At 44.5% G+C, this 144,179-nt stretch overlaps 1 protein-coding gene, 1 long non-coding RNA gene and 1 other non-coding gene across 4 annotated transcripts; 2 read left to right on the top strand and 1 right to left on the bottom strand.

Annotated features, from left to right (window-relative positions):
• Positions 1 to 9,449: 9,449 nt before the first annotated feature.
• Positions 9,450 to 20,407, bottom strand: LOC135917852 (uncharacterized). Of its 2 annotated transcripts, none has more exons than XR_010569438.1 (3): positions 20,307 to 20,407; positions 13,655 to 13,934; positions 9,450 to 9,515 (listed from the first exon to the last, which is right to left on the bottom strand). It is a non-coding gene; the product is annotated as an uncharacterized lncRNA (long non-coding RNA). The 2 variants fall into 2 exon arrangements; XR_010569437.1 differs by lacking the exon at positions 20,307 to 20,407 and adding an exon at positions 15,548 to 15,649.
• A 12,794-nt stretch (positions 20,408 to 33,201) lies between these two features.
• On the top strand, positions 33,202 to 92,316 carry LOC135917834 (shematrin-like protein 1). Its single transcript, XM_065451435.1, has 7 exons — positions 33,202 to 33,222; positions 34,773 to 34,874; positions 59,490 to 59,691; positions 68,011 to 68,190; positions 68,628 to 68,665; positions 83,582 to 83,725; positions 92,035 to 92,316. The coding sequence occupies exons 1-7, from the start codon at positions 33,202 to 33,204 to the stop codon at positions 92,314 to 92,316; spliced, it is 969 nt and encodes a 322-aa protein (XP_065307507.1).
• A 5,012-nt stretch (positions 92,317 to 97,328) lies between these two features.
• TRNAA-AGC (transfer RNA alanine (anticodon AGC)) lies at positions 97,329 to 97,401 on the top strand. The gene has a single exon. It is a non-coding gene; the product is annotated as a tRNA-Ala (tRNA).
• The last annotated feature ends 46,778 nt before the right edge of the window (positions 97,402 to 144,179 follow it).

The raw sequence follows: 144,179 nt of genomic DNA on the forward strand, positions 1-144,179 counted from the left end.
GCGTTCCGTGTCCGCTCTTCATATGGCAGTAAATCGCGGGTCTTCGGTAGACGCGTTGACTGATGCGGACTATGCTCGCCGACAACTTGGTGTGGCAATGGAGGGAAAACTATGCGTGCGTGGCTGCTGCACATGTGTTATGGCGCCAAGTACTATAGTCCGCCCGCGTTTGACAGCTTATTTAGTTGCTCGCAAGAGACACTGAATGACTCAGCTTCAAGTGCGATGGTTTAGTGTTTGCCCAGACGGGGAAGGGAAAAGCCGCTACAATAATTGAACTTTTACATTCAGTGGTGTGTTTTATCTTATTTAACTGTTGCTAATAAGGTGTTTATGTTTTCTCTTCCCCAATCTAAACTGACGTAAATGAAAACACGGGACTTTTCTGTAACCGCTCTCATTTGTGCGCGCTTCGCTTCCGTAGCTTTCTATTCATTGCCACATAAAGTTAAGCAAAAGGAGAGAAAGTTTGGCGAGTTGGTACGGTAACATAATCTTGGATTGTAGCACTCGTCCTGTCAGATTAGCACTCGTCCTGTCTGCTTCTAGTCTCTGTCCGTGTCACTTCGCGCCACTATCCAAAATCATGCCGCAGAAAGTTGTGCGCAAATATATCAGGCCGCATTTTCCCGTATGTTCGTCTTCGTTGCAGGACTATTTCAAGAGTTTGGTTTGCTGCTGTCTGACAGTTTTAAATGTTATTGGGATAGCGAGAGCATATGTAGAGAATCATCATGTCTGCATTTTTTATTATAAGTCTTTCTAAGCTAGGTAAAATATTATAGACATTTCTCCACATCATGAAGAATGTGGGAGCACAATGAAATATTACTGCGTTCTTTTCATTGCGAGACGTGCACAGCATAGTGTTTTAGTGCTATCCGTTTTTCTTTCGTACACGCGGGAAGAAATTTACCGATGCATCCAGGGATACTAAAATAATTTCATCCATTCCATTGACTAACAAATTACAGCTTGGCCCAATGCTTAGCGCGATAGCATATCATGATTTCGTGGATTACAATGTGAGACGAGTAGGCACAATTTCAATAGAGAGTCAATACAAGATGCCGCCTCCCGCCTCGAAAAAAAAAATTCTGCTTGCATTTTTCTTCTTCTTCTTATTTTCTTCTTCTTATTCAATTCTTCTTACCAGCGATCGGCGGACTCTTCAGGACTCCCCCGACACCAAGTTTCGCCAGGTGGGCCCATCTTCTGGCCGATAAGCAACGCCTTTTGTCCCGCCACGCAGGCGGGGCGAGCTAAGCCTATCTCCACGTAGGCTACTATTGCCCGGCCGCCGCGGCGGCGGGGCGTGCCAAGCCTACCGTGCCGCCGGACCTCATTGGAGCTCCCAGACTCCGACGGCAAGGTGCCAGGCCTTTCCTGACGTTCAATGGAAGTTGTACAGGTCGAAGGAACAGATATTAGGCCGGAAGATTTCGGCAAGGGAGCGGGGTGGTGCGATGTCAAGAGGAAGAAACAGGCCGACGGTGCGACCGAGTCGGCGCATAACCAGCATGTGCACATGCAGCCACGGACGGTAGCCACATCGACTACGGGAGTCACCACAGCGCAGTACAAAAGGAAGTACGCCCGTCAAGTGCAGCAGGTTGCCATGGCAAGCCGAATGCCAGAGTTACCGCCGGACGATTACAAAATCGTCGTACGCCCTCGAGGCGGCTTCAACGTGCGCGATTACGGCACGGATCGCATTTACTGCTGCCTACGTAACGCGGCGGGTGCAGGCAGAGAAGCGGCCGGCGAAGATAGCATCTGCCTCAACGTTAAACAGAACGTGGTGGTGCTCAGCACGCCGTCTGAAGACAGAGCCAAACGCTACGGAGCCATTAGCAAGCTGTGCATCGGAGACCGAGAGTTCGAGGCGAATAGCTATCAAGCCGCCCCGGAGAACACTTCCAAGGGCCTCATTAGGAACATTTCCAAGAGCGAGAGCCCGGCAGACATCATCGCTAATCTAGTAACGCAGCGCAACCCCGGAGTGCTGCACGCGAAACGCATGAGCAACACCGACAACATAATCGTTTTGTTCGACGGATTCCACGTACCGAGATACGTATATTACGGACCTATGCTCGTCAGATGCTCCCTCTACAGGAAGCAGATTGACGTGTGCTACGAGTGCGGCAGGCTGGGACACCGCGCCGACGTGTGCCCCAATCCCAACGACAAGATTTGCCGTGGATGCGGACGCAACAATCCGTCGCCTGACCATCAATGCGAGCCGCGGTGTCGACTGTGCGGCAAGGGACACTTCACGGGAGACCGCAGGTGCAAGGCGAGGTACAAGACCCCATACGTAGTCAAGCGTCGCCAACTAGAGCGAAAAAGACAAGAAGAGGAAGAAGCAGCCACAGCGTGCGGCAGCGGTTACAACAGCAGCAGCGACTGTAATGGCAACGACAGCTACTACCTCAATTTTCCAAAGATAGACCGCCATTCAGTCACCGACAACCGAAGAGGACGCTCGACTAGCCGCGGCGGGAAGGGCCGTGCGGGAACATCCCGATCTCGATCCCGCTCTCGCAACCGAGCACAGAGGCCGGGAAGTACGTCGATGACGCGCGGTGGCGGCGGTCTGGGCACCGCAGCTGTGGGCCACATCAACCAACAAAGTCAGCAGCAGCAGCCATGGCAGCAGCAAGTTCACAAGAGCACTGGGCAACAGGTGAGCTGGGCGGCTGTCGCCGCTTCTCCCGGCGGCGGAGGCGCTTCGGCGGGCCGCTCTGGCGGGCCCGCTGTTGGCGGCGGCGGTGGGAACGAGCTCGAGCGAGCGATAGAGCGAGTCCTAAAACAACGTCTAGAGCCATTAGAATTGATAATTGCAGAGCTTAAACGCGAAAATGCGCTCCTTAGAGAGGAGAATATCAAATTGAAAGGCGAGGCTCCACAACCGCAGCAACCATCGCAACGTCAAACGCTGATGCCGCCGACCTCAGCGCCTCGATCACCGACTCCATCACGGCCTGAGCCGGCCGGGATGGACACGGACAACGAGGGCAGCTCGAGGGAGACGGCGGATGAACGCGATGATCGACCAGTTACCGCGAAAAGGATCGCACTAGATCCCGCAAGACCCGACAGCAAACAGGGAGGGATGCGGCCGTTATGAGAAACTACAGAAACGTGTGGACAATATTGAGAAGAGCCTCGAGGAACGTTTTACAACACAGACGGCTCTTATGAACGAAATGTTCAATACCGCGCTAGCTAAGCTCTCTGACCAAATAACACAAATGTTCGCCGCGCACTTGGTGCGCATAGACGACATAGAAACGAGGCTGTCGCCAGCTGCAGGCAGACCAATCAGAACAATGAGCAAGCCATACGCTAGACAGCAACAACACAATCAGCAGCAGCAAAACACGCTCACAGACGTAGAGACGCAACCGCAGCTGCAACCGCAGCAGCAACCAAGTCGCCTCGATAGTGACGGGTTAAATTAAATACAGGCATCACCATGGCTACACACGCAACGAAGCACACTAACACTGGGAAACAACAATACACAATCTGGCAGTGGAACTGCCGGGGCTACAGGAGGAAGCGGGGGAATCTCCAGCAATTCATACGCAGCCGCGAGACAAAACCAGACGTGATCCTTTTACAGGAGACAAACCATCCGGTTAAACTAGCTGGCTACAAAGCCATAGACGCGACCGCGACGGAGAGCAGGCAAAGAAGGAAACGGGCTACACCCCGCGTGGCGGGCGGCGCTGGGCCGGGGGCGATGGTGCCGCGCCGGCCGTCTCCCCCGCCACGCCCGTTGCCGGTCGCCGCCGTGCTCGTTCGGCGTAATGTCACTGTGGCGCAGCGAGAACTTGCCTGCGTAAATATCCCTCACGTGTTCGTAGAATTAATCCCTAAGAGCGGCCGAGGACTATTCGTCCTTAACGTGTATAGTAAACCCACACTGCAGCACAGATTCGGGGACCTACTGCGGGCCGCGCGCGCGGCTTCCGGCGGCGAGCCTCTACTTGTTGCGGGCGACTTTAACGCGCCCCACGGAGCCTGGGGCTACACCCGAGAAACACCCAAGGGCAAACACCTTTGGGAAGACTCGCAAGACCAAAGGCTTGCACTGATCGCGAATCCCGCCGATCCTACACGCAGAGGGAACAGCGTGAGTGCCGATACGTTACCAGACCTTGCGTTTGTTTCAAATGTAACAACAGCGCACTGGCAAAACACGCAGGAAGATTTGGGAAGCGACCATGCGCTGATCGAGATAACGATAGGCACGGGCCCGAGCGGTCGTGGTACTTACCCTGAGGGCAAAGGTCGTAAGCTCAAGCTCGTGAAGTGGGACACGTTCCGCAAGAAACGAAAAGAAGCGGGGCGAGGCGATAAGCCGATTACGGACATAGACGAGTGGACCGAGACGCTCAGAAGGGACGTAGGTGCAGCAACGAGCGAGGTTCCGCCCGAGGCGAACCTCGAAATAATTGACAGCAGGCTCCTACACATGTGGGAAGCAAAGCGAGCCCTCCTAAAGAGATGGAAATGCCAAAGACATAATAAGGCGTTGCGCAAACGCATAGCGCAGTTAGACAGAGACATCGAAGAACACGCACTTCAGGTATGCAGGGCACAATGGGAAGACACGTGCAACGGCCTCGAGAGGCAGATGACCGGGGCGAGCGCTTGGCGCCTTTTTAGACACCTATTAGATCCGGAGGAGACTCGGGCCGCTCAAGGCCACAAGACTCGTAGACTCCTAAGAGATTATAAAGGCGATAACTTCCTTGACGCCATACGTGACCGTTACTTTAAGAAAGCCGAAAGCATCCAGTACGCTGAGTACGACGGCGTCACAAACAAGAAACTGGACGCGGAATTTAGCGAATCGGAAATTCGGTTAGTCCTGGTCGAACTCAACACTCGATCGGCGCCCGGCCCAGACCGGGTTACCAACAAGACTCTCCGAAACCTAGACGACGAGTCAATCTCCCGACTCGCGGCCTACGTCAATGAGTGCTGGCGAGAGGGTTCCCTTCCCGAAGCGTGGAAACGGGCCCGCGTTATCATGATTCCTAAACCTGGCAAGCAAGTTACGCTCGATAATCTAAGACCGATTTCGCTTACGTCTTGCGTCGGCAAAGTCATGGAACACGCAGTTCTCACCCGCGTGACCGACTTTCTCGAAGATCATGACGCGTTCCCGCACACCATGCTAGGATTCCGCCGCAACCTCTCCGCACAGGACGTATTGCTTCAACTTAAACACCAGATCGTAGACGACACTACCAGCTCCACAAAGGCAATTCTAGGCTTAGATATTAAAAAGGCCTTTGACAGTGTTACGCACGAAGCGATCTTAAAAACAATTAGAACATTAGGACTAGGCCAAAGAATGTATAATTACGTTAGAGACTTCCTCACGGGCAGGCGCGCATGCGTCGTCGTCGGTGACGAGGAATCACCGGAATTTCAGACGGGTCCGTGCGGCACGCCGCAAGGATCCGTCATATCACCATTACTCTTTAATTTAGTTCTACTTGGTCTACCCGAGAAATTAACAGAAATAGAAGGATTACATCACAGTCTCTACGCGGATGACATCACCCTCTGGGTTCCCGGAGGGGGATGTGACGGTCACGTCGAGCGAACGCTACAGGCAGGAGTAGATGCGGTTCAGAATTACTTGCGTGGAACGGGCCTCGAGTGCTCGGCTACCAAGTCCGAACTCTTACTCTACAAACCCACAAGGAGAGGTCGTAAAACCCTGCGCGAACAGGAACGGGAATATTCCAAAATACGCATTACATTGGCAGATGGTACTCCCGTACCGCACGTAGAGAAAATTAGAATCCTAGGGTTACACCTGCAGGCAAACGGCCATAACGGAGAGACGGTGCGAATACTTCGTCGTTCGGTAGATGACACCATCCGACTCTTGCGTCGCATCACGAACAGACGCAATGGTATGCGTGAAGAGTGCGCGATCCGTCTCGTGCAGGCGTACGCGATAAGCCGCATAACGTATGTTGCCCCCTACCTGAGGTGGATCGGGTCCGAAAAAAACAAAGTCGAATGCATGATCCGAAAGGCTTTCAAGAGGGCGGTCGGCGTTCCACTCAACGCGAGCACCGACAAGTTTCTAGAGCTCGGAGTTCACAACTCTCTCAACGAGTTAATCGAGGCGCACGACATTGCGCAATACGAACGATTATCCAGGTCAAAGGCAGGTCGATGCATCCTCGAGTCGCTCAGCATCGCGTACCACACTCAGCATGGAGAAAAGATGGCGGTTCCCGCCTCTGTTCGCGACCGCCTGATCATCCCGCCGCTTCCCAAGAACATGCACCCGACGCACCACGCCGGGAGACGCAACAAACGAGCAAGCGACCTTGAGAAGAAGTTTGGTAACAGCAACGAGGCGGTGTACGTAGACGCGGCGCGATATGGAGGAGGGAGAAGCGCGCACGCGATAGCGGTTGTAGACCGCTCGGGTAGGTGCCTCGCGAGCGCCACGGTGACCACGGGACACACGGAAGCGGCCGAAGAAGCCGCGATAGCCCTAGCGCTCGTCGCGGTGCCGAACGCTGCGATCGTGATCAGCGACTCGCAGGCGGCAATCCGCGGCTTCGCGCGCGGTCGTGTCTCGCGGGAAGCGGCCCGCATACTCCGAATTTCTGACGACGGGGACTCGTCTTCGCCCTCGCAACCCCAAAATTCTACGGTCTTCCTCCTCTGGACCCCGGCACACACCGATGTTCCGCTAGCGGGAAACGAGGCGGCCCACGCCACGGCTCGAGGTCTCACACGCCGAGCCGCCGCTGATTATGTGGCCGCCTCCGCCCCCGAGAGCGGGGCATCGGATCTGCCGGATCGGGACACTACAACAGAAACACAGCAACAAGAAACACACTGGGCGTGGGGCGATCGCCTAACCACGTTCAGAGACCTCACCCAACACTACAGACTCGAAAGACGCAAATTCCCGCCACCACACGATAAACTGAACAGGAACGAGGCCGTGACGTTACGCTTGCTCCAGACACACACCTACCCTAGCCCCGCTATCTTACACCACTGCTATCCGCGTTTGTACCCAACAGACGCGTGTAAAACATGCGGACGCAGAGCAACGCTGCGACACATGCTCTGGGAGTGTACCGGCAACAACGGTAATCAAAGCAGCTCCGTTGGCGACGCGTCCATAATCGCGGCTGTTGCCAGAGTAGAAGGCTCGAGCTCCGTTCTTCCCGACGCCGCCCCGGATGCGGGAGCCGCCGGGGACCTTCTCCGTAGGCGTCGCCGCCGCTGGGAGGCGGCTATCAGAAGTTCAGAGCTGGCAGACCAGCTCTGGGCCGTCCGGCAAGCCGAAGATGCCGCTCGAGTCCAAGAACTTCGAGCCGTCACCTGAGGCCACCACATCAAGAACTGCCGGACTATTCTTTACTAAAGTTTCTTCTTCTTCTTCTTCTTGCATTTTTTGTGTACGCCCTTCGTCCAATAAAATTTGTCTGACGATACTGAGGACCACAACTATACTCAGTTTAGCCGCCAGAAAGCGCTTTAAGGAACGCCGGGAAGTTTGCAGTTTTTTAACAGTTGTGTGCATCGATGACATTGGCCTGAGCTTTCCTAACAGCGTCGCGTTAACTCCAAAAATCAGCGTGAGGTCGTTTGTCGAATATTTGAAAGCACTTTAGAGTTTCGTGAAATGTGCTTGATAACGTTATAACCGGCTGTCAGAACTTGCGATTCCATTGAGAGCACGCATTAACCATCCCGGTGCATCAAGGAAACCGCGTAAGCGCCCGTTTTCTTGTGGTGGACACATTTCTCAAATACCGTTTGACAGTGGACTTTTCTGCTTCAAAGAAAACCTCGACAGGGTAGTTGCTTTGCTGTTTGGCAGTTCGAAAACGTCCTTAATTTGGTGGGACCATGTAACTGCGCTTGCTTGCAGGCATCGCTAAGCGTACTCGCGTAGGCAATAGCAGTGTGCAGAGGAAGAAAGTAATTTCAAAGCGAATGTTCAAAGGAGTGCATCCCATCTGTTGAGTAAATAGGCGGCGAATAAAGCGCAGGTGCGCAGCCATCGTCATGCCATCGTTGTCACGCTGTTGTCATTTCGTTGTCATCATGTCGCCGATGTCCTATCGTCGTCATCATGCTGTATGGTACCGCTGTCGTCAAGTCATGGCAGCTCCATCGTCACCGTGGTCAGGTCGTCTTTAATGTATGGCACCATTATGAAATACCGTTATCAATGTTACCTGCACTTTTTCTCAAGAATTGCTGATGCGTAAATTTAATTCTGGAGTACGCATAAGCTGTTCACTTACTTTCACCATAATGTTGAATAGTATTTTGCCTATAATTCGTTGCCCCTTGTCGATCCACCCTCACTGACCTTTTTTCTCTTTACTGCCTTAGAGCAATTCAGGGAGAATTCACTAAGCGTATGCTGTATAATGTCTATCAGGCCACACGTAGCATGCGCCGATTGCCTATAGCGTCAATCGCCTAGAACAGTCGAGAAAAAGCGTTTTAACGAGTTTTCTTTTTTTTGCATTTATGAACGTCCTTGAGCGTTTGAGTCAACTGAAGAAGTGTGCTCCCACCAGCAATCTAAAGGCCAAAGGAATGAAATTAATCATGCTCTCAGTGCCCGCTACTTCATCCAGCGCTATAAAGAAGCCGTCTCAAGAAAGCCACTAAGGCAATTCCCGTATTATGCTGTCGCTTTGATATGAAAGGCAGCGAAAGCCTGCAACACCGTTCACTTTCTGGGAAGGGGGCAAACTGGTCAGAAATAAGGCCTGATGTGGGCAGCCATATCGGTCCTTGCCGCAGTTCCCGTTGTACTCCGATACTGGAAGTCTGCAGGACACCTTGTCATAGAACGGTTCTGTGGTGAAAAGGCACGCACAATCGTATAGGTTAGCAGGGGGCATACGGTAACAACGTGGCTCTGAATTCGCAGTCAACTGCGGGTATTTGAGATATACTGAAGATGAAATTTGTTCGTAATAGTTTCTTTGTAACAATTGTAATTTCTTTAATTTTGTTTGTATGTTCGCAAGCTGCTGGTTACAATAGCGGACGCCTGCATAAAGTATCGAGTTCCAGGGCGAGCTTTCAGGCAGTATAACGAAACCGCTAGCGCAGCTTAATTTCGACAGAGTGGTTCTGTAAGAGATCTCAAGAGGGGCAAAATTAATTTTGCGCACAAAGTGTGAACTCGGAAAGAAAGGAGGAGCGTGAGGGAGGCGGTAGTGTGAAGAAAAGCTGGGAGGTTAGTCAAGCGAAAACTTGGTCTGCTCTCCTACACCTCCAGTTTCGTCAAATGAGACCTTTCAATATCTCATTTAAAAGTTACGCCGTCTAACAATGCACTAAGTACCTGTTTTCATTAAAATATTATTACTCTAAAATATATCTGATAGTAACGAAGAAGATACAAACACCTAATATTATCTAGTTTCCACCAGGAATTTATTCACGTATCATTTCTTGAACGTGGCGCAGGTATTCCGGTTCTGAAAAAAAAAAAGAAGAGAAACGCCGAAAACTTTTAATAGTAATGATGGCTCCAACATGTACGTTACATAATACTGAGCATCGCAGAGGCAACCGTGTTCAGCCTGCCACCATATTGTAGGCATGTTCTGCTTGTGTTAAAAAAAATTACGAAAGCAAAACTGGGAATGCACTTTGATTAGATGAAAGTAGAATTTCAATATTTCTAAGCAAGAAGAAACACCCGAAAAAGAAGCATCTTTAAAAGTTTTGAAGTATTTGCTTCCTAAGGATGAGAAATGGAGGCCTGATTTTCCAAAGATGCACGATATCTTGGTAGTACTAATTTGCTTTTAATATTTACCTCCGGTGATCAGGATATCAGTATAATTAAACTCTTCGAATGAAAAGGGAGCATTACCCTGGTTGGTAAAATATAGTTAGATTGCTTAGGCGGCCTCAGAATGCCGTTTTGTTCAGAGTTACGGTTGAATATGAGCTTTGCTACCTGCTTTTGAACGCTAATAGTGCACTAATATATGATCAGACTGTTTTTGTGCGCGTTCTGTGGTATAGGGAACGTTTTCTGACATATACTGTAAGAGGTACGATGAAGGAACAGTGACACTATAGTTAAGCGCCTTTATTACAATATAAGCGGTATGCCAAATATATTCTTATACACACTATTTCTATAAAAGTGCCACGTCGGATATTACACTAACTGAAACAAATCAAAGTTTATTTTAACGCAGCTAAGATTTCTGGATTTTACAATCAGTGAGTACTCCTGCACGCACTTATCCACAAAGTAGGTGATTACACCACTGATATGACACGCCCATAAAGTATTTAAAACTGCTCAATGTAGTTCTTTTTCTTTTCAGTCAACTTTGGTACTGTTTTTTTCGTAACCCCTGTACAGGCTAGCCTACCAGAAATACGCTCTGGCCAGTCTTTCTCTATTTAATTTGCTTCTTTATCTCTGGCTGATTTGATTCTGTTCAAAAAAACGCTGGAAGAAAACATCAAGCTAAGCGAGATGGGTAAAATATTGGCTGGACCTATACCACCCTTTTTCGTGTGTCCTTATATGCGTTTATTCGTGGGCTATTGCCCCGAAACCATAAATCGTGGGCACGTGAACCCGTTGCTGCTCCTCCATTCGAATTACCCGCGACTTAACGGTCGAGTTAACGTAGTCGTCACGTGACCGCCCCTGGGCCGCTTTCTGTGAGGGGGCGTTGTGCTTACGTCACGTGAGAGGTATAAAAATTTAAAATAAATGGTGCATTCACGTGTTACGTTTTCGTCATGTACTCGCTAAAAAAGGCCTTGTTCTCGCACCGAATGACATATTCGTTAATTTCTGGACGCAATTTTCCCATCTACCTCGACCTAATATTTTTCCTGGGTATTCGTTTAGGGAGGGTGACAGCGTGATCATTTTAAAGGCCCTGCAGGGATACGAGAAGCGGCTGATGGGGGACGAATGCCACGAACACCTGCCGAGTTGGCATCACTCTATTCTCTACAGCCAAATTGTCACCAATGCCTTCAGGTTAGCCGTGTAGACATGAACGCTGCCAAAATGAGTTGCAATCAAGAGTTCGTGTAGCTTATAGGTGCAACCTGGCTCTAAATCGCAAGAAAAGAGTCTGAAGTCTCGTAGGTTATTTGTTTAAACAGGCTAATTCATTGTAAAATTATCATTATGTTGCACTCACAATAAAGGCGTAAAGTAACCAAGCCCGCCAAGCTTCGTAGACCTCTCTCTTGTACAGATCATTTTGTTCGTTGTACACGCCGTTGAGTGTACGTCACACCCGCCGTGGTTGCTTAGTGTCTATGGTGTTGGCCTGCTAGGCACGAGGTTGCGTGTACGAATCCCAGCCGTGGCAGCCGCATTTTGGTGGTGGCGAAAACATCTGTGTATTTAGATTTAAGTACACGGTAAGGAATCCCAAGTGGTCCAAATTTCTGGACTCACCCACTACGACATGCCTCATAATCGGTTCGTGGTTTATGGCTCGTAAAACTCCACAATTTATTTCGCTTTTGTGCAGGTCACAATTATTTGTTGTGCACAAAAATGCGTTTTAGATAGGCACCGCATCCTACTAGTCACTGTTTCCTCTTGCAAAGGAGCAGCAATTCCAACTTACGATGTAGCCTTCTTCTTCTGCGCTCCGTGAAAACCTCGCTGGGATTGCCGTCATGTGTTGTTATGCATTGTTAGTTTTGTTTTGTTTTCAAAGGTGATTGACCATTTTAGCGATGATTTCATGGGGGGAAAGGTAATTTGTTGAGCGCCGCGTCCTAATACTATGGAAATTATGAAGAAATATGAAAATCTTTTGTCACTTTCGCTATCACAGCACGCTCGTCCGATGTTCTAGTGAAAATTAAGTCGCTCTCCATCGCTGCAATGCTTCTCATCATCCCTCTAATGACAAGTAGAGAATTATTGAATGAGCTATCTCTAGCTTGAAACATACTTTAAAATTACTGTTATACGTTTAGCAATTTTTTTCTTTATTTACTTTTAAAGTAAACATGTGCCTTCAAATCTGGCGCTGATTTTCTTTTTTTGGGCTCCCAAAGAATATACTCATGCACGAATTTCTGTGGCTATGAAGTAGAGCTACGGGGGCGAAGCTTCTGCACATGTGTTACACCACAAGTTGTCCGCCAGAGTTTGACAGTGCTTTCGGTTGGTCGGAACAGACGCTAAATTGACGCAGCTTCCACGTGCGATGGTTTCGCGTTTGCCCGGATGCGGAACGGAAAAGGCGCAAAATAAGTGAACGTTTACATTCATTGGTGTGTTTTATCTTATTTAAGTGTTGCTCATAAGATGTTTATGTTTTCGCATCCCTAGGTTAAGCGAACGTGGATGAAAACACAGGACCCTTTTCAGAAGCCCTCTCAGTTGTGCGTGCTTTGCCTCCCTAGCTTTCCTTTCAGTGCCACAGAATGTTGTCCGCGAGTATACTAGGCGGCGCCACATAGAGCTTTAAAGCGAATAGCTTTGTTTGTCCTTAATGGTGTTTAGCGCAGAAATTTGAAAATCGACAGCAGAGGTGACAGTACGCAGGGATCGTGTACATCTCCTGTGTTGTGCGTCGTTTTTCAAGTTTCACCGCTAAATATTAGAAACGATGCCGTACCAAGATGTCCGAAAGCTAGAGGATTGCAAAGCTTTTCTTTTTTTCCTAGCTCTTTCGACCGTTTTAGTGGTTTTTCGATGGTGACTCGGTGATCGGTAGCACGTTCATTTGGTCGCTCTTGCTTTCATTCACGCTGGATCTGTCGCTCCCTCTTTCCCTATTTCTTTCACTGGTACGCTCACTCGCACGTTCGTTCGTTCATGCTACTCACTTACATTGTCATTGTCGATGGTTTTTTATTACTCTTGAAACTTCTGTTTCCTTAGATTTTCGGCAGAAGGAGGAGGGGGATGTTGTTGGCTGAAGACGGATCTAGCCTTGCAACACACGCTGTCAATCGCTCCACCCGAGCCCCTCATTTCAGAAACGTTTGTTGCCGTTTTTAAGCCCAGCGCGAGGTGGGTCAACACGACTCGCGCAGCACGGTGGAACACGACAAAAGCCCGGAACATAAAATGCCATGGGGATCGCATATCTTGCGACCCAATACCCCGAAGTGAATCTTGCAGGCGTTACCAATCATTGGCTAAGGGCACATCACTCGAAACTTCAGAAGGAGGCTGGACACCTCCTTCATAAATGTTGTGTGTCCACGTGGAAACGCCACTTCATTCACGCTAGCGATTTAAGAGCCTATACGCTGAAGTGCGCCAAACAAACAAACAAACAAAAAATGCGCTGTGTAACGAGTCTAGTACACTCCATCGAAAGGGTTCCATTTCAATTATTATCTTCCTGTTCTCACATAAAGGCAACGTGTTGAGCCCGATCTCTAATAGACACACCGAAGCACGTGCAGACCCCGTGCGGGCACGACGCAGTAGGGAAGCATCTGGGCTGCTCAACTCCTTTGACACACGGGGCTGGTGAGCTTAGTCGGTCTGAGTTCATGACGTTTGCTTCCGATTTCGCTAACAAAATATAACGATAAATTTTGAATTTCGCGTCTTTTCCCCGTAATAACCCAACGTTTCACTTGTGCCACTTACACTTCTTGAGGAGGGTAGCGTAGCCGAGACCTCCAAATGCGTCCAAGCTTAGGGTGTAGGTGTCGAAGCCGTAGCCGTACGCAGGAAAACCATTGCCAAAGCCGAAAGCCGGGGCATTAGCTACTGCTGGGATGACTGGGGCAGGGTAGACGGTAGAAACGGCTGCTACAGGCGCTGGGTAAGTGGCTACTACAGGCGCGCCGTAGGAGTAGGCGGCTGGGTAGCCAACGTAGCCAGCCACAGTGCAGGTGGCCAAGGCAAGAACTATGCAGGCACGAATCTGGACAATATAATGTTAATGCAAGCGTGACCTATACAACAAAGAAGATACAACAAATTATCAACTAAATACAGCTAGAAGCAATGTCGAGCGGTGGATATGAATAAATGTATCTTCAGCACCACATCTTGATGCAATGCACCGCAGCTAGCGAATTGTGTGTCTCGCACCATAGCGATTTCCTTGCACTAGTAAAATTAAAAACGTCCTATGATGTACCTAGAAGTATCGCATGCTTCGACTTAGTAACCTTGGATGGAAATAATGTATACCTTGATTCCGAGTTGCGTTGCCACTGATATTCAAGTTGTTTACTACCGCAATTCACCGTCTGAATCCAGCTCATAAATACAATACGACTGTCGAACGAAATGTGTATTAGTGAATGTTATGCGTGAAAAGACTACTGAGGTACACCAGTGCCGCAATAAAGCAAACTTGGTTGCAGCGTTACACACCATTTCTCAAGTGCTCGTACTGTAGCAATGTGTATAGGTTGTTTCGTCACAAAGATGAAAATAAATGAGTGAAGTGATGTGGACACAACGCACCATGGGCTCGAAAGCAATCGATTTCCTTTAGCTTCGTAGAATGAATTTGGTTTATGAGAAACTCTGCACGTTTGCGGCCGGCTCCATAAATCTACACTGAACGATAGCATGACTTCAATGGTCGATAATTTTCTCATTTTATTGGAGGCCGCAATGGTGTGGAATGCTGCTCACAAAGCACATTTTACGCATAAGGACTCGCTCGCTGGCTGTGAGGCGCAGCGTGTCAGAAATTGTGGCTTGATTTACTCATTGTGGACCCCAATGAGAACGAACTTACAATTATGTTCAGGAAGACATCTGGAGATGAATGTGCTCTGGTACTACTGTTTCTTAAGCGTTTATGGGCTCATTTTAACAGGCGTTTCGGGTGGCGACGGTGTTCGCCGGCGCCGCTACCTGTGTGTGTGTTCGGTGTCCCTAGCAGCTATCGCTGGGAAAGAGAAAAAGAAAAACCTAGTTCCCGCCGTTATCCAACCCGGGTCCGCTGCCTGGCAGTCAGCTACTGTACCACTGAGTCACGCCAGCACATTTCTGTATTTGTTGTCTGTTTGTACTATTATATAAAACAACAATTGGCATTTAGATGAACAAGATAAATTAGTAAGTTTTCAGCACTAAGTGTCAGCCTTAGTGGACTGACTATTTTAGAATTCTTTGAGCGCGGTAAAGGGTTTTACACTCGACAGCCACGCAGGTACACATTCTTGTGCTTTCTGAATTTCTACAAATCTGGACATGCATTGTTGAATATACGTTCGTGCAGGCCGAGCATCCGGATCGCAGTGAAACCCCGCCATATGGGCGCACCATAGACAGTGAAGGCAAACTAGCACAATAAGGTCGGACGAAAGCCCATCATTGTTTTCTACAGATAAACATCTAATACCCTGTGGATGAAACAGAAAATCTTTCTTGATGGTGAAGTACATCACAAAAGACAATCTCAACAATCTAGAAATAAATGGTCTATAGTTTCTGGTTTCTTAAATATGAAGCAATGCGACCCTCAGGGTAAGAAATAACGACGATCTTCTAAAAATATTTTGACAGTCAACGTACCCATGTGGAGCTTAAAAAAGAAGGACTTAGACTGTGGCGTTACTTCCATTCTTTTCACCCGCTTAAGCACATCTTACCCTTGGCCTGCACTGTACATGGCCCTGTAAATTAAAATAGGGAGAACTACATCGCATACATCTTTGTACAGTGTTATACGTTTCACTGGGAAAAGGCTGTCATTTGAAAATTTAACGGGAATGAATCATACACTTAAAGGAACTTCTTCAAGAAATCCACAAACAGGACCGGTCATATTCTCTGTGCAAACTACATAGCCAGGTAACGTGCACCTCAGCCTCACTTGGCACAACGTGCGCAAGAAAGGATCGCTTAAGTCGCGGAAAAATTAAAACTGGTTTATAACCTGTCGTATGAAGAGGTGCGTCATTCCCAAAGCTCCGTCTTTAACTTGTCTGAACAAATTGGTTCGAATGCATCGTTGCAAATTCAAAGCCCCCACAGAGGGGCGAAGACTTGGTACAACTTCTGTATATTAACCCTTCAACAATGCAATAAATGCATTACATACCATAGTTCTGCGACAAAAAAAAAGAAGGTTACGAACAGCAGTTTTTGCAAACAGGTGGAAAGGTGGGCATCTGCCTGTGCCACGCCAGCGCTTGCTAGTAGGCAGCGTGAACATGCCCCATAAACACCTGCTAGCGCGCGAGGATACACGTGATGTGACACGCGCGCCGCGTAGCGTCGATACGTGCACGTCTATAATAGCACTTGCGTATTATTACACCACCCAGTTGAAAAACACAACAGGAAATTTTAACATTCTGTTGTATTTTGGGACGTTGTTTCTGTAGTTCTGTTGTCTGTAGTTCTGTTGCCTGTAGTTCTGTTGCCTGTAGTTCTGTTGCCTGTAGTTCTGTTGCCTGTAGTTCTGTTGTCTGTAGTGTGACCTCCTGTAGTAGAAAGTTCTGTAGTTCTTGATCAATATTTAATTAATAGTTGACAGAGACGTTCGTAAGGTTATGTAAATTTGTTAGCACAAAAAAGAAAAACATAAAAGTAAAAAAAAATTTAAAAAAAAAAGCGTTCTTGCCTAGGATTCGAACATGCGACCTATCGATTCCTAGCCCGGCATCTTACCACTGCACCACCCCTGACATGCTTTTCGAGTGTACGTTTTGGCCATATAAATACTGCGACGTGCTGATGCGCTGATGTTTACATTTGCATTTTGAGAGCCAAGATCCGCTATCACTCCACCGCGTCAAGTGCCGCATCTCTAGAAGAGCAAGAGTGTTCGTACCATCGACAAGTACATCGTGCAGTGCTAGAACATCGATTTTGATGTACGATATCCATATTAAATAAGAAATTCAGAAATAGACAACGTTGACTTTTAGGGTTATTACTGCTAGTTTCGACAGTTGTCTCTCGTTCTTTACACTTTTGAGCGCGCATATAATTCGTGTGTTCAATGCAAAATAGCTACATAAACATTCGTGGATGAGAGTTCTTTCTGACAGCATACTGGCTTCTCACGGCAGCACTGTATCAGATTAATGAGACCCGAGCGAGACAGCTTTTCACGCAACTTTGTGGAACAACCGAAATCTTCTTTTCCGCTTCGCATAAGCTTGTGAAATATTCCTGGGAAATTAACTAATGTGTCAGTGTAACAGCACATGTAAGTCCACAGGCCTGTGTGCCACATCTTACCAAAAAAAAAAAAAACGGATACGCCGCCATTCCCGCAGATGGTATGATTTTGATCAGCGGCCGATTTTGAGGAGGCCGGTAGGGTGTTGCTGGTGCCGCGTCGTCACGGCACAATTATAACTATTCGCCACGTCGACTTTAATACCGGTGTCGGTGCCATCGGTGTCAGCATTGCCGGCTTCAGAGAAGCGCGATTGAATACCGCGCAGGAGAAAAGTACAGTGTACACTACCGATGCAAAAACATACAATTTTAAAGGACCGCGACGGGAAGCGCTTCTGTTGCGACTTCGGAACTCTTGGCCGTCGCGACCGAATGTTTCTGCTGCGACGTCAGAATTGGTGTCGTAACGTCGGAGTCGCTGTCAGGATATAAAGCTGTTGTTCCGACTTAATAACTCTTGTTGTCGCGACAGAATGCTTCTGTTGCGAAATCAGAATTTCTGTCGTAACGTCAGAAATGTCTCCCAATTAAGAAATGTCAACAACTTCTGTCGTACAACAGAATTTCTGTAGTTGCGACAGGAATTCCTTTTGTCTTTTTTAACCGGGCACTACAGAAGCTTGTCGCATCACACAATTTCAGTGCACTTCTGTTGTCATCATTGGGTATATGTTGCGGCGATAGGTTTCCGTTGTGGAACAGTTCTCTGTAGTACAACAGAAGTTTGTCCATTACTTCAGGAACACTTATGTTATGACAACTGGGGGCCTGTTGCAATGATAGGTTTCTGTCGTACAACACAATTTTTCTGTAGTACAACAGAAGTTGGTCGCATTACATCAGGAACACTTCTGTTGTGACAATTGGGGGCCTGTTGCCACAATAGGTTTCTGTAGTATTTCAACAGCTTTCTGTAGCACTACAGAAGTTTTTCGGGTTACTTCAGGAGCATTTATGTTGGGACAACAGGGTGCCTGTAGTGATGACAAATTTTTCTGTAGTACTACAAAAATCTGTTGTAGAGCTTCAGCTTTCTGTTGTAACAACAGACATACGACAGACTGTACTTCTGTAGTAGCAACAACAAATGTCTGTTGTACATCAGAAAAGTCTGTCGCTCCATCAGGAATCTGTAGTTACTACAGAAAAATCTTGTTGTACAACAGAAATTTCAGTAGTACTGAACACAACCTCTGTTGTCATTTTCAACTGGGCAGGTAGAACGTGAGGCAGCAAATGCACATGTAGCAGTACAAGGCAGGTAAAGAAGGTTCGAGGAAGAAAAAGAAGCTTAAGGAGACAATGACGAACGTGACAAATTCGAATGCAAGGCTCTCTTGCGAAACTGTTGCATCATTGAGCCCAGTTTACGGTCATCGTTCATACAAAAGAAAACTGCCCTTACAGTGATAGCTTGTATAGTGACCGTGACAGCTAGTCATTACACCGGGTGTTCTTTTTAGAAGGTGCGAAAGTTAAAGAAGAATGCCTGTGGCAGATAGTACAATTCTAACACTTGATCTAAATTGCTCGATTAGGTGACCATTAGTTCTACGAGAAATTAAACCAATTAAATAAATAATTAAATAATTACGCTAATATCTTGCTAATCATTTACTTGGGGCCGGCATTATATCTACAAATTATGGCGGGTAAGTTCTCAAGGCATATCTATTTGGAACCAATTGTCAGGACTGCACCACTTTCGAGGTACTGTTTCTGAAAGCGCCCGACAAAATGCATTGGCGTTCCAGTTACTTCTTTTAAAGGAGCCCTGAACCATCTCCCGGGCTTGGTGAAATAATGCACTCCGAGGGTAACATAGCCCGCTGCTGTGAAAATCACAGCCAAGTTTTCCTCTCCCAAGTGGTGCGTGTAGCTTGCAAGTTACTCAGTGGTTATAGTGTTGGGCTGCTGAGCACGAGGTCGCGGGATCGAATCCCGGCCACGGCGGCCGCATTTCGATGGGGGCGAAAACAATTGTGCACTTAGATTTAGGTGCATGTTAAAGAACCCCAGGTGGTCGAAACTTCCAGAGTCCCCCACTACAGAGTGCCTCATTATCAGAAAGTAGCTTTGGCACGTAAAACCCCATAATTTTTTTAAGTGGAGTGCGAAGTCACGGTTCTCTCGAACGCTCTGTTTTTTTAAACAGAAGCCTGCACTTCACTTTTTTTGCGGACGCTTCATTTCGTAATAAAGCGGCTTCACGTACGCGGCAGTCGTCTACGCAGCGCAGATACCATGGCCGCCGCAGGGTGCCGCCCCGAGTCCACTGGCTAATCGCACTGCGGCTAGCTGACGGCAGCCGCGTTTGGCTTATGTTCAGCGCGTCGCAGGCCCCCAAATCCGAAGTTCTGGCGCCTACATTAACATCCAAAATCATACTTCAACTAATCGCCACGCTAAAATTCATATTGCGGAGCGTTGTGGCAGCACCCCACTCCGTCGTAACATTTGCAGCGCAAGGCACTTAAGAAGGAACGAGCACAGCGGACGCCGTGTTTGACTGCCAGTAACTGCGCTTCTGCTGAACGCATTGAAGTACTTTTTGCGTCAATGTTCATTGGATGAAATAGCCTATTTGCACGTCTAATGACTTTCTCCGCTTCGATGAAAAGGGGTTCACGACACTTTTAAGAAAATGCTGTTTTGTGCATTGAAGCTCAAAATCATCTTAAACGCCAACGAATTTCGTCGGACAGAGTTTGAATTGATATCTCGAAACTGGTGGAGCGCAGAGAATTTGATCTAAGTGGATACACCTTGTGAAACCACTAGCTTTATTTCGCAGATTTATATGTATCCCATAAAATAATTGAATAAAATGTTAGTTACGGTAATTTTGTTACTTATGTATTCTGATGTCTCGTAGCAGTAATGGCCACCTCAAGGAATAATTTTGATGAAGGGTTAGAATTGTGCCATCTGCCACAGGCAATTTCGCAGGATTTCAGAGCGCCTAAAGAAACCACTCGGTATATAGTATATATCTTTGGGTGAAGCAACAAAACATTACAAGTACCTGCCGCAAATCCCCCAAACATTCCACAAAAATACATATATAGGAATAATGCCATTGAACCAACTGCTTATAAGAGCCACTATGAGGATAGTTTGGTTAAAGATGGTTGCTTACCATCACGAAGGCTGTTCCGTACAGCTTCTGTGTGGATCCTGAGACAACCTCCGTTTTTATACCGACACGGTGCTGGGCGTTGGCTTTGTTTACGAAGACCTAAAGTGGAATATAAAGATGTCAAAAGATGAACTAACAAAAGTGACAGAACGACCTGTTTATGTACGTGTCATCAGATTACAATGATATTCAAAGCAAGGTCGGTGTCTGGCCTTGGTGGGCGTTGTTCTGAAGCTACAGCGTGTGAAATGCTTGAGATTGTCTTGTACGAAGTTTGCACGAGCAGTTTTCCCACGACATGTTTGCCAAACGTGACTTCTCAAACATGTAAGAGTTCCCACTAGGTGTTACAGCCGGTGACACGTGGAGGCGTAGTGGATTGCCTTGTGCCATATTGTGCTGTTTTAGTAATCGGGAAATTCTCTGCAAACATGCAGTGCTTGCTTTCTTGGTCGAGTCAAATGGCGTTCATCTGCAAGTGAGAGCAGCTACGACGCCTATTGAGGTGTGAAAATAACACTTCACCTAAAAATAAGACGGTTGCGAGCTGAATCATTCTCTGCTTAATTCAATAAGGAAATACAGCGCTCATTTAAACGTGCACAAATTGAGGTACACAATAAGCGGAGCTCCTCTGTCAACCTGTCCCACATTGTTTCTTCTTTCCTATTTCTTTCTCAAAGGTTCTTATGCAGCGATTAATTTGAATGTGGACCTGAGTTTGATCAGTTGATTCCGATTGTGCCGCAGGTAAGCGTAAAGACTTACACATTTTCTTTATAGATACCTAAATTGTATGGCTACGAACGTTTTAGAGCGTAATTTTCGCACAGTACGTCACAACTGCAGTACTACTGCACAAACAGAACCAAAGGTTGAAGTGGAAAACGAGTGTCTAAAGAAAGCTTGTGGCCAACTACCCTTTCTCTCCGCCAGCTTTGGTTTCGCTTTCTATTTACTGTTTAACCTTTAAACATATCTCACCAACAAGACTGAAAATGAGCGCTTCATATACTGGGTTTATAACGACAGTAGCAACATGAAGTATCCGTTTGCCTTTCTCCTGAATGCGAAGAATGACTGCGGAACGCAGGAAATTACTTAAAAATGAAATAATTTTTTTTTAAAAGCGCAGTTTTCTTTGCCTGCCCCTCTGACCGGGACTTCCCTTGTTCAGCGACGTCATGAAAGCTTTCTCCTTGAACGACTATGTGCCTTCATCAGAAAACAGAAAGAAAAGAAATGAGTGCAGTGATTGACGAAGTAGTCATGAGAAATGAGCATAAAATAAATAAAAATAAATATCTCAATCATTAGTATTACAGCACTGTGAGCTAATAATGAAAGCAAAACAAAAACACCAGTATTTCTATAGCAACTAAGGTGCACCTTCTTTGTGCTGAATTCAATCCTCAAGACATGCGCTGTTGCCCACAGTTTACCACCACGTGAACGAAGAGTAGTTGATATTCAGCCAACTACGTTGGGTTTTCCACCACTTGCTGCTAATTCACTCTTGTTGCCATTAAGCTTAGGTTTGTTGATTTACTTTGCGCTATCAACTTCAACCATTGATCTGTTTCGACACTGCGAAATGCTCTAGCGCCATGTGCAGTCAAATCACACGTCCTGATGTACTCGCATGCAGTGAAAACCATTCTCACCTTTTCAGGTCCCAACAAGAGAGCCGTTATTATATCTTTCTGGGGTGTCTAAGATAACAACCAGTCCCGAAGCAGCTGGCAAGTTCATTAAAAAATTGTTATCAGTGAAGGCTACCCACGCGCATGCGACGCCCATTCACGCGAGCTGCGTACTTATGGAAGTAGGAAAACCCGGAGTAAGCTTCGCATTAAGTCGGGAGGTGTTCAAGGATTTCAGTAGCCTATCACTCTGCTCGTTGCTTCATTGTTTCGCGTAATCAAACTTCAGAGCTTAGTAAAGTTGATGCACGTGCTGAGCGTATGTAAGCATCACGTATCTAATAGTGACTGTCAAGGGAACTTGGCGAGGTGGTGATTGCGGAGGATGCATTGAATACGTGAGTGGGATCAGACGACTATTGTTTAACAACAGCGTCGGATCAGTGAAGGACGATAGGAGGGGACGATTGTACCTCTCTATTGTGTACTTTCTACTGCACTATTTTTTTTCCTCAGAGCTAAATTGTCATTCACTCTTCTCACGTTTAAGGTGGGAAACCACGTGTAATGTTATACAAACGTTTGTCTCTAGCGTTTGGCAGTACAAAGCCTCAAGGCTCAGAAGATGCCACTGTCTTTTCAAACGCTGTTAACAGCAATGCCAGTTACTTCCGTCACCCGCGTTGGCAAGACAGTGAATGTGAAACCGGTTTTTTCTTGTGAAATGAAACGTTTCTTTTTTTACGGTTAAAGGTAGCAGTGAAATCAGATGCTCAAAAAAGGGTAGGTGAGTTGTCAGAACTATCGCATAAGATCGTGATGGTGATCACTGCCATTTTTCTATCTCTTGTGCATTTGACCTAAGAGTCGATTAAACATGGGCGCGGAGGAGGCACATTAACTAAACTTTCAGTTCTCCTTTTTAGGGGTAAATAGTGGGCGATTGCGTTGCTTTCGTAGTAAACATAAAGTATTTTCATACTGTTCTGCTGTGTAATATGTAGTAGCGTCGTTAAACGTTGTCAATATTTTGATTCGCTCGGTTTCCTTGGTACGTACATTTCATAGTTTTTGTTGCGTGGATTGACAGTTGTCAAAGACGTTTAACGTGCAGTTACTGCGAGAAAATTGCATCTTAAAAAGTCAATTCAAGCATGAGTGCAAAGGGGCAAATATTTGTCATCCATCCTTTTCCCCCACAAAAGTGTAGTCGGCACCGTGTTTGAAAACGTCTATTTAGCTTTCATCGTGTGAATAAATAATTCATTTATTAAGTTATTTGTTTGATTTCACGGCTCTACGCATTTGCGGTAGTGAACCGCACAATTCGATATACGAAGGCTAGAAGCTGCATATAAAATAACGAGAAAGCGGCGCCATCTGTGGCCTTGGAAACGAATAGCCGAACGTTGCGTGGGGAAAGAACATTGCGTGTCCGTTGTACAAATGTGCGGCGACCTGAAAAAGGATTAGCGGTGTCTCCGATAGCTGGCGACACTTACCCTGAGTTAAGGAGGACAATGTTTGGAATGCAAAGGAGGGAGTTGATTGGTGTTCACTCGGCGTCGTGGGGTGACTAAAGGCGAAATTACACTTATACATGGCATACTGATATCATGCTGGGCTTTGCACTATTTTCCAGCACTGCAACAATTTTACAAGTTGTCATTTCGCTCGTTGCTGTTTTACGCGAAGAAAGAAAAATTACGCAGATCCAACGTGAACGCGTTTGTGAAGCGGATGTATAAATGCTTTATAACTAATCACGATGCGCACAATTTTGTTTACGTTGATGCAATGCATCACTCTTGAGCTGTGTCGAAATGCGAGTACTAAACGAGGCTTATGTACAGTGCTAGCGTATTATAAGCGACGTCACAAAAACGACGGTGATTTATGAGTCTCGTAGAAATTAAGAATGGTGATGACAGGTGTAGGCACAGAAAAGTAAGAGACGTATCAAACAACCTTGAGGGGATTCTGTAATTCTTGTGTCGCAGTGGGGCATCCCCATTCAGGAGAAGTCGCTACGAACGGGCGCACCCTCAATGGCACAAACTGGATTTCTGAATCTAGGGAAGTGAAGGGAATCGAAGAGTTCTGTAAGTATAATTTACCATTATATAAAACGAGCAGTGTGCGTTTGAGATATCTGTGAACCGACATTATGTATTGAGGTTTTGTGTAAGTATCGTATCGGGAGGTGGCAATTCTGGGGGATTGGCCTAGAACGAATACGCATCCAGTGGTACATACCATGTGGACACAGAGTGGATAAAATAAACAATATAACGTAAATCAAAGAATTTGTTATGTAAAAATTACCACTCCCTTAGGAGAACGTTGTTCTATAGAAATGCCTGGGAGCCATCATTGTATATTAAGGCTTTATGTAGGAAGTTACTTTTTGTTACGCAACCCAGAGATGACCATACTTGATCAGCATACAAAGCCACTTCGATGTCACTCTCAATAAAGCTATGCATAAATGTTCACTAATAAACCCGGCGAGGTAGCGACCGACCCAACATCCAGGCAAGCAGGTCTAGCCTGGCTAACTCGCGAAGGAAAGTTCGCCTAAATAATGATAGGACTGTCCTTCTATGGGAGCTATGTACAAGAATTCTTTGTTTCTTGTGGCTACGGCGTTTTGCTACGGAGCCCGATGACCGAGGTTCGCAGCCCAGCCGTTCTGACGGGAGTGAAGCGCAAAAAGCGCTAGTATACAGTGCGATCGGAAAAATATTTGCACAATTTATTAATGACCGGAACGGCAAAATCATGACACGTGCCGCTGTTGTTGCCGGCCGCACCTATAAAGAGTGTGCCCGGCACTTTCCATTGTCCAAAGCAGGGGTGGCTGGCAGAAACCGACCGATCTGAACCGCCGCATTTCGACACCTATATGTGCCTTTCCGTTCGCCCACGCTATGCGCCAACGAGGCTGTGCAACCAGGCGGCAGTAAGTAAACTGCCATGACTAATAACGCCCACCCATAAAAAATAAATAAATGCGCTCAAGTGCGCAGCCTTGTTCGCGCATAGCTTGGCTGGAAAGCGAGAAATATGGTAGCTTCTGTATAGCAGGCTCTAACATGGTTTGGCTGCTGCCGGCCGCCCCTGCTTTTGCAAATGGATGCGCTCGGAAACAATAGCGCCGGGTGTCGCATTTTGCCGCTCCGTCCACCAGTAACTTGTGCAATGTTTTTCCCGATAGGATTCTGTGTTGATTTTGGTGTACGCTACAGAAATCCAGGTGGTCAAAATTATTCTGGATACCTTGGGTAAGGCGTCCATCCTAACCACAATGCACCTCCGTACTTGCAGCCTCAGAATTTGTTTCAATTTTACAGCCAATCTTCACAATGCCGCTGAAGCCGCAAAGTTTACACGAGTAGACTGGTAATGTAATGTTCAGTAGGGAAGAAAAGGTGCCTTGTTTGGTCTATTTTAAACATTGCGACGGTTTTCAGTTTGTTACCCTTAAGTGATACTACAGGCAAATAATGAACCACGTTAGTCTGAAGGAAATTTTCCTTTCTCAAATTGCTGAACATTTTTCGTGGGTGCAAATTATGGAAATTTCCACGAAGAAAATTGTTTTCTTAGGTTTTACGTGCCAAAACAACAATTCGATTATGAGGCACGTCGTAGTGTGGGACTCCAGATTAATTTTGGCCATCAGGGGACCTTTAACGTTCCCCCAATGCAAGGAACTCGGGTGTTTTTGAATTTCGCCATGATCGAAATGCGACCACCGCGGCCGGGATTTGAGTCCATCACCTCGTGCTTAGCAACGCAACATTGTAGCTGTTAAGCCACCACGGCTGGTAGGAAAGGGAAGCAAAATTTTCGTTTCTGCACTTGCTTGCTATATGCCATATATTTGCCCCAGTCTACAGTCGTACGATTTTACTTTACATATGCGAGTTAGGTCTCGCCAGAAGTGTTCGCCCATCTGAAACGACAGCATGCCATCTTGACCTTCTCTTGTCGGACACGCCACAAGTTCTTCAGAGACCATCCAGAAACCTCAGTAGCAGTTTACTATCCCCTTAACAAATCTTGCTGTATTATACGGGAACTTGCGGTGAAAACTGTGAGCGCATATGTCGACTACCTGCCATTTAATGGCTACTGTTTACTTGGTAGGGTTGCCAACCATACCAAATTTGACGGGAGAGTCCCAACTGTTGAGTAAATGTCTCGTGTCCCGACTTGACCCAGGCGGAACGGCCAAACGTTCCGACTACTTTTTTCTTCTAGTGTGTAGCAATAAATAGACTAGGCTTAATCATTTTAATGCCTGACCGCTCATTTGCACATTCTACCTTTTTGTGATCTGTTCCAATGTGAAAAACATAGACGCGGTTTGGTTATTCTCGTGGTTCTAGTTGTCTAGTAAACCTTAACTGCTCATAGGATCTCTATTTATATTGGTAGCCGACTTCGCCAGGCAAATACATTATACGTTTCTTGATGTAAATCTCAATGCATTCGGACTAAAAAATTGTTCAATTTTGTCACACGTGCAAATTGGCAGCTCCTGGCCCTAGCAGTTTTCGTTCTCGCCAGCCACCTCTTCCGCACCTCAATCACCCCCCTCCCCCTTCCTTACCATACCAACTTCATCCTTTCGATACTTGACCAATCATGTTCTCGATTCTCACACTCAGAAGAAGTCTAAATTTTACGCTCAATTAAGTACTGTTTAACAGTCTCGGAAGAGAACAGCAGTTTACGATGGGTAGCGAAGCACTGGAAGTGGTAAGGGAATACATCTACTTAGGGCAGGTAGTGACCACGGATCCGGATCATGAGACTGAAATAGCCAGAAGAATAAGAATGGGTTGGGGTGCGTTTGGCAGGCATTCTCAAATCATGAACAGCAGGTTGCCACTATCCCTCAAAAGGAAAGTGTATAACAACTGTGTGTTACCAGTACTCACATATGCGGCAGAAACCTGGAGGCTTACGAAAAGGGTTCTGCTGAAATTGAGGACGACGCAACGAGCTATGGAAAGAAGAATGATGGGTGTAACGTTAAGGGATAAGAAAAGAGCAGATTGGGTGAGGCAACAAACGCGGGTAAACGACATCTTAGTTGAAATCAAGAAAAAGAAATGGGCATGGGCCGGAAATGTAATGAGGAGGGAAGATAACCGATGGTCACTAAGGGTTACGAACTGGATTCTAATGGAAGGGAAGCGTAGCAGGGGGCGGCAGAAAGTTAGGTGGGCGGATGACATTAAGACGTTTGCAGGGACAACATGGCCACAATTAGTACATGACTGGGGTAGTTGGAGAAGTATGGGAGAGGCCTTTGCCCTGCAGTGGGCGTAACTAGGCTGTAGGTGATGATGATGAATGATCATAGGTTACGTGCTAGCAATCTGCGCAGCTCATCCTTATTTAAGCATTTCGATATTCCAGGACGAAGCTCTAAGCCATAATTGTATCTATTTCAACTGATGCTTTCAGAGTGACATCTATGAATTATTCTTCCTTTACACGCTAACGGCATGTCATCGCGTATGAACAAAGGTGCCAACACCTTCATATGTCTTCTCGTTAGTTGCCATCGTAAAATTGTCTTGTCGCTGCTCATTCTCATTTGTCTAGAAGCCAACAAACTTATTTGTTTGTTTGGAATATCTTTTTAAAGCTCCAAGTCATGGTGCGTTACAAGAAAATGAAGGTACGTGTCAAAATTACATGAACGGCAGAATAGGACGCAGAGCGCTTCGCATCCTCCGCTCCAGCAGGACTAACAACAAAGTCAGGCATGCAATTTTCTGGGTACCGGGACATGCTGGAATAGAAGGGAACCTAAGGGCGGACAAGGCAGCTCGAGAGCACACAAACTGAGCGGCCACAAGCACCGACCATGAGGAACCCATACCAGCCAATCCAAGCTACTCAGACATTCTGAATTACTGTAAGGGGGTCCGAATCAAACACCCTCCACTCCACAACAGCGTAAATCAGCATGAAGCAACCTCTTGCAGGAGGCTGCAAACAGGAACAAACCCAAATCTAAGCACACTAAGCAAGATGTTTCCCACCCAGTATAGAGACATTTGCCCCTGGTGTGGCGCGAAGCCCACCTTGTATCACAATACAAGGGGGTGCGTTCACAATCAACAATTCCATCAAATAAAAGACCCGAGTGTGGAGCAGTGGGAGAGGGTGCTCTCCAGCAGCGACTCAAAAGTCCAGCAAAGAGTAGTAAGGCACACTCACCGAGTAGCCACTCTCAGTGGTGCCCTAGAATTGGGGCGTCGACCCAGCGCAGATGGGGAAGAAGACAATTGCTAGATACGGGACCGTTTCCTGAGCCTCCTTCGAGTTCACCTGACCACATCGAATCGCGCCACAGCTAATTAAGGAGCACAGAAGCACGGAAACCACATTCCAGAGGCGCGGCACGTGCAAACGAGTTGGCGTCCCCCACCTCGTGTGCCGCAGGTGCAGCTATTCACTGCTTGACTCTTCCCGAAAATGAAGCGAGAGCCTGGTACTGTTCCAGGTAACGTGGGTCCAGAGGCAAGACGGCTGTAAGGCACCGTGAAACCCTGTCCGCCTTGATCCGCCGTCCCCCCGTCGGCTTCGTGTCGCTAGTTACCGACCGGGACGGCAATACCGCAAAGAGAAGTAAGCACTCGAACAATTGGGGACCAAGCAGGCGACTCTCTCTGCCGGGTGTGACACAATCGCATGGGCGCCTCCCATTGGCCGAAAATGACGAGGCCTGAGCGGGCTCGCCCATTGGCCGAACATGACGTGTCTTCGAGACACCGAAGGGCTTAAAAGACACAGACCGGGAGCAGCAAGGAAGCATTCCTAGAGCATTCCTTCATTCTTCTGTTTCGAGCTTCTTGCGACGGTCCGCAGCGTCCGAGTTGCTGCCGGCCCGTAATGACTGCTGTGACTGTTAATTTCTGGGTCGTCTCACTGTAAATAATGTAAATAAACCTCCCAAGTATTCATTCCGACGTCCTCCTCAACTCTTACACCGTAAACACGGCCGACCACATCTACCACCGCTAATCTCTAACCGATTAGAGCCAATAAAGTTTTTCCTCCTCCTCATCGGTGGAAAATGTTGCAGTGCATCAAGTTTCAGCGGTAGCTTGCCCGCACTTAATAGACTAATCGCAGGCCGACGATGATCGGTCTCAGGATGCTAGTGTTCGCACAATTTTTTTATGTTCGTTATAATCGTTTTGTCATACTAGCATGTTGGGTTCACACGTTTGTCTCTCTCTCCTTCCCTTACTCAGCATGAATGCACAATGTCGTGATTCTATAATCAGTGTGGCGGGACAATATCCAGCGAACAAGCCATTCAGTTTATGACTTGTTTTCTAGTGCTTTTCTTACCCAGGATTCTTTGTCGCTCAATTTACGGCGATATGTAGTCGAAGAAAACTGTCTAAGCACTACGTCGTTCGCTGGCTTGAAATTGTTTGTACATATTTAGTGACGTGGCAAGGTAACGCTCGAACCACCAGTCTAGAACAGTACAAAAGCCAGCTGAAACCCTGCAGTAAGCCACATTAACGTAGGTTATATTATTCAAGGTTTGTTCGCAACGTTATTTCTCACCTTTGTCGCAGTAAAACCAAAGGCACCATTGCACTTACAAAAAACAATTGTCATTTGGTTTTCAAGGCTATCGCAGCGTCGGGTCGAGGCCTGGATATACAGGTATTTGCATGTCATGGCAAGCCCGTAGTGGAGAAAGTGGTCATACCAAAGAAAAAAACGAAACAAACAAATGCCACTACCATGTGACGTTTACATTCAAAACACACACACACACACACACACACACACATATATATATATATATATATAGAATACCTCAAACAAAATCAATGAGATCACCTGTGTACCACATCTATCTATGACCTCACGCTTCATATGATGATATAGTGGCATCAAAAAGATTGAAAAACAATTGAACAGGATAGCAGTCAATCATCCATTCAAATATTGCTGATGGTGGAAACGCCTTCCCAAATGTTTTACGAGTGTTGAGTGTGTACAACTGCCCACATAGAAGCAAATATTGTGAATGACGTCCCATAAGGTCTTACGTACAGATATGACATAGGCCAAGGCTGGCAACCTATATGGTGTTCGCACAGAGGAGCCGGTGTCGGTCTTTGTTTCTCGATTATGCGTATGGAAAGCCTGCTTTCGTGAATGTTGATTGTGGACACGGGGAACAAGTTTTTTCTTCACCACCTGGTGCACTTCGCAGTTATCGAACGCGGTCGCGCGCGCATTCGGTCGTGCCAGCTCTTCGGGACCAATGGTGCATGTGTTAGGTCACATAGCTCGAGCGACAAGACGTGCGTACGTTCCGGTTTCCCATTCGACAACAGACCGGAATGGCCAACGTTCTCGTGCGCTACGAGCGGAGGCATGCCGCTTTCTCTATTTGCTGCTTCGGGGTAGCTGACGCTTCGAGAGGCCGTGCTGCAGCGCGAAGACTTCGGGATTGACCCACATTTTTCGAGAAGTTTCAGTGTAGCAGATAATGCTACGAAGAAGCTGCGCCGAATTGCACCGCTTGCGATATCAGCCGAGGTCATAATAGAACCGGCGGTAATTTTCCTTCGCAGAAGTAAAAGCGAAAATTCCGTCATGTCATCGCCGTTTACTGGCGTCGGCACCGTCTTGCTTTTGCCGATGCACGCAAACACACGCGCACACACGCACTATTACCGAGCCCTACTTAAGCGTGTTGCCAATGGCGGCCTGAACGGAAGAAGCGCATATGAAGGTGAAAAGAAATTTTGTTTATTAAACTGTGGAATTTTACGGGCCAAAACCACGATCTTCATCGGAGGCACGCAGTATACTCTGAATCTTTTTTTTTTCTCTTCACTTTGACCGTCCACACATTTCTTTAAGGCATGCCTGAATCTAAGCACACAAACGTTTTCGCATTTCGCCCCCATCGAATTGTGGCGGCCGTGGCCGGTACTGAAATTGCGAGTTTGATCCCCGCATCACAATGCCATAGCCAATGCCATAAGCAACCACCACGGGTACGAAAAAGTTAAAAAGAAGGGAGTAAGAACGATACTGGGCGGGCGCTAAACTTTGACCTTTAATTTGGAGAATGAAGTCAAAGAAGGTACTAAATGCGCATCCTACCCCCGGTCACATGAAAAAATCACTGAAACGTGTCAAATAGTTGCATGAGCTCTTTCGAAAACTATCAACAGAAGTGGTGCTGATAGAGTTTTCGATTCTTCTATTGTTACCAAAAGCCCCCGCGTATACTCTCATGGCCAAGTGTCGCTAGTTAAGCTCATTATCTCGATCTTACGATTCAGTGGTTCCCTTTCGCAGGAAAAGCAATGAGCAAATGAGCGCTCGTTGACATTTTTATTTATCGGCAGCTTGTGTTCCCGAGCACAGTCATTGACAGAGCAAGTTTGATCTAGACAAATTTTCCCGAACAAAGCTGGCATTGTATATATACAATGTCAGTCGCGCATTTCCCACATGGTCTGGGTTTCCATGTGTTTTACCTGTCTGAATTTCTACATTCGATAATTCATACCGTTGGGCTATCATTATAAGTTATCCCTACAGGAAGCCGAGGCTTTTAAAATATGTCCTGGGCCCTTTTCGTCACAATATAAAAATATTTACACTCTCAAGGGTGTTATCGTGTCCCACTGGTAACACCCTTACCGTTAAGGCTTTAGAAAAATATCCGACAAGAGAATTTCACAGGTATAGATATAAAACTCTCCTGTCGGATATTTCTGTGCGCCCAAGACGGTCACATGATTACATGGCTTTCAGCTACGTCTTTTGTCATCGCACGTCCGTTTACAGCTTCGTTGTCGTCCTCTATAAATTTTTGCAAGGCCCTAACGTTAAGGGGTTAGTAGTACGACAGGCAAACACCCTTAGGAGTGTAAACATTGCTACAGTGCGCTGTGTCTCTCAAAGTACAGCGATTGCTTTTGGCCTTGACTTTCACGAGTCAGCGAATTAAACATTACCTGTATTAGTGATAGATGGCCGACCTGTATCTATAGACTTCAATGCGACACGATGCTTGCTATAAACACGGTGATACTTATTGCGTTTGCAACTTGCAAAAAATGTTCGAGTACGTAAGGAATGTGTCCCTTTTCCGTTACTTGCCGCGCCTAACGGGAAAGTTCCATTACGCATTCCACCGTAGGCAGACTACGAGGAGGGGTCACGTGCGGCCTAGCTTCCCACACGGAGACTGCGTACGTAATCTCAATGGCCGTATTGTGCGTGACCCAGGTCTTGGTTGTCTGCTGTGTGGCTGCACGTAATACGCAATTCACCCCGATGGGTGTTAAGTAAAACCGATAGTGATCGCGTCCGTGGCCCACTACGACAGTTAGACATCTCGCACGGTAACCTAGAACCGTTGCTACGAGCAGTATTGTGCGGGAGAGATTTCAAGAGCAGCTGCAAGAAAATGCTGTTTTTTATCATGCAACGAAAACCTGCTAGTGTCATCTCCAGTCGTCCTCTAAATCGTACACCGATAGAAGCGAGCGTACGGACAAGCAGAGCGAGCAGTGAACCAAGCGCCCTTCTTAGCACGTTATTAGGCCTTCACCCGCCATCCAATTAGCATATTGATATTCATTGAGATATAAAGGAAGGAGTGAAGTTTCTGACGCCATGCAATTTGTAGACAAGATAACTGGTGGTCCATTTAGCGCGACAGAATATAAGCCAACTGAAGGGAAATACAGTACGAGATTGCGGAAGAAACTTAGACGGCGTAGTAAAATCAGAAAATTTTGGAGTGGGCCAGTGCAATATGAGCAAAGCATGGAGTGGGCCAGTGCAATATGAGCGTAACGGGATATTCTGCAGTGGATTACAATGGCTGATCATAATAATTATGATGATACTATACACACAAGTACGTATATAAACAAAAACACCCCCACACACACTAAAGCACTTGTGTACGTATGACGCAAACAGCGCCAGTGAGTGTGTAATCCAAGGCAACGCCGTTCAAGGACGCGAAACGTTTATTCGCCATGGGCAAGCCTGGTACAGGTGAGCGTCAACACTCTAGGCAGGACGGGTACGTACATAGGATATTAGTTAGCTGCCAATGACGAAAGCCAGCTTAGGCGGCATGTGCGGTAGGAACCTCATAGAGACAATCCCGACCTATCGAGCAGTATGGCTATATGCCGATATTGAATAGCGTATGGGAAATGGCGTATGGTGGTATAGTGGTGAGTATGGTGTATGGCCTATTGCATCCTCAGCAAAGAAGAATTGGCAGAGTAATGTCGTATAATGGCCGAAAGGTCTCGATAACCTTATAGTGCCACGCAAAAGGTTTATTATGAGCAAAAAAATCCATGCTCCCTGGCAGTTGCTAATAGCCCGTGCCTGAGCGATCGGTTGGCAGACATGTTCTATTCATTGCGGAACTGGGCAATCTTCGGCTATGCAGAAAAAGAATCGATTTTGTTTGGCATATTAACGCATATTTAACGCGCACACGTCACTTCAACACGGTGAGCTTTCGCGGTTTTGCGACGTCGCGCGACCGACATGCAAAATGGGTGCCGCCCCAGAACTTCTGACCAATAGCAGAGGGCTGGTGGAGGAAAAGTGCCTAATCAGAAACAATTATTTTTATTTTATACGGTCTATTCATGCATATTCAGTGTCTACACGTCATGTCATATGGAGAGGTATCGCAATTTTCATCACGTCGCGCGACCGACATGTGAAGTGGGGGGTGGGTTGAGAATTTTTACCAATACAGGAGGTCTGATTACAGAATTGGAATAGAAACGCTTGCAATAGCTTTACACTCTACCGGCCCTGTATGATTATATCTTCAAGCGTAAGTGTGAAACAAGTAACTCCTAACGTTGCGTATGTTAGCACATTCGGGAATATTCTCGTAAGCATACTCAACAGGTCTCTCATGCGGGCCGAACGCTGGCAAACATGCTCAGACATCGCGCTAAAGGCTTGTGCTGCCTCAATGGCAGCATAAACTCCAGTCATTCCAGGTTAAACTATTTCAGCAGGCCCCAACGAATCATTTCCCACATGGAAGCCACTGCATTATATTAAGTACACCATGACAGCCCGAAAAATACCAGCTACTGCCACTGAGCGGATGTATACCATGGCTTACAAAATGGAGCGCTCGCGCCAGCCACCACGGCGGCGAAAGCAGACAGCTCATAGATGGCACCACTTACTACGGAATATGGCGGGGCACATAAAGAAAAGTTCATACGTAACTTCTGCTTGAAACAAACAGCAACGAATAGGGTTTGCATATTATTGGAACATACTGGACATTTGTTTTGATGAAATGCAGCGATTTTCCCTCAAGAAGGCTCTGAAAAGAGAAAAAAAAATATATGTACGTGTGAAAATAATAGCTTCAAGAATCGCACGATATTTCACTGTTGAAACAGACAATACACACAACTTTCGCAAACTGGCATGGATATTTTAATTAAATCGCTCGAAGAACTGTTCTTTTAACTCAACTACTTTTCAATGTTCCAACTGATATAACGGTAGCAACAAACTATACATCTCGAAGCATGCGCCAACAATCATCGCCAAGCCTCGAAGAAAGAAAATAAAGGTGCTTATAGAAGCCATTGCTAACTACAGTGCTCTATCACTGTAATATCTTCTAGTTTTTATTGCCATCCTAAGCTAATGCAGCGCGGTAGCTTACAATAGGAATTAGGAGCAGAGCTCTTTGACCGCAAATTATAATTATGTTCTTACATTTCTTGTGCAGAAAGGTGGAGTAACCAAGACCACCCAGACCCTGCCCGTAGCTCAGGCCATAGCTTCCCAGTCCGTAGCCATAGGACGGCACACCCTGGCCAAGTCCATAGCCGTATGAGGATAGTGAACCATATGGAGCTTGGTAGGACCCATACGCGGCGGGAGAAGCCACAGAGTCGCCGTAAGGGTAAGGGCTTTGCGTAAGGGCTTTGCGGGGGCGCTCGGTACATGAACGCACAAGCACCTCCACGAGGTGTCACGTGGTCGTGACGTCAAGGAACACAGTAGCAATACTGTGAACGACAAAACTAACTTTTATTGGGCGAACCTGTGCCCACAAAACAGGCTACACTTATAGCACAACGTTAGCGGCGAACACGCTCGGCGATCGTCGAAAATCTGATCAGCGGGTCAAGCGCGTCGGCTTTTATAGAGCAGTCGTCGAATGTTCCAGACTAATCGTTCGGACCCGCGTGCCTTCTACAATGTTCTACACCATTCGCGTCAGGCGAATAAATCAGATAACACAAGGTTCGGCGACAACAGACTGCGGATAGAAGCATCGATAAATTTCCAGAAACTTCGGATACATGTAGGCGCGCCCCGCGCTGTGCGACAACATTTGTTAGGCGGCGAAACTTGGTCGCCCGATAAAGATAAGTATACACGTGTCAATATGGTCCCCGTTAAAGAACACCTGGTGGTCAAAATGAATTGTGAGTCCCTCACTCGTGGTTTTGGCAAGCATCGTCCCTCAGGCATGGTTTTGGCAATATCGTGGTTTTGGCAAGCAAGACTCTATAATTTTATTACTTTCATTTAACCATGGTTGAGAGGAATATCAGCAGTAAAGATTGCTACCCATGACTAGGTGACTACGAAGATTTGATCACAGTTGAAACCAAGATCAGCAACGAAGAAGCAACTTAGGTACTCTATCCAGATTAACATACTCGCGTCTAGCGGTGCTATCGGGTTGCGGGTTTATTGCAGCTGTTTCCAGATGAAGGGTATTGCTACATAATTTTACACGGCAATTTTATTACGCAGTGCGCTAGCGACTACTGCAGCAGATTAGAATTAACGAGGTGTCACGCACCCTTTGCCGTACACTCGTGCCTAGCAGTTACACGCAATTACATGCTATCTCTGAGATGGCACACAGCTATTCAAGTATTTCCAAGCTAAGCACTTGAATTGCGGTCACATGTTGAAGGAGACGGCGACGGTGTACAGGTTCTATGTTTTCTTACTGTTGCCTTAAAACGGCAAACCCTTTCTTAAAAAAAAAAATATGTGCGGCAGAGACACCAAAGATTACTTACGTATGGGAATGTGAAAGCTTTATATTCCCTTTGGCGAGATGTTTATTTCCGCACGTTCCTTTGCCCGCGAAAGCTCTCACCTACTGTAACTGCTATTCGGTAAGGCCAAATCAAAACGCGCCTAGCGTCTTAATGTGCTTGCTTCACCGCGAGCAGTTCATGACTTGAAGGACTGCTCACCGATGTTCAATTCAATGTTACGGAATTTTTATATGATACCGTCATTTTATGCACTGATGTCCTCGTGCGACTTCCTCCCCGTGGCGATTTGGCTGCGCCATCGCGTGCCCAATCACACATGGACTACTCAAGGTCACACGTTTAGTCAGCTAGGTGGCTGCGACGTGACATGTTCAATGACGCATGCACTATAGGCACACCTTCGGACAACCAAAACCTGGAATTGCTCTAATTTTTTGATTTAGAATGTACCTTAAGGAAACCCATGCGCACAAAATAATGCCGAAGCCCCCACTAGGACCTGCCTTAAAATCGTAGTGTGCTTCCGACACCTGAAACCGCAGTATCTTTTTTAACAGCAACAGGAGGTCCGCACGATTCGGTACGATTCGCGATGAAAGTTTGAACATCAGGCGCCTAGCGCTGCCTCTTCTGTCGTTGCCGGAAGCCGCCATTCTCTTGTAATCTCTCGGACCACTGACCAAGTGCCTCTAAAGCAATTCTGCTCGAGTCACTTTTTCGCGTCGTTTTGATGTGAATGCCTCAAATGGCCCGATAATCACGCTCATCACGCTGGCCCGAGCACGCTTAATCGACGTCGGGACGTCGATTAAGCATGCTCGTCTCGCACCCTGGACGCACGGGTTCAATGCACACCCAGACCGAAATTTGCAAAGCTATCTTTCCGAAGCATATAATTTTCTTTGCTTACAGGCAACTCCTTGTCAAATTTGACGTCAATCCGAGCATTTTCTATACGTTCTTGCTCTATGCGCCGTCCGCCAATTTTGGTACCATCGCTCGATGGCGACGCCGACGACGTCGGTATTCGTGTAATGGGCATGTATAGGTTCCGCATTCAAATTAGAGGACACCCTAAGCACTTCTCATTAGTGGCGAATGTGCCTTCGAACGCCGCATAGCGGTTATTTAATTATGAACACCTCGTAGGCAACGACGTTCACACGCTTCGCCTGCTTTGATTTGGCTTTACGAAGTTGCATTAGAACGGAGATGAGACCTTGCGCAGGGAAACAACGCGCGGATAACACAGGCCTCCGAGAGCAAGGGTTACGTGACCTCATCACAATACCCTCTCCTCTAACACATTATTGCGCCAGCGAGTGTGTCCTTTCGCCTCCTTTGCTATATTGTTGTCGCTGTGCTCCGTCGAGTCCCGAAAAAGCGAGCGCGAGCCAACGTTCCCTGCGCGCGAAGCGTGGCGTCGCACCTAATGGGAGGTTGGGCTGCTAAAGAAGACGTCGGCTTTTTCTCTTATCGGGCCATTTGAGGTATTCACATCAAAATGACGCAAAAAAGTGACTCGAGCAGAATTGCTTTAGAAGCACTTGGTCAGTGGTCGGAGAGATTACAAGAGAATGGCGGCTTCCGGCAACGACAGATGAGGCAGCGCTAGGCGCCTGGTGTTCAAATTTTCATCGCGAACGGTAGGGAATCGTGAGGACCTCCGGCTGCTGTTAAAAGAATAGTGCGATTTTCGGTGTCGGAAGCACACTGCGATTATAAGGCAGGTCCTAGTGGGGCTTCTGCATAATTTTGTCCGCATGGGTTTCCTTAAGGTACTATATTCTAGATAAAAAAATATTAGAGAATTCCACACAGTGAAACTCGATCGCCAGTGGAACGGTATATAGCAATATTTAAAATAAGAGATCACACCAACACAATGTTGCACAAGTATGCACTTATTTACGTTTATTTGTACTAACATTTATTTCGTGACCAAAGTATAGTTATTGTTTTATGGTCGCTATGATGGACGGCCATGGATTCTGCGATGACGCTGGCAGTCTACGCGAACGTTACATCTATGCAATGCCGATGGTGCGCCGTGGATATGTCAATCTTCGTGTAACATTGAAGGCCGATCTTCCCAAGAGAAATGCCAAGAACCACTTTCTGTAGGGTCGAGAAGCATCGACGTTAAAGCCACCCACAATGACAATGGGATTAGGGTCCATCGGAAGGGTCCACCCAAATTTGTCATTCATAAATTCTTCTAGGTCCATGGTTGACGTTCCAGGATGAACGTATGCGGCGGAGACAACGATTCCGTCCCCAGTAAGTACGGTGACCGCACTAGCTTGAACCACCGGAAACTGCCTTCTTTGGCAACTCAGTCCAGTCTTTCTATCCAGGGTAAGGGCGAAGGTACGGAAATCTATGGACACCCAGTCAGCCATAAACTTGATCCCCGGTCTCCGAGCAGCATGCGCGAGGGACTTGGCGTTTATCCGAGTAAGATGGTCCATATGTGGCACATCAAATTTCCCTCGAATGCACCCTGCATCACACCCATCGCCTTTCCTGCACTCGATCTCTCGAAGTACACCGACGGCACCGTTCATGTAGGGCTTGCCCCGAGCGAGCGGAATCTTATGGGGCAAATTGCTCATTTTGACATGCGTCTTAAAAGCCACCTTGTCCTGCGCGCGAACGCACTCGTCGTAAGACCTGTATCCGAGGTTACACGTCAACAGCTCCTGTTTGTCTGGATCACCAAGAACGCAGCGCCCTCTTGACCGACAACATGCCACAGCGAGACGTAGGAGAGATGATGCAGCTTCACCTCCGGGCTGAGCCCCTTGCTGTGACGGCGAGCACGCCTGAATACCTTGTTAGCGCGGACCGGAGACAGTTGTTGCAGATGGCCGCACATTATGAAGCCAGACCACCGAATGGGTCGTTGTGCTTGCACGTGATCTGTACGTCGTTCACCTATAGAGTCACACCTGCTAGATGCTCGTACCTTGTTACCCAATAACTTATACCCCTGTAAACGTGGCCCACATGATGACAGCTTTTGCACACGCACATCACGAGACGCTGAAAAGTAGCCTAAGACAACTCCGCTATAAATGGTGAGAGTTTCACATTTCACCCCATCAAATTGTGGCTACCATGGCCGTGATTGCTTTCGTTAGTAAACGTGTCCGACATCGCGTCTTCATCATTTACTGCAGTTTACCCGTGAGCGTAGTATCCATACTGTAGATAGCGTACTTCGCCGTTGAGAAACCTTCCTTCGAGCATGTGCTTCATGACCTCGTCAACCTGCTGTAGTGGCCATATTACCTAAAGTGGTCGACAAGATAGTGAGACATGGTCTTAGTTAATTTAACGGGGTAACAATATCTTTATAGGCAGCTTAGCACTAATGGCAAAAAAACAGGCATCCATAGCAAGAAGTGATGCAGATATCTACTACAGGATTTATTGCTACAATGTTTTCTCTAAACGAATGACTGCATTAAAGACAAATGAAAAATTTTCAGCAGAAAATTGCATATTGCTTGCCTAAGCCGTGCTCATGTTATCATGTCGTTAAGCGCAATTCACCATATATTTAACCTCACTCACGAAAACCGCACTTATTGAATCCTGTGCGCTTGGTAGCATTTCGGTACTCGTGCATTGGGGTAAACCAGATACGACGGGCAATCGGCTTCTTGTAATTCATGTTCCGCAGATCTTCCAAACGTTTTAGGATATGCTGTTTCAAAGAAGCGCATCCACTAAAGAGACTGAAAAGGGCTTTTAGGTAAGGCTTCAATGAGAAAATTTAGTGGAGACGCCATGTAAGTAGGCTCTAGCGTACTGAATCGTCCGCAATACATTTGACCAGCGCTACAATAAAGCATATTTTAATATACAGACTGTCCACATAATTTACTATCAATGTGGGCCGCAGTAAATACTATGTGTTCGGGCAAATATGTTTCGGCAACTTCTAAAAAGCCGGAAGTTTTGCCAGAAATGTAAAGAAACATGAGAAGCGCTTTTCTCCCTATGTCCATGATATACTTAGGTGTTGCTAGAAATAAACAAGAAGACATAAGTTTTCACGCTTTGAACTTTATTGCAGAATGTCGGGCATTTCTTTGTTCAGAAATCCGGAGATTGTTCTTCATGTAGTTCCTGAAAGAGAGAACAAGCAATAAACCTGTAAGCAAAAGAGCTTGAGAACTTCCATATGAGCAGAGATCGCGCATACTATTTTACCCAAAAGTGACTCCGTTATATTCAAGAAATGGCTTTAGGAACCGCTTCTGTCGATGATCTCGTTCTCAAACTTCGAGCTGCTGCAACAACATATGCATACTAAGTAAACAAGCGATGTACAAATGGGAATCGCAGCACTTCGAAGGAGGGGGGGAGGAGTTGAATGCAAAATTTTACTCCTTGAGCAGTGTACTGACTGTGATATCAAGCTGTAGTGGGGCGCCCGAGCTTCTCGTATGGTGTTCTAACTATACCCGGGACATGCCTCTAACGGGGTCGTGACATACGCGGCTGCCGACAATATATATGTCACCTTTTATGCGAAGCATACTAGCCGCACAACCACGCTCTTGCTTACTGCGCCGCGCGCGGCCGCGTAGCTACCATATGACGTCATAACAGCTGCAAAAGCGGAGGCTCAACTCGTGCGCTCGCTTGCGGCCGCGTAGTTACATAGCCGGGTCTCAGCTCGTGCGCTCGCCTGCATGAGTTGTTTCTTCGTCTAGCCGAACCAAATATAGCCAAGCAACAGCAGTTCACCAGGCTAAACAGTGGTTCAACAACTAAAATAAAGGCTAGTATGATTCGCATCCTGGGCTTAAACTTAGCTAAGCCACAGCCATTTTTTAAAGCTTCATCACGTCCTGTAGGACCTTCTATGATATCACACAGGCACGGTTAGGCTGCCACTGAAGAGCCGGGTCTGTAAAATCCAATCATTTTGACGTTTGAACGTTGAAACTGTTTTACGCTTTGAATATGCGTCAGTCTGAAAAGATGTAATATGAAAGCCATTCGCTGAGAATGTTATTTTTCATTACATTTGTTTGTGGACTGCCATTATCAAAATTCCACGGAATAATTTAGTCAGTAGCGTAATATCTAGTATAAGCAAGTGCAACCATTAAATAATGCAGTAATAGAATCCCCACATAAAGCATGCCTAAGCGTATAGCATACACACACCTAAATATACGCGGAGCCCGACGCTAACGTCTACGGCGGGAATTCGCGTGAAGTGTCCGTATAATTGCTATTGCAATAAAACCGACTGATTATGAAATTTTGGTAAATCCTGAGCTCTATCATTCCTTTGTCTTGTTTCGAAACGCACCCTTCGCTAGCGGAGCGCAGCATCATTAAAATTATAATCATGTGGAGAGCTCGTTGCGCATAAGAGTATAGATTGCGCTTACATTTACTGTGCAGAAGGGTAGAGTAGCCCAGACCACCAAGACCTTGTCCATAGCTCAGGCCATAGCTTCCCAGACCATAGCCATAAGTGGGAGCACCATGTCCAAGTCCATAGCCATATGAGGATAGAGAACCATATGGGGCGTGGTAGGAACCGTACGCGGCGGGAACAGATGCAGAGTAGCCGTAGGGATAGCCGGAGTAGACGCCGAAGGCACAGGTGGCCAGGGCCAGGAGGATGCAGGCACGAAACTGAAAGCAATATTTAAAGATTACATTTTTTTTTCTGCGATGGTGGACTCCGTCATCTTACCATGATAGTAGGACGGCGAACTTGTTGGCAGGAGCAACTGGGTGATTGTCGGGTGAGCCAGGGCCTTTTTATACTGTGAGCTGGAGAATAGACACCGGTGTTTTTCTGTGGCCACCTGCCTTCCTTGTGCAACGGCTCGCTTTGCATACCTGCGCAACGCGTGCACCAAATTACTTCATCTGCCTCAGTTGCAATTCGAAAGCAGTTTTAACCTTGACGGTCTGACTTGCTTTTGGCCAGGATATTCCTGCGACGATAGCATGAGGACTACGTGCAGTCGCACTGTATATTTTATTAGTTACACAGTGAAAGGAACATTTTAGAGTTGTTTAGTTATAGACCGACTCGCCCATAACGCCTCTTGACCACCAAGTTTTCGCCATGTAGTCTCGCCGTGATCCTTGTACTTAGTGCTATCCCTGTAGTGCTAGCATTGCTAGTGTTGTAGCTACTAATTATTTATACATTCATTTATGGCACATATGTGCACCCCGAAAATGCTTGCGTTCTACTAAATGTGCAGAACACATCCATGATAAGCATAATTGGACCAAATTAAAAATGATTTGCCGGAACTTTTTCTCGCAATGAGGGAAGCACCAGTAGAAAACTTGAAGTGCACTTCACCCCAAGCCACCAATTGCTTCCCTTGAAATTTGTACAGGCAGCTCTTGTCGTACGTATACCGGAGGTTCACGTTCCATTTGAATTACATCACGTGTGTGTCAGCACTATGGTCTGAGATCAGGCATAGGTCTATATCCTATGCGTGAGAGAGAGCTAGCGACAAATAAACTTTTATTTTCATGTTCAGGCATGTTGCCTGTTGTATGTTGATTTTCATAGGAATAATCATCTCTAATAATTACAAAGTAACAATATTCAATTTCGTTTCTGCAAAAAGCTACAACCTCTAAAGGGATACGTATGCACGGGTGAAGAAAAATCCAGTAGACAATGCTGTACACTGCGTGTAACCATCGCGCGAAATAAAGTATACAGCAAACTATTATGAGACGCAAGGCTCTAAGAGAATGCAAAAAAAACAATGACATTCTTAAGTATTATTTGTAAATATGCTATTTAGTGATTTACAATAATCTAACAATGAATAATGCTGGAGCTGGCGTTTAAACTAGGGGAGTTGTCCTCATCCGGGCAGCAATCGATTTTATTAGCAATGTTTGTGCACGCTTAGCTGACTACACCCCACCATCGATGAGGGAGGAGGAGAACAAGAGGGCGATGCTCAAAGTAAGGTGGGGGAAGTCCAAGCGTTATACAAAAGAAAAGAACAGCGAGTTAGGAGAAAGAAGGCCGTTTCATATTTGTTACAGGGAGTGAACATGAAAAGGAACTGCTGTTGCTTCTTCCTGTTAGCAAGGACGTCAAAACGCAAACATGCGTGGTGGGCCAGAAAGAAAGACACGGTAGGCCAGAAGTAAAAGAAACTGATTTGCGTCAGGACGTGTTCGATTAAGGGTGAAGGAACGAATGCTAGAGGGCGGCGAATATTAACATCTTCAAATACGTATCTAACAAGAATAGTAAGTATCAAATGTAAAATCAAATATCAAAAAGTGTAACTAAGACGCATGCTTCTATAGCAGGGATATTTATTTCGGCGTAATTAGGTACAGCGGCTGTTCTGGCTGGTGCAAAAAAATTAAAAAGAGAGACCGAAGTATTGCGCACAAATGATCAGGTTTACACTTAAGATCACACTTTGCCACTTAAAAAAAGGACTGCACGAATAGTCTCTGAGCATCTCTGGAGCATATTGGCAAACAAGCTTGAGATTATAAAACATGTTAAGTAAGTGGCTGCCGAAAAAAATAGAAGTTTTGGCAAAACGAAAAACAATCTGCTGAGGAATCACGTGCCGTAGACAAACGTACAAGGGCCCTTTGCAAGGAAATCGTAACTGGCTGCATCCTCAAATATGGAACTTCGGCACTACTAGACTGCCAAAAACACTGAACGACAGACTTCAAGAAAAACCACAGGTTGTCATTCAGGCGTCCGCCACAAAGCTAATGACAGAATTTGCACTACCTTCTGATAACTTGCTAAACCTTTTGGAGCAGACGCAGAACGGTAATCAGACTATGACGGTCTGTTGCAAAATATGTCTTTAGTTTCAGATATTCGAAGACATCGAATAGTTCTTTTCCGATAAAAAAAACGAATATTTAGACTGTAATAAGCAAATCTTATGAGATGCTTCGATATTAGCAAACCCCCTTCCCCAGCTAACAATTATACGTCTGGCCGAAAGGTCAGGGACAAAGAAGCGACACTGACAAACCAACAAGGAAACTGATAAAATGTAAAGCCCAACTTATGAGGAAAGCTATAACACGGGTGAAATCAGTATCAGGGATATCATTACCTCTGAACTAATCATCTGCAAGGCCACAGAAATTTAAATGCTGCTGGTTATATTTGTGTCAGTGGTGTAAAGAATGCGTTCAAGGCCACTATTTGAAACTATTATACATGTTGGCTTGAGCGAAATAATGTCGTTGAGGTAATATTCTGCATATTTTCTGCCTGTGGGTGAACAAAAGTGCGGCTTTAGAATACAATGTTTAAGTGAGTCGAAATTGCGAGGTGGCCGATCACAATTCCATGAGGCTGCTTTCGGATTTCTCTCGGCCATATCCGTATGGTCTGTTTCTCTTTAACCTAACATTCACTGGCCTTCCTCTTTAACCTATGTATTGAGCCAAACAGTGAACGAATGTTGGGTTATAGATACATACACGTCCGAGGAATCTCAAGCGTTAATGTACAAGTGACGTCCATGACCCAAACAGTGAACGAATATTCGGTTATAAATACGTCCATGGCTGAGGACTCTGAATCTTAATGTACAAGTGACGTTCAGCAGATAGGAATTGAAAACCTACACACGCGTGATGCAGAAGTTGTAGAATGAGAAAGAAAATCACGTAGACCTCGATTTGTCAAGAAGCAGGCGTTGCAACAGCACAGTGCGGGTCTACGGCATTACCCTCGTTTTTGGTTGACATATTGACCCCACAATCACTTAATATTATACCATGAAGCTCACGATTAGGGCGGAATCAAAATACAGGTAGATTTTCTAATATTATGTGCGTGGTACCACATATTCTCGAAGGCGTTACCCGCGAAGAAAAATGCAAGCCTCCGTGCGGCACAGCAATTCGGTCTTTCACCCTATTATTAAAATTTAGTTTGTTTTCTTTCTTTAGGAGTTTTGCATCATTTCATCGCTTTACAACTCTGTGTTTTCATTCGCCTTTTCAGTGAGAACACCATTAGATTCTTGATGAGCATTATTGTATTTCATATGTGTATGGTGTTTAGAGTGAATATTAGCGCATCAAACACAGCTCCCGTTCTGAGTTGATTTGAACAGAGTGTTGGAAGATTCGAGAACCTTGAACCACACAAGGTTTCAAGTCAGGCTTTTTGCGCTTGCTTTAGAGAGAAACAACTAATCATGGACAGTTCGGCAAGCGCGATCAGATGCTCATTAGGGAAGCTAAAGTGCATTCACTCGGCATTAGGCGGTTAAACATGACTAATTATCTGCGGTAACAAAGATGTGTACCACAGTAATAGTACCAGTCACTAACGGCTACATAAGCTTCAAAAGGCTGTGAGAGTGCTCGCATGAAGAGTTTGAGTTCGTTCGCGGTGTACGCGTTCATTTTGCTTCTCATTCCACTGAGTGCGACTCGATGTCCATCATATGCGTATTTCTTGACCAGAAGGTGTTTGATGAAGTGGCCAACATATTTTTTATGACAATGTGAGTACTTGTGTGTCTCTCTTTATTCTCCGTTCGTGGTGATGTTGGGGCCTTCTGACGGCGCCGGCTGCTCATCTTAAATCTAGAGCTCTGCACTGAAGGATGTACGAGTCTCGAACATGGGATAGAGAAGGAATGAAGTCACAACACTCATAATGTTACATACCGAAACACAATATAATACAAAAAAGATATGTTGTGGACCACTTCCCGAACTGCAAATATTTTTTTTGGAACTACGAATGAATTATCTTGTTGGTGGCACATAACTAACACGCTAATCGCGAATGCGGGAAAGAGTCGTGGGAACACGTTAGAAAAGGAATTACGCAGTAGAAGAAGGGTGCTTGCTTTGCGTTGCTCCAAGCCCGACGCTCAGGAGGCCATCCTTGGGTGGGCTGAGAGGGTGGCGGAGGACTATCTCGAATAGACCCCTGCCCAGCTCTACACCGCGGCGCCTTTCCTGTAAACGTTATAAATTAAGTTGTTATTACTGCAACTACTACTACGAAAAAAAACTACAGAAATGACGAAAAGTGCCTTCTGAGAATGCCATGATTTGACGTGATCACAGAAGCACCATTAAGATCTAGGCAGTCTTGCGTATTCCTACCAAATCTTCAAGAAAATGTACTAATGCTCTTCATAATTTCTCCTGGAGTTTTTCTGAAGGGAACACCCTTGAGATTTTATCTAGGGAAAATTATGGGCTTCTTATCCAGAGCATGTGTTAACACTGTAAAATGCAGCGAATTTGCAGGACTTGCGTGCTCGTAGAAAGCATCCAGAAAAATTCACCAGAAACATGCGTGGATGCCCTTTCCATTTATTGCATACTTAGGGACGTCTCTACCCGAACCAACGCGCCGTCGTTGGGACAAATTTACCTTCTACGCAGCTCTGGCTGAATGAACTATGAAGTTCCTGTGTTTCATTTGCTACTTTTGCTTCTGTCATAGATTAGCAAAACGTGCTGGTGGCTTGAAGTTGCGTGATATATTTGTCTCACTTCAAATATATGTAAATCGTGTGATAGCAATGTTTTTGCTAAGTACGATTTAAGTATGGTCAGCAGAAAAAGAAAAATGGGAGAAATGGCGCTAGCCTGATGGTCTTCATATAAGAAAGAACGAGCTACACATCTAGTAAATATATCACATACCAGAAATTTTCTGACACTACGACGTAAAACACGAGTCTGAAAGTAATTATACAAGCAAGAAAGAATGCCTATGTACACTTTAGGGGAAGTAAGTTGGATGGATTGGTGGCATCAAGTCCGTATCTGTAGCTTATGCTGCTGACAACACCAAAAAATAGGTTGGAAAGACCTGAGGTGAATCTGTAACGGTACGACAGCGGGTGATGCACAGAATATAGTTACGGGTGATTATTCTAGTAGTTTGAGGAGCCAGGTCGTAAACGTAGCTGTCGCAACCATCAAGAACGTACGTATCTGTATAAGGCTAGCAGCAGATGAGCAACAGATTGTAAGCGCACACAGTGGTTTTTACTGACGCGGCGAATAAGAAAACGACGGTGGAGAGTCGTGTATGTGGAAAACAAATGTTTTCCACATCACTTTTATACAGACGAGATATGGTCAGAAAACATGTAGTCAGAGCTGCAGACTGTAGAGATAGCTGAATTCGCTTCCTAATTTTGAATGTTAATAGCGCAACGCGTCCGTATTGCAAGATGGGATGAGGAGTGCAATGTCAAGGTAAAGAAAAATCCTCTCAGTGCGCTAGTTCTTGACCAAGGAGCGTTTGGCTTACATTGACGTGATAGTATTTATGCCTTACCTTCAAACCAATTAAAATGACATTTGAGCTACGAAGCAAACGTTATTACTCACTTGGGATGTCCACTGAAAATTCATATTTCGCATGGCGAAGTAACCTTAGATTCCTTAACCTCAAAATAGAGAAGTAAACAATAACGGCAGGCACGTAACGTAAGAAAGACATAACTCAGACACAAATTAAAAAAAATTCACAAATGGCTAAACGGATGGAAAACGTAAAGAAACGGATTGAAAAGTCTGACAATAAAGAAAATGTCATAAGCCAACAAACACTGACACCGGGGACAACATAAGCGAAAGTACTACTAATGCCTATTAAATGAAATATAGAAACGATAAATTATTGTAAATGAAAGTGGATGAAAAAACAACTTGCCGCAGGTTGGCAACGACCCACAACCTTCGCATTTCGTGAAGGTTGTGGTATTTACTTTCATATTCATTAAATTATTGTTTCTATATTTCATTTATTATTCACTATAGTAATTTCCCCTATGTTGTCCTCGATGTGAGTGTTTGTTGGCTTCTGATGATATTAATAATAAAACACGGGCCCCTTGGTTAACCCCTTTTCTTCTTGTTTAATAAAGAAAATGTGTGCGTTTTGCGTGCACCGTTAGTGGTGCATGTATTTATTGCCTTATACGTCATAAGTGCGTGCCTAAAATTTAAGAGAGCAGCTTCCAAGATAAGCGCCTGCTTCTACAGAAATCAAAGGGCTGGAAATTTCTAGCTCTCGAGGGATGCACAACTTTAATTACACTTTTGTCATGGTGCTATGGTAAGTGGTCAGATAAAGTGGACACTGATGACAACGTGCGTTTATCTCCCGGCTAATTCCTGAGAAAATGCCTGGTGTGCACTGATGCGCTTTCGTCTATTTGCCTCCTGGTATTTTTTTTGCTCCTCCGTGAAAACGAGACATTACTAAATAATTCTACCAAGTGAAATTACTGCACAGCGTGCTAGTTATTTCGGCAACTGATTAGAATGGACAATGTAAAACGCAAGGGGATGTTTTCACGGCATGTGACTAGCATTAACACGCAATTAAGTATTAACGCTGCTATCAGAAGAACCGACGTTGGTATTCCAGACCTAAGCAGTTCGATTCTTGTCACGTCTGCAAGAAGAAACTTGCGGTGCCGAACAAGTTGGCTATGTGCTTGCTGTTCATTGTAAAGCGATCAAGTTTTCTTTTTAAAGTAAAAAAAAAACGAAGAAAGAGGGTGCGCGCGCTGGATAACTCTCGCGTGAGTTTGTTGTTGGACGTAAAAATCACACAAACGCGACGGATGGATTCGACGCGCAATGATGCAGTGCGAAGCGTTTGGAAGTCGCTTCGTCTATGTTTTGTTAACATACGTGTCCAACGTTGGGATTGAACTTTTCACAGCTATTTGCTCATGAGTGCACTAACTACTACTACCAACAGTATTTACGTTGTATTGGATCTTACCTTCACAATCATGCTTCAGTACCTGCTCGGACTTATATGCAGGTCGGGCAAAGTAGTGGTAAATCATCTCAGCTAAGTCGGTGGATTCATAAGGTGTGGAGGGTCTGAGTTTGTTCTGGTATTAGCGCCGTAGATAAAGAGAACAGGATCCACCATCGATGATACGTAGATGTAGCAGAGTAGGTTATTCTGCAACGCTCCAGCTAAATACGAGCACATTATGCTAAATATTCTCGGCCTCACCACGACGGGAAACCACTAATTCAGTTATGGTTTCCATTTCCTCACGTTTGTGTACCCATGCTATGATTCGAGCAAGTGCGTCTGGCAAATGGCACGTTTTCGGGCACGTTTTTAAACCTAAATTGTTTATATCTTACAAAAATGTCCAAGTACCCTTTTTCGACGAAACGCACACACAGCTTGAAATTAGTTCAAAACCCAGTAAGAAAATTTATTCATGGGGTCCCGGAATTAAGTTGTACTGCTGCTCCAATTGCTGTATGTTTTGCCCACGCTACAACAGAACAATTTTGTTATGAAGACTGTATCTATAACCAAGGAATATGTGCCAATACTCATAGCTTTCGGATAAATAATGCGACAGTTTCATATTATGTTCTGCATTAGAATCGAATAGTTGCTATGTGTAAATGCAAATATTCTTGGAATGCTTTTCGAATGTTTTATTAGGTCAAATGCGCCCAAACAAACAATAGAGCAAAAGTACGGCAAATATTAACTCCCGCGAGAATTAAGAATTTGCGCAGTGGGCCAGGCTACGTTAGTTAGGTAGCCATAATTTACACACTGTACAGCGATCATTCGCGCTCTCTGAAGAGTCATGTGCATGTGAACAAACTACTTCTTGCTCTAGATTCTAAATTTGTGCTTCACAACGTACTGTGTAATCACAGAAACTAGCTAAGTTTAAGAATAATAACATGGCAACATCGCTTCATATTAAGCATGATAACGGGGGTTCATTATTCGAAAACTATTTCAAAAGGAGTCGATGTTCGATTCCATTCGCTTCGCTTCTGGCACTATCCAATTCCTATTTGATGTGATCTCGAAAATCACTATTGGCACGACCATAATAGTTTACAATTTATGTGCACCGCAGTAAGTGTTTGTACAGGTAAATATATTTCTCGAAGCTCCAGAAAGCCGTGAATGCTGCAAGGAACGTAACACTCCGCGATAACATTTCGTTTCACTTGCACCCGTTATAAAGAAGTGATCCACGGAACAAATGAAAACGAATGCTATAAAATTTATTGCTGGATAGTGCAATTTCTTGTGATGAAATTTCGCAGCTTCATTTCAAGGTATAATTGAAAGTAACAAAGAAATGCACAGGCTCAATAGCTGCAAGCCCTACACTTGACGAAAGATCGCAGAGACAAATTTGGGAAATTGCTTAAACGTCTGGCAGGAATGCTTTCAAATGCTGATTCATTGCGTAGCTTCTTTTGAACGTTGCAGCTGACGTAACGCAAGCAGTGTAACACGTGAACGACCCATGCGAATCGCAATATTTCGAGGGAGGAAAAGAAAGTTCGTATATAAAATATTGCTAGCTCCTGCGCTCGATCTGTCTATTACATTCTAATTTTAAAAGTCACTCACAAGTAACAGAGCGTGGCATTGTTGCAGTGATTGTTTTCAAATAAGCGCAGCAGATTGCAACCGCAGCAGACTTATGACGAAAGCTTCCAAAGAGACAGCTTTGCGAATACAGCAGTGAAATCAAAAACAATGCAGGCAACCTAAACGTCCAGTTGAAAAGGCGGCGGAGCACAATGTTAGCAAATTCTTAACGGATAGTCGTCTGCTCCAAGAAAAGCGTAGTCATGCTTTTCATTGTTCTAAGTTAAGTTACGTTGCCTTTTTCGTAGGTGCGCACGTAGTGTTAAAAGACGACAATAATATTTATTATTTTAACTTTTTTATATTCGACACGAAGGGGTGTCACGTCGCAAGGAAGTATTCCAGTCGGTTCCGGATACGTTCCGCCACTTGAGTCCGTAGTTATTTTCTTAGCTGTAGGCTGGACAATCTCCAATGCTGTCCAGAATTGCAACACGCCTGGTAAGCATCATGAACTCGGTTCTTGCAACACTTTTATTTCCTACGCAAAAGGCTAGAATAAGGAGGCCACCGGGACCATAACAATGACATGATTAATCAAAAACATAATTTCACGAAGAACTGTTCCCTTTTTATACTAAGACCAAGAAAACCACCGATGCTGTTTTGCGGCCACCTTCTGGTTTTATTCTGAAGGGCTCTTCTTGGGTAAGCCTGGTAGCGCGTGTGTAGTGTTACTTCATCTGTCTGTGTTTGAATTTCGCAACTATTTTATCCTTGACAGTCTGAATCGCATGGGCTCTTCGTGACGATATGCCGATGAAAAAAATAACACCAGCAGAACTACGCGCGCCTCGAACATCACTTTCTTGCACGCAATGCTTTGCAAAGCCACCGCTATAATACTTTATTCCTCTTGGTCGGTTATGTGCATCACGTGAGCTTAGACATCTATTTGGTCTCTCAGGCATCAGGGGATTACGCTAGCAAACTAACGGCTGCCGTGCTTGCTGTAATATAGTGAAATCAATAATGCTGAGTGTTCAGGCTACGTACTAGAGGAAAAAAATGTACGAAACGTTTTGATGTCTTTCTCAACTTCATTGAATGAGGACAGCATAAACACCTATAATTGTGTTACTCTGCTAGAAGCGCGGCTAAACTCATCGTTGAATAACTTATCAGAGCGGATAGTGGCACGCATAACATTGAAAGTGCACAATGGCCTATAGTATCGAAGGGACAAAATGCACTAGGGGAACCAAATCTATCAATTTATTTCTTGTTTTGCCCTCATGCTGCCTGTCAACAATAAACGACTGAGCCGGTAATGTAGGACATGTATGTGCTTGGATCTCCACATGCGAGACATTTTCTTTTTGTCCTCATTTATTTGCCGGTTCATTCCTGTATCGTCAGTTAATTTGAAAACTAATCAAGCATCAGATTGTGGATGGCCGTTCCAGAGACGTCAAGGCTCTGCTCGGTCTGGATCTCGAGAAGGCTTTCGACAACGTGCTCCACACCTTCATCGTCAAGACCATTTCAGACCTGGGTCTCGGTTCCAGATTCCACAACTACGTCAGCTCTTTTCTAACTGACAGGAAGGCCAAGCTTCGCATTGGAGACTTCCGCTCCGAAGATGTGCCCCTTGGAGGGCGGGGCACTCCTCAGGGCGCCGTCATCTCCCCAACATTGTTTAACATCTGTATGATTGGTCTTTCGGAGAGGTTGGCCCGCGTCGAGGACGTCAAGCACACCATTTACGCCGATGACATCACCTTATGGTGCTCCCGCGGCTGCGAGGGCAGAGTCGAAGAAGCCATGCAGGAGGCGATTGACGTGATCGAGGAGTATCTCCGCCCCACCGGACTTCGATGCTCCCCCGCCAAGTCGGAGCTGCTACTTTACAGAAAAGAGAAGGGAGGCAGACCCAAAGATTGGAAACCAGTCTCTGAAAGCAGCATCAGACTTCGCACTTGTGACGGGGGGGTGATACCCAGGGTCGACGTTATTCGGGTCCTGGGCATGTTTGTCGAATACAACGGCGGAAACGGAACAGCTCTGCGCAGGATTATCGCAAAGACGGAGAACGCTTTCCGCCTAGTTCGCAGAATCGCAAACCGGCATCGAGGCATGAAGGAAAGCAATCTTCTCAGGCTGATCAATGCCTTCGTACTCTGCCACCTCACGTACACGATTTCCATGCACAACTGGCTCAGAGCGGAGCGAGACAAGCTCAACGTTCTTATCCGCAAAATAGTCAAGAGGGCTCTCGGTCTACCCATCAGGACCCATACCGAGGATCTCTTGAAGCTGGGGGTACATAACACCGCCGAGGAGATTGCCGAAGCCCAAGAACGCACGCAACTCAGTCGCCTGGCCACCACAGCGGCAGGTAAACGAATCCTCGAAGAGCTGGGTTACCACCCTGCGGAATTCTCGATGGTCAGTACCCCGATCCCTAGGTGCATTCGAGACAAGTTCGTAGTGGCCCCTGTGCCCCGAAACGTCCATCCCGTCCACAACGAGGGCCGACGCAAGGCCAGAGCAGCCGCCATCCTCAAACAGATCAAGCGACACGACATTAGCGCAAGCTTCGTCGACGCTGCGGAGTACAGTGACGGGAAGACCTTTGCCGTCGTTGTGGTCGACTCGAGCGGAAACATTTCCAATAGCGCCTCGATTCGCACTTCAGACCCCGGAATCGCCGAGCAAGTCGCCATCGCCCTCGCCCTGCTAGACGGTCGTGGGTCCGAAATATATAGTGACTCCAAAACGGCAGTTAGGGCTTTTCAAAAGGGTTGCATCGCCAAGGAAGCTCTTCGTCTTCTTAGCGGCTCGAGTCCACATGCTCTCGCAAACCATTCAATTCACTGGTTTCCCGCACACGTAGGATCGGTCGAGGGTGCTCCCCCGAACCTCAATGAGTCTGCCCACGAGGCTGCGCGTGACTTCACCGACCGCGCTTCCTCTATAAGGGGCACTGACTCCCCTCCTATCTACGGTCACAGGGACGCTCCTGCTACTCACAACGAGATTATTAAATATTTCTACATGTCCAGAAGGGTCTTTCCACCCCCTCACCCCAAGTTGAATAGGGCGCAAGCCGTTTCGCTTAGGCTCCTACAAACCAGCACATATCCGTGTCTGTCCGCTCTCCACGAGGCTTACCCCGACGTGTATCGCGACGACGCCTGCCCGTCCTGCGGCCAGACCTCCACTCTACCCCACATGCTCTGGGAGTGCGGGTCGACATACCCCAAGTTCATCAAGGAGGAGTGGGACTCGCTTCTGCGTAGCCCCGCTCTAGAAAAGCAAATCCTGGCTGTCCGGCGTGCCCGCGACCGGGCCGGTGGGCTAGACCTGCCGGTCCCGACGTGGGACTAGCCGGGTGCGCGACGAGTTCGCGTCCTCGCCGGACCTACAATAAAGTTTATTCACTCACTCACTCACTCACTCAATTTGAAAATGAGAGTTGTTTCTATGGATGCCGGACCTGGTTGTCTTTTGGTTTAATATATGGTATAAGAACATAATTTGATTCAATATTTGCTAATCTTTCCCGTTTTTCTACAGTGACAAAGAGTGTTTTATTTCATATATTTAGCTAACATGGAGTATGCACGAATATTCTATTTTCTTCCTTTGAATATCTTCATTTTCGCCTTCGTCAGTTATTGCCACTTTTTTTCCCGCAACTTACACAAAGAGAGAAAAAACTCATTCTTGAGCACTTTCTTCAGAGCGACATTGGGCACCAAAGTTATAGCCTACCACTATTTTTATATAGCTGTCATTACATCATTTCAAGACTTGCTTAGGTTGATGTTAATTTCCTGAAATTCACAGCAGCAGTCAGTATATTAAAGGACGCAGGTGAGAACTTGTGTGAAACAGTGGTTTTGCACTTCTTAAAGTAGGGAGAGTGAACCCGTAAAGAGTTGGAGGGGGAAACAGCGCTTGAGAGGAAGGAAATTAAAGACCAAGAACACATGCGCAGCGCATCTGTGGATCTTTTAGTGTCCTCGTTCTACGCGCTGTTTTCCCGTTCAAATGCAATACTAGCAAGCCCATGTCCATGCCTTACAAACTCGTTGGACTTCGGCAATGCTGCCGTGGTTTTTTATATCTCACAAATCTTACAACGAGTCTCTCTGTCCGCACTCATTCTTTGCACGTTACTACGCTTGCCACAAAGAGCACTTATTAACTTTTGTGTGTGCTCCTACGGGCAATCAGCGTTTCGACATTGCATGCCAAGAACAGTGCCGTAACACTGATCCTATCTATAGTGAGCGGAGAGAGCAGAACATACCCTGTTCTCGCGCCGGCAAATTTAGCGTTCATTTTGTATGGCAGCCGCCCGTTATGACACGTTGAGTGGTCGAGCGGTATATAGGCGGAGGAAAACGATGTGGACAGGACCGACAGTCACTTACGACTGTATTTTATGGAATAGTTTGCCAGAAAGAGGAGGGAGCGCGCATGCGCATTCAAAAGGTAAGTGCAAAGCTCATACGTATTCACATGCGACATGGTTGGACGTGCCGGTTACGACATGTTTTGTCGTCTCCCCAACGCTGAAGCACGTGCGCCCATGTGCGAAGTTTTGTTGGTTGACGCAGCATGTGTCTGTTACGAAGCAAACGTTCACACAGGTGCCCGTCTTTAATGAATAAAGGTACCAATAGATTTTCTCCCAGTCGAAACTAGATGACATGAGCACGTTGTACCTCGTAGTTAAACGCTGTTTCCTCAGAAAGCGCTCGCCTGATTTTCCGTCTACACAACGGTGCTCCTATAGCGCTATTATTTATTTATTCGAAATGATTCTGGACTGAAAGCTAGCATGTTATATTTAGTTGTTTTTTAACAAGAAGGTAAAACTCAAAGAGAAAAATGTCTGATGCTGAACTTTTTTTAGAAAAATATTCAATAGGGCAATTACTATACATAGAAAAAAGGCAAATAAAAATATACGGTACTACATTACGCATATGAATGGGGCGAAGATGATGGCGGAAGACGGGTGTTACTTTGCGATGCTTTTAAATATGCTTAAAATTTGGAGGACGCCCCACAGCGGTCTTGCAATGAGCTAAACGAGTTGCTAGGCCAGTCTTGCTTTTACATATGAAGTTTGACGACGTCTCTCACTGGTTGGTATGCTGATTTTGGCCCTTTCCCATCGGAGCAACCTATGCAGACATACTCTACCTGGAAACAGACGCGGGGACAAGGAACGCGAGTCGCATTGTTTACCGGTGACTTATCATCAATCATGCGGTTTTTGCGTTCGTTGTGTGCTTTTCTTTATTGAATACTGAGATGTGCGTTGTATGCCCGACTCCAAAGGAGTTGCAAAATTTTTTCGGTTCAATTTCTTTATTTTTGCTCGCAGACACGCAAACTCCCAACCAGCTGGACGCTAACAGCTTCGGTGTAAAAGTAGTCTCAATGATTCCTTGCCAGCGTCGTGCTAGCGATCGACTGGCACATCAATGAAATCTTCAATGTCGCGTGACGGCTTCAGAGAAACACCTGCAGGGAAGAGGCAAGGTGTGCTCATGGTGTTTTCAGTATGGGCTAGACCTCATGTGTTCATTGAAGCAATGGCCAATGTCCGCCGAAACATGTATTCGGGCATATTGTAACTTGCCTTACGTACACGCGCCTCCACAGAGGAGACGAGTGATCTGGAAGTGTCTTGTGCCTAATGCGGTACACATCTATTATGTGTTTGAAGCGAACGGAAACTCCTTTTCTAAACCTATACATTTTCACGCGCCTCACAGAGATCATGTTGTCCTAATGCCTGGGGATATCCGATTCGAAAGCGATGACAAATATAGTGTGTCCGCATACTGTCATCGCTGATAAACTGCGTTTAGTAAATGCAAGAAGATATATGTAAGAACATTTCCGCAATAATCAAGTAATGAGTTTCTGTTCCTCCTTTCGAGTAATAAGGTAAATTAAGTAAGAGTTACGTGAGACTAAATAAAAGCCCTTGCTGTCACAGGCATATCTATTCACGAAAATAATAAATAAACGACCTATAGTCAATATTTATTTTAATATTTTACGGACGTGGAATGCGTATCGAGGTAAATTCGCATGAACCATTCTTTTGAAACCGAAGCAAAAAGATGAAATAAAGGTTCAGTGCAGTCATGTTCATTGTAGGATGTTACGAGCAATATGCACGTATGCATTTAGCATACGCGCACATGCGAGAGAAAGGTCCTTTGTGGGAAAGGTTGTGGGGGGTTATGTGAGAAAACTTTTAAAAAAATTATTTTTAACTTACAAATGCGTAATGTTAAAGTAGACGTCCTGAACACAGAACTTCCAGCGCCGGCGGCTGTCACACACGCAAAGAGGGAAGGCTTCATTCGGAAAGCTCTTCGGCAAATTAGTAACAGCACTTGCGTTACGGCCATACCTTCACAAAACTTTCCTTGGAGCGGCAATTTAAATTGGAATTTAGCAAAAAAGAACTCGCACAGGACAGTTAGTGTATATATCGGTGATCTGGTGGCGGCAAATATGGTGCTTGGACTAGTACAGCAGTGCAGAGCCTCGCGTTGTCACTCAACAGGATCTGAACATAGGAGAAGAGGTCAGGATAACGCCACCAAATTACTCGGCGCAAATGTTTTAGAAGGTCAGTGTACCACGTCTACATCAATGACTCCCCTCCGACACGTAGATATTTAAGGTGCACCAAAACAATAACTTAAAAAATACGTTGAACGCTGTCTGTTCTCAGCGGTTGACGTATCGCTTCCTATAGAAAAAGTGAACCATCACCTCGCGGAATGACCATTCGTGGATTTGCTGGAAGGTCATATTCGCGGCACCCGCCTTAATCTTCGGCGCTAACACTGTCATCTGCGGCACTAAAGTGGAACTTAATCGACACGAATGTGGAATAATTCTGGGCGTTGCCATCCCTTTAGAAGCAATAATTTATCCCGGTTCTTTCGGTTCCTGTGTCAGTACGTGGAGGAAAATTTTTTTTTATTCAGCTTCCGTTTCTCTAAATAGTTGCGCCACGTTTACGTACTACCGGCTGATTGGTGGATTGTACTGCACCAGAAATATCTGCTACCCTGAAACCTTAAATGGTGAAGGTGTGCCTCTGGACGATTCTATATATTAATGGGACATTGTTCCATCGTTATGTCGACGTATCATAGTGGGCGTCTACCATATTTCTTGTATTTATTTTGGTATAGCTTGTGAATGCTGTATTTCATATCCAAAATAATCGGGTGACATGACAAGTTGCGTAGGATGAAAAAAAAAGGAGAATCATGCATATCAGATGTAGTTTTTTTAGGATTTCATTTAACGTATACGCTTTGTTGCATACAAGTTTCAACATGTTTTCTACATCTCGTGCGATTTTTCTTCCTTCACTCTTTCCAGTATTTCTGTGTTAGGCAAATAACTTCTGCTGGTACTAATACTCAACAGTTAATTTTATTCAACTAAATACCTCAACGAAGGTGTGGCAAATTACATTGTTATGCCCACAAAATATTTGAAATGTGAATCTTCATAAAAACAGCAAGACCTGCACGGCCACTCGGTTTTCAAGTGAAAGTATTGAACGCCAATTATTTCGGAAAAATAAACGTAAATCTAAACTACGAGTTACATCGGAAGATTTACGCCCTCGTTACTTAGGTTACTGTGAGACCATTCTGTCATCTGCAGTTGATAGCCTTAAAATCAAAGCTGTTTTTCTGCATTGGGCGCTATGGCATGTGTAATAATGCATAAGATTGTTGCAAGCTCTCGGTAATTAGGGATTGTACCAAACTTGGAAGCGACATAACATAAATGTTAATCTCAGATCATTCTTCATATATATGGCTTATAACGTTAAAATTTGGCCTACAATTAGAATAAGATTCCAGACCTAACTGAGACAGCATAACGTTTCATCAAGTAGCTGCATCAGCATCAGGAGGATACAGTGTCTACACAGCGACGCGATCTGTTTCCAGTGTATTCATAACATAATATAATAATAATGCGCAAAGTACAAAAAAACTATCATCCCAACTCAACACTACACCTCATATGGTTCTTCTGTTCCTGTGCGCGAATAAATCAGATGTGGCAGTTATTGCCTGCCTGCATTCTTTTCCACCAGCATCTGTTGAATGCTGCCTGTACACTGCTAGCAGTCGACGCATAATTTTTTAACAGCTGTGTTTCAAAAGGAAACAATCTTATGATAAGTCCTCAAGTCCACGCACTTCAATGTGTCCAAAACACACGCATTTCAGTGCTCCGTCTTCATCTGAAAACACGAGGAATTTCATAGTCCTCTTTTTGCTAAGTACTACGTGCTTTACCGATGAACGCATCTGCACAAGAACCACTTTTTCTTACTGGACTTCTCGCTGCGACATCACCCAACGTCAAGGCCAATATTGTTGCGAAATTTTAACCAGTACAGATGAAGCAATTTTGCACACGAAGCGCCGTACTGACGCAAACTGAGCGTTGCAGAAAAAAGAACACATCAACCGCTGCAACACACCACTCGCGTGTTCCGGCGCTCGTAGTATATAAGGGCTGTAATTGTACCCGAAGATCCGTCAGTTGCTACTGTGTGCATCAACTACTACATCCCACCATGGTAAGAACTTGCACTTGTACTCGTACGATTGCAAAATTTTATGTCCAGCCTTTGCGAGTGTAATATAGTTCCAACAAATGGAAGAAATATGTTTGCCAATGCGGACAAGAGTCAACATTTACAAGTAATACTTTCAAAATTTACAGAACATGCAATCAGCTCAAAGCCTATTTGTTCTCGGAGCATAAATGTTCCTATTTTGTGAAGAACATTTTACATTTTCTGTTATGGCAGAATGCACTTGAATTAGCATAATACAGCCAACCGATATGCAATGTCATCGATTGTCTCTAACATCACTGTACCTTCAAGTTTCCAGCAAAAACTATATCTATGCTTGTTGTTTTTCGCATCCGTCATTGCTTGCAGATTCGTGCCTGTATCTTCCTGGCCCTGGCCACCTGTGCCTTCGGCGTCTATTCCGGCTATCCTTACGGCTACTCTGCAGCTGCTCCCGCTGCGTACGGGTCCTACCACGCTTCCCTTGGTGCTCTAACCTCGTATGGCCATGGTGCTCAACCCTATGGCTACGGACTGGGTAGCTATGGTCTGAGCTACGGACAGGGTCTCGGTGGGCTTGGCTATTCCACCCTGCTACACTAGTAATGTAAGCAAATCGCTGTATTTGTGGCGCTGAGGAACACTTCCAACTTTTGTTAGTTTTACCTTTTAACCATACATATGGCCTTGCTACGTCGTACTAATCACGAATGGCTTCCGGCAGGAAAAGTGATAGCAGAAATTAAGAATAGAGTGCTTCAGTGCCTTGGTTCGTCATACGATTAAACGAACATTAGCCGACTTCATTGGCTTATAGAAAGTTGGAAAGATCCGCCCTAATGCACTGCATAAAAAGATTTATTTAGAATAGGAGAACACAACTGCAGGCTATGACGTTGCGCGACTACGTACGACGTCCCGGGATCAAGGTTTGGGGCGAACTGCAAAAACACCAATTGGCTGCGCATTGGGCCACTTTAAGTATGCACAGGTGGTCTAAATTAGGCCGAAGTACCGGTCTACGACGTGGCTCAAGACCATATCGTCGGTTTGTCACGTAAAGTTGTAGAATTTAATTTACTTCTCAATACCTGTTGTTGAGCGTCACATAAATGCACGACACTGTAGCGTCTTTTTTTCTGCTGCAGTAAATCTTGAAACAAGTGGCCTCTTTATGGCATCGTAGTATCACTATGTTCAGTTGAATGCTGTGTCGCATTGGTGCATTACCTCTGCAAGACAAAAACAAAACAGTCAGAGTGCTACACAAATAGAAAAAATTGGAAGCACCCAGATCCAAGAATTATATTTGTTTCTATGTTACTGCATAGGTTATATGTCGGAGCTCTTTCCTTACTTTCAGTCTGGCTTAACCTGACCTGATCCATTTGTTTTATTCTCGTTTCCACAGATTCATCCAAGAAAGCGCAACCACTGTGATCTAAAGCAGTGGCCGAAGAAACATTTTGCAATAAAATGTATTCATATTGAACATTTTATTGCTGGTTGCATTTTCTTTCTCCTAACTTTCTCTATGGCACTTTGTCTGGCCATATTATGCGAATACACTCTCTACTTTAATGGCTGTTGCTTGAGGATCTGCCAGTGCTACTGACTAGCCCCAAACCCTAGAATATGGGCGATCCGGCTGATTGAAAAATTAATTTTGGAGTTGGATATGAGGCAGGTCCCAATGAGGAACACCAGAATAATTTCAACCTAGTGGAATTCCATTAGGTGCACCGAATGCACATTACACGGGCCTTTTGGATTTCACCCCCAAAAATGAGGCCGCCGTGGTCGAGAATCGATGGAGCGTGCTCGGTTCTACTAACGCAACGTCATATTCACTACACCACCATGGCGCATAATACCGGCAGATAATTTCTCTGTATATACAGGGTGGTCTATATTACGTATCCTGAAATTTTGAAAAGTCGCCCGTTGCATATGGCATAATTCTTGGGCCTGAGTTGGTATATTTGGAGAGGCCGACATTACAAGTACAAAAAATCGAAACCCATATAAACTAATTGTCAATTCACTAATTACCTCTCTAATTAATTACTTTACGGCACGTATTCTAATTTACGAGTTATAGCCGTTGCGTTTACAAAACTTTTCCACTTGAAGTGAATCTCAGCGCAACACCAATGTTAAGTATAATTCTGAAAGCATGGGACAAAATGCATGGGTTTTCCGGCTACATTTGTGCTTTAATGCGTAAAAGAGCGTTCTGCTAAAAAGGTAAGTGGAACAACTGTGCATTTTTACCCCGAGTTTGACGGGGTGTGTCACCAAACTGGTGTCATTTTGGAAGTTCATTCCAAGTGGATACGCATTGCAAGCTCAACAGCTAGAATTCGTAAATCGCAATCTGTGACACTAAGCAAACATTTAAAAAGTTAATTTGTTAATTTCTTTATGTTAATTGAATACACGTTTTGATTGCTCGTCCAAGCAATACCTGCCTCTGAATAATCCAGCTCGAGTACAATTATTTTATTTGCAACACACGATTTTTTTACAAATTTCCCGTTGCATGCGAGTATTTTTGCAAAAACAGTCACGTGGGCACTACAGGAAAATTTTCACCGTCGCCGTAGCTGTCACCATGAGGTTCCACATGAATTGAACATGATATGAGGCCCTATAACGCCACGCGCGCCGTATGCCGTGGCTTTGAGGAAAACCGTCCGAGCAGCAGCCGAGAATGCAGATAGCTTGATGCGCGGCGTCATTCTGGGCGGTGCATTAGTGTGTCTAATATTAAGGAGAGTGGCGACGGGAAAGTGTTAAGCGCGTGGTGACAAGATCAAGCACGCGCTAGCGAGCCAGGTAACCACGCTTTTTCTCCGTCAGCCCAGCCGTGGCTTGGAGTGACTTGCACTGCTGGGCGCATGCCTGGCTAACCTACCCTATGTTGAAGGTAATCTGATGCAGGTGCAACGAATAGGCGAGCCGAGATGGTTCAACGCTTAATGTGCACATTGTTTCCGCGTGCCTGCCAGTGGAGGTCGAGTAATTGTTTGTTTCGGAGACGTGTGCGTGCAAGAGGCGTCATGAATAAGTTTTCACTCCCCGGCCCATTTCCCCCCGGCACACTCCTCGTTAAATAGACGGCAAGCGACGGCATGGCGCCTCTTACAAACAGATACATATCCGAACCCGGTGGCCTACCACCGCTACTACCCGGACCTTTACACGGATAGATGTAGATTCTGTGAAGAAAGGGCGGACCTACAACACATGGTATGGGCTTGTCCTCGTACACCCATACAGAATAAAATAATTAAAACCAGAGAGCAGTGGGAGACCGCGTTGCTCAGCTGTGCACCGGAAGACCAACGCAAGGCAATCCAGCAGGCTGAAGATGCCGCCAGGGCCCAAGGGCTCGAGGCCGTCATTTAGGTAGAGGCCTAGGTCTCAAATCTGCTGTGCACAAATAAAGTTTATTCCTCCTCCTCCTCCCCGGTACCAGCGCTCTTCACCACGCCAACGTTGTTACAGCGAGTGCTCGCGATGATTGAGTGATATATGTTTATGCGGTTTGACAATAAAATGTAATTAATATTAGCACTAGATATCTTCTCAGTTCACACATTCAATGGTAGAACCTTGTAGTTCAGTAACGATTTCGCACGGAGTTGTTACTGGCAGACATACCATTTGCGGAGAGGATGAGAAAGCTTTGTCACTGATGAGCCAGAACATATACGCGTATAAACGTAGTAAACAATTATTTTCACTGAAAGAATATCAATAACGCAATAAAATGTAATAGCGGAACCTTAAGGTGAGCAAATAAGCTAGCTTTGGTGGAAATGAGTGTTACCGTGAAAAGAAAATACAATAACTTATTCAAACATATGAAATTACGATGGAAGTATTTCCACTGCGGGCATGAATTAAAGGTTCTGTCCATAATGAATGTAGTACAAAAGCCACAGTTTAGCCCGAAAGGCGAAGGACCGCTTATGACAACAAATTAGTACATAGCTATACGAGATACGTATAATAGATTTATCAGCCATATAAACTTGTAGACATTCGCTTAGTAACTTAACAATGATGTAATGTGTCAGCGCGATTCAACGAGGACGCGGAAAGAAACAGACACACAGAGAAAGCGCTATCACTGTGCGTCTCTTTCTACGTCGTCGTTGAGTGGCGCTTACACACTCTATCATGGATTCAAACTAGCTATAGCTCACCAACGTGTTTTAGCTAAATTAAAAAGCACGGTGTCAGGCGCGCACAGGTAAAGATGAGCACATCTCGCTGGATGAGCGCGGAAACTCGCTGTCAAAACACTGTAGTGAGGAATAGCGGCAGCAGCAGCGAGCAAATTGACCTTTGCGAATCTCTCGCTTCAACAAGAACGAAAGGTCGAATGCACAGAGCATGCGAACCTACCCCCACTACGCGCACTCTGAAAACATCGTCTATCGCTTTGAAGAGGAGGCCCGCGCGGGCGCTCACTTTGACCACGTCTCTGGTCGCTTTCATGATACGGCACTCGCATGGCCACGCCGTAAGCAACAGCCGCGGCAGGAGAATGCCTCACCCCCTCCATCGCTTCATCCCCGTGCCTAGCGTGAGACAGGAGAGGGCGCGCTTCCAGCCCACCTTGATAACCCGCGCATGCGAGATTGAGCCACGTTCGGCAGCTAATCCATGCACGCTTTCATCGCACATGCAGCATATGGTGCGCGGCGACAATTTTGTCGCCCTAGGACTTTGAACGGAATCTCATGACGACGGCGACGGTGACGCCGGTGGCAGAAATGCTCCTGGAGTATCCATATAATTGATGTCGCAATAAAAAATAAAATTGGTGGAGTAAAAATACATCAATACGAACATTACCGCCAAATACCCATCAAACTTGGGGAAAGATTGAAGTGAATAGAGTGTTACCCAAGCAGTTTTGTATTCTACGCTGCTATCTTTCTTTTTACATTTTTCTTCATAAGCACTGCCTATGTGGAAATATGCAATGCACAGAACACCCACTCCTCTCTGCTGAATCTTAATGCCTTTGTCTGAACTGATTGCGTTGGCATTACAATCATTCCTGGCTCAACTCATGGCTACTTTTCTTTCGTGGTGATAATATTTACTTTAGCTTTTCTTTTCCCATTATGGCGTTACTATCTTCGTTACCCTAGTGGCACTCCATTTAACACGATGCTTCCACAGGAAAGCGCGTTTTTCAATTCATTTCTTTTCTTTTCGGTGCCGTTGATGTGTTCCTGCTGGCTAGCTTATAACGTAGCATAATCTTGTTAATGCTGCGCCTGAGAATGTCCTTTTTATTTTAATGTCAACTGCCTCCTCCTCCCATGTCATGCAGAATGAGTAAAAAAAATATCGCTAAGTAAACGAATTTCTTCCCGACAATAAAACTTGCAAAACACGCCGCACATATTATTTACGGTTAAAGACTCACATCAATGTCTGGACCTCACTGTCGCACAATTGACGGTACCGTCTGTGTGTACATCCTAGCACCACTTCATTACGGCTGCTATAACCCGAGTAGTCTCCCGCTCCCAGCTGTACAAATGAACCGTTTCCTGTTCTTTGCTTCCAAGTGAATCGTTGTAGTCTGCTGAATGCAGGAATGTATGTAGTTCAAGTGGTTGGGTCCTGGTTGGAATTTTAACTCACGAGCACAATTTTCTCGCTGTCACTGATCCACCCTGTGTATAGTGGAAGTGAAATGTACTATGTAGTAGAGACTGTGCCTGTTAGAACTCAATGTGCGATACTAGTGGATTGCTTTTAGTTTCATTTTATGGTATGAATAGTTCAGTTTTTAGCAGACTAATTGCTTAATATCAAGTGTGAATCGTATGTGTAGCAATGTGTAATTTCTTAATTCCGAATTTCTGGCGGCTACGTGTAGGCCTGTGCTAATATATTTCATTTATACATCTTTTAGGCTGCCTTGTCATTGACATGTATTCATTGGCTTAGCAAGAAGTTGCCGGCACTACCCAACATGAGATTCTTTCCTACGCACATATCTGTTTTGTTTTTCTTAGAAACTACGCTCGCACATTTTGCTAAAAGCCGTTGTGTCATTCGCCACTTTATCCCGAAGAGCGCGCTGCATGCAAAAGCGACACTAAACGAAGACTTGTTGATGTTTATTTCTTAAACTGCGATACTCCTGAATAATGAAATATGAGAAAGCAGCTTATGGTATTGTGTGCACTTTTGTGTCGCATTGTTTCATTATATAATAAGCACTTTATTTGTCATATTTTTTTCAGGGGAGATTTCCTATCCCACTCGCTTCGAACCAGTCAACACATTGATGAGTATGCCACTGACGAATGCTTCATTTTTTCGCTCCCATACGCTTGATCATGTTCTGTAGCTCTCCTAGTATAGTCATAGTTTACTCTCTACATCCAAATTGCCCGCCAGCATTGCTACCAAGGAGAATTAAGCACGCGGACAAATTTGCGGTACCATAGAAGCAATGGGGCTTGATGAACAAATTGTTCTGCTTTGGACATTGTCTGATACGTAAGCGGGCGTTTCTCTTCATCATGGGTGTTTGTCGCATCGTAGATAGTCAGCAATGCCTATCTGCAGGTGAATTTTACATACGTAGTCGATGAGCATTCCCATTCATTTTAGCTAGCATGGAAAAGCACAGCGATAGTACTCAGTGCGATATAGAAAAGCCACGGTGGCTGCCCCACTCGCCGCGGAACTGGACACAGCGGATATCCTCGAAACTGAACTCATCGCCTATAGCAGCGAGCGGTAAGCTTGCGAGGGGTAAGTGGAAGGATGTGCACGGCTTTTTAGACTGAGAATGATTGGACAGGAGCGCCGTGATTTCTCAGTCCTATTTTTCGGATTTCCTTAACGCAAAACCTGCCGATCGAGCACGCAGTACACTCAAGGTAACGCTGCCAACGCAACAGAGAAAACCATATCTCGACATTCGTAAAGCTAGAACATTTCCGCGGACGATTACTGCCATGGCCACGTTGGCTTACTTGGGTAGAATTTTTCACAACTGCAGTACAACGACGATGATGTGGTTTCGAAATTGGTAACATGGCTTTGCGAATTCTCATGTTGGTGCGATATTTTCTTCGCATGTGAATACCTCTGTCAAGCTATTATGCTGCAGTTGCGAGGTGTATATTGACTGTGAGGAATCATGAACTATGGTGAATCAGAAAGTGCTTGCGTCTATTTTTCACCAAAATTTCTGCTGTGAATGTAAAATCAACATATCAATTCCCAACGGTGGGCCTTTCTTGGACCGTCCAGACGTTATCGGCGGCTACGTTTGCGGCGTGGCGCTACTGTCAGCGGTTGAAGATGGCGGTTGTGCTTCCCACGTCCACAGCGTAGAAGAAACGAAGTGTGACTCGTTTTCTATGCAGCAAGGGACGATTGCCCATTGAAATCCACAGGTAAATGCAGCCCACGTATGGGGAAGGTGTTTCGCTTTGAGAAGTGTGAGGTGCTGGTGTTGTGTATTCGCAAAAGGCTATGAAGGCTTGCATGATAATCAGCGTCCGGGGAGGCCACGTGCGGCGCTCACCGACGACAATATTTCTCAAATTTAATGCTGCGAGGGGGAAATTGTCTCAAAGGTAGCGGGGGGGGGGGAGGCTATGTGGAAAAGGTATGTAATATACGTGGAATGCGCATATTTGTAATTTTCTGTATGTAACACACTTGTCTAATAAAAAATAGATGTAAACACTTTTGATTCGCCCTCATAGCTGACAAACCGAAATTGGAGCGTCATTCATTCAATAGAACGTGCTTTATTGCGAAAAAAAAGCTCCTAGCTTCTGTCTCAAAATTCTTTTATGGAAAAGAAAAAAGATGTTTGTACTTAAAAGCTTTCCCTTTATTGGGTGTAGACTAAGAGCGATAAACCCATTGCGATAATTTTTATGGTAGACATAGTTCATGGGTAGCTCAAGAGAAGCATACAGATTCTAATCTAGCCATCGAGAGCTCTCTTCATGACGACGTGACAAAAGGGCAGTCCCTGCAAGTGGATAAATATACCTGCAAATTAGCAAAAAAGCATCCACCTGCAGGAGTTCGTTAAGAAGCAGCAAGGTGTACATGTGCTGCGTCTTGACATCCAAATAAATGGACTGTTGTGCCTCGTGCAACGCTTATCGGTCATGTGATCACTCTTGCGCACCGAACATGCACAGAAGGAATCGGTAATGTGTCCCCACGTGGCAGGGACACATCCATCACGGCTACATCGTCGATAGTTCAAGCGCGGCATCATATTATGGAAAAGAAGCACGGAATGGGAAAAACACTGTAATTTGTGCACAAGGGAGCTGGTATGCTACTGGCTGGTTCAGGTATAAAAGGACCCTGAGATTTCTCGTAGACTCATTGGTGTCTCATCTAGAGAGCTATTATCGACTCCCAACATGGTAACGTCTAACGCATATCATGTTTTAGTGGTCTGAATTTCTACCAAGGACAGTTTTACAAACTTCATTCCAGCTAAAAAAGCTTGTAGCCGCCATCTTTCTACTATTCTTATGACATTGCCAAATAGAAAGCCTCTGAAGCATTGAAGATGTTTGACAAGGCATTCTGTAGAGCTCTAAGTAACCTGCTTGTTTTGGCTTTGGTTATCTACTTTACACTGAACGAAAAACAAAGTAAATATTTCGCAAAGCTGTAAATTTAAACTGTCAATACGATGTGAATTCTGAAAATTTAGCATATTCTCCTAGTCAGATGGCTATTCTTGGTGAAAATTCACAGATATGTTATACTGGGCACTGCTGTTTTTTTTACTGCCAGCTCCGTACTTGCGTCCTCCTCGTTCTGGCAACCTGTGCCATTGCCGGCTACGCTGGCTACCCAGTCGACTACTCTGTCGCCGCTCCCGCCTACGCTGCCCATCATGCTCCACTAGCCTCGGTGTCGGCTGTTCACCATGCTTCCGGTCTTGGCTATGGTGTTCCCGCCTATGGCTTTGGAATCGGCAGTTTCGGACTCACCTATGGGCACGGTCTAGGAGGTCTGGGCTACAGCACCTTCCTCCGTAAGAAATGTGAGCAAAACACTTGATTCTTCCCTTTCTATAACATTTTCTGCTCATCCGTTCGTGGGAAAATTTCTACTACTAAAATGCTTGCTGCAAAAGTTCCAAATACCTTAAGAGGCCTTAAGAGACCTTAACATATGATATGATCATTTGATTTCTAAAGTACTCAGTGGCGGTAAAATTAGCAGTCAGCTGAAACCCGCATCCCTCATTAAGAAAACGCCTCCTGTATTTACTTTTATGTGTGCTATGTGTATTGATAACAACGTTATCTCAAGCGTTCATATCTACTACTACATCAAAAACTTGACAATACGAAAGCCCGAAATGGCCGTGCTATTTCCTTAGGTCAACGTTTATGAAGGCTTATATTTGTTCGTACGGTTCGCACTTGCATTATATTCCATAAAGATCTGTTCTGTTTTTTTTTTCAGAAACTCAACACCGGGAAACCAGTGACTGTGGCAAGAAGGCTTGTTATAATATCCGAGTTGAAATAAATTGCTATCCAATACTTCCTGTTTCTTTTCCTCTGCAAGCGGCACTGCTTCTCGAGATAAAGAACCTGCAGTAACAATGTGAAATATGGGGTGATGGTCTTGCATTTGGTACCCCTTGGCTTTTCTACAAAACCTCATAAGGCACGCATAATTTTGGTAGGCTTTCGCTTCGGTCAAGTAGCGAATGAAGTAATACTTACATAGTAAACGATATTCATGTGTTTAACTAATGATGCAAGTATTTATGAAGCTGTGCGTGCTCTTCACAACTATGCTTTTAGACGATAGCCAGCAAGAAATTTTGTAAAAATAACAAAAGAACCTTTATAGAGTTGCATAGAAATTTAAAATCTCTATTGATATCACAAACTTCTTCTTCGCTGAAGAAGGTTAAAATTGTTGTTTTTTTTTGGCTCGTTGTGGCTTGCCGTCGAATAAGTAACACCCTATCCATTTAAGATGGTGTTATTGTTTGCAGTGTTTACAGTTTCTTACACTGTCTGCTTCTATGTAGACACGTAACTTGTCTACTATAGGTGCCGTCAAAATATTATTACTCAAGAAGCGACCGGGCTAAGTAGCTCAATGCAATGGAGCAGTTAAGAAAACCAGCAATCGATATCATATGAGTGAAAGAATGATTACCTAAACAATGAGCAAGACGGCACTTCATTTGAACGATGCCACTTCTGAAGACCCAGTAACTGCTGTCACTTCCTGCCTCTGTAAGCCCACAAGTTCGCGTCTAAAGTGGTGGTTAAGATCATTGGTGACACGGAAAAAATACTGACTTCAGCAAGCCCGGCACGTGTATCAGGAACTAATCCTCTATAGACGTTGCCCTCGACAATGACATCATAGTGGATGAATTGCGAAAGCCCCGATTCTTTTTCTGTGGCCTTCGGCTTGAACACAATAATGCCACTTGTGAAGTCTGCACTTATAGAAGTGGAAGAGAAAGACTTTTCAATGCTCAAACATTGAGACACTCTATAGCTTGATGTTTCATTCCAGGGCATGGTATTCGTTAATGGCCATCTGCTCAATGGTACTCGTAAACCAGAAGCTTATCAGCAGTTCTTATATAATTTATTTATTCACAGTACCTCTAACCATTTTGGGCTCTGTTACGCGATGCTCCACCAGGTATCCCAAACCATAGCCTGGCTCCGAAGACCCTAGCCCTCTAGGGGCGACCAGCTTAGCCGCGTGTGTTTCGTGTGCCCTAAGTGGGTGGTCGTTGGGTTTCAACTGGGAGTGAGACAGAGAGCCGCCAGTAAGGCGTTCATTATACGACTGTATACCTTAGCGTTGTCTGAATGCCACGCCATATGTGAGCGGCGTGCACGAGCTGGAGCTCTCACAATTCCAGGGTTGCGCAGCAGCATCAGGCATTGCAGTCACACGCCGCAATACGGTATGAAAGGCTCCCAACGATCGTGCTACCAGGGTAATGCTGCTTCGGCGCGTTTAGCCTCCGAAAGACACCCAGAGCAGCGCGACCACGCACGTAAAGTGAGCCGCGCCTATTTGGCGTAGCGTTCGGAACCCTAGCAGCACTTGGTGTGCACCCGCCGCGGATCGAGATCCCTCGGCGAGGCCCGCCAAAAAGAGCTCGGAAATAAATACGCAACGTTCATGTCGCTCTCCGAGAGCTTCTGTCCGCGTCTTCTACTGCCAACGTGGGCTTGAGCAGACAGGATAGAGGGAACATAAAACGTTTTCCTGAGCCAACGCACATGCTGCAATTTATGTGAAACGAAGCGTTCATGAAGTGGTTATTAAAATGCTGTATACTTACCACTTTCATTCCTGCCTCATTGGCGTCCAAGAAACAGGTGCGCGCATGCTCTGCCGTGCATCCGTGCTATGCATTCTCACAAATATTATATAGGCCTTTTCTCCTTCATTTCTTCGTATTATTTTTAGAGTAGGCCAATGAACCTGGGAAAAATATCGCGGTCCTTCTTTAGCTGAACGATGCAGTAGCATTACCGTTCTTCTGCTCGAAATATGGCATTTCCCGCAATCCACGCACGTTTTCTATAATAACACGCTTTAATTATCGACCAGCCTGCCATAATTTATATGTAACTGCCGTGTCGTCTTTCGGCATATGCCATTTGGTGGGTAAGAGTGATCCCATAGTTGAGAAACGTACCTAGCACGGGACACAACCGAGCACATTCATTTAGACGTGCTGACGTAATGCGTCTACGCTTGGTTGCCTTTTAACCAACTCCTGCACATCGATGCTCGTTCGATCTTCTTGCATTGTGCAGGTATACTTATGAACTAACAGAGTCTGTGTTTTTTACTGCTTCGCTATGTGGATACCTTGTGACTACCAAATGGGAATCCATATGCTTCTTTTACCTCAGCAATGCACAACATTTTCTATAAAGATTATCGCAATGGGTTGATTACTGGTGGTACACACAGAAGAAAGAACTTGGTAATTTGGGAATAAAACGTTTTTTTTTAAATGAATGTCGTATTTTGAGACAGCAATTAGCTGCTATTTTTATACAAAGTGATTTAAGTTGTATGAATGACACTGCGATTTCCATTTGTCCATGCTTTATGAAAAATAAAGGGAAACTGCAACTCACAACTGCAATGTAATACCTCGATGAAAGTATTCAGATGCAAAATAATATAGCGCAGAAACGAGAGCCTGGAACGTTATATTACCAATTTCCTTCCCGCTTGTTCTTCACTCTACCACAGCCCAGAAAACTAGTGCCCCGATGGACCAGCGGGGCCATGGCAATAAGTGCCAGCCGACTTACTGAAGATGCCGAGGTGTCGACATACGATTCTGTCTACTGGATTGACACTGTTAGCCTGACTGTTCCGTATGCTGGATTGGTAGTTATAGCACCAGTCTAATCTGGGAATTCTCGAGAAACTGCTGAGCTCACGCCTGACCACTGTAATTGGGAAAGGCGTGCGCAGCATCTGTACACTTATTGATCACTCTCTCCACTCATTGGTAGGCGTGGTCGGTTCGAATTCGATGGTAAACAGCGGCCACACTATAGTGGTGTGTGGTGTCTTGTCAGTAATTAATTTTCTCTTTGCTTCTACAAGCCAGCTAAGCAATAGGTCCATTCCATGCAAAAACGGCTTGATATGTCATGCAATGTTCAGCCAATAGACATGAAAGCTTTCCGTTAAGTCAAATACAGAAAACGTCTTAGATACCACTAACGCTAAGAAGCAGTTTAAGGTACCATTACTTGTGCTCTGGCAGCATCACGCTTCAAAATTTCTTTTCGCTCATTGTCGAGAACTTGCTTTGCTTGACATGCCATGGGACTCATATTAATTGCATTATAGCGAGTAAACTTCAGGTTTGTTTACCGGAACATGCCAAGTCCACCACTCTCGCTTTTTTTCTTTTCTTCGCTCTTTCGCCCTCTGTTTAAAGGCTTCTTAAACGACTCAGGTTGTTTCTTTTGGGAAGACATGTATGTGATTATGCGTTTCCAATTTATAAAAGAGCTAATTCTCACTCTTTCTTTCTCTACCTCATAACCCGTGCAACAAATATTTTATTGGAATGACAGTACCAGTTCAAAGTGCATGCTATGTAGGGCTATTGTGGTTTCACAGGTATCACCGGAGTCATTCAAGACATTGAAGCACACCTATTTGTAGGCATTTGTTACAACAAAGCGCTTCTAAAGTGATTGTGGTTGTTCCGCACGCGCCAAGGCTGAAGATTCACGAAATAGGCATGCGTGACGGAATGCAAAGTATCGACGCTCAGAATAGGTTGCTGACGCGATCCCTCTCAGAGAACACCTCGCGAAGAACCAAAGAGCAGAAAGTGGTTATTGTGAACCTGGGTCTGTGAGAGCTACGCAGTGACAACTGGATCTCCACAATGACGGCATCGAACATTGTTTGAGTGCGAGGGTGACACTCTGATGAATTAGTTTAAGAGCCCCAGATGTGTTGTAAAGGTTGCTTTTGAAGTTTTGTTTCCTATGAGGTCTCTTTTGCTGGTACCTAATATTTTGGCTCTACTTTGCTTTCTACAGGGCGTGTGATAGGGACGGCATTGATGGTGCAACAAAACCACGTTCTAGTGCGCAATACTAATTTCGGTGTGCTGGTTATAATCGCATGCAGAAACAAGATAATGACACTGCGAATGAAAAATATCAGTGAGAAATGCTTCACTGCGGTAGCGTCATGTCAAATCGAGTACCACTAAGGTAACCGTGACAGCTATACTGAAATTGTAATTGAAAGCCGAAGCAAGTGTTACACTGATAAAAATAAATAGCAGTGAGTCATGCGGGAGCGACTTACTTTCCACAACTGCCTGTTTAGCCGAATGTAAGCAAAGTGTAGGCAAGCGGAGAGGGTATTCTGTGGATTGAATAGCATATCTGCATACAATTACACAGAAAGTATGTGGAAGAAATACATCCATTAAAGACACGTGATTTATAATCATTTTATTCCAAGATATTCCTTGTGCCAAAAGCTATGATGACAGTTGCTGTTCCGTCTTGCATGAATCTCTGGAAGCAAGAACAAAACATGTGGTCATCTTTCTCTTCAAAGTTGTTTTGCACTCTGACTTTGCGTCTTTCTGTGGTAATGCGTGGATATCGCCATATCAGTCAATTCAATGTAGTAAACTATGATGCGCATATCTGATCCCTTTTGTGGAGAATTTACACGGTAAATAACGCAACATTATATATTACATAAAATATGATATGTTTGATGGAACCCAGCAGGTGCGTGCCTTCATAGGCTACACAAATCTTTCTAGCGTTTTCAGCTGGATTCTTTATGGTATCGCGCAACCGATGAACTCTTTATTTTGTGTTTTCTGCTGGATCCTTTCAAGTTTCGAGAAACGCACGCAAGGGATAATTATCTATTCTATTGTAGGACAAACAATGACATGTAATTACACTGTTTGTAGTTAGCATAATCTCCTTTCCTTTCTGGACCCATCTTAATTAGTCGACGTAGCAATGACACAGGTATCGTCACAAGACTAATCTAATAAAAGTCACAAGAGCCCCTCAGGCCCGAAAATACAGTGATTTGCTTACATTACTTGTGTAGCAGGGTGGAATAGCCAAGACCACCGAGACCCTGTCCATAGCTCAGACCATAGCTTCCCAATCCGTAGCCATACGCTTGAGCGCCATGGCCAAGGCCATAGCCATATGAAGATAGAGCACCAAGGGGAGCGTGGTAGGACCCATATACTGCGGGAGCAGCTGCAGAGTAGCCGTACGGATAGCCAGAGTAGACGCCAAAGGCAGAGGTGGCCAGAGCCAAGAGGATGCAGGCACGAATCTGTAAGGAATGATGAACGCGTAAAAAGTAAAAGCATAGAGTTAATTCTTGCTGGAAACTTGAGGCTACATTGATGTTGGAGAGAACCCGCTAACTAATACATATAGGTTTACTGTAAGATGTTCAACTTAGGTGCATATAGCCAAAAAAGTAGGCGTTAATAATGTTCTTCACGAAATGAGAACGTTTAAACTCTGAGAACGAATATGCTTTCAGCTGATTGTACATAACTTCAAATATGAAAAATATTACTTGTGAATCTCGACTGCCTGTCCACATGGAATTGCAGACTTCTGCTTTACGTAGCAAATATTTTGTACCTGTAGAATCTGGATATAAAAGTTTACCTTCATCTCACAATAATTGCACATTCTTACCATGTTGGAATCGAAGAGCAGATGGTCACTGGAGCAACTGATGGATTTCCAAGCACATTCACACTCCTTTTATACTGCGAGCTTCGTAACGCACCACTGGTGTTTTATGCTCTTTTTTCTTCAGCAACGCTCAGGTTTCTTTAGCATGGCGCTGCAATATTGCCCAACCTGTTTATGTTTGAATTTTGCAACAATTTTAGCCTTGGTAGTCTCAATAGCAATGGGTTTCTTCATTGCAAGATCTCCATCTAGAGAATAACGGCTAGTGCGCACGTACGCTCAAGCGTGAGGCACGTATCACGTACTATGTAGGCAACTACGCAATTTTATTCCTCATAGTTTCGTATGAAGATTGAGCACTGGAATACGTGTCTTGGTTGCTTTGGAAATGCGCCTGGTCCATGTTACCATTGCTTCCTTTTAAATATTTGCTGTGAAGAGTATATGTTCTAAGCTTTTAGGGGTTTATACGTCTTATTCTGGCGATGTTGATTAAAATAACGTTCAAGGACGCCGTGGCTACAAGCACCTCTTTTTTTTTCCGGTACAGACTAGAACGAATCACTAACGGTTCAGTGTTGAGTTAGGCGAATTACGTTTTAAAGCGATAGCAATACATGAGGACATTACGCACTTTGGAGGTATTTTTATTTCCCCGAAAAAAGTAGTCCGAACACGAAAACAGTGCAGTCTATGAACGCGTCGCGAAGCGCTAGCTGCCACGAGCGAGAAATTCGGCAAACTATCACATGGCACCCGCGTGAGGCATTTCAGTAGCAACTTTGGCAGGGTGAGTATGCGTGAGATTGTGTGGCAATAATTGCGGCATTGAGATGCTGTGCAAGAAGTCATAGGTTCAATGAGACCATTGGTTGCGCATTCTTTTATAACAATACCGGGGGAGTTTATAACATTAGTGGTATCCATCCGAGAACTCTAGATGGGCGTGCGTGTCACATGTTCAATGAAATCGCTACTTCTTACAAGATCTGAGGTATAGAAACGTCACATTGATAAGTCAGAGAGTAGAAATAGTCCCCATTAACTAATATTCGTTTTTCAATAATATAGACTTGTCTTGAGGTGTGCAGTTTGACGTCTCGCAGGGAGGTTCTATCTTTATGGAAGGTGAAAACCAAGGCAGGGATGTTAAGCAGGAGAGTGTCTGATTGACTACCGTTCGCTGGTAGATGGGAAAAGGTGAATTGAGAGATAATAATTCGTAGTCAGTTCGCGCACTTGCGCGGAGGGCAGCACTAAGTATAATTTGTTCACGCAACCTAGTGGCCTTCAATCAACACAAGTGCCTCAATTGCCTTGTCGGCCGACGACAGCCCTACCAACTTTAAAAGACTGTTCTTCCTTAATTGCGATGGAAAGAATGCTCTAGATTACGCAAAATCTTGAGAAAAACGTGGCTCTTCAGTTTGCAATTATTCTTTCCGTAAAAAAAGATTGTTTATGTATAAGTTTCATAGTTTAACTTTACTGCTGCGCACATTTTAAAATAGCTAAGTAATGAAGCCACTTCACTCATGCTGAAAAGATTTCGCAGCGCAATGTGTAACGTCAAGGAATATTGGCGGACCCCCTCTCACGATGAATGTAGGCGTTAGTGTGGTTAGTATTGCAGCAGTCTAACGACACGCAATGTTGCCAAGGTCAACATGTGTCTGCTGCCACGCTCCTCTTTCACACTTCCCTTTGCACATGCAATGAATCACGCATGGCGCACGTTTATTTCCGCTGTGAAGCGGATAAATGAAAAGGATGATTTTCGTCATTGTAGAGCAGTATACTCCCAGAGACACATACCAAAGTTCCCAAATTGGCGTCAGAGCACTTCATTCAAGAGCACACAATTTCTGGGACTGAAGAAAGTTGGTATCAAAGACGTTCATTGAAACAGAGTTGCACACACAAGATGCTTAAGGCGACGTCAAAGAGTTTGATTGAAGAGCGCAACGTACTTGATGCCACATATTCAATGCTGCATCCCCAGTGATTCATGTCAGTGTCAAGGAGATTCGTTGAAGAGCGGCCCATAGGTACGCAGTGCCACGCCACCCATTTATTGGGCCATCTTTGTCCGGCGTTTTGTTTCAAACCCTGTTTTTTCTGCACAGCAGCCCGATGTGCTACTCATTCGACCGTAGAATACACGCGATCCAGGTTGCGGGAAAAATGGTTAGAGATCCGGGTAGACAATCAGGTCCCGCAACAGTGCTTGAAGTTTACAAAGAATGCCAATCACATCTTTTTCTTTCCTACTTTCCCTTATTTGTCAAACGCACGCTGTCTATTAACTTTGTCGTCAGCGTTTTGTATAAAATGTATAAAAGTTATGTATAAAAAGTTTTCTGCCAACATCAGTCGGACAAATCAGAAACGCTTGCAAGAGATCTATAATCTATTGAAAGCAACAATTAAATCAGCATAATATATCTTCTTTGTTAAATTAAACAAGGACTTGAAAGAAAACCCAAAATCGCTTTAGAAATATGCAAAACGAAACCGAGAAATAGTCATACAATCTTTAACTAATAATGACAAAACCTTGACGTCAGACTATCAGAGGGCGGAATAGTCTAACCATCACTTCGAATCCATGATTTCGCAGGTATCTGCTGGGGAGAGTTTGCTTTTGAAAACGTAAATCTGGGTGATATGATACCAGACATGGAATTTGATTTTAGTGCCGTCGATTCGTTATCACGCAATGGAGATGAAACAAAAGCAATTGGACCTGATGGTATATCGCCAGTGGTCCTTGCAGAGTGCCATAGCATCATTGTTTCGTATTTAACGAACATCTGTCAACTTTCCTTTGAAACAGGCTTCATCCTCCAAGATTGGAAAATTGCAAGCGTGACACCAGTTTTTAAATCAGACGATAGAAACTCAGGCAAAACTATAGGCCGATTTCTCTAACGTCGACATGTTCCAAAATATTCGGACACATTTTATATAGTAACATATCCGCATTCCTTGACACAAACGCTTTCTTTACACCTTCCCTGCAAGGATTCCTCAAACAAATTAATAATAGAATTCAATATTTTTTTTATTCAAAGTCATTGATAACAATAGTCAGGAAGACAAGGCTCTTAAATATTTTCAAAAAGCTTTCGATACTGTGTCCCGTAAGCTCTTAGATGTAAAGCTTGCTGCATTAAATGTAAACGAAAACGTTCAAAATTGAATACGAAACTACCTAAACGGAACAACACCGCCTGTAGCCCTAAACAATGCCGCAGCTTCACCAATAACTGTTTCTTTGGGCATTCCTAAAGGAAGTGTACTGGGCTCCACATCTACATAATCTACATAAACGAGATTGTCGAACTAATTATATCACCCATAAAACTATTTTACGATGACTGTGTGGGTTACCGAGACATTACTGCTGAAAATGACATAGATACTTTGCAAACAAATTTAGATAAGGTAGCGAACTGGTCTAAAAATGGTACACGAATTTGAATATTCAAAAGTGCTGTAGCGGAACCTTTTGCAGGAAACTATATCCAAATCTGAGCACCGATTTAACATAACTCTTATCGACATGCAGTCAGAATACAAGTATCTAGGAGTCAATCTCAACGAATCACCCACTTGGCATACACAAATTGACCGTGTCATAGCAAAAGCTAGTAGGATGCTACAGTTTATTAGCAGAAATATAAAACAGGCAACACGTGGAGTTAAACTTATACTTCTTACATGGTAGAACAAAACTTGATTATGCCTGTGCTATATGGGGTCTCTATTAAGATTACCTGATTAATAGACTGGAAAAGCTACAGAATGACGCAGTAAGGTTTGTTTGTAATAATTACAGCCCATGCTTTAGCATTTCAGAAATGAAGGCCACGTTAGGATAGGGTCGGCTTCATATACGTAGGCAGAAGCTCAGGCTGAAACTATTGCACTAAATATATGCCAGTCAGACAGGTATCCATCACTATAACTATCTTCTGGGACCAGATTACATATCGACTCAATGTGACATCAACAAGAAAAAATCAGCCTCTAACTGCAAAAGAGACAATCTTTCTAATCTTTTTTTGATGAAATCAATTAGACAATAGACCAGTTTATGAAATTACAGAGTAAATGTGTCAAATAATGAACTATTCTATTGTATGCTGTGTCGGCGCTCTTGTAAAACATCTGTAAGTGTTATATATCCTAAAAACCTGTTTCTTTCACTTTACTTGTATGTCATTCTCTAAATGCTATTGTAGTACTTCTGTTTTTGAGTATAACTGTGCCAAAGCTTTTCTGTTTTACTGGTTATGTTTTGTTCCCCCTACGTAGTGCCTTTATGGCGATGTAAGTACTGTGTAAGTAAATAATAAATAAAAACACAGGGTTCAGACGGAGCTTTATGCGCATTGCAAGGAAGATGGGCGCTGGAAGTGCCTTACAGAATCTAGCAGTGACAAAACTGCGCCACTTGGAGAAGGAGAAATGGAACGCCCATTGATGCTGCTGAGGATGGACTGAAATAACGTTCTAGTAACGCTGGTGCCCGATCTCGATGGTCCCGGAGATCAGGCCGAAGGAAAATTGGAGTTGTTAATCATCCATAGAAACAATTACATACATTTGTCTTCATGTTATCTGTGACGTGATACGAACATATGTTCTCAGCAGGAGCGCCAATGTGTCTGCGCACTGCATTGGCGTCAACAGTGGAAGCCAGACTGCCACCCTGCCTTTTCGGCAGAGCCGATTGAACCCAGGGTGACTGTTCGTCCGCTCGTATTTGTCGCTTCTCGTACGTAATTATATTCACATATCTGTGGTCTTCGCATTCTCCATAGGCAGACCACGCATGAATTATCGATAGCTTGACCGAATTACAGCCCTCTCGCCGACTCTAACAATGACGGCGCAAATGTGCTTCAAGCATCCCCGTAATTTCACTCGCAGTAAAAATATATAACTAAAAAACACTGTAAATTTCGCGTGTGGTGACCACGAATTAATGCATTTTGCTTGAAAAAACCAATATAGCTTGATGACTGCAATGGACAGTCATGGTAGCGCGTTGAAACGAAGTTGTTTTCCCAATGAACAGAGTTCGTTGAGTTTATTGCGTGAAATGTAGAACCACGCTTAGAGGAACGTCGGAGATCAAGATTTTCACTCCATGTCCTATCTTCTTTCTGCTTATGCATCTCAACAAACTGCTTGAACTGTGACGAGAACTCACGTGGTATAAAAAAGTGTGTAACTATAATGGACAAAGCCAAATAAAAAGTCATTGATGTCATTTAAGCGCATGGTCACACTTGATGAAGGTCAAATGCATATCCCGTTATTCTTTCTTTTTGCAATGGCTTAGAATATCCGTCCTGCTCCCTGTGACCGAGTATAAAGTGCATCTATATTTGTGTTCGGTACACAGTACGCCATTGCTGTTTCAGCATTACAAGCATAACTGATTTTTTGAAAGCAACAACAGTAATAAGTACAGGTTCCACCAAAGCCGTGAAGTATCTTATGCTCTCGATGAAATTATGCTGACTTTGTAAGCATGCGGGTTTGACATTGACTTGCCTGTGGTGTCGTTTGAGGAGAGGCCTTTTAAACCATGTCCAATGCTCCCAAAGGTAAAAAAAATTGTGCCGAATGGGTGCTTGGGAAGTGGCTGGTTCAGATGCAGCCGAATGCCAGCTCGCGGTGTCCTACAACTCTACTTCTCTCTGGACGAAAGATTGCAACGCAAATTCCATCTGATGTCCGTTTAGCGTGTGCCACGCGTGAGTTGGTTGATAAATTCTCTCGATGATGTGGAGTCGGGCTGCTGGGGAAAATCCTCTGATGGCCGGAAGCTTTGTTTAGCCGCAACTTTTGCATACGCAGAAGGTGATGCTCTCGATGTAGGCTTGCCAAATTGACGGCGTCTCCAGTAATCTAACATCAGAGGTCATCGGGATCGGCGAAAACGAAGACATAGCTGCGGAGCCTTACCTTGCTATGTAGAATGCACGCTCCTGCTGAGTAAATTCCACGCTTTTGTTGTTTAATGGAGACGTCATTTTGTGGTGGGTTGCTGGACGATTTCTAGCCTAGCATAGTGGAAGGTGATGATGTACAGCCCAGATGAAAACGGCAAGGCCATGCATAAAACCACGGAACTCCAAAAGCACTGTGTCTCCTAGAGTTGTAGATGTGGTACTAGCGATGCCTTAGGCAAAGTAGCAAGTGATATCTTCTGTGGTTGAGTAGTTCAATCTCACAGCTGCTTGGACAGCGTGGAGACAGCCTAAAAGCTACGACGGGAGTCACAGTGGACGTACTTCCCTCATCTTTATGTATGCATCTATATTGGTCATATTATAACAAGTCAAGGAACAATGACACAAGCACGGCATAGTAGGAAATGATCTGCACTTCTTAACTGAATTAAATGATAAATAAATGAGAACACAAACGGCCACTAGGGGAATGTGAACCAAGAACGAATATATACATATTCGACTCATACAGGAATACAAAAAAATGCATCACTGTCATACTGCTTTAAAAATACGTATGCTTTAGCATTTCACCCAGATTCCCATTGAGACAACTTTTATCCACAGGTTCAAGCAAACAAAGTACATTGGCGGACATTCTGTTGCTGAACAAATGACTGAAGCGTAAACCGTGAATAAACTGACCACATCGGCATTTCAACATGCTCTTCAAACGAAGAGCAATAACAATGAAAATTAAACGAAATTCTGTAAAAAATTTTAACCAGCAAGATGACTTCTTTCCTATAAAGATGAGTGTCTGGTTTATATTCCGTTATTTTTCACTAGCATCCTCTCCATTCCTTGTTTCCATATAAGCTTCGTGCGTATAGGGTGACAGTCTGTTTATAGATGTATCCAGTTTGACGTGTTCTAGGGCAACGAAAATCGCCCTAGTTGTTAAAATGCCATGATTAGAAATTGTAAACTCGGCAATAGGAATAGAAAAATTTAATCTCGACATGTCGCTTCACGTACCACTTTGTGCTTGCAAAGGAATATCAAAGCACCCCGAAATGAAAACTGCGCTACATAATGTAGTGCAACTTTTATCATGCTCCGCAAAATAGCGTGAGGGTTACAGTAGCTTAAATATAGTAATACGCCTTCATTATAGCAATATCTTCTATTACCTCGACACAAAGACTTGGCGCAACCACATTCGAAAAATATATTAATGGGTCTTCCCTTCGTTTGCTGCCTAGGTAAAAAAAATATCTTCATGACAACTCCATACTATTTCTTCGTCGTCCCCTAAAATGCATCTACTAAGAATCTACTAAAATTTGCACTAGCAGCATACTGCAGTCGTGAACGGGGATTCTGACATGTAGAAATGATCGGTCATGCGCACTCCTGTGCACAGCCCTCATAAAGCAGTTCAATAAGCAAAATTCCCAGTCGTTCGAAAGGCTAAGTGATACGTGCTTTACTAGTAAACACAAGAGCGCGCGTCTTGCAACAACAGCACTGGGCTACTGAGACAGCCAAGGCCAAAGCCATTGCAAAATTTAAACTAGATAAAATGAAGTAATATTAACAACTATGTGCATCCTTTGCGTAATTTTTCGTTTGAAAAAAAGAAAAGCACTCCGATCGGTGAAAAACAGCAGTTGTGCGGTGTGGAGCCCACTATAAATGCTGAGTCGCTGTGTGCTAAACTAAACCGACAGTTGGTTTAGTGGACATCTGCTGCTCAGTTCCACCATGGTAATGCCGTGCTACTTGTCCTCATTTGAATCTAAGACATATCGACCTGTCATATGTACATATTATTTAATTGCAACCCATCTTAAATGTTTCACTGCCTATTCGGCAGTCAGCCTGAAATTACTGAGAACTCTGTTCATCTGTGGAGTCCTTACGAGGGATTTTGTGGATAAAAGCAGATGCGAAATCTCTAAACAGAGTACTTCTGGAACTCGTGTGCGCTCGAACACTGCTGTTTCTTTTCGAATGAGGCTTTCGTTCTCCAACGTGGTTAATGAAAGCTTTGAACTTGCTGCTTTCAAGACAGTCTTTATCTGTTTGCTTACTTGAGAAAATGGTTTTCGCTATAATTGTGTCTAAATATTATTCGTCATCGTATCTTCGCACGAAACGTCAAGGCATGACAATACGCTGGGTTCTACGCGACAACGTAGAACAAGCCACAGCATCAGCTCTAGACTAATTTTGACCACCAAGCCATTCCCCCGGTAATACCTGGCAAAAAGCGGCCACGATTATCACTGCGCTTCTTGTTAGACGGGCTTGATGTCCCACAGACGGAATACGAAACATGGAATTGCAAAACAAGAGTTTTTTCTGTGCAAATAATTTGTCATTTCCGTCACCCTAATACAACAGCACACTTAGGGGCTTTCTTGTGGTGATAATTTACATGTTCGCCATGAACAGCATAATTTCTTACGCCACTGTCATCCTTCATATTTATCACACAATCATTGCTGCAACTACCTAGCACTTCTTTCTTTCCTCAAGGCGAAAACTTGCAAGAAACTGAAGATTATGTGTGATATGAGCGCGTATCCTGTGTGTTATGAGGACAAGTCAGAAAATTTTTGTACTGATCACATAGCGTTATAGTGAACGAGCTGTTGTGTGTTGCAACATGTCTCAACCGAAGATTCATCGTCGCATCCACAAACAGCACATGCTTGAAGAACAATTTTCATTAACATGAAGACTTCTGCTTTTCATAAGCCTCTAACTTACATATAACAGCGTCACTGTCGTCGAAAAAGCTTGTCTAAAGACCTTTAGGACCACTGATGTTGTCTGCTTGCTTGTGCTGTAATTTTTGCGAAGCAGGCTTTTAGAACAAATAGCTACCATTTTATCTTCTAATACTCTGTGCTTCAGAGTCACAAGCATTTCTTCGAATTATCCAGTGATAAACTGTGATTTTTTATGCAATGACCAGTTATGGACTCATGATTTGCTCCTGTTGATATCTGTACGTCAAATGGCGTATCGCTTCCAGCAAAGATTACGAGTTAGCGATGCTATTATGCACGTGTGTCTCCACCTGGCGCTTTATTTTGGCATTGTTTTGTGTAAGCATATAGAAAGTGGGGGGTTTTGTTCAAGAAAGCTGTAGTCCTAAGCTTACGCTAACTTCGACCCGTTTGTACTTATCTTGCAGATCCGTGCATGCGTCCTCCTGGCCCTGGCCACTTGTGCCTTTGGCGTCTACTCTGGCTATCCCTACGATTACTCTGTGCGTCCTCCCGCCGCCTACAGAGCTTACCACGCCCCACTTGCTTCTGTGTCCTCGTACGGCTACGGGGTTGGCCAAGGAGCTCCCGCATATGGCTACGGACTAGGAAGCTATGGCCTAAGCTAGGGAAGTGGGCTTGGTGGTCACGGCTATTCCACTCTTCTGCACAAGAAATGTACGGAAACGAATGAATTTCCACATCAAAAGTGCTCTTGACACCTACTAGATTAGGCTTGCTTTTATGCATGAAGCATTGGTCCACTGCACTATGAATAATGGCTAGGCTTAAGAAGGGAGACTACAGTTATTACGAAGAATGTGTATCGGAGTTTTGGTTGATAAAAAAAAAATATGGGATAATTCTCGTTCTCAGTTTTTCTGCGAATTGACATATAGATGTACGAGAAAACACAAGGGACGAAGGAAAAATGACGCGGCACATTGTACTTGATGTTACTATAAGTGATCAATAAGTTGCGTGGTGCATCTGAATCATCTTCGTATGCTTTCCAAAACAAATAAGGGTCAGCGCGATGAAATATAGGCTTTATTCCTCCTCTCAATTTGTTTGCCGATTGTCTAGATATGGGCATGTTCCATTAAATATGAGAGTATTAGCTCCAAACACCATACCGCTCATGTGATGGTTCATGAAACAAGTGAGTGCGAGGTAGGATTGTTTATCCTTCATGGTCAGACGCACTGCGGAGTAATAAAAAACTGAAAAGCAGACAAACACGTGCGTGTGCAATAGCTGTCCCTTCGTGTTGTGTTTCTGTGCTATCCATAATATCATCAATACTATTTACGTTCACCCCTCTGCTATACTTATTTTCGATGACGAATCTGATACTGAACACCTGTTTTTGAGCATTACTCTTGGTTTTGCTTAATCTCATGCCTTTTCTTCGTTCTCTATTACAGAAATTGACCCAAGATTGGCTGCAAACTAACGTCGCAAGAAATAGCAGAAAGAATACTTCGCAATAAAACTACTTTTAAATCTACAATTTCTAACCTTCTTTGCATTCAGTTTTACACGTGCACAGTTTAGGGTATCTCGGTGTGTCACACTCGGTAGTGTTGGTGATGTGTGTCTACAATAATCCTTATTTGAATTTCACATAAAGCCTGATGCCTGGCCAGGTAAAACGATGCGCTAGGTGCACAATAGCTGACGTGACGCGTCAATTATTGACGTCGGTGATGCAGCCACGCGTAGATGGACGCTGGCTGTGAGGTACATTTGCGTGCCGTAGCATAATTTGCGGCCTCTCACCAGTCAGAAGCGGGCATTATCGCTCAAGTGAGGTTAATAAAAAATTTGTCTTTAGATGCGCTGACGAACATCGGCGTAATTTCAGTGCGACATAAAAGAAAAAAAGCGAAGCGCAGCAAAGAACCAACGAGCAGCTTAAAGAAGATCATTCAGATATCAATCAGCATGCGCAGGCCTTCTTACCTATTGTCATTTATAATTTATGGTGTTTCTCGTTGACAGATGATGACCCAAGCAAGCAACCTGTCCTTCCTTGCTACCACTAGTTGACTTAGAACGAGGTAATGCCTGGTTCATGAACTTTGTCGCTAATACGGACCTTATGCGGGCCGAATCTTACCCACTTTGTAAATGTACTGTTTTACTTGCTTCTACATGGTGCTCTTTCCTTATTTACAAAATTACTGCGATGCCGCAATGGCATTACGGCGGAGGGGGCAGGGTGGAATATACGAAGTCGACACAGTTTAAACAGGTTTCCAGAACAGAATACTAAAGCAGAAGGCAGAATATAAAGATAGTAGCATATCCCTATACGAATTTATTACAATATGCAAATACTAAGCTGATGTAAAGTTATACCACACATTTCACAGGTCATTACGATGAAAAAAGACACTGTTATCGGTTATGTTTGCAATGTTTTCAGGATGTTCCTGTCTCTAATTGTTTTAATAATACATTCGTAGTCACTAGTTGGAATCGCTTGGCGCAGGACAGGGGTCGCGGAGATCACAGGGAGAGGCCTTCGTCCTGCAGTGGACATTAGACAGGCTGATGGTGATGATGCATAGAGGGTGATAGTTTTGCTCTAGTTTCTTACTACAGAAACAACGTTTGCTGTCTTCCAATGTTTTGGAACCAGGCCAGTGTCAGTACACGATTTACATAACACATAAATATTGCGCAACAATAGTGTGACACTTCTTACACCCATGTGTGATATACCATCTTGCCCCGTATCTTTTGAGGCGTTCAGACTACGCAGCAAATTATCCAAGTCCGCAGAGTAAATTTTGATTTCAGCCAAACACACCGGTGGCTGAAGCTCAGGGCGCAGTGGAAGTTCCAGTCGAACACCAATGAAATGCAGAATACGGGTTGCTGAAATGAGGAGAATCGCTAAGGGCAGAAACCACAATCGGGAAAGGGCCACATGCTGACTTCAACTGTTCCAAGGCGACGTCACAAAAACCGCTCACCTGACTGACAATGTGATTGGGATTTACCGCAAGCAGCAGCTAAAGGCAGTGCTATGGCGGACCTGAACAAAACCCACACCGAAGAACATATAGCGCATAACCGAACTAAGCAGCAGGGCTCACTAGGTTTGGTCTGTTGCCTGTGCATCAGAGAGTGGAACCACATGAAAAATAGCCACACAGTCACGTTCAATGCCTCTTGTTTGGGCAGTTCATTTTCTCTCTTGTTTTCTTTTCCTAGACTACAGTTGTAACTGATGTGCCACCAGCGTTGTCACCCATGTATAATTTCTTGCTACAGCTAAGGACGGGATGGGTTTGCCTTGCCAGATAATATACTCAGCAGCGGCTGCTGGTCAGTGTATAGGTTAAAATGATGAGCATATTATTAACGCTGGGGGCGCTATAAGCCGAAAATGAGGGCAAGCTTCTTTTTCCCCATGTGCACAATTTCGTTTGGCACCCCCGGGTGTGCACGTGGCAAGCGCCAGCAGCCGTTAGATTCCATCCGGCATTTCGTGGAATATAACAGCCTCGAGTCCGTAACCTGATGCGTCGCAGCTGAGTTTGATGGGTCTCATTACGTCGTAAAATGTCAGAACTTCATTATCCAGAATAATAATTTTGGCGTGGTCTCGCCCGGTCTCTCCGACGTTTCCTGGCCCCTTGCGATAAACGCCCACACCAGAAACGACCTGCCGAACTCTCTGCTGGAATGCTTCAACCACTCTCCATCCCACCTGAATAATTCTTCCGTGTTGGTTTAGATCTCCTCGGTCTTTTTTCTGAGTCTAAATCCAGCAACAAGTGAGTCGCCTATGTTTTAGATGATGCGGCCAGGTATGCAATCACTCGAGTGCTCCCTACCAGCACTGCTACTAACATTGCCGATATTTTACTACACAATATTATACTACACCACGGCGCCCATCTTAAATTGCTCACAGATCAAAGACAGCGCATTTTTTCTCCCGTGTAATCGGCGATCTTTCGCCCTCCTCCTTACGGCAGCACAAGTTGATCACTTCCTATTATCCCTAAACAAATGGCCGCACCGAGCGCCTAAACCGCACCCTCACGGACATGCTCTCAGTGTAGGTTTCGTCTGAGTACCGTGACTGGGACCTCACGTTACGTTATGTAACCTTCGCCTACAATTCGTTGCGCTACGACACCACCGGGCATTTAACCTTTTATATGCTGTTTAGCCGTGAACCGATGTTACCCGTCGACGCCATACTTCCGGCTGCTACAGCACCGCATAACGAATATGCACGTGGTGCCATCACTCACGCCGATCACGCACGTCAGTTGGCATACGCCAAGCTGTCGGCTTCGCAAGCGACTCAGAAGCGCCTTCATAACAGCAGCACTATAGTAGCTAGCTGAGCTAGTCGCTACATCTCCATTACTTTGCATACAGTACTCGTGTTTCATCCCTCTTCTTCGTCCTTGGAATTAGTGTGCTCTGTAAGTAATAATAACGTTTAGGACAGCCAACATCACGACGTTCGCTTCTAACCCGGTGGCTTAGTTCTACTGTGGTGTCCATTCTCTCGTGTTGGCTTGTCAGATAAGTTATCTTTGGTACACGGGCCCTTATTAGGTCGTCCGACAGGTCACGGAAGTCACCTACGAGATTGTTCCCGTCTCGCCCATTGTGCTACCTACGGTCGCTCCCAGTGACATAGTTCCCGTCAGCAGACTGAAAGCGTATCATCCTCCTTCTAACGAGACTGTTTAAAGCGCACGGAGATGGCGCTCCTACCACCGTGAGTAATGTTGCGAAGCAACATTCTGTTCGGAGCAGGCGACGAAAAAGACGGGTCTGTTTTGTGTGCATACAGGCTGTCCGCTAGCTTGGTTGCTGCTGTGTGCCTCGTGGCAAATACACTGTAAATAGTCACGCCTCGTGTTGTTTCACGCAACAATATTCTCGGTAGTTTCGAATGCTTTTTTTGCAAGCTGTAGACCCGCACTACCTTTTTGTCTTACTTGAGTATCTCTTAAAGCGGGACGGCCCACAATTGCCAACTTTCTCAAGAGATTTGCACGGAAGTTTGAAAGACCCAAATAGGCTCTTAGTTCTGTCATGTTCGTCGGTACCGGTGAATTTATGATAGCTTTGACTTTGGCCGTTGCCGAAAAAATTATCTCACTGAAGCAATGGAGTCACGAAATAACTCACATTTTTCTTCCTTGAGTGTGATGTATTCTTTAAATATTGCGACTGTTTTGTACCAGTGTTTTGTAACAGCAGCAGGCTACGACGATAACATTGTGTGTAAAGCATTCTACATTAGGAGTGCCCACTAGGACCCTGTCCACCACACGAAAATTAGCTCGCGCAATGAAAATTGCAAAAGGCAGTTTTTGAAACTCGAATAGTCCTACGTGCGCCTTAACCATTATTAGGGGCTTGACGCCATCACTTAGTAGTACTTGCTAGTTAGTCGCCGACACATGCTGCACACAAGAAGCCTTGCCATCAGCAAGCAAAGAGGTCTTGTGGCAGTGGCAGTGGATAGCGATCCGTCTTATTACTTGGTTTATGGTGTCCTTGTATTCCCTGCATAGTCGCACTCCTGAACCACGCTTAAGAATGACTACAGTTGGAGTCGTCCAATCACTCAGAATGAGTCTTTTTTTACGCCGGTATTTTCCAGCCTGAGCAGTTCTTGGGCCACTGCTTACTTGGTTGCAAACGGAATAGACCTCGCTTTGTGGTGCATCGGCGCGCCATTAGTCATTATGACGATTTTAGCTTCAAAGTTGCATACAACGCTTGCTATGCTACGAAGCACTTCAAGAAATTGTTCTCGTACTAATTTCACTGTGCCCTTGTCGTCTTACCTAACAGCGAAGATCTTTTTCCAGTAAAGTTGCAGAGTTTCTAGCCAGTCTTGGCCCAAAAGTGTTGGTAAGTCTTGATTGTTTCCTTATACTGCGAATAGCGAAGCATTGGGCTGAAGAAATTTGGCCCTAGATTTACGACTACTCTGCTTTTCACTTTCAGCGTTTCTCTTGCGTGTGTCATAAAAGAATACCATGTTGATTGCATGTGGCTTGAGCGAAGAGCTCCTTATTGCACTTTCAGGCATGAAACTAACTGCCGCAGCTGTGTCCACTAGCATCAAGGTGGGCTTTCCTATATTATTCACGGAACTTTGATGTAACAATTGTACCCTGTTTCACACAGTATGGTTTTATAAACCTGCAAATTCTCAGAATCGGAATCTGATAGTTGCGCGTAGTGTTTCAAGCCCTTCTTTCTTTTCTTCGTCCATGGTTGAAAATAACCTGTTTTTGCGCAAGCTCGGCACCTCGTATCTTTGTAGCAGCGTCTATCTGACTGGTGTCCCTTGCCACAAAGATGACAACCGTGTATTTGGCTTGCATTCTTACCTTGCTCCTGCGGCATGTTTTCTTTTTTTTTCCTGTTTCTACGAGCTACGCTTATATCTATTCAGATACCTTCCTCGACATGCAGCTCTTTCGTTTGCCATGCGGCAATTCCTATCTAGAGAGCTATTTTTGTCACGCCTTCGATTGTAAGGCCTTCTGTTCCATATGGTACTCTCTCTCTGTTTCTTGGTATCATAGCCCTGCTTTAAGGTGATCACACAAAGCCTCATTCAGGCAAGATTTCCATTCTCAATTGTGTGCGAGATGCCTGGATTCTTTCCCGATTTCTTTGACACTTTCTCATTCTTGCTGCATTCGCCTGTTAAATTTGCAACCTCCTCCAATTGCAGAATATTGTGGACTCAAGTAATTCTCAAGCAACCTTCTGACTTCCCCGAAAGCTTTGTCCGTGCTTTAAGAACTAAAATTGCTTTGCTTATAGCACTTTGTTTATGTATATGAAGCTTTCGAACCATTAGAATTATGACTCAATGTTCTTTATCGAGTTAAGTTCCAACGGGCGCCCCAGCAATTGCAAAGCACAGGACGTTGGCATGGGGACAAGGCTACATTCAACCTTCCCTGCAGAATTTTTTTTCGTTGATTCGCGTCCCTTCTGGCTCCGATCCGGTGTTACTGTTTCGCGTGCTCTCGCAGGTTGGCCGTGCATCCAGCCGAACGGCCATCGAAAGATCTCATCTTATTCGACGGATTTTCAACGCATGTCGAGATGGGCACGCGATCACCCTAGTTGAGCGCAGAAAGGAAGGCATGTTTAAGCAACGCTCTCCTTATATGAGGCGCGCTACCAATACGAGTCGAGTCACAATGACGTGCTTGCTTTTGGGAGTTACAAGGTAAATACGCTTTGTTGTATGTCTGAATTCATGGATTTACTTGCTTAGTCGTGTATCTTCTGTTCTTGTGTTTCTTCTCCTTGTTTGATGGCCATTCGAGTGGGTACATTTGCTAATGAGGTGTTGCTTTCTTCTTGGGCGGTACGCTTATGCATTTTTTGTCTTCTCTATAGCAGCGTTTTATTTTATTTTCGTGCGATACTCTAATTCTATTATATTGTGTTTTACATGTAGATATTGTTTTCTGTCCATTGATTTATTTTACGCTGACAGTTGACGATGAAATGACGTTGAAATTTATATAAAAAAACCTGTTGCCCTTCCCCATTGTCTGCACAACTTGCATGAGTGCACTGTAGAAACACATTATCTCACATACAAGTAAAGCGGCCTTAGATTCTGGGGAGCTAGGCGTGTTGTGGTTTTACTGCATTGCTTGAGGCGTCGAATTTAAAAGTAACATTCTTGTTAATTTGCGAACAACACCGGGTCCTAGAGAAAAAAAAGATCTTAAAAACTGAAATCGAAAATAACTTCAATATTTTACGACATAAGAAGCATCACATTCCTCAGTAGAAAGGTTTATGGATTGCGCAAATGCATATTTTGATAATAACACATACAGGTCGAAGCAACTCAGGGAAATTGAACAGCCACCCGTAAGCACTGCGAGTATTCAACAATTCAAGGGGCTCAACAACTGCCACCTCATTAAGGTAATTCCCAAGGAAAACGTTGTGCTTCGCTAGGACACGAGCATCATACTGATTCTTAGTCGGCCAACAGCATTTAAGCGCTCTGAGACGTGACGAAAATACAGGCGCTATATGCGACGCCAATGTAGGCGGCAAAGCGCGAAAAATAAAAAGTGAACGTACATATAGGCATTGGTTGAAAAAGAAACACGTACGAGGCGTGTTATTTATGTCTTCACGTCTGATTGCGTGCGCTCAGCTGTGCTTCGCACGCGCTTATCCGTTACTGCGATCAACCTCACACACCGCATCGGCAAACAGTCAAGAACAACCTGGGAGGAGGCATGTTAATAATCGACGGCTAGCAGCACTAGATGTACATTGCCATATTAGCGAAAAATTACACTGCAAAGGGATAACACGAAAATACCTGAAAATAGCGTAGTCGCCATCGGCTTGCCGCAGTATAAAAACACTCCAATAAACGGGGATTCTTCAGTCGCTCATCTGCAGAGCTAACACCAACTCGCAAAATGGTGACGTTTCATGCCGTTCCAGTTTCAGTGCATACGCATTAAAATAGGGATGAGCTACAGGCATCAGGGACTCTTCTTGGAGCTACTAGGAGCAAAATTTTCAATTTCGGTTTTCACTTTGGCAAACTGAAAGTGTCGCCAGCGTGGAAATTATCTGACCATTTATAAGTTCCTCTAAAGGTGGAATTAGAAGTCAATGCCTTGTCGCATCGCTAGAACACAACAGTGAATCGGGGAAATATTTAGCGGATATTTTTTGCAACATTCAAAGTATTTCAAGATGGAAACTTCTGCGAAAACTAATGATATTGCTTTCTTTGTCTATGCTCCATAGAATAGTATTTCCAATCAGAATTAAGATTTACATGATATCATTCAGTGCCTCTCTTTTGTTTCGACACCAGATCCGTGCTTGCGTCCTCCTCGCCATAGCCACCTGCGCCATTGCCGGCTACGCCGGCTACCCGGTAGGCCACTCCTTCGCTGCTCCTGCCTACGGTGCCTATCATGCTCCACTGTCCTCCGTGTCAACCGTGCACCACGCTCCTGGATTCGGGTATGGGCTTGGCTACGGAGTTCCCACCTATGGCTTTGGACTCGGCAGCTATGGTCACAGCTACGGATACGGACTCGGTGGCCTCGGTTACAGCACCTTCCTCCGCAAGAAATGTGAGACTTCTGCCTGATTGGTATCTTTTAATTTTATTGTTCATCGCGCCATGACGAGTGCAGTGTGTGAGAAATATTTGGATGCAGACAATATTTTCTAGAGAATGGACAACAGAGCACAAACGGTAATGTAGTCTCATTCTCAAAAAATATTTTGCGCTGTAATACTTGTATTCAAACTTATTCACATTATCAGCAGTGTAGAATCTCCGAATTCGTACAGCTTGTTGTGTTCCGTAGCCTGCTGTTGTGATGATGTCTGAAGAATAAATAGATAAGTGGGCTGCAAATTCCGCGATACCATATTCAGACTTTTTTTCAATAAATGTATTCAGCGCACAATGCATCGACCAATGTTTTATTCAAGGGGCTCTTGCAATAAATAATATCTCGTTTCATTTTTGCTTTTATTTTTAAAAACCCGACAATGCCTGATTGGTGATTGTCACAAGAAGGCGTGATATTGTATCAAAGTTGAAATAAATCACCCCACCAGATTTCCTTTTCTTTCTGTGTCTTCAGCAAACACCACTGCGTCTTCTCCAAATGAACGCGTGGTAGTAGCCTTAAAGGATAAATCATGATGGTCCGACACCAGCCACCTTTTTTTTAAGCTTCAGAGGCCATGGCTTAATCTTGTGGTCATTTCCTCTGCCCAATTACGGAAGGAATTAGTACTGACATGTAAATTATTCTTCCGTGTTTTATTGTAGAACAATTGGCATATCTAGTATGCCTTGTTCTCGATGCTTATGTACATTTTTAGAAATGTCCCTCAGCATGTCATGCCGTGATTGCGTGGGACTTGGAAATCTCAGGCCAGGTGTCGTTCACATTGTACACTTCCGAGTAAGAAGCACTGCGAGCACTCACACATAGCGCGTTTTGTTCTAGTATATGCACACCAGTATCTGGGCAGTTCCTCTGGACATGAATTCATAATGATGGCGTGTTCCTGCATAAAGACAAGGGGCCGAACGCTTTGTAAAAGCCTTCTCACAATGAAATATCTAAGGACGATGCTTACGGTGGTATTAAAGCGCCATTATTTGCCTGGCCTTGTTGAAGACATCAACTACCGCTGAAATAAAACTACACCTCGAATTTGTTTCTCATTTACTTAATAACAAACTGGCACTGGACCCGGCATAATATTAAAGTCCACTAATTACGATACCTAATCGTCAATATCACCAAAACGCACAAATCCCCTTATTTGCCCGAACCAACCAATTTAAATACTCTTCCTTTCCACCCACCATTATTGACTGGAATGATTTGGTTTTATGAAAGTTGTATCAGCTTTGTTTACTTTTTGTATCAGCGTTATTACTGTGTGGTTGCAGCATTTTGTTGTATTATCATTGTTTTACTTCTTGTGACCTAATACTGCATTTAATCCGCCTTGCATGACCTTCGTGTCCGCAATGTGTACTTCAAAAATTCAGTGACCTACGGCGCGGGACTTGCGAATTTTCTTTTGCATAATCACTATATTAGAGTGAGTGCAAAAATAAACTCTTGTCAACTCCGTCTTTCGTCTACTTTAGGGAACACTTTCATTATGTCTCCTACTGAACCTCTTATAACATTTGCGCAGACGTTGCATTGTTGGTTTTCATTCACTTTGTCTCGCGTAGGTATCAGCGCCAAATTGAGTTGATTTCAGGACTGAGAGAATTATTTTATGTAATCAGGGCTTCGATTTTTCTTAAACGAAATATTTCCGTATCTCCTACCAGATGGCCGCAGGCGATCACACAAATAAGGCAATAATTATGGGACACTTAATTTAGCACGCTATTTCAATATTTTTTTCCCCATGAAAGCATAGTTCGAACTTAATATGCAAAGAGCATCACGTAGCTCTCTGCATCTCATCTACAACAACTTGGCGAAAGAAGCGCGATATCCTCCTAATTCACCGTCATCATCATATTCGTCATCATCAACAGCCATTTTTTTTAACGAAGGCATCTCGCTGCGAATTCAAATTACCTCTGTCCTGCGCCTACTGATTCCCAAGTTGCGCCTCCGAATTTCTTAATTTCATCACCCAATTTATTTTTCTGTCATCCTCGACTCTGCTTCCGTGCTCTTAGCACCCCCTTACTGTCACCTTAATGGTTCACCGGCTATCTAACCTACGCATTACAAGGCCTTCCCAGCTGCATTTGCTTCTGCTAATATAAATTAGAAATCGGCTAACCCCGTTTGCTCTCCGATCAACACCGCTCTTTTTCTGTCTATTAACATTACGCGTAATATTCGTTGTTTCTGCCCCATCTGTTAGCGCCGGTAGACTTAGCACCAGCACCACCCTTGGCGGCACTCCGAAATCCATTCATCATTAAGAGATGCCTCGTACCTTCGAGGGTGCTGTTCGTTCTGCGCACAGGAGTTGCCTTACGTTCTGCGTTCTTCCGAAATGCCACACCCGCGTGCACTGTAAACTAATTTACGTCCTTGGGTGTGGATGTGACCGTGTCTATACCTATAGCTCACCCTCTTACACCCTTTTGGACTTTAAGGGCGTGAGTTACTAGTTTACCACTTTTAGGTGGCAAACTAGTTTACAGTGTATACTTAATACACACTCCGTGGAGTTCAAGCGCCACGCTAAACCTTGCTATCACTGTGAATGCTCGAACACCTCGAGCCGATACTGACAATTTGTATGCTTTGACTCACCGTAGTATAAATGTGATTGCCGCCTTGTTGCTGGCATTGTCTTCGACTATGGCTCTCAATTTTTATGCCCCTTTGCACACATTTTGTTTCATTCAATGGTGCATCACAGTATAGCATTATTGTAAAACTACGCCAAACAGAAAAGATGTTACACAACGAGTGAGCCTACCTCGATCTCATTTTTTTTTTGGAAACAAAGGCGATCCAGTAAGAGTTGAGCAGAAAATCTTTTACACAAGCACGAAAAGCGTTCTAAGAGTAAGAACATATTACACATGCATTTAGCTTTGTATAACGACCCGCCGTGGTTGCTCACTGGCAGTTGGGCTGCTGAGCACGAGGTCACGGGATTGAATCCCGGCCATGGCAGCCGCATTTCGATGGGGGCGAAATGTGAAAACACCCGTGTACTTAGATTTAGGTGCACGTTAAGGATCCCCAGGTGGTCTTGGCACGCAAAAGTGGTTTTGGCACGTAAAACCCCATAATTTAACTTTGTATAACTGACATACACTTGTCAATAACGAGTTGCTATAAGAGCAACACAAGACATGATGAAATATATGTATAACCTTACTGATGTTCTAGAATAGGCAAGTATTTATTCGTTGAACCACACAACGCTGACGCTGCAGTCTTGTGACGTTCCATTCTGATTTCACATAGTCATTCAGAAGCCATAGTAGCTTGTATATGACGACATTTTTTTTGTACAGCGAGTTATCCGTGCATTGGATACAGTTTATTCTTGAGCATGAGGACTCCGGAATATTTTTTACCACTTGGTGCGCGTAAATGTAAGTGCGCGAGCGTTTTTGCTTTTTGCCTCCATTGAAATACGGCTGCCGCGGCCGGGAGTCAAGCCCGCGACCTCGAGCTCAGCAACGGAATACTACCGCGGCGGGTGACAACGAATTTTATCACTTGGTTGTCGCGTAGCTTGGCAAGAAGGAGTAGGAGGGCTAGGTTGTCGCTGAAAGGAGTCCTACAGTTGGAAGTATGGGATGCGGAGCTCTCTCAGTTACTCAGTCTCAAATGACCGCGAAACCGGATTCAGCATGAGTCGATGAAGAAAAGAGCTGAGGCGAAGGAACGTGGAGGTTTCTCAAGATGTTTGAGACTGCGCTGGTCCCCCGTCCGTGTGGTGTATCGCAGATGGTAGAGCACTCGCTTAGAATGCGAGAGGTACTGGAATGAATACCCACCACCTCCACTGGGAAACTTCATTTTTTTTCTTTTAATTTTTAATGCGCGAGCATTAGAAATCTGAAAGTGGAGAAAACGTGTATGAAATGTTGGAAGCAGCATACGGTGGTAGATATACATAGTGCCACTGACGGCGGTCTGCTCCGGACCACCGTCCGTCACACTTCGCTGCACGAAGAAGCAGGACGTGTGTCGAGTGGGCTCCTAAATATTTTGGGACGTCGTGAACTCGGCTTAAATCATACATTCGCAACCTCAAAGAGATGCGACGTAATGATCGGCCATTCCTCTCGCACTTCATAGAAAAATCATATCATAGAAATCATCATAGAAATTAATTTCATCTCTATCACTCTGGTTACCACTGCTGCTATGTTTTGGGGATTATTGATCGGCTAAGCAAAGAAAGGCTATACGTATTTTTATTAGCGAAATAGTTATTTATTTAAAACCAGCGAGGTCTGTTGGCGCAGATGCATTCAGTGCTATTTTGCAAGGGCGATAAAGGCTTTAAATGAAGGCAGGCAGAAGAAATAAAAGAGAAAATAAAAGACAAAATAGGGAGCTTTAGAAAATAGCACACAAAGGGATCTTTGCGTACACAAAGCCCCACGCCATGCTTTCGTACATTTGCAAATATTTTAGCGTACTTTCGTGCGCCTGGCGTTTCGTGTCCCCCAAATTTTGGGTGCGCAGAAACTCAAAACTCGTTGATAACACAGCAACGTAAAAGGCTTTCATATCAACTTGGTAACTGTACCGTCATTAGGATAAATATAGGCGGCCTCATTTGGACAAAGCAGATATGTAATAGATTCAGGTACTTAGATTTAGGTGCAGGTTGAGGAACCCGTAGGTCGTCAAAACAATTTGGTGTTTTCCACTACGGCGTGCCTCCTAACCATATTGTTGTTTTGTCACCGAAAACTACAGTAATCTATTAATCGATCAGTGTAGTGAGCACCACAATACCTCATCCAGCTGGACGTCCTTGAAGACGCGCGCGAGCGGGCATTCTGTTGGCGTCCGTGTCTCTCGAACAAGGGCGACGGAGAAAGCGCGTTGTTTCACTCACCCGTTCGATCTCGTTTGCGGTTTGAAAAGCGATTCGACTGCTCCTTGTTTCCCGTCCGGGGGTGTAGCTCAGATGGTAGAGCGCTCGCTTAGCATGCGAGAGGTACTGGGATCGATACCCAGCACCTCCACTTTTTTTTCTAAATCTGTAAATTTTAGTAATCAAAACCCATTTACGGCGTGTTCTTCTGTTGCCAACAATATGTGTACTTTGTTTTCTTTCGTTTTTATAAATGGGAACAGGAGTAATTTATGCAGAAAGAAAAAAACGGTTAGTTTTGTCAGCTGCATGTATACCCGAGTGAATCTGCTGCCCTTGGAGATACCACATGTACTTGTTTCTTTTTTTCTTCATGCAAAACTGTTAAAGGCATACGGAAAGTGATTTGTATTGTATTCCATCACCTAGTCACTCGGCGTCCTAGCTCCGACGGTAAAGAATTCGCTTAGAATGCGAGAGGTACGGGGGTCTATAGCCTGTACCTCCACTAAAAAAAACTAAATTATTGGGTTTTACGTGCCAAAACCACTTTCTGATTATGAGGCACGCCGTAGTGGGGGACTCCGGAAATTTCGACCACCTGGGGTTCTTTAACGTGCACCTAAATCTAAGTACACGGGTGTTTTCGTATTTCGCCCCCATCGAAATGCGGCCGCCGTGGCCGGGATTCGATCCCGCGACCTCGTGCTCAGCAGCCTAACACCATAGCCACTGAGAAACCATAGCGGGTGCCTCCACTAAAGCACTATTCCTCGTTTTCTGCATAAAGGAAAGCACACGTTGTCTATGTATTCTTTTCCAAGAGCTATGACAGGAACGTATGCGACAAATGTGGCCGACCTGGACAACTGGATATATGACATTAATAATTCGGGTAAGCAAGGTGGCCAGCTCCGCGATCTTTTTCACCTTCGTTCTCATATAACCGCTGTACAAACCTGTGGAAATGTCGAGGACACCTAGTCGCTTTCATGCTCACCAGTTTTAAGCGTGGCCCGGTACCACAATATGAGAACCATTCGAATTCGTTCTATCCATTTATTGGTATTCTTCGTTCTTCGGTAGCGCCTGTCGACGCTGCAAGAGACAATGAAATATATATACAATATTGACCTACCTACCGCGATAAATGTCACTCGGTTAGCCTAGCGCTGCTTCCGAGCATAAATTACAGTTTTGACCTTCCAACTCATATGCGTTTTGCCCATAGCCTCGGACTTTGACGTGGCAAAGGCCTTGTTCTGGAACTTTTATTTTACTTATTTATTTTTTTACAATACTGCTACTCTCATTTGAGAGCGTGGCAGTTGGGCGATACAGTAGGCATGTATATGAATACGCATTAAGGCAGAACAGTAATTGAAAAAAAGGAAAAAAAAAGAAAAGCAATTGCCCAAGTATGGTAATATAAGAAAGAAGCTGAGTTTGGAAACAAAAATGCAAGTTTGCACATGACAGTTAATTAACATGATACTGGCAGTTAAGAACACGTAATTAGTTATACAAAAAATAGGAGCGAACTGAAAGATAACACTTAACGCGTGAAGAATATTTAAATTGTGTGAAGGGATGCGCTTAAAACATACACTTTGAGAGCGGGAAGACACGAAATGGAAAAAAAGAACAATCTAGGCATGCAATCAGCAGGTAATGGCAGTTACAACAATTATCTTAGGACTAGCAGTAGGTACAGTAATGACAATTTATTTTGGGAACACAGTGTACCATATGTCCACATAACGACAATCAAACCAAAATGGAAAAAGAAAAGTGGGAAGTCGAAAGCAACACAATGCAAAATTTGTGACGATGACCCGTGCGATGATAAATTGTTTTATTTACGCACTGCAACTTCCACTTGTGAAGTAAATTCGGACAACGATTCGATGGCGGTTATAGTAGGATCAAGGCGGTTCCATTCAGAAATTGTAAGGGGGAAGAATGAATACTTAAACGTGTCAGTGTTGCATGTGTATTCTGTTAAAGTGTGCGCATGTTTGTTACGTGTTTTTCGAGCCTCAGAAAATGAAATGTACCTGGACGCATCTATCTTATAGTTATTTTTTAGAAGCTGAAACAAGAACTTCAGGCGAGCGTGTTTTGCCCTGGCAGATAGCATTTGCAATCCAGACTGCGTTAGAAGATTAGTCGGTGAGTCAGTGCGTTTATATTTATTGTGAATGAACCTTATAGCCTTTCTTTGTACTGCCTCTAATTTTGTTATGTTAGTTGTTGTATGAGGAAACCAGGCTGTGTTTGCATATTCGAGACACCGTGAAATCATAGATTTCACGGTTGCTTCCCCACGCGAAGTGTACAAACCATGTCTCACTGGTTGCATAAGCGCTTGTTGTAGCTTGAAGGACGCATAACACTCCTGACTTGCTAGCGGCTGGGTCTGGAAAGACTTCTTCGAGGCCCGTGACAGCTAGGCGCGCCAGAAAGCAGTCGAACGTGTCACCGTGCGTACACGTGTCGCGGCTTTTCGGGTAAGCAAGGCTGCCAGCTTCGCCAATTTCCCCCCTTCGTTCTCGTATAAGCGCTGTCCACGCCTGTTGAAATGTCGAGGGAAACTAGCTGCTTTCAAGCTCTCATGTTTCACGCGCGGCTCAGAACCACAATATTAGAACCGTTCAAAATGGTTATACCCCTTTATTGGGTGGGAGCGCATACGGCAAACATCGTAAGATACTGATTGGAAGCTTACCATTGTCATTGAAAAAAAAGGTTTACAATCATGTTACTTCAACATCTCCACAAATACCAAGTTTGAAAGGGTGCAAAGTTCCTTACTTTTTACCGCCCGACATTTCATTTGTACAAAAAGATTTGTAATGGGCCTTGCAAATATCATTGTACTGCTGGCAGTTGTCCATATATTTAGTAGTAACCGTGATAGAAATGAATCAATGTTCGAAACATATGATGCAATGGGCAGGAGCGATACACTCCTCACTTGGAAGCTCTCTCCCATTGCATTAACCAGTGCCCGCTTTCCTTTGTTGCATTTTCATATATCTGAGGTGAGGGCCAACCTGACATTTTCTTTTATGAAGCCGCTCTCCCTGTTTTTGCCTCCTTCATTTACTTTTTGCCTCTGCCTGCTCAAGCTTTCGTGATAAATGCGCATTTGTTTTTGCTACTGCTGATGACTTGTGCGCTACAGGCGGCATGCGCGTTACATTTGCTTCTCGGCCAGAGTGACGTCTCCGACAAAAATAGCAACGTATTTTTTCTGCGATTCCCTCTCCAGAAATATTTGTCTGGCTTTCTCAGAAACAGCTAACTATTTTTGAAGCTGTATCCTCGAAGATAACTATACCCAAGCGAAAGCATTTTGCTTTACGGTGGCAGATTGAATATTGACGAGGAAATCAACTGTATGCACGGCTAAACTCTAAGGCATATATAGCTCGCAATAAAGCTTTGCCCCCTAATGAGAACAGCTGGCGTGTTGTTAGCCGGAAACGTTTGTTAGCAGCAGACGTTCCCAGGAGCAACTTACTGATGACGGCCATGCACGTCGTGAGTCCTTCTGTACTATAGGACCTCGACAGAGAGCCACGTGAGTTTTGAATCTGTGTGCTGTGCTTTTTCTTTCTGCAAGGCTCAATTTACGCAAAGATGATGCTCCGTGTGCAATATTACTTCAGCCATATTGGTTTAAATTCCGCAACAATTTTAGCCTTGGTTGGTCTCTTAGCAGACAAATGTCGTTACCAATATAACCAGCATGAAAACTGCATTTCGCACGCATTCCTCCTCGGCTTAAAAGCACGCAAGAGGGTTATAGTGTAGATGACTATGTAAGTTTGTTCTTCGTATTGTTATATGATCATCGCGCTCAAAATGACATGTGTGCTAGTTATTTTGACATTAAGGAGTCCTCCGCACTGATATTGGATTTCTTCCTGTTTATGGTTACACAGGGAAAATTTTGTTCTTCTTGATTGTTCTCAGCATGGTGATAAATTGATTACTTAGTGTTCTATTTATTCACACTAAAGAGACCGGTTGCGACCATGCAATTTCACCTAAAAAGCACTGATGACGATATAGTTCAAGTCGTTGTCATTTAATTGTAGCGGCAATTCAACTATTGTCGCTGCTCTCTCAGGTTTACCTAAAAGCAAAGAACACCTTCTCTTTTAGCGCAACACTTAAAAAGTGCGCCAATTAATATCTCCGAGAAATATTCACGTAAAAAGAGGCCTTGTAGACATATCACGAAGATTTCTGTTCTCTGGGCAACGTTTCAAACAAGGAACTAACATTGGCAGTAAGCGTTTGCTTTTTGCTTAGACGCAGTATTTTCTGTAATTTAAGATATCGGGATAATTGAGCAGGTCTTTAGCATATTTATGGCATTGACGGCATTGTCTACTTTTTAATACAAAGTACAAGTCAATTAAACTCTGTAATACTATGTTTACCAGTGTCACTTACTTCCCTATCCGGCGCTAATTTACTACATTAGCACTCGGTACGCGACGATACTTTCGAAAATTTGAATATATTTTGTTTCGAAGTAGGACGTCTATCACTTCGGTTAACAAAGGTGTTGGCTTGCTAAAGTCACATGCAAAGAAATGGAACCAAAACATGTTTCAGTAATATCACTTTGTAAGTTTGTAAGAAATACGTGACATATAAATGTCACTTTCAAAAATCAGTGTGTAATGCCACCCGTGAAACACGTTTACGTTTTCGACAGCATCCATCTACGAATGAAACCATTGCTGCTCTTGATACACTGACCTGATAAAACATCTGAATTTCTAACTTGACGCTAACATCACACATTAGATCTTTAGTGTATTCTACAGCCCAAAAGGCAGAACTTTTTTTTCTCATATTGTGACCAAGTTTCCTGCATTTTTTATTTGCTGAGAAGCGGCGCAAGCATTCACGAGAGTAAGGAATATTTCTTACTGCCCGCTACGGAAATCATGCCTTGCCTTTGGACTGCAGATCACAGAGCAATAAGATTGGTATTTGGCAAAGAAGGTTTTCCCAAAAGATTATAAAGCTTTGTAGGTTCACACTCTTCCTGCGTCACCTCTGTATCGGAGGCTTCCATAACGAAACAAAAGTAATTGGGCATGTGTCAAAGGTATTGTTTTAAAAGGAAATAATTAGTAATTAAATATACATCTACCACTGCTTAAACAAAGCCCAGGGGACAGGCCAACGGAAAAGTAGGTGGTAGATCTTTCTGGTTGAAATATATTAAAAGAATATAACCCCCTATAATACAATACAGTCCTCTCGAATAACTTTCTTTTTCGAATGATGAGCACCTGTCTTGAGGTCTGCAGTTTAATCCTTGACAGCGATGTACATTCTTTATAAGAAGAGGAAAGAAAGTTAGAGGGCAGGGATGTTAACTGCAAGCGCATCCGGTTGGCTACCATTCACTGAGTGACGGGAAAAGGAGAACAGAAATATTCGGGCGAGAAAGTAAAGAAATTTGCGGCGAGTTGGTGCAGGCTCATATGAGAGTCGCCTTCAGGAAAGTGAGATGTTTTAACAGGCTTTTCGGCAGATGAAAGTGATGCAAATCTCCAAAGCCTGCTTTCCCTCACAGAGATAAAACAATTCCCTTTATCTCTCTAGGATTTTTCGAAGATACCGCTTTTAGTTTGTAATTAAGGTTAGTGTAAAGACAAACTTGTGTGTTTACGCATAAAGAGCAATTTTCGTATTTGAAATTCTCTACTAAGCTCATTTTAGGATATGCGTTAAAGCAAGTCACTGCATGTAATCTATAAGGATGTCGCAGTACAAGTCAACAATGAATATCAACATTAATGTGCTTAGCATAGAAGCAGTCAAGCGATACGCCATATTGCCAATGCCGAAACCTGCACACAGCCGGGCTCCTCTCTCGAGCTTCCATTGCAGATGCACGCCATCTAGGGACACCACCGTAAGGACAGCGCGTGGCGCGAGCTCAATGCTAATCAACGTCGGAGAAATGTAAAGGAGAATTTTCGTCATTGTAGAGAGAGAGATAAAACTTTGTTATGTCCTTGATGGGGTTCAGGGGTGGCGGGGGTCGGGAGACTCACCCCCAATCCCCCCCTTCCTCAGACGGCTGCCAGTTCTTGCTTTCTGGCGGCGTCTTCGGCCATCCGGATGGCCCAGAGCTGCTCCTCTGGGTCCAAGCTGAGCAGCAATGTCTCCCACTGCTCGGCCGTAGTTATGCGTGTGTTAGTGTGGGAGGTGTTGGTGGGTGAGGCTTTGGGGCAATGCCAGATAATATGATCGAGGTCAGCGCGGGCCTCGCACGCTTTTCAGAGTGAAGAGTATGCATCGGGGTACATGCGGACGATATCACCCTGTTCGTCATTGTAGAGTGACATATACGGAATGGTGCATACCTACCTACATTTGTTTGCATCAAACAGGTTGATTGAAGAGTTGCACATACCCAATGCCGTAAGTCGGCGTCAAAGAGGTTCCTTGTAGAGCGGTTCATAGCCACTGCTACTTATCCAGTGCCGCATTACAAGTGATCTGTGTTAGCACCAAAGAAATTTGTTGAAGAACAGCCCTCAGGTACACAGTCTCACACCTACTAAATGAGCGAACTTGGTCCGAAGTTTGGTTTCAAACCCTGTTATCTGCGCACATCAGCCCAATGCGCTGCCTGTTCAACAATGGTTTATCCTGTGACTCATGTTGGCGGCAAAATGGTTAGAGACATAGACAGCGAGTATCAGAATAGTGTCTGAAGTTCCAAAATAATACTAATGACACTAAAACAAAAGGTTGACACGGAGTGGTATTGCAATTCTAAGGAACACGGACACTAGACTTCCGTAAACTAGACTCATAAACGTAGCACGTGCGCGCTATCTTTATGTCTACAGTGGAAGCCAGAATGCTGCCCAAGCTTTTCATCGGAGCCGATTGAGCGGATGGTGACTATTTGTTCACTTGTATTCGTCGCTTTTGGCACTGAATTTTCTTCGCGTCTCTGGGCTCTTCGCATCCTCCACGCACGAGACTTGTTTGAATGATCGATAGCTGGGCCCAACGACAACGCCGACGCGAGCAACGTCGACACAAAGGCGCTTCGAGCGTTCATATAAGTGATATCGCCGAGAAAACAATGGTCTTTTTTTCACTAACGTTATGTTGAAATGCCATATGCGATGTCTCCATAAAGATATTTTGCTTCGAATACGAAATATGGATCCGTAACCGAAAAGAACTAGCCTCAATACTTAGTAGCATGCTGGAACAACGTCGGTTTGCCAGCAAAGAGAGTTCATAGAGTTCTATAATTGGATTGTCTAGCCACGCGTGCAGGAACGTGAAAGATGAAGAGTTGTTTTTCACTTCACGTCCGTGTTTATACCGCTATGGTCACCTGACAGTTTCCTTAAATTCTGATGAGAAATGATCTTGTATAAAAATTGTTAAACTATAGCAGTGAAAGCCAAGTCATATGCACAGTACTCGCCAACACATTTATAGTTTGCTCTGCATGCAAAAGAAGCTTAGACAGCAACATAGTGTGGAGTCCTACGCACAGTCTCAAGAATTACCTAAGTGCATGGTCTCACTTTAATAAAGGTCAAATACTTTTCACGTTTTTTGGCGATTATAGAAAATCTTCGGCTTGCGCGATGGCGGGTTTTTGAGTGCTTATGTGTTTTTTGAGCTACACAAGGTGGCGCTCGAGTATGAACATACAAGCATAAATTATTTGTTTGAAGAAATAAATCTGTTGATGAGCCGCCATGTTTTTATTTGACGATGTGTTTTGACTTTTAATTTGATAAAGATATTATCCCCTATTTGGTCTTGGTGTCCTCATTTGTTGGCTTCTGGTGATATCGCACATAAAAATCGGGGCTCACAGTTTCCTTTCGTCTCGTTCAATACACAGTCAAGGCCTTGAATTGAGCAGTTATAATGCTTTAGGTGGCACGCATGGGTTTATTGACCAGTTGCCTATGGTAGAAAGGATGTTCCACATGCACCACGAAATCCATAAGTGGTATCGTTGGCTAACGCTCCCAGGGTTAGTGCTAGTAGATAAGCATAAATGTCCGAGAAAATGAATGGCAAAACGCGCCGCGGCAGCTCAATTTTTAAGAGCATCGCACACTCACAGGGAATACACGGATTCCTATCCTACCTGCCGGCAGCTCTCTTTTCAACTACTTCATTTCCATACGTATATAATTTTTTAAAATCAAATAATAAGGGCAGGTAATTTCCCGTATTCGGTTTTTGGTGTGCGTGTTTGTTGGCTTCGTATGCTATACAAATATATGCCACGGCTTTCAAAAAAATGTCAAGAACATGAGGTATTTGAGCTACAGTTTACCAAAATCAAACCAGCAATATCACGACTTCATCAGTATTGGAAAAGTGAAGTGTCTCGTTTAAGTTCCATTATTTTTCACTGGCAACCGCTTCATACCGAGTTCTATGTCTTCTTAATCTATATGGTGGAATAATCTCTGGATATTTGTCACTGTAACCAATTTGACGTATGTTAGGAGATGCAATTCACCCAATCCCAGGGTAATATGCCAAGTTTAAAGTAGTGAAACCACTGATAAAAAGAACACCTAGATATCGACACATTCGATCACGTACCAGCTTCGTAGTAGGGAAACTATAGCACACGATGCAAAATTAAACAGCAACGCTAAATAAAGCAATAGAACTTTTATGAAGTTACGCAAAATACCAAAAGCGACACAGTTTGCTTAATATAGCAATATGCCTACATTGTCCTAACCTTACAAATTACACGAACAAAAAGACTCGGCTTTATTACATTACAGATATCATTTTATGGTTTCATTGCTTCATCATTTGTCTATGTTAAAAAAGAAATGGTAATGACAACTCTATATTTTCTTGATCGTCCTAATAAACACAGCTACTATTAGGTATCGTGCACTACGTACTTCTGCATAAAATTAACACTGGCAGCAGTCTTTAGTCATGAATGGGGACGCTAACGTGTAGAAGTGTCGGTAACACGTGCTCCTGTATAGAGTCCCGATAAGGCAGTCGAATAAGCAAAATCCGCAGTCGTTCATAGGCTAACGCTACTTGCTTAACCGGTAAACGCAACTGCACGCGTCTTGTAACGACACCTTTAGGCTACTGCGACACCAAAGGCTGAACTCGTTGCAGAATTTAAACCAGAACAAATGAAGTAATATTGCCAGCGAGGTGCCCTTATTTGCGCAAACTTTGCGTTCATTAAAAAAAGAAGAAAGGCGCACCTGTTCTTGCAAAGCAGCAATGACGGATGGTGCAGCGCACTATTAAAGCTCCGTGGTGCGGCGCTAATACGCGTCAGTTGCTTCTGTGGAGATCTGCTGCTTCGTTCCACCATGGTAATAGCATACTTTTGTCCCCATTACAATCGGAAACCTTTATGTATAGCAATCGTATGTACATTGCATTTGCCAGGCATCCAAGAGGTTTCTCTGCCTATTAGAAAGTGCAGTAGGAAATTACTGAATTTTTTTTTTACCTCTGAATAATTTCACAGGTTCTTGGTGTTTTCTAACGATTTAAAACGCTTCGCATATTCTAGAGAAAGGCAGACGCTAAATATACTGCGACCACGCGCTTAGAGTGGGCCCGTCCTTTGAGTTATTGCGTTTTTTTTCTTCTCAAGTTGTCCTTCCCAGCTGCAATATGATGGCCGAAAGTTTTGAAACTGCTTAGTTGATGCCATATCTTAAGTGATTTTGAGAAAATCCCCAAATGAAAATAATCATTTTCCAGACGGTTTTGCCTCTAATTGTGTATATAGAATAATCATTGCTACATCGGCACTTTAAACGCCACAACGTGGCATTGCGCTGAGTCACTTTCTGCGCAGCCACGTAGAGCAATCCACAGCACGAGCTCTGCAATTAGTTTGCCCGCAAAGCCATTTCCGTTATGATACCTAGTAAACAGCTGCCGCGACTATCACTGCACTTATTGTTAGAAGATTTGGTTTCCCACAGACTAAATTCCAAACTTGCACTTGAAAGACTACATTTTTTTTTTCTTTTGAAATAACGGGTCCTCTCTGTCAACCAAATACACCCGCACTTTCGGGATTCCTTGCTTTAATAATAAGGTCGCTCGCTATATATCACCGCAATTTATCAAGCAGCAGTCATCCTTGATATTTATCAAACAAACTTTGCTGCTATTACATAGTAGTTCTGCCCTTCCTAAAGGCAAGAACTTCTAAGAAACATAGACAATATGTGATATGAATGTTTATAGTGTGTGTTCTCGCAAAAAGCATTAAAACTTTTCCGTTGACAATTATGCATCAATCTGTGATAATATCTAGGCGGTAATATGACCAACAAATGTTTCATCGTCCCATCGATCAGAAGTAGCCGTTTCAGAAGAATGGCCATAAAAATGAAGAGCCCTCCTATTCATTAAACCCTAACTTACCTCTTACTGTGATATCCTAATATATAAAACCGGGTCAGAATACCCTACGACTACTATTTATCCGCTTGCTGGGCCTGTTTTTTGGGCGCAGCAGGCATTGGGAAAATATAGCTGCCTTTTTTTCTTACAATTTTCTATGCTTCAAATGCACAAACATTTCTTCGAGGAATCCTGTGATAAACTTTCATTTTTCATCTCACCACTTTTTATAGGCTCATTTTCTTGCTCCTGGTATATCTGTAGATCAAGTGCCGTATCGCCTCTAGCAAAGACTGCGAGTTGGTGAAGGAATTATGTACATGTGAATTTAAATGTCGCTTTATTTTTGCATGGTTTTCCCTAAGTATCCACAAAGCCGAGTGTACTCAAGAATAGCGTAGTACTAAGCTTTAAGGAACGCCAAGCTGTTCCTACTCATACAGAGACACCTGCCCATGGTGCGGGGCCACACCCACACTATACCATGTCACATGGGAATGTAAACACAATAAATCATTCCACCAACACAATAACCCGAGTGCGGAGCAATGGGAGAGTCGGCTTACCAGCTGCGAGCTCACGGCCCAAAGGGCCTTAGTGCAGCACGCTAGTGAGGTAGCTAGGCTCAGTGGAGCCCTGGAATAGGGGCCCACCCTTGCTGGAAGAGGCTCCAAGTCGCCGGCGCCCAAGACGACCGAGACCTCGAGAGGCTAAATCCTTGAAGGAACCAAAATAAAGTTTTAACGCGATAGCGTTAAGGAGCTCGTGTCGCAGAAAAGCCGGTGTCGTCGGCGTCGGTGTCGGCGGCGTTGACCGTGAGCGATAAATCACGGCAGGCGCTTCATAAATAAAAAGCAGCTTCCAAGATTGGCCCGGTGGGAATCGAACCCGGGTCTCCGGAGTGTGAGACGGATACGCTACCACTCAGCCACGAGTTCGATGCTTCCAAGCGGTGCAAACGCGCCTCTAGTGAATGCGGTGTTGCCTTCGAAACGAGCCGTGGAAAGTTATACTGCGGTGTATATCGGTAATTATGAACATGTAACGTACACAAGTCACAATTGCACGAGTTGCGAAGTGCGTTTCCGCTGCATTTCTTCTGCGCTTTCCGCACACGCAGAGCCATCTTGCGGCAAACACAGAAGACCCCCTCCTCTCAATGTACGGCGCTGCCCCGACAGGAGGCGCGCCGCGCGCGCATTGGGACCGCTGCCAGGCGCGTCGCGGGACTCCCTCTCCCCTGACGACGCTTCGCCGTGCTCCCGGTTTAGATTACTATCTATCTCTCTGCCCGTGCCGATCACGACGTTTGGCTGGCGTAGATCGTTTCCCCTCCGAGACACCGAGTTCTTTGGTTCGTTTCGTTCGCTCAGGCGCACGTTTCGTTGCCGCGCCGAACGCTGCGTTGCTCGACGCTCACCGCGTGATAGGTGGGCGCTAAGTCCGATGCGGGGCGCATCGTAAGTGATTGCTGTGCCGTAGCGCATTGTCTTATACCCCTTGGCGGGTCGACGGGAACGCTGTCGCGTCCCACTCTTGAAGGCGAAGCTTAAGCGTCCTCCAATTTTTTTCTCTCTCTCTCTCTCCTACTCATATTGCAGATCCGTGCTCGCATCCTCTTCGCATTGGTCACTTGTGCCTTTTGCGTGTAGTCCAGCATTGCCTACGGATACTCTTTAGCTGATCCCGCCGCCTACGGAGATTACCATGTCCCACTGAGTTCTCTGTCCTCGTTCGGCTATGGAGTCGGTCAGGAAACGCCAGCTAGGAAGCTACGGCCTCAGTCCCGGGAGTGGTCTTGGTGGTCAGGGTTATTCCACTCTTCTGCACAAGAAATGTAATAAATTAATAAATTTCGTCGCTACAGTGCCCTTGGGGTCTTTTATATTAGGATTTCATTGGCGCATGAATCAATAATTTATCACAATAAGGATAATGAGTGGAAGAATAAAGAAAGTGTCATTAATTAGGAAGTGTATTCAAAAGATTTGTGGTTGCTGAACGAAACTACTGGAAAATACTCACTCCTAACCATGTTTTGGATATACAAAATTATTTTCGAGAAGAGATCGGACTTGGTGTACTTAAAAGCAGACAAACACGGGTGTGTGCGTCAGCAGCCCCTCAGTCCTGTGTAACTGCACATTCCGTATAATTCCCCATATAAGTTACATGCTTCAGACTACGATACTTATTTCGGATGAAAGATCTGACACTCCACAGCTCTTGCTCCGCAATTCGGTTGACATTGCTTAATTCTTTCTCTCTTTGTCCCTCAGAGATGACAATCCAAAAATGGCCGGAATCGGACATCTCAGACATGCCAAAAAGAATACCTTGCAATAAAATTTCTTCTGAATCTACAATTTCTAAGTTTCTTTTGTTATCACTTTACCACCTGTATAGTTTTTGATATCCAGCAATGCCGTACTTTGCTGACTTGAAGCTCACGTAGAGATATTCCGCGACTGAGATGTATCCCTCTCCATTTTTTTGCTCAAAATTCATAGGAAGCATCTATCCAGGCTGTCCACGCTGTGGACATCCCAGATGCAGTCTTAAGCACATGCTCTGACAGTGCCACGACTTGCGTTTGCGCTCCGGGTCTCCCTCTTCGGAGGAGGACTGGCTCCGGCTCGTCAACAGTTCTGACAAGGAAGAGATACTCAGGGCTGTCCAAAGAACCCGCGAGATCGCCGAAAGTCTCAACCTCCCGGCTCCATCATGGGTGCGGCCCGGTTTATTTTGGTGCTGAGAAGATAATGAGTAACGGGGGCACTCATTGACTTCTCAGGACCAAAATCATGTTCTTTGTCGCTGTGTCTGACTGAAAACCATCCCCTCTAAAGTTAAATGGAAACAGACTGCGCACAAAGCAAGTGCCGGCTTCTCGGTGTAAAGGATGGATGCGCTCCACGCCATTTTAGAACTGGAGTTGTGATATACGAGTAGTGTTGCCTATGTATGTCTGCTAATTGCTTATTAGCACTTCGCATGCGGCTAGGCCGCATGTACTGCGGCAGCCGCATGGATCTAGGATCTAACCTAGATCCTATATCTAACCTAGATCTAGGATCTAGGTTAGATCCTGCGGCAGCCGCAGGATCTAACCTTTCTTAAACCGACATTGACTCTCACGTGAGGTCAGATTATATTTGCCTTTATATGCGTACACAAACCTCGGCCTCGTTTCACTAAGACTTAAAAGAAAAACAAACACACCAAGCAAACAACAAGTAAGTTAAAGATGATCATTCAAAGATGAGGAACAATCCCTGACCCTCTTGAGCATTGTCCTTCTTCATTTGTGGTGTTTGACATTCATAAATATCGAACCGAACTAGCTATCGCCCCTCCGTTGCTACAATTGATTGACTTACAAAAGGTCATGCTTTGACTGCGATTAAAATGTATGTATTTTATATAATGTGGCTGAAAGAGCCTAATAAGGGCGGAATAAGTTTAGCTGATTGCTCTTACAATCTCTTGTAGTCCTTGTTTGTAGAAAGTGGTCTTTTTTAGATGTGCATATCGCCTTAGGTTTGAAGTTATGCTTGCAGACAGCCTACTGGGAAAAAAAACTAGGAAGAACGCATGTCGAATGCTGTTTTATGAACGGGAAGCTTATGTACTTACGGAGAATGATGAGCCGAAACACCACATATGGTATGTGCAAGGTGCAGACGCCTGTATTTAAATATTATAAGGTGTAACTGATTTCAGGTTGTTTCTTTCCTTCAAGTTCTGCAGCTGAAGGGGCTCCACATAGAAGTGAGAAAGAGCGCGTTCTGCAGTCCCTTTAATATGCGTCTGATGAAGTCAATCACCTTTTTCCGATGGCTTAGTAATTATGAGCACCTTTTCAGTCTGTTTTCCAAATTTAAATGCCCGTGCTATGGCCGAAAAAAAAAAACTGTGCCGACAGTTTCTGTTAGATCCAATCGCTCGCTACAGTGCGGACTTGTCATTTACAATGAGTAAAGGATGGAAGATGGGTGGCCCTAATTAAGCCGTATATGAGCCGACACAAGAGAATATTTTGTGATTATTCTCCGGTGCAGTCATTAGCGTCTACGAGAAACAAATAGCAAGTTGTGGAAATCATGCTACAGAGTCTTCGCTCTAACAGTGTGCGGCTAGTGAAAACCCAGACTGCAAATGATTAGCGGCGAGCGTTTGGAGCAAGAGTGACTAATGGAAATGGGAAGAACAACGCAAGGAAGGTGTTGACTCAAAAATGACCATTTCATTAGTAAAAGCAGAGAAGCAAACATAAAATGTCAGCCTGCGCGTATGTATAGAGAGCAAATTACTTAAATTTCATAGATATTTATGCTTATAAATGTTTGGTTATATGGATGCAGCGTATTCGCACAAAACTCGTAGCTGCTACGCTAAGCAGTGCAGGCAAATGGCGAACGATGCTAGTAATAAATGTCGAAGCACCATTAGAAAGTTTCACATATTTGAAAATGGCGACAGACATTCACGAGAGAACTGCCACTCAATCTCACTAGCACACACGCTGTAAAATGCCAGTGCCTATAATCACCTTCCCACCTATAAAATTTTCTGAAATGAAACACTTGCTTTTTTGTTAGTCAGCACCGTCTAAGCAAAGGAATGATTTTTGCAGCGCGAAGCGTCTACACGTGGAAAAAGAAGAAAAATACCGATACCCGAGGCATAGCGAACGTAGGAAACGACGCCACAGCGCTTATGTTTGCACTTGTTTCACTAAACGATACCTTATTTTTCTTTTCCTTCCGCACTTCAGCGCTTCACAATGGAAAAGTAACGCCATTGGCTAGAAGAACTCGTCCTAATCGCTGTTATTAGCCAGCGCTTCAAGAAATGTTTGTCATAGCAGACGCTGCTTCTTGAATTCATAAACGAATTGAATTTTCTCATGCATTGTGAGCTGCAGGCTATTTGGATTGTATTTTATTTCAGTTTTCTCAAAAGTGGGACCGCACTGCTCCTTGTCATTTGATTTCAAAATTAGCCACGTTAACCATATGCCGCGAAAATCATCGATGCTCCCATGCACTCACTCAAAAATAATATTTTGGTCGTAGGGCACACTCGGGCTTAGAATGACTACGGTTTTAGTCTTCACTGCTCACTCACACTACATTCGCCAAATTTCTGCTCACCCTGGCTCACAGGAACTCTCTGGGATTCTATTCTGCCGGTTTCACTCGAACTCGGAAACAAGAATTCGACTCAAGCAAGTCTCTACTTGGCCTGCCCTCTAGCACAAACTCGGGTTTTCTCGTACATTGCACTGATCAATGATTGAACGATATTCGGACGACGCTAATTCGGAAGACGATATTATTAGAAAGATATTTGGATTAGGCTAGCTCAAGATAGAACTTGGTCTTTTTTTTTCTGGGTCTGTGCTTTATGAAGTCCTGCCTCGTAAACGAAAGTGGACGCTGGTAAAATTCTACAGTAGGTAAACTCATTGCACAAGAAGATGGCGCAGCGTGGTGGAGGCGTATGGCAATGCGAGAGCAGCCGTGTATTCTCACGCTCTTTTTTTTATGTGCTCTTGAGTTGGACGCCGCATCGGATTCGTGCCGTTTGTGCAAATTTAGCTATATTTGTGAAGTTGCAAAAACAAACATAACTCTCTCAAACACGATCACAAAATAATCTATTCGCGTACGGCTCCATAAGACTTTGACTCATAAAACTTCTACTCAGCCAGGCTCCATTCTTCTCCCGCTCGCCAAAATTCCACTGCGCCAGGCTCACTGGGACTTTGACTCAAAAATATTCTCCGCACTTGGGCCCACGCCGACTCACACTAACGGGCTGGCCTGAGTGTGAGCCTGAGTCACTCGGCTCATGAGAGATTTTGCTGACATATAGCCTTAACATTAAATTCGACAGCATTAACATGACTCGGCAACCTTCTTTCTCGTCACCGACAGTCGCACTGAAATCGCCGCTTTCTTATGCTACTTCCCGGGTTCCGCATTATATCACTATTGGCCCACTGCTATTTCTTTTCTACGTTCAAGATACTCCCAGTTTTTTGTATCCTGCGTGAGAAATTTTAGCAAGTGCATTAAACGCAGCCCTATAGCAAGCTCTTGCAACCATCTCCTTCTTCCAAACAGCATTCGGCTTATTGAACAACAAGGCTTGGCTCATCACTGCAAATTCGTCTAAATGCAAGGCAATCTCTTTCACTCGTAAACACCCACTGTCTTATTTTTACCATGAGATAAATCATATCGTGGTATCCTTAGCCTCTTCGTACGTGCGTCTAGGCTTGGATCTTGTACCATACCCGATTCTATACCCAATACCACACCTATACGTTGCTGCAATGTGATGCGAATCCTTCTAAATCACTGGAGTATTCATAACCTAAACCTGCGTTATTCACTTTGTAGCAGCCACATATTAGCTTTTAAGACATTTGTTCGCCCACAGCTTGAGTTTGCCTCTCAAAGTCGGTTTCTCTAACTGAACATTACAACTACCTAATCAGCTCACTAGAATCGATTCTAAATGGGGCTGCTAGGTTTGACTGACGTAACTATAACTACAACCCACGCATAACACAAACAAACTCAATATTTCACTTCGGGCCTTAGGAGTACTCGTCGTGGCATCGTATTTTCATAATTGCTTGAAAAATTCAAGAATACTACACGCTGGACATAAATCAGGTGACACAAACATTTCCTTTTCACGCGCATCTACAGGAAGACTACTGCAATCACTTGGTCGGCGTATCCTCCTACTTCATGGTTTTATACGTTCTATAAAAGAGCTAAGCAAATATGTGGCTTATCAGAAGCCACCATTTCAATGCATGGGGATGTATACCAACTTGCGTTCGTTTTCCTTTCGCTTTTATGTGTTAATTTGTTGTTTTGCTGTACGTCGAAGTTAATTCGTTTACCATGTTCGTTTTATAATTTTTGTTGTGTTTCTTATCCTTATTTGCCTGCCGTTGGAGCGTTTACTTTTATTCATCTAAGTTTCGCTTGCTTCATCGACAGTACGTTTCTGACAGTTCTTCCTAGTCAATAGCAACATTTTATTTTCTTTTTGCGCAATGCTCTGATCCTCTTATAATATGCTGCACATACAAATATTGCTCTCTTTCCATGTATTTGTTTTATATTGATCATCACCTTACGAGATGCCTCCTTGGAGGCATTTTAGAATTTTTAAATAAAGATAAAGCATAGAGAACCTCTGCAGAGGGGCTAGAATTTGTAGAAGCGCGCTGTAAAAAGATATGACCTTGAATACAAGTAAAACGTCGTGAGATTCTGGGATTGTAGGCGTGTTGTAGTTTAAGTGCATTGTTTGAGGCGTCACATTCTCAAGATAGATCTTATTTGCGATGAATACCAGGTTTTACAAGAAAAGGCATTGGGAAGTGAGTTAAACAATATGTTATTAGTGGCATTACCAGACATTTAGCATAACATTTACACGTGGCAACTTATGGTGGAAGGCCAAATACAGATATTCTTAATACCACATAGCTCCAACCAACAGCAAAAACTCAAGCAGCCGCTTAGAAACACTGTGAATATTGGAAAATTCCACGAAGTCGCCAACTGTCACCTTATTAAGGCAATTCCTAAGAAATAAATAAATAAAATAAACGTAGTGATACGCTAGCGCTCGGGCAGCATACTGATTCCCGGTATGCCAACAGGAGTTAACCGCTTTGCGACGTGGCGAAAACAGAGGCACTGTACGCGATGCAAATGTAGGCGTGAAAGCACGAAAAATAAAAGTGGGCCGACACACAGACATTAGGTAAAAAAAACAGCACGTGCGAGGCGTGTTATGTATTTACGTCTCATTGCGTGCGCTTAGCTGTGCTTCGAGCGCGCTTATCAGTTACTGCGATCAACCTCACACAACGCATCACCAAACAGTCAAGAATGACCTGCGAGAAGGCATGTGAGTAATCGAAGGTTGGGCATTACATGAAGAACATTGCAATATTAGCGAAAAACAACACTGCACGGGGAAACCATGAAAATGTATGCAAAATAACGTAGTTGCCATCGGCTTATGCAGTATAAAAAGACAGGAATACCATTGGATTCCTCATTCGCTCATCTGCAGAGCTAGCACCAACCCCCAACATGGTAAGGTTTCACGCCGTTCCAGTTTCAGTGCTTATATAGTAAAATAGGAATATGTTAAAAGTACAAGAAACTCTTTTTGAAGCTAGTACGTGCAAAATTTTGTACTTCGCTTTCGGCTTTGGCAAACTGAAAGTGTTGCCAGCACGGAAAAGTATCTAACGAGTTATAAGTGCCTCTGAACGTAATAATAGATGCCACTACTTTGTAATATCATTAGAACGCAGCACTGAATGAAGCAAATATTTATCTGATATATTGAAATATTCATTTATACCATTTAAAGATGGAAATGTTTGTGAAAACTAATGATGTTGCTCCCTATCCCTGTTTTCTGTAGAAACATATTTCTAATTAGAATTAAGATTTACATGATATCATTCTGTACTTCCTTATCGTTTTGACAACAGATCCATGCTTGTGTCCTCCTCGCCCTGGCCACCTGTGCCATTGCCGGCTACGCCGGCTACCCAGTCGACTACTCCTTCGGTGCTCCGGCCTACGGCGCCTATCACGCTCCACTGGCCTCTGTGTCAACCGTGCACCACGCTCCTGGATTTGGGTATGGACTTGGCTACGGAGTTCCCTCATACGGCTTTGGACTCGGCAGCTACGGTCTAAGCTATGGACACGGTCTCGGCGACCTCGGCTACACCACTTTCCTCCGCAAGAAATGTGAGCGTCCTGCCCGATTTGTTTCTTCTATATCAATTTATTGTTCATCATGCCACGACGACTGCAGTGTGTGAGAAATATTTAGATAGACACAGTGTATTCTAGAGAAAGGACAATAGAGCACTAAAGACAATATGCATAGCCGCTTCTCATTCTCAAAAAATTATTTGCACTGTAATACTTCAATCAAACTTATCCGCACTATCAGCAATTTAGCTAAACTTGGCTAATTTAGCTAATTTAGCTAAGTTTGTTGTCACCCGTAGCTTGCTGTTGTACCATATTCAGACGTTTTCTTCTAAGAAAAATTATTTCGCACAAATTGCGTCGACCAATTATTCATTAAAGTGGGTGCTTCATTTATATGGTCTAAACGTCGCTCATGATTTTTTCTTTGTTTTCAGAAACCTGACAGCGCAAGACAGGCGATCTTCACAAGAAGGCGTAATATTATGTCAAAACATAAATAAATCACTCTACCAGATTTCTGTTTATTCTGTGTCTTCAACAAATATCACTGCATCTTCTGCGAATGAACGCGTAGTAACAGCATTAAGCTATAAAGGATCAGTGTCTGAGAGCAATAATCTTTTTTTGAAGCTTCATAGGCGAAGCCTTATTTCTATCGGCATTAACTCTGCCAGAGTACCGAAGGAATGCGTACTGTAAAGGTATTTATTAGTCACAGACGTTTGGGATCGACCTTTAGAGTAGGGCATGAACCCACAGCACGAGTGGTATTCACGAACAAAAGCACTGAAGAGGACGGCGCACTAGAAAGCACTGGAGAGAACGACCCACTATGTCGTTCCAATCCTTCTCTACAATTACCCGCGGGAACGAAAAAAGAGCCACCTTGGTACCTAACAGCATGTCACTATGGGTGGGTAAGAGCAGGCCTTGATGCGCTCGACGTTGACAAAGTCTCGTCCACGACGGCGCATGTCCCAAGACGGTTCAACGGGCTCGATCACGTAGTTGACCGAATATGTGCGTTCGACTACGCCGTAGGGGCCTTCATACTTGGGCAGTGGTTTTGACGTTCGACGAGAGCCCAGGTGCAGTGGAAGGGACCGAGAGCCACACAAGCGATCAGGGGAGGAACTTAGGCGTAGAAGTGGTGTCGCCGCGAACACTCTTCCGGCGCTCTTGGTCATTTGAAGTAAAGGCCCGCGCATGTCTATTCGGCATGTCTGGCTTGGGTATAAATAGGTACACACTCAGATGTACCGGGTTGTACGGAAGTATTGTGTCGACTGTGTGTGACGGGCTCTGGCCGTACAATAAGTAAAAGGGTGAAAAGCCAGTGGCGGTATTGTAGGCGTAGGTTGCGAAAGGCAGAATGGCGCCCCAATTTGTGTTGTCGGAGGCTACGTACATTGCGAGCATGTCGCCAACCGTGTGGTTAAAGCGTTCTGTGAGGTGATTGCTCAGCGGATGGTAAGCAGTAATTGTGCGGTGCACGAAGTGGCACTCTTTGAGGATGGCTTCGACGACTTTTGGCACGAAGACACGTCCGCGATCGCTGAGTAGCTCATGTGGTGGGCCATGACGATGTATGAATCGTCGACGCGGGCAGGAGGCAATGTTTCGCGCTGTAGCCGCTGAGAGAGCGGCAGTTTCGGCGTATCGCGTGAGGTGGCCAACAACCACGATAACCCAGCGGTTACCAGCAGACGTTAGGGAAAGTTACCCATACAAAATAATGCCGACGCGCCCTAACGGCTGGGTAGGGCTAGGTAACGGTTGCAGACCGGCTGGTGAGAGGCGCGGTGAAGATTTCCGGGGCTGAGAATCTGGGTACGAGCAAACGCACTTCTGAACGTAGGTATACATTTCACGCAAGTAGTACCACTGCCGAATGCGCTGGTAAGTTCTTAATACTTGCGAGTGTGCACACTGGGTCAGAGTGGAATGATACACATATTTTAGAACGCAGGCTGCGGAGCACACCTAGCAACCACTCGCGGCCATCGGCGGTGCAATTGCGTCGGTGGAGTAGATAGTCGCGAATGGCGAAATGCTGGGCTTGACTCCGTAATGCACGAGTGGTTGGTTTTGCCAATGGATCAGAGAGGATGACTATCAGCGAAGTGATCCAGTGGTCCTGGCGCTGTTCGGAAGCAATGCTGCGAAGGTCGATGGAAGAAATGGCTAGCTGGGATACGGAGTAGCGCGCGTTTTCGTCGGGCAAGGGAGAGTGCGAGATGGTGTCGGCGTCAGAGTGCTAGTGTTCGTTAGGGTAGAGCACGCGAAGGTCTTGGTCTTGCAGGCGAAGTGCCCAACCGGCAAGGCGGCCTGAGGGTCCTTCAGTTATGACAACCAACAAATTGCGCGGTGTTCCGTGATGACGTCAAACGGACGGCTTTACAAGTACGGCCGCGACTTATTAGGAACCGAAATGAGCGCTGAACATTCTTTTTCCGTCACAGTGCAGTTACTCTCGGCTTTCGTAAGCCTACGGCTTGCATAAGCCACAATGTATTTAGAAAGACCGCGCTTGCGCTACGCAAGTACTGTGCTGAGGCCAACACCGATGACATGAGTGTGCACCTCTGTAGGGGCGTCGGGTCGTAGTGACGCAAAATTGCAGGTGACGTCAGCAAACGATGCAGCATTGCGAACGCCTCGTCGAACTATGACGACCCCGAAGTGAGGGGCCCACTGCTTCGAAAGAGGTTTTTCAGGGCCGATATTAGGGTGGCCATGTTTTGGATGAAGTCTCTAAAGTAGGAACACAGATATACGAAACTGCGCAGGTCTTTGACGGATGTAGGTTTAGGGAATACGGCGACGGCCCAATGTTCAGCTGGATCGAGGAGAATTGTAGCCTTGGACACGACGTATCCGAGTATGGCCAGCTGCCGCGTTACATATATGCACTTCTTTAAGTTTACTTCTAGGCCGGGGTTTCGCAACAACATCAAAACGCGCCGGAGGCGTTGAACGTGCGTGGGAAAGTACGGAGCGAGAACAACGGCGTCATCAAGTTAGCACAATAATGCATGCATGCCATTTCAAGTTGCGCTGAATGGTATCCATCATGCACTCAAAAGTTGCGGGTGCATTGCAAAGTCCAAACGGCATGACGTTAAGTTTGTACAAGCCCTCGGGCGTGACAGAAGCTGCGTTCTGTCGATCGTCGCATGCCATGGGTACTTGCCAATACTCTGAACTCGAGAGAAGAAAATAATTCTGCTCCTTGTGGGCTATAAATGCCGTCACGAATTCGAGGTAGTGGGTAAACGTCCTTGCGAGTATTCTTCCTTAGGCACCGAAAGTCCTCACATAACCATACTGTACCTTCTTTTTTCGCAACAAGGACGACAGATCATGTTGTCGACTTGCTCATTAATTAAACGACAAGCATGTCGTCGACTACTCGTTAATTACACGACTTTCTGCGGGAGACACGCTATACGGGCGTTGCCGCAGCGGCGGTTGGGAGCCAGTGTCGATGCGATGAGTAAGAGTGGACGCCTGGCCTAAGGATGGTTGCCCGATGCCGAAAGAACGAAATTCTACTAACAGGCACAAAAGCCGTGAACCTTGCGCCGGCGTAAGGTTATCAGCAATGGAGAGACCAAATACATCACCGGGTGACTCAGCATACGTAAAATTAACACTGGGCATGCTGTAAGTGGCGCAGGTCGTGTCATTGGGCAGGTCCGCATTTTGCACGGCTTCAATAGCTTTCACGCTGCCAAGACATTCCCTTCGCAGCAGCATCACAGGGTATGGGGACGGGTTACTAGTAAAGATAGCGCTGGATACCTCAGTGACGTGACTGTTACGGCCGCAAAACGTAGCAGCAGACCATTTCGGGTGCGTAAGCGGCCGATTGAGAAAGTAGTGTAGCGTTGTCGGAGAGGCTGCTGCAATAGACGGACACAACTGTTGACGTTTACGTGGGGACTGTGGTGTCGTCTTTGAAGAGTAGGTTACTCAAATTCGAAGGACTGTCGGCCAGCGTCAAGTTCGGCGAGCGTCAACGACCTAGAATCATTGTGTTTCGGGCAGTTATTTGCACCAAATATTGTTGATTGCAGCTCTGAGGAAATTATTCTACGCACTTAGGTCTTCAACTTTCTCAATTCCAAATGTTTCCGTATCTGTTTGAAGGTGCCTGCAAGCGATCATTATGATAAGCTAAATTTTAAGGTAAATTTAATGCTGCATGCCATTTCATTGATTCAATATTGCAACAAAGCACTCTCTTATCTTAAATATACAAGGAGCCTCACATATCTTCATATTTGTCATCCACACTGACTTGGTGGAAGTAGTGTGACGTCATATTACTTCGCTATTTCCACGAATACCTGGTTTCGAAGGACTTAAATGCAAATATCATTTATATGCAAGGATTTGTAACGGGCCGTGCAGTTATTGTTGCAGCGCGAGAACATGTAAAAGCATTTACTGGTATAGCCATAATAGGAACAAAGCAGTGTTCAGAAAAGGTTTTGCACGGGGGTCGAGCTGCACACTCCCCAAATGAAAGCTGTCTCCCATTGCTTCATGCAGTGCCCGCAATCTGCATTCCTTGTTTTATTTTCCTAAATCCGAGCTGAGGCCCCACCTCATATTTCTTTTGATGAAACGCTTCTTCCTCTTTTCGCCTCCTTCTTCCACTTCAATTGGAGTGTCTTCTTTTGCTGATTGAGGTTTTTTGATTCCTTCTTAGACAGTACGGTTTTGACTCTTTTAGCAAGAGTAAAGCATCGTTTATTTTATATTTTTGTACATTTCTCTGATGATGTAGAATACAGTGCACATATAAATATTGCAATTTTTCCATTTGTTTGCTTTGTTTTGATAGACTCCTGACCAAATGCCTGATTGAAAGTGTGTTAGAATTGTTAAATAAAAGACAGCATATAGTACCTTTCCAGTGGTTGTATAACTTGAAGAAGTGCACCGTAGAAACCAATTACCTCCAATACAAGTAAAACGCTTTAAGATTCTGGGGCGGTAAGCGTATTGCAGTTTTAGTGGCTTGTTTCAGGCATCACAAGTACGCGTTAGATTATATCTTATTTGCGAAGAACACCAAATTTTACAAGGAAAGATGTTGAAAATGAGGTAGAAAGTAAGTTTTCATGACATTAGCGCACAGCATAACGTTCGAACGTAGAAACTTGTGATAGAATGCCAGATGCAGATTTTGATAGTACAACACAGAGCTCCAAACGACCACAGAATACCCGAGTAGCCACTTGCAAACACTGTGAGTATTGAAAAACACCACGAGGTCGACAAGTGCCTCATCATTAAACTAATTCCCAAGAAAACGTAGTGATTCGCTAGCCCGCGAGCAGCGTACTGATTACCTGTTGGCCAGCAGCAGTTAACCGCTTTGCAACGTGGCGAAAATAGAGACACGATATGCGATGCAAACGTAGGCGTGAACGTGCGAAAAATAAAAGTGCACCCACATATGGGTGCTGGGGTTTGAAAAAGCAAAACGTACCAGGCGTGTTATGTTTTGGCGTCTGATAGCGTGTTCTCAGTGGTGCTTCCTACGGCCTTATCAGCAACCGCCATCACCCTCACACAACGCATTGCCAAAGAGTCAAGAAAGACTTAGGAAGGACGTCACCAGACTTCTGCCTGCTCCAGAATTCGTGAGAAATCCGGATTTGTTGTTGCTGGTGCTCATGACTTGTGCTCTACTGGTGGCATACGTGTAACACGGAGCCGCCATGCGTGTGGCATCTCCTTCTCAGCCAGAGTGGCGTTTCCGACGAAAAGCACGCTGAGTTCTGTTCAAAAGTTGAGAAACTTCTTTTTGCGTACTCGGCTGTTATATTTTGCAGACAGGATAGCCAAAGAAGAGTCTAAGAACCGTAATTGTTTATTTGAAATGTTCAAGCCGGCTGAAGAGCCTTGAAGTGTTTGAACGAATCAATAACACACAATTCACGGAACTGAGAACTCAAAAGACGAGAACAGGCAGCAAACTTACATCGCACAATGTTGAGTAACACGCAATCTCACCTTGTCGATACAGATGAGGAGGATGCGCTAAGTGTATTTGGAGACGTAGACGCCCGGTGCGGCAAATTCGGGTATGCGGAACGCTTCATACGTTTATGCCACACAGTTTGACGCTGAAAGAAAGGTGTTTCTTCACAACGTGCAAAACAGTAATGTTTCATATACGAGGTTCGAATATGTAGTTACTCCTAAAGAGTGTGCTATAATAAGGAAGGAATTCGGTTCAATTTGACTTTGACTGCTGTTCTTCGAGACACGGATTTGATGAACTTTTGGTGACAGAAACAGGTGCCTATGGGAAGCTAAGGCTTAACAAGTGCGGCAAAGCACACTTGTGTGCACTTCCACCAGTACGGAAGCAAAGGCGAGCTGCTTCCCGATTTTCTCCATTGGCAAGGGTACCGTTGTTAAAGTACGAAGCTTAGTGAGCAGAAGGCGCCGACTAACTGCGGTGCTAATTATGTTCGAGATATGAGCAATTTACCTAAGGACTAAGGCAATGTAAATATAGCGGGAAATGTTCCATACATCTGTGCGGGCATGTACTGCTCTACTAGCGGCCTTGTTCAATGAACTCAAAACTTTCCCGAGTAATTATTTGACCTAAAACAGAGCATAAGCTAGTCAACCGCACTTCTCGCGCCTGCGGGACGTGATAGTGAATAGGCGAGAGGAAATATTACAAAAAAATGAGAAATTTTCAAATTCAAAGGAATTTTATTGTCAGATGTTCATTCACTGAGTACTTGAAGTCCCAGGTGCCGGAATGGTTTGGATGCTTTCCTGAAACGAGAAAGAAAAGAGAGGAATGAGACCAGCTTGAGTAGCGAACAATCATGAGCAAGAAGTATCACATATGAGTTTCAGAGGATCTTTTTCTTTTTTGCACAACACTAACCTTCACAAAAATTTCTCAGCTACAGTACGTCTTTAATTGCTACGCTACGCTTTTATATGCGATGGGAATATATGGATGTCGGTATGGCAAGAAACCGAAGTGAGAGAAACAGCAATGTGCATTCGGACCCGTATACACATGATAATCCTCCGCGCCATCCAGCGATAAAGAGGCTTTTCAAAGTTGTAAAATACTAATGGTTTCTGCATTATCTTCAGCATCTCACGCGGAGTTTACTGGTGGATTCTTAGTAACATGTAGAAACTTATGACTAAGGCTTTGAGGCTATATATTCTTCGCTCCTGCAAAATTGTTTTTTTATGTTACCCAAAACGCAATTGTTTAGTATGGTGTAGTAATGTCTGGTTGCCGGTTAGAGCTACCTGAAGTCTCAAGCTATGGAGGCTACAAAATATCATACTGCGCTTACATTTGTGGTGCAGCAGAGTGGAATAGCCCTGATCACCAAGGCCACTTCCGTAGCTCAAATAATAGCTTCCCAGTCGGTAGCCATAGGCTGGCGCACCATGGCCATCGCCATAGCCATATGAGGAAAGGGAAGCGGGTGGGGCGTTGTAAGCTCCGTAGGAGGAAGGAACGCCGAGGGAGTAGCCAGTGCGATAGCCGGAGTAGACGGCAAATGCACAGGTGGCAAGGGCCAGGATGATGCAGAAACGGATCTGCATGATTACGTCATTGATGTGTCGCTTCAAACTTCGAACAAAAGTGTCTTGAAAGTATTCGTCATCTGGTGGGGATCAGACATAGGAGCGTACAAATAAAATAGGATAAAGATCAACAAGAGTGTGTGCTCCACATTTTTGGCTATCCTAATGCTGTGCAAAGCACCTGTTGTAGAAATACCAATAAGTAAAAAAATTAGGTAGCCTTCGTTCATGTTAGGTGTCATGGAGTTCTATGGTCTGTCACATGATCTGTCTGTCAAAAGTACGTCACACTTTAGTGAGGAAAATTGTAAAAGAAAAGACACCTATCCGTGTCATGTACGTATTGCAAATAAGTAATAGCCCATGACTACAAAGAAAAAAATATTTTTCATTCAATATGCACATGTGCTTCGAAAACAACAAGCCACAGTTCTAGACGCCGAATGTCCTTTCCGACAGTCGAACAGCAATATTTTTTCCACCAAGTTACATATATTTCATTGTTTATTACACGAAGGCCACTTTCATCAATAAAAAATATACATTTGATTCAATATTTTACGAATCTAAATTTGCTTTCAATTTGTTTTTTCGCTAGAATGATATTATAATTATCATATGCAAGGATTGAGTGCTTCGTGTTTCGAATCGCCAAATTTTCTTGCAATATGGGGTGTATGTTCCCGAGCCTCATGGTGGCGTTATAGACATTTTTCTTTTTAATTTCATTGCGAGAAAGAATTTATTACAGGTTCTTGTCCGTTCCAGGACAATGAATCACAGTTTGTGGCGTGAAATGGACGAATTGCATTTCCCGCTCTCCATATTAATTGGAAAAATCATTTGTATTTTGCGTGCACTTATTCGCACCAAAAGACATTTTAAACAGTAAATGAAACTGAACAGCTTTTTCAAAGCTCACAGACGATAGGAGTTGCGATCGCAAATAAGACTAGCATTCGCAGGTCTTGGAATGCAAAATATATAAACCATATTGACGAGTTCCTACATGGCTTCGTGTTTCTAAGTCAGAAATTCTGGCACGAGTTCTTGCGGATAAGCACATATATTGCACCAACAAGGATTGGCTCTAAGACGTATTTGTAAAATTGAGTTGCGTGGTCTAGCCTACAGTAGCAAATGACTAGCATTCATATTATAGTCCGGAAAGCAAACAGTAAGGGTTTTTGTTTTCTTATGTTGAAAACTGCGCTAGTTTCGGAACCTGTTTACGAGTTGTCCGTCTAGAATTATAGTGTTGGACATACTCATTGTGCATTCTGGCTCAAAGCGGGTTACACGCGGCTACATCAAATAGCGAGCAAACCGTACAACACATGTTTTATAGCTGAAATGATTCTTTACAACAGCCGATGAATGGGCACTTCAAAGATTTTTGCATATTATCTACTCGTGGCCATATTTCTCGGGAATTGAGGCGAATCATATGGAGGCGACACGTTACACGAGTAATGGCGCTCCTGAACATATTTCTGCATTCTCATGTTTGCTTAAGCTTCCGTATAGAAAACATGCTCTTTACATCAGTAACGTATTACCAAATAAATGACTGGGTATTAAGTATGACTTCACATATATATGCTTCTCTCTTCGGAGTTTAGGCAAATGCGAAACTGTGCCTCGTGTAAATTTTGACAGTACAATATCTCTTCCAAAAAACCAAAAGATTGCGTCAAATTCTAAAGCATACTGAGCGCAGTAACATATAGCCTGAGTATCTATATCCTGTAACGTTTAATTCAAATAGCCAAGGAACATAGCCTACAGGTAGAATTCATTCTGGTCCACCAAATCACTGACACTTGAAAAGAACTTTCGCAGTTTTGTTATTAAGATTGTCATTGTTCGCTTTGCTGAAACTCAATTCACAGAAAATGTCTGGCTTTCTCAAGAACGCTGCAAAACGTGTGTGCGTTTATTGAGCAGCTGGATATAGTTTGAAGCTGTTTCTTTGCAGAAAAATATATCCAAGTGAAAAGCTTGCACCTTACGCATAGGTTTCTAAAATTGGCAGGAAAATCAACTGGGTGCACAGCCAAACAATCTGACATACATAGGTCGCACTAAAGCTTTCCCATCGAAACTAGCACAGCAGGCGTGTTCTCGCCATATCAGAATGAAGTAACAGATGTTCCCAGGGGCAGCTGACTGACGTTTATGCAAGCCAAAAAGCATTTTATATTGCGATCTCCACAGAGTGCCTCGGATATTTTGCATCAGAGTGGCTCGCTCTTTTTCTCTGCTACGCTCGACTTGCGCAAGTGCGGCGCTTCGTGCGCAATATTACTTCATCAGTATCGGTTTAAATTCCGCAACGATTTTAGCCTTGACAGCCACTCGGCAGGGCGGTTTCGTTACGTAGAAATCCAGCCAGAAGACATTTCACACTTATTCGCGTTAGGCGCTAAGGCACGTAGGAGCTTAGAATGCCGATGACTGTCCAAGTTTGTTCTTCGTATTCTTATATCAGGATTGCGTACAAAGCAGCATGTGCACAAGTCATTTTGACATAATGGGGTTCTTGGTGCTCACTATTAAGTTCGTCCATTTTTACGGTTACAGAGGGACAATTTTGATGTGCTCCATTCTTAACAATTTAACAAGATGGTTTTAAAGTGATTACTTACCAAATGATTTACTTAGAGTACGCCACCTTCGACGAGCCGTATACTATCACTGAAAAGCACCAATGGCGATGATGTTTAAGTCACCGTCATTCGTCACCCAACTTGACCAACTGTCGCTGCTGTTTCGCGTTGTCATACAAGCAATAAAGAACAGCTAGTTTTTGATACAACACTTAGAAACTTGATTTCTTTATCTTAAAAAACATTTCTCTATTTTCAAAAGATTTCAACGTAAAAAAAACGTGGTTTGGACGTGTCACAAACATTGCCTTTCTCGGTGCACAGGTTCTACTGAGGAACAAAAAAAAATTAAGTCAACTTTTTGATTGAGTGCAGTCTTTTGGGAGATTTACGTTATGAGATTGTTTGAGCAGCTTTGTAGCTTTGTTAGCGCATTCAGAACATTGTGCACCATATAATTCAAAGCACAACTTCTGTAAAAGCTGGATTAGCTTATTTAGCACTGTCAATTACCACCACGTCTGCACATATGTATATTCGGAGCTCGTACATTATGATACTTTCCGATAATAAAATATTTATATTTTTTAATCTGGCACGCCTACCATTTCGGTCACCATAGGGGTCCGCTTGCTGAAGCCGCATGTAACGAAATGTAACGAACACATGTTCCTATTATACCACTTATAGCTTGGTAACATTTCTACTGTACAAAGCGCCTTACTTCAATATCGATGTCTAGAAGGAAAACGCCACTACTCAATAATGAATGCTTCGCGTGCACTGATGGCCCTTTGTTGCATCTTGCACGGCACACTCGAAGCTAAATTTAGCCTCTCGCTCACCGTTCAGAGATGCGTAACTCGGCATTGTGTTTGTCAATCCGGTATGCCCTGGCCAAGCTTAAGAGAGCTCGCCCCACCCATAGGAGGTACTCTGCTTCTATAGAAGGTATGTTGCTTCAATACTTTGCTCATAGGGAGACATGGGGGGGCATACAAGTGTGAAATTTTGTGGCGGAAGTTTGATGGTCGCTCGGCTATGGCGCGCCACGATTGTGACGCAGGATCTATAAATAGCACAAAGTTTGTCAAGTCGGCCATCAAGAATGAGTAACGCAAATTCGGGCCGACCACCCTTGACCATGGCGGGCCCTCCACATGTAGGCAGATTGGAAACTTAGGCTGAAAGACCCAAATGCATTTTTATTGAACCAGCTAAATTTTACGATTCGTGAATAAAGGTCACTTGTGTATTTAGTTATGTAATCATGTACTCAAGTGGCCATAAGCCCTCAACAGCCGGCATGAGGTGCTTCACGTGCTCCACTGCCACTGCGTCCCCATTGCTGCCAAATGAGCAATATTTTACGGTGATTTTTCTACAATAAACTTGCTACGTATACAAAGATATGCAACATACAGGGTGTTTCATTTAACTTAGGCCAAACATTAGAATAAGTATGGAAATGTGACGCAGCTGGGCAGAACCAATGTAATATTGTTTGTTGTCTCTTGGAGATACTTATATTATTTTCTGCATTCCTTCTAATTAGACAATTAGGCTATATTATCTAATCAACTTCTTAATTACTATGATTGCATGAAAACTGCCAATGACAAAACTGCAGAGCAACATGAGAAAATCCTGATACAGATAGAAAGACGGAGATAAACGGCGTGGGAAAGGCAGGGAGGTTAAACGGAGAAAATTGTGGTTTGCTACCCTGCACTGAGGAAAGGGGAAGGGAAAATGAAAGAGCGAAAGAATAGCAGTAGAAAAGGCAGACAAAGATATAGGAGGTTGGGACCATCCATGAGCACTAGTCAACTAATAAGTCACTCGAACACAAACATTTCAAGAGTGCCTTGACCCTCCTGGAACGCCGATCTATATTGTCGTCATAACTCCTGATACAGTTTTCTGTGGCTAAATACGTGCTACATAAGTATTTTTCTGAATACAATCAAAATGCCTGGAGTGGCCACTCTCTAAGCAATTTCGCGTGCATTCGTGGGCTTCTTTCACACTCGGAAAAACACTTTTCTGTAGCACGTATCGATCAACAAAAAGCTGCATCGAGAATTTTTTGTTTCTTTGCAATTTCATCACTGACACTTTTCATCTAATTATAATATTTCAGAAGCTGATCATTTCATTAAGGCTAATTACGTATTTTGCGGGAAAGCAATAAATGGTGTGAGTATCTACAAGCGCAGGCAAACAACATTACCTTGGTTTGGTCCAGCTGCGTGGCGTTAGCATACTTTAAACCTTTGGCTCACGTTACGTGAAACACCCTTCATGTCGTGCGTTAAGCATTGTATGATACTGGCGTCAAGAAGTAATTAGAACAGACTCTTATCCCTCCAGTAAGAAGTTAATTAGTAAGCATTAAAGAATGATAATAATGCAGCACAAGTTAATGGGAAGCTTAATCTTCGATTTTATAAAAAAAAGCATTTCCCAATAATTCCTGGTATTGTAGACCCTTATTGTGAACAATGATATCATGCTAGTCATTAGCCTCACGATTATTTAGTGTTAAACGCCTGAGTATTTTTTTTTTGGCCACCTTAGAAAACTCAATAAACGAACCCACATCACTGTATGTCCTTCAACACACGCTTTGGCAGTAAGGCCTGAAGCACCTTCCTTGGCAAGGAATGTGAGCGTTCTTTGTAATGCTTTATTATCTATCACATTTAGTGTTTATTTGACATCAAAACCACAGCAGGTCATCATACTTCAGACAAAAAGGGGGGGGGGAGGGGTTGATGGTCACACTTAGAACGAAAGGCGAGGCACCGATAGCGATAGGAAAGTATAGCGCAAAAATTAACCAGCAATGCGACAAACATAAAAGCGCAGAGGCAAACTTTAACATATCTCAGTCTATGATCACGAACGCTGCTATCACAACGCAAGAGTGTTGAAGGGCGCAGATAGACGGGAGGGAATGCTTTAGGCAGCCTTTTTCTTTCTCAAAAAGTGGGGACTACGCGACCTCCTGCACTAGCCCCCCCGTAGACTGCCCACACGAGGCCATCAGTTACCTCAGCTCGCGCCACGTTTGCAACCGCAGTAGATTATGCTCAAGAGGGGGGCGCAGGCCACCTTGCGCTCATCCAGGTGGAGAGACATGCGACACCATGGCCGGATTAGAGGAGGAGACGGGCACTCACCTAGCCCTTCCCCCTCCTTTCGTGCACTCGATGGTAGTGCTGCGTGCTCACGTACACCCCTCCCCCCCACGCCTTGCGCGGGCTTCATAACGTGTCCTTCGACATTGGGTGCGCGGGAAGACGGCTGGCGTTCAACTACCATATGCTGTCCGTGTGGCGCGAATAGAACCTCACGGCTGTTGTCTTCGTACGGAACATGGCACTTATGACCATGGTGACGACAACGGCGAAATTGTTTGATAGTGTCCCTATAATTTAGACCAAGAATAAAGTAAATTTTCTGCCAATATTCAAAGACAGCCAAAAGGTCAATGTGACATGCTCCCATTTTCTTTAAAGTAATTCTGACGGCAAACATGGAAGTCAGGACCATCGGCATTATCAAAAATGCAGACATTGCGAACACATACAGCTGCGCGTCCGGCGTGGCTTGGTAATATCAACAGTATTTGACGAAATGGCCATTAGAACGTCAGTGACATTTTGTTTTACTTGGATAATTATATCAACGTAAATGCGTTGGCATTCTTAACCATCCCTTTTTTTTCAGAAGCTGATCAATCGGACACCGGTGATGCGCACAAGAAAGTCGCATATTTTATCAAGGCTGCAGCACAACACCCTGCGAGATTTCCTACTGCTTCTTTCTCCTGCAAGTGGGACTGCTTCTGCTGGAAAATAAATCATTGTGGTAGTATCACTTAAAAGATCATGGTCGCGCATTCTGTATCAATATCTTTTCTAGGAAGGCTTCGGTTATCGATTTGACCAAATACAGGAGCAAGAAAAATTGCATGTCAAATAGCATTATTGTCTTTTTCTGCAGTAGCCCCATAAACGAAATACAGCGTGCTATGCACGAAAATTATTTGTTCCGGAAAACTTGAAAAGTTGAAACTGAAAAATAACTGAAACTTTCAGTGTTATCCGCTTTTGAATATGCGTATTTTGTATGCAAAAAATATTCTGGTACGTTGTTTAAAGTACTGGCTGGTAAATTAAGAAAATACTTTTGGGCGTGAAAATGTAGTACACTGCTAAATAAGCTAATTGAATATCTCATCAAGTTACACAATGTATGCAGAGTTGGAACGTGCGCTCGAATCATCAATATGCCTCCACACATACGCCAATGTTGCAATAATTTACTTAGCCCAACTCAAGACGTAGCCTATCTTACTGTATTAAACTTGGCATCAAAGACAACAGATGCAATCTAAAGCAATCAGCCCAAATGCTAGTTCTATTTCTGACATTTGATGGCTGTTATAACTTTTAAGCTATTTCTAAACCCGCGTAAATCATTTCACCTCCTAAGAGGGCGCAGTTTTTTGTAACTCATACCTTGAACACACCTGCAGGGTGTTCGACTCGCGCAGTGCCTCATTTCTCAAACTGTTCAACTTGAAGCATTCTTTAGTCGGTGTCAACGATCACGAGTATGCATGTACTCCTGCATACAGTCCTTATAAGACTGTATTCGAGGATGAATATTGCATATTCTGTATGATAAATGCTATATACGTGCTTTACAGGTGAAAAGAACTGCGTGTGAAGCGCTCTTTTCTCGCTAGGAGACTCATCACAACATCGCGCTGCCATTGAGACCACCAAGGCTAAAATTGTTGCGAAATTTAAAGCAATACAGATGAAAAAACTATTGCGTGCGAGACGCCAGAGTTTCGCAAACTGAGCCTTGCGTGACACAAAGAGCACATCAGTCAGTCCAAAACATCGGTGGCGTCCTGTGAGCTCCCACTATATAAACCCTATCGTTCATTGGTAAGATCCGTCAGTTGCTCCTGCCAAGATCTGCTGCCTCGTTCTACCATGGTAAGAACATTCCACATGTGCCCATTCGAATGTGGATGCGTGATTGCGAATCATTTTATGGAAGAAACTTGCCAAGCATCCCACAATTTTCTGTGTTCTTGAGGTGAACCACGTAGATAGGAGATATCATTCATAATTTTGTAATCTGTATAAACACGGTTTAGTGCTTTTTCCCCTGATCTACCGATGTACAGACAGTTTGCACCTTGTGCAGTAAATTGAACGTTATACGCTTCGGCAGCAAACGAGAACGCTTTGGAGCGTGCATTTCTTTTCTGCAATGGGTAGCACGAGATTTATTATATATACAAAGATATTTTGAATTTTGAAAAAGGTTCTGGAATTATTTGTTTGTACTTGCCACGTAGAAATCGAAACTTCAGAAATAGATGTTCAGAACATGCAAGCTTTCGATGCAGCAATTGCTTGCTTTTTGCGTTGATAATTGTAGTTAATTTGCAATTCATGATACCTTCACGCCATTAAAGAACAAAGAATGACTCCACCTTTAGTGTAAATTATCATACAAGATCACTGTTTCAAAATATTAGGAAATACAAAAGCCTCACGAAGTAAAAACGTGTTGTAGAAAGTACGGTTAGCTATTGTCTATTCTGATGCCAGATGACCTTGCCCATTCCAAAGCGCCTGCGCACATGGCCGGGCCTAATAGTTGGGTGTATCCTTCTCGTTCAGTGAAAAGCAAAAGAAGCATTACTCCGCCATATATTGCACACAATCTTTTTTGAAAGTAGCTGATTTTTTTCGCGCAAGAAGATCAGGTGAGATTATACCTGGCAGTAGCACAAATTAGGAACCAAAAAGAAACCTTCGGTAAAAAACGTTTCAGGCTTAGATGTATGCATAAAATAGCGAACTTACATGGACGTGACCTCCTGCGCAGTCATTCATATGTGCCCGTTTTTACTCAGATACCCTTCAAAAGAGCGGGTATTGAATTTACATGTCCAATAGGTGCAAGCCTGCACTTCAAGAAAACGTATGGAACCGCCAGATATCTAGCATGTGCTCCAGAGTATTGTGGAAGTGCAATAACAAGTATAGTCAGATTCTCTCCCGCTATCTTTGGCAGGTTATCTGCCACGTACATCGAGGTTTCTGTTTAGGCCTTAGAGAAAATTCCGCTATGCACTGGTATGTGTGCTGCATTCAACAGTGAAGCTACCTGTACATCAGATGTCTCGTAGTGCAACAATTCCTTCGCGAAAAAAGACACGGCGCTACACGAGTCTAAATAAACGCCACCTATAGAGGTTCCAAAACCAAGCCCATAATATGCCGGAGACTGTAGCACTAGAAAATGCACGCTATATTTTTGTTCAGTCTAGAGCGAATATTGTCTCATTGCAGAAGAAAAGTGATATGAATTTAGTAGTAAATTCACGGATCCATCGCAGCTTAGTAAGGTTTAAGCCGCAAAATGGGCTCCGACTTGGTAAAGGCAAACGAATATTTATCATGGCTGAATGAACGTAATGTAGCGTTTTATTTGTTGCAGAGAGAGGAGGCGAGAATTTCGTCTTTAAAGTGGATTGCCAACCTAATGTACAAACAAATAATTTGTCCGAAAGTGGCGCTGTCATTTGTTAGCAACGACTGTTTGGTACAGGAAGCAGCGCTTTTCTTTACAATTAATTTTCTTTGCTAAAAGGCCGCAGGCCTTTTGTTAAGGCACTGTGACAGACGTCCTAAATCTATGTCCTCCTCTATTGCCTTAAGTTATTCATCTCTAGAACAATCTCTACAACAGCTCAGGTGCGGAGAGTAAAGGGCGTACACATGCCTCCATTTTTTTGCGTGTGTGTTTTCCCACCTTTGTTTTATTTTATCATTGTGTTGTGTAATTTTGTACTAATCTTCTGCAACGACATTCTTCCTGCTAGTTCAAAGCAAGCACCTCCCTCCTTTTGTTTTTCGTGCAGATCCGTGCCTGTATCCTTCTGGCCCTGGCCACGTGTGCATTTGCCGTCTACTCCGGTGGCTATCCCTACGGCTACTCTGTAGCTGCACCCACGACCTATGGAGCTTACGACGCCCAACTTGGTTCTTTATCTCCTTACGGATACGGACTTGGCAGTGGTGCGCCAGCCTACGGCTACGGACTGGGAAGCTATGGCCTGAGCTACGGAAGTGGTCTCGGTGGTCCGGGATATTCCACCCAGCTACACAAGAAATGTATGCGCATTGCTTTCTCTCGCCAACTAAGGAGCTTTTCTCACGATTCTTAGACCTCTCTTGCGATTGGGCATGTCGCTTTTAAACCACACTACGTACATAGGACTAGACGAACCAAAAACATTTCAGGAATGCAATACATTCTGCCACGTAAATTAGATTGTTCTAGTGGTGTGGTAGGCAATTTCTCTTTCAACCACTCCTAAAACTTAGAATACGACTGGTAACAGAGCGTACAAAGAATGCGGTACACAATAAGAACAATGACGGCGCATAATGCAGCGGTTACGTCGAGTTGTCTTCCGCTGTTTTCCATACTGTGCTTGCCGCTTCACCTAAGCTCAAAGACCCATATATCCGCCTAATTGTTTCACGCAATTCATGCGCGTAATACGCAGTATATCACCTTCGAAACAACAAGGATCATATTGAACAGGAAACAGCTTTCAATAAAGTTACACGCTTTCTGCAAGAAGCATTTCTGACGATGAAGCGCATATGCCATAGCCCTTACCTAATTGTATTTGTAAAATTGAGTTGCGTGGTCTAGCGTACAGTAGCAAATGACTAGCATTCATATTATAGTCCGGAAAGCAAACAGTAAGGGTTTTTGTTTTCTTATGTTGAAAACTGCGCTAGTTTCGGAACCTGTTTACGAGTTGTCCGTCTAGAATTATAGTGTTGGACATACTCATTGTGCATTCTGGCTCAAAGCGGGTTACACGCGGCTACATCAAATAGCGAGCAAACCGTACAACACATGTTTTATAGCTGAAATGATTCTTTACAACAGCCGATGAATGGGCACTTCAAAGATTTTTGCATATTATCTACTCGTGGCCATATTTCTCGGGAATTGAGGCGAATCATATGGAGGCGACACGTTACACGAGTAATGGCGCTCCTGAACATATTTCTGCATTCTCATGTTTGTTTAAGCTTCCGTATAGAAAACATGCTTTTTACATCAGTAAAGTATTACCAAATAAATGACTGGGTATTAAGTATGACTTCACATATATATGCTTCTCTCTTCGGAGTTTAGGCAAATGCGAAACTGTGCCTCGTGTAAATTTTGACAGTACAATATCTCTTCCAAAAAACCAAAAGATTGCGTCAAATTCTAAAGCATACTGAGCGCAGTAACATATAGCCTGAGTATCTATATCCTGTAACGTTTAATTCAAATAGCCAAGGAACATAGCCTACAGGTAGAATTCATTCTGGTCCACCAAATCACTGACACTTGAAAAGAACTTTCGCAGTTTTGTTATTAAGATTGTCATTGTTCGCTTTGCTGAAACTCAATTCACAGAAAATGTCTGGCTTTCTCAAGAACGCTGCAAAACGTGTGTGCGTTTATTGAGCAGCTGGATATAGTTTGAAGCTGTTTCTTTGCAGAAAAATATATCCAAGTGAAAAGCTTGCACCTTACGCATAGGTTTCTAAAATTGGCAGGAAAATCAACTGGGTGCACAGCCAAACAATCTGACATACATAGGTCGCACTAAAGCTTTCCCATCGAAACTAGCACAGCAGGCGTGTTCTCGCCATATCAGAATGAAGTAACAGATGTTCCCAGGGGCAGCTGACTGACGTTCATGCAAGCCAAAAAGCATTTTATATTGCGATCTCCACAGAGTGCCTCGGATATTTTGCATCAGAGTGGCTCGCTTTTTTTCTCTGCTACGCTCGACTTGCGCAAGTGCGGCGCTTCGTGCGCAATATTACTTCATCAGTATCGGTTTAAATTCCGCAACGATTTTAGCCTTGACAGCCACTCGACAGGGCGGTTTCGTTACGTAGAAATCCAGCCAGAAGACATTTCACACTTATTCGCGTTAGGCGCTAAGGCACGTAGGAGCTTAGAATGCCGATGACTGTCCAAGTTTGTTCTTCGTATTCTTATATCAGGATTGCGTACAAAGCAGCATGTGCACAAGTCATTTTGACATAATGGGGTTCTTGGTGCTCACTATTAAGTTCGTCCATTTTTACGGTTACAGAGGGACAATTTTGATGTGCTCCATTCTTAACAATTTAACAAGATGGTTTTAAAGTGATTACTTACCAAATGATTTACTTAGAGTACGCCACCTTCGACGAGCCGTATACTATCACTGAAAAGCACCAATGGCGATGGTGTTTAAGTCACCGTCATTCGTCACCCAACTTGACCAACTGTCGCTGCTGTTTCGCGTTGTCATACAAGCAATAAAGAACAGCTAGTTTTTGATACAACACTTAGAAACTTGATTTCTTTATCTTAAAAAACATTTCTCTATTTTGAAAAGATTTCAACGTAAAAAAAACGTGGTTTGGACGTGTCACAAACATTGCCTTTCTCGGTGCACAGGTTCTACTGAGGAACAAAAAAAAATTAAGTCAACTTTTTGATTGAGTGCAGTCTTTTGGGAGATTTACGTTATGAGATTGTTTGAGCAGCTTTGTAGCTTTGTTAGCGCATTCAGAACATTGTGCACCATATAATTCAAAGCACAACTTCTGTAAAAGCTGGATTAGGTTATTTAGCACTGTCAATTACCACCACGTCTGCACATATGTATATTCGGAGCTCGTACATTATGATACTTTCCGATAATAAAATATTTATATTTTTTAATCTGGCACGCCTACCATTTCGGTCACCATAGGGGCCCGCTTGCTGAAGCCGCATGTAACGAAATGTAACGAACACATGTTCCTATTATACCACTTATAGCTTGGTAACATTTCTACTGTACAAAGCGCCTTACTTCAATATCGATGTCTAGAAGGAAAACGCCACTACTCAATAATGAATGCTTCGCGTGCACTGATGGCCCTTTGTTGCATCTTGCACGGCACACTCGAAGCTAAATTTAGCCTCTCGCTCACCGTTCAGAGATGCGTAACTCGGCATTGTGTTTGTCAATCCGGTATGCCCTGGCCAAGCTTAAGAGAGCTCGCCCCACCCATAGGAGGTACTCTGCTTCTATAGAAGGTATGTTGCTTCAATACTTTGCTCATAGGGAGACATGGGGGGGCATACAAGTGTGAAATTTTGTGGCGGAAGTTTGATGGTCGCTCGGCTATGGCGCCCCACGATTGTGACGCAGGATCTATAAATAGCACAAAGTTTGTCAAGTCGGCCATCAAGAATGAGTAACGCAAATTCGGGCCGACCACCCTTGACCATGGCGGGCCCTCCACATGTAGGCAGATTGGAAACTTAGGCTGAAAGACCCAAATGCATTTTTATTGAACCAGCTAAATTTTACGATTCGTGAATAAAGGTCACTTGTGTATTTAGTTATGTAATCATGTACTCAAGTGGCCATAAGCCCTCAACAGCCGGCATGAGGTGCTTCACGTGCTCCACTGCCACTGCGTCCCCATTGCTGCCAAATGAGCAATATTTTACTGTGATTTTTCTACAATAAACTTGCTACGTATACAAAGATATGCAACATACAGGGTGTTTCATTTAACTTAGGCCAAACATTAGAATAAGTATGGAAATGTGATAGCCCTTACCTAATTGTACGCCTCGCTTAAGTTGACCTGATGTTTATCCTTCTTTACAGAATTCCATACATGGAAGTTCGGCACTCATAGCCTCAAGCACTCGTGATATGACATTTTCTCAATAAATTTTTTTTCTATTGCACAATTCCAATAAGCGTGTACTTTGCTTTAATTTTCTTCGACACTGAGCAAGGAAAGCCAGTGAGACAGAAGAGCAGAATGAAATGGCGGAGCCCCTGCCATTCCTACTGCCAAAATAAGGAGCAGAATCAAGCTAGCTTCCTTAGAAAAGACCCTAGGAGGTATGATGTGACTCAACTAGAGAGACCACATGCCGAAGCCAAAGGCAGCCTTACGATATCGACAGTGCAGACTCAGGCAAACCCGAGTCGCGAGAGGGGGGATGGGGGGGGGGGGGCTAAAGGTTAATTTATCATTTCCAATAGGCAGAATGGCGAAGCGAATAGCCACAATCTGAAAATCTGGCAGTGGGACTGCGCAAGTTTCCAAAGGCGCAAGGCCCCATTGGGTCAGGTTTTTGGATCTATTGCGGACAAGCCGCAAGTTATATTGTTACAGGAGACGCTATGTAGAGCAGAAATTTCCCTAAGTGGCGATCGCTCTGGCTTTTCGCAGCGCAAGAGTTCGCCCTATCGTCTTCTCGGGCTCGCGCACGGTGGCTAGATCCTTCTCGATCGTCCTCGTATCTGAACGGGCGAAATGTATTGTTAATAAAGCACTTGACAGAACTCAGGAGAGCAGCGAAGGAGTACACCACATCTCGTGGTTCCCAGCCCATCTAGATGGCTCAGTTAATCCGCTCGGGTGTGATCCTAACGAGAAGGCCCACCGGAGAATGCGCGATTTCACGTACCGCGCTGTCACTGATAACCGGGCTTGAAACGAGGTACAATTTCATAAAGGCCCATTATCGAGCTTGCGCAATATTGTCTTCCATTATCGTGTGGGCAGGAGGACGCTTCAACCCCCCCCCCCCCTCCTTCAAATTGGACAAACCTCGGATAGCACACACAGGCTTCTGAAAACCCGTTCGTATCCCACTCCTCGCTTCCTTAACAAGATAGAACCTGACCACTCACAGTCGGGCCCCAAATCTGGATCCGACTCATGCTCTTCTGATCACATGCTCTGGCTGGGCCCACCCCTTAAAGCCTCTCCACCCATCATGGAAGAGCAATCGGAGCAATTGCTCAAGAGGAGCAATCTTCACATTAAACTCCAGGCTGTTGAGAGGGCCCACGACATTGCGGCAGTACTTCGTCTCCCGGTTCCATCGTTAGCGGAGCCACCAACTTAATGTGGGGGAGCCTTCGGCTCCCCTAGATCTGTCTTCAAAATTCAAAAAAAGTTCTTGTCATGCCATGTCACTGAGCAAGATGTAAAATTAAGCTAATGCAACCTTGTTAATATTTTCATCAAAATTTTAGCTGATTACAGATTACGCACTAAAAGTAATTAAAAGTTCTATTGGACCTCGTACAAAGCCAGTGGTTAGAATTAGCCGCGTACGCGGGGACTAAAGGAATGCGTTCTCCTATTCGTCGCTACGCAAGAAATCTTAGTCGCAAATAAGACGCATGTGAATAGTGACGTTTTAACATAACGTTCATAAGCTTAAGAAATTGTATATATCCACATAAGAAATGGAGGTTGCTGCCTGGAATCACAGGAGCATGTATTTAATGCCATAGAAAAAATGCGAACTACTTCCTTCTTCCTCAAACATGCCGCAGACACAAGCACACAAAGAATGCATTTCATCCTGGACATTCTTCGAGCAAAAGATGTTCCGCACTTGAATCTGAGGTAATATCCTTGTGCTCCTTGTTGGTTTTCTGCAGCTTTTTTGTGCTTATGTTACGCAGTCATTAAATATTTTAATACAAAACATTTTTCGGAACATCGGGCAGTTTTATCTATCTGTCTATCTATCTATCTATCTATCTATCTATCTATCTATCTATCTATCTATCTATCTATCTATCTATCTATCTATCTATCTATCTATCTATCTATCTATCTATCTATCTATCTATCTATCTATCTATCTATCTATCTATCTATCTATCTATCTATCTATCTATCTATCTATCCCCCTACATCCTGGTGCCATCGTAATCATTTCAACTATACATATATCAGAATAGGCATGGGGTGGCATTACGTCGATGCATACAGAACATTGACATGTCGGTGACATGTAATGCCATCGTTTACAGATATTTGTTATGACTAAAATGGTATAAACGGAATGATGCTGTCGCTGTCGTGTACTTGACTCAACATATGTCAGGATAGGAATGAAATACGCGCATGACATGTCGTGTCTGCCATGACATAAAGGACACGACATAAAAGTGAGAATCATAGCATGGCATACATTTCGTGGCATAAATGCTATGAATGGCATGACGCTGTCATCATTGTTTCGTTACCTCGATATATATCTGGGTATGAATAACATGACATGCGTGTATGACCTGACATGAATGACATGCCATACACGCTGTCACATGGGGCCGTATAACGTAAAAGTATTCCAATATATTTGGGGTGCGATCTTGTACGCGTTCCAAAATAGAACGGAGGCGGTCCGTTCCACCGAGCCGCACACGGTTGGTCAGTTTGAACGGTGAAGAACGCCATGACGTCAATTGTGAAGTGATATCTGTTGTAAATCATTCCGTGTTGTCTGCTATCGGACGAACGCAACGGAACGGACCGCCACTTTCGCGACGGAAAGAACGGACCGCCTCCGTTCGAGTTTGGAACGCGTACAAGATCGCACCCTTGGATTCCAATCTTCTGACATCAGGGGTGCGATCTTGTACGCGTTCTAAAATAGAACGGAGGTGGTTCGTTCTTTACGTCACGAAATAGGCGGTATGTTCCGTTCCGTTCGTCCGATAGCAGACGACACAGTATGATTGACAGCAGATATCACGTCACAATTGACGTCACGGCGTTCGGCACAGTTCAAATTGACGAATCGTATTTGGCTCGGTGGAACGAACCGCCTTCGTTCTATTTTGGAACGCGTACAAGATCGCACCCCAGATTTGCGTAACCGCCGACGCAAGCATTGGGCGGTCACCCGAAGCGTTGTCTGAACAAACTAATCAAATGCTCCCCTCGTTCACAGGAGGTCCATTTTGTCTGCTTGAAGAACGAATAACATTGCCTGCACTGAGCGGCTTGTCTGATCTAATTGGCTCACAAGAGACGAGGACCATGCTCAAGTGGAGAGGGTTCCGATGGGGCCTACCCACTGGACTGAATATCGATAACCGTATGAAGATGGTGCTACCGGCGTCTGCGATTGGACCGCTTTCTCTTATTTAGCTTGTGGTGGTACGTCGACAATCCAGGCGGCATGCAACGGAAGCTTAAGAATGACGCTAAAACGCATCCTCAGCAATGGAGCGTTGGCAGAACGAGGTCGTAAACGTGTTGAAAGTTCTCTAAAGCGTTAGGCGGCGACATAAAAAGATTTATTACAGGCAAATAAGCCCATGCTCTGCGGCAGGGGCGTGTAGCCAGTGCCAGAATGATCGGCGGCAGCGATCTTTGTACCTTTCGGAACAATTCTGTCTGTGGTTATTCAGAATAAAATTCAGTTTCGTTCGGCATATTAATGCATCTTTAACACGTACGCGTCACTTTTACGCGGTAAGCTTTTGCAGTTTCTTGATGTCACGTGAGAGGCAGGTGAAGTGGGTGCAGCCCAAAAGCTTTTTACCAATCGCCGAGGGCTAATGGCGAAAAGCGTCGGATCAGAAATAACTATTTTTGTTTTGTTCGGTAAAATTATGCATACTTGCTGTGTACACGTCATATCACATGAGGGGCTATCGCGGTTTTCGTGACTTCGCGTGACAGACAGGTGAAGTGCGGGTGGTCCAAAACGTTTTGACGTTGTTTTCACCATGTAGCCTATGGCTCGCTTACCTTCTTCAATAATAACTCATGTCTAGCACTGCAAGATTGTCTTGCTGTGTACTGAGCAGCGTCCCCTACATCAATGCGGGTGTCGACACCTCTAGTAGCAGTTTTGTAAGAAAACATCGTGGGACTCAGAAATAGCCCTCATAAATGTGTGATCCAATACGAAACGTTATAAAAGCACTTGCATGTTTTGCCTCTTCAAGGTGTCGCATGCAATAGACGGGAGAAAAATAAGACACTGACCAATCGCCTAATTAAAACAATTTTTATTCCAATTTTTCCAGTCTTCTATAAGTTGAAATGAAAGTAACCAGCCTTTCTTAGACCAATTTCTGAAAAGAAGAAGAAAACAGTGATAAGCTTCAGCTCAATAACGAACACTCTGAAGAAATAATAATAGTATACAACCTTTACATACAACCTATACAACCTATACGCATAGGTTCTACCTCAGCAGAAGGCATTACCGACATTAACACCTGGATGCAAGCTCTACGCACTGATGTTCAAACGGCCACTCGGGTGGTAACTACAGATGCCTCAGTTGAACGCATGGATAGCCGCCTCGCCCATCTTCTGGAGGCTAAAGCCTCCATCCTAGCTCGATGGAAGGGGCAGCGCCTAAACCGTCGCCTCAGAAGCAAGATCTCGAAACTGAACACAGCCATCGAGGAGCATTGTCAAATCCTCAGCCGGCAACAATGGACTGAGCTGTGTAACACGGTGGATGGACAACTTCATCGCCCTTCCTCGTGGCAACTCCTCAAACATCTGCTTGATAATACCACCACCCGCACCACCCAACAGGATCGGCTGCAGAAGCTCCTTTATACGGAGACCCTTAAGCAAGGTCCACAACAGGTGCTTGACTACCTCTGCACCAGATATATCTCCAGGGGACAAGTCAGTCCACACAGCAATTACATCGGTAGACCCAACCCAACACTAGACGCCGATTTCAGCGTATCTGAAATACACGCCGCTCTACGCAAGCTTAACGGTCGTTCTGCTCCAGGGCCAGACGGGGTCACTAACAAAAGCCTTCGCAATCTCGATGACGAGTCCGTGTCCCATCTGACTGACTACATCAACGATTGCTGGCGCAGTGGTGCCCTTCCAGCCGCCTGGAAGACTGCCAACGTTATCTTAATCCCAAAGCCTGGCAAACCATCTAGCCTCAATAACTTAAGGCCCATCTCCCTCACTTCATGCGTAGGCAAGGTGATGGAACACGCCTTCTTAGCACGCATCAACAGTCACCTCGAGGACAACTCTCTCTATCCCCACACCATCATTGGATTTCGCCCTCACCTTTCTACTCAAGACGCTATGCTGCAGCTCAAACATCAAGTGCTCAACGATCGTTCTCGTAACATGAAAGCCATTCTCGGACTCGACCTCACTCAAGCCTTTGATAACATTTCCCATGCAGCTATCCTTGATCAGGTCTCCAACCTCCAGCTGGGAGAGCGAGCCTACAATTACATCCGTGACTTTCTCTCCAATCGCACGGCTACCCTCTCGGCCGGGGATTTACGATCAGACCAGCTTCCCCTTGGCAGCAAAGGCACCCCGCAAGGTTCCGTTATCTCTCCAATGCTCTTTAACTTAGTCATGATTGGCCTTGCCAAGCAGCTACAGCAAGTCGACAATATCAACCATACCATCTACGCCGACGACATCACCATCTGGTCGTACCGAGGCAGTGATGGTCAAGTGGAATCGGCCCTCCAAACGGCGATTGACACGGTTGAAGCCTATCTCCAAGGGACTGGACTGCGCTGTTCGCCGGCTAAATCGGAGCTTCTGCTATACAAGCCCATTCAGCGGGGTCGCCCTCCCAAACACCAATCTGATCACCGACCCTGTGACGCCATCACCCTACGCCTTCAAGATGGCAGTCCTATCCCAAACGTCCCTAGTATCCGGGTTCTTGGTCTCACCATCTCTACCAACGGCTCCAACGCCTTGGCTCTCAACAAGATCTGTGCCCAATCTCAAAACACCCTACGACTTCTTAAACGTATATCTAACCGTCGAGGAGGACTCAAAGAAGAAAGCCTTCTCCGACTCGTCCAATCCTTTGTCATATGCCACATCACCTACGTTGCTGCTTACCTCAACTGGTATCGGGCTGAGCAGAACAAGCTCGACACCCTCATACGAGGGGTCTACAAGCAAGCACTTGGTCTCCCACATTGCACCAGCACTGAACTCTTCAACCAACTGGGAGTTCACAACAACCTTTCCGAACTCATTGAAGCCCAACAACGCTCTCAGCTTGAACGGCTCACCCATACTGAAACGGGGCGCTTTATTCTGTCCACGCTTGGCTTCACCTACCATCAGCAACAGGGCCCCAAACAACCGATCCCGACCGACATCCGTAGCTGGATCTACATAGACCCTATCCCTAGGAATATGCACCCTGAATATAACAGGGCCCGGCGCCAAGCTCGGGCCGGAGCTATCATAAAAGCCCTTGCCAACGTACCTGGCGTCACATTTGTTGATGCAGCCCGATACTCCCATGGCACACGATTTGTGGCCGTTGCCACACGTGATGGAGCCCTACACCATGCCTGCAGCGTCACTACCCCCACTGCAGAGACGGCTGAAGAAGTGGCCATCGCCCTGGCCACTTTAGATCCCACCTGTCACACCATAGTGTGTGACTCTCGCTCAGCCGTTATTAACTTCAGCAAAGGGCGTATTTGTCCCCAAGCTCTTCGCATCCTCTGCCAGGCACCACATTCTGAAGACAGCATCATCTCCCTAACATGGATCCCGGCCCATGCGGGCCCTGTCCAC

The sequence above is a fragment of the Dermacentor albipictus genome, chromosome 2 (assembly GCF_038994185.2).
Source record: "Dermacentor albipictus isolate Rhodes 1998 colony chromosome 2, USDA_Dalb.pri_finalv2, whole genome shotgun sequence".
Classification (NCBI taxonomy): Eukaryota; Metazoa; Arthropoda; class Arachnida; order Ixodida; family Ixodidae; genus Dermacentor; species Dermacentor albipictus.

Bases quoted from the DNA above. Each gene is read 5' to 3' on its own strand.
- LOC135917834 (XM_065451435.1), top strand. From the start codon at position 33,202: ATGGCGTATGGTGGTATAGTG. The intron at 33,223-34,772 runs GTGAGTATGGTG...TTTCTTGTGCAG, and splicing joins TGGCGTATGGTGGTATAGTG to AAAGGTGGAGTAACCAAGAC. The intron at 83,726-92,034 runs GTTGGCCAAGGA...TTTCGACACCAG, and splicing joins TGTCCTCGTACGGCTACGGG to ATCCGTGCTTGCGTCCTCCT.